Below are 130041 nucleotides of genomic sequence, written 5' to 3'. Positions count from 1 at the left end.
TGACACAGGTGAAAGGTGTTGCCACAATATGGGCATAGAATGCCATTTCAGTGGTGGTGGCAGCTAGGCCTTGCGTCCCATTTCTCCTCATCGTAACAGGCCCAGCACCGTGCTCATCGAGAGCAACTGTGCAATAGGAGAAGGTCATGAAACAGTCAATATTATGTACATTACCCCCCCAAGCTATAAACATGTTGCTACGTTAATGGTCCTGGGTCATAAACAAGTATCGGCATCTTTTATTGTCAATGCGGGAATGAATTGACCTTTGTGGCCCATGATAAACTGAAACAAAGCAACCCCCTCCCCCCGGTGAATCAGCAGCAGAGAGCGTAAAGCAACCGGAGCCTTTAATGGTGATTTAAAATAGGCTTTTTGTTTGTTGGTTAGCAAGCCCTGCTTGTTATGAGAACATAAGTAGTACTACCTCACTGACTCAGACCAAAAAGACGGAGCTATCCAGACTAGCATTTAGTCTACAAAACTGGCCAGCCAGAGGCCATCTGGAAGCAAGGCACAAGGCTTGGTCCTCATCTGCAGCAACTACCTACAGATAGACTCCCTCTGAACATGGAAGTTCTTTTATGGAAGGGTGAGAAGAGTCAGGGCTGCTAAAGTTCTCTCTAAGCTACCAAAGCCCTGAGGTCCTTTCCAAAGATTAATACCGTGCCACAGGAGATGTTTAATAAACAGAGGAAGCTGCCTTATACAGAGACTATTGGTCCGTCCAGCTAGCCCAGAACTGTTTAGTCTGACTGGCCATGAGACTCTTTCCTAACCCTGCTAAACCGGGACCATCTGTACACGGAGCAAAAACACCTTGTCTAGCACCCAATGTTGCCTCAAACTGACTAAACTAGCCTTCACCAACTTGTCATGGTCCAGATGTTTTGGAATACAACTCCTATCAGCCCCAGGATCATATGTATCCGATGACTCAGTAACTTCAACTGGTCCAAAGTGCAGCAGTCAGACGACTGGCTGGGTTCCTTTTAGAGCTCATATAACTCCTGTTTTAAAACAGCTGCATTAGTGCCCAGTTGGTTTCTGGGTGCAATTCAAGGTGCTCATTTTAGTCTTTAAAGCGCTAAATGACTCAGGCCCCAAATATCTGGAAGGCCGCCTCCTTCCCTACAGACCCTCTTGGGTGTAGGGAACAGCAGAGGGGGGTCTCTTGATAGTTCCACTGCCCCCAGAAGTTCAGGGCATCCTCTGTGGCAGCCCCTAAGCTGTGGAATTCTCTCCCTATAGAGGTGTGCCTGGCACCTTCGTTGTACAGCTTTCGGCAAATGCTGAAGACACATCTCTTTATCCTGGCCTTTGGCACCTGAGATGTCCTTTCCTCGGAGGAGCAGGTCCGCAGCCTGGGGGTGACTCCTTGATCCAAGACTGTCACTGAAGGTTCAGGTGGCCTCAGAGTGCCTTTTTCCAGCTCTGGCCCCTTTTGGACAGAGAAGACTTGGCCACAGTGCTTAATGCTTGTTGCAATGCGCTCTATGTGGGGCTGCCCTTGAAGATGACTCAGAAACTTCAACTGGTCCAAAATGCAGCAGCCAGATTACTGGCGGGGGTTCCTTTTGGAACTCAGATAATCCCTGTTTTACAACAGCTGCATTGGTTGCCAGTTTGTTTCCGGGCCCAGTTCAAGGTGCTCACATTAGTGTTTAAAGCCCTAAAAGACTCAGGCCCCAAATATCTGAGAGACCACCTCCTTCCCTGCAGACCCTCTTGGGAGTTGAGATCAGCAGAGGGTCCCTCTTGGTAGTTCCATCACCCTTGGAAGTTGGGGTGTGTGGCCCAGGAGAGGGCCTTCCCTGTGGCAGCCCCTAAAGTGTGGAACGCCTTTCCCCTCCGAGGTGTGTCCAGCAACTTCACTGCACAACTTTTGGCAAATGCTGAAGGTGCACCTCTTTACCCTGGCTTTTGACACCTGAGATTGTATATTTTTAGGACCCACCCTAATTTCTGTCATGCTGTTTTTAACTGTTTTAATTATGGGTTTTAAAATTGTTGTATTCCACTCTGGAACCGTTGGGTGAAGAATGGATAACAACAACAACAATGCATGTTTTCAGGACCACCCTATTCTTGTGAATGGAATGCACTGTAACTGTTTTTAATATATTTTAAATTTCTGCAAACCATCCTGGGACCTACTGTGGAAGGGAGGCCAATAATAATAATAATAATAATAATAATAATAATAATAACAATAATAATAATAATAATAATAATAATAATAATAATAATAATAATAATAATAATAATAGCTGTAGCTGGGTAAATACTCTCTTCCTGCAATGGGTAACAGCTCTCCTGGGTATCAGGCAGGCAGAAAAATAAATAAATCTGCTTATAACATTTGTTTGCCATCCCATAATAAAGTACTTTAGGAGACTTACCATAAATCTCTCTCTCTCTCACACACACACACACATGGCAGTGTGGTGTAGAGGTCAGAGCGTTGGACTACGACCTGGGAGACCCGGGTTCAAATCCCCACTCAGCCATGACGCTCACTGAGTGACCTTGGGCCAGTCACTGAGCCTAACCTAACCTTACAGGCTTGTTGTGAGGATAAATGAGAGAACCATAGGTGCTGCCTTGAGCTCCTGGGAAGAAAGATGGGATACACATGTAATAAATAATAAGATTGGACTGTGCAGGAACTTTGCCCTGTCCCTGGGATGTGCCTGCGATGATGCTGTTGCTGAGAAGCTACTGCTATGGCTCTGTTTCTGCAGAAAACCTTTTTTTAAAAAGATCTACATAAATACAACAGACCCTGTCACAAAGTTTAAAAAAAGATTTAACAGAGTAGAGACCTGGATTACCCAAGTTATTGAAAAGGCCTGTGTGAACTAAAGGCCTTCGCTTGGCACTGAAAGGTCCACAAAGATGGTGCCAGGTGAGTCTCCTTGGGAAGGCTGCTCCATAACTGGTCATTCACTTCATTCATCATTCATTGGCGATCACTCGTGGCCGAGTAAGATTGTCTTCCAAGATAAGGTCTTTAACGGTGGGTCCATAAGTGACTGTGGAGGCCAATTCTGGATCCACATAGCCTCCCACAGTGAGGACATACATTTCCAGATGGAAGATGGTCGCAGTGAGGATTTGCTTGACGTGCCTTCCGCTTAGCTTGTTTGTCCCGTTCGCCCTGTACTCGTGCTTCTTCAAAGTCCACAGCACCTTTAATAATAGCCGGCCTCCATTTGGGACGTTCATGGGGCAAGATTTCCCAGTTGTCGATGTTCATGTTACATTTTCTTTAAATTTGCTTTAAGAACATCTTTAAACCTCTTTTGCTGTCCACCGATGTTCCATTTTCCATCCTTAAGTTGGGAGTAAAGTAGCTGCTTTGGAAGACGGTGATCAGGCATTCAAACATGACCGGTCCAGTGGAGTTGATGCATCATTGTTTCAACACTGGTGGTCTTTGCTTCTCCAAAACGCTAACATTAGTCCGTCTGTCTTCCCAAGTAACTGGTGCCGCTACTCAAAAAGGCCCTCTTCTTAGAGATTACCTGCCTCACTTCATGCAGCAGGGCTTCCAAAGAAGATCTTAAAGTTCAGGTGGATACATATGGGGGAAGGTGGTCTTTCAGGTAACCTGGCAGGTGTTGTTCCCATCTCCTGCTACCGGATCCTTGTTAACAGGAGGGTTAGGATCTGGGACCTTCTGTGTGCACAGCAGATGGCACTGAGTTGCACCATTGCTCTTGCAGTCCTTTTTTGCACCCTGATACAGAGCCTGGAGTGTGCGGTTACACTCCTTTTCTGCTCCTCCACAGCCAAAAGAACAATCCTTTGGTCAGTCGTCCATCTCACATATGAAACCTCCAAGTCCTTCTCTTCCGGCCCCCCTGCCCATAAAATCCCATCGTCCAAAGACCTGCAACCACCAGCCAACGGTGGCAGACCAGCTCACCCTGAAACAGAGGCAGCGTGCAGCTGAGTGAAAGCCAAGCACAGCGGCAAATTTATTTTTAGATAAATCTGAAGGTTAATTTTGGAAGCAAACATTCAATCAAAGGAAGAGATGAGCGGAGGATTCCCTGCCCCCTTTACATTCTTTTCTGAGACGTGTCAGTTTAGCAGAAGCTGCTGCCTCCTGACTCCCCGCTTCTTTAATGACTTCATCAGATGCTTCCCCCCTTGAAATTATTTGTATTGTTACTGTATTTTAATCAGGCCAGTTTTGCAGGGCAGCAATGTGATTATTCCCCCCCCCCCCTGACACATGATTAAGCTGCCCGGCTCTCGACTTGGCAAGAGAGAAGTTGGAAGCTTGAGAGAGAAAGGAGAAATGGACTGCCTTCAAGTCGATCCTGACTTATGGCCACCCTATGACTAGGGTTTTCATGATAAGTGGTATTTAGAGGGGGTTTACCATTGCCTTCCTCTGAGGCTGAGAGGCAGTGACTGGCCCAAGGCCGCCCAGTGAGCTGCATGGCTGTGTGGGGATTCGAACCCGGGTCTCCCAGGTCCTAGTCCAGCACTCTAACCACTAGGCCACACTGGTTCTCAGAGAAAGGAGAAAGACCCTGCATAAAACCAAAATTTTCTAAGCGATGTGCTGCCAACTGTGCTTCAGAACAGGGCACAGAGTCTAGGTGCTGCTTTTGGTCAGGTTTACCCAATCTATTGTATTTATTAATTTTATTATTACATTTATATCCCACCTTTCCTCCAAGGAGCTCAAGCTCATCGGCTCTCGAGCAACTGTCTCCTTCCACTTATTGATTGATTGATATCCCGCCCTTCCTCCCGGCAGGAGCCCACTTTCCACTTCCAGCAGCCAGGCTAGAATCCCCTGTTGTAGAGTGCTAGGAAATATCTGTTGAATTTCTGCCTGCCACCACAGAGATAAGGCCAACAAGCCTGACATTCAATAGTCGTGTTTAGCTGTTATGATGGCGCTTAGTTCCTGCTGATTTTCAGCCAAGGACCTTGAAGTGTCATACCAGGTGCGCCTGGCCCCAACCCTGTTATCTTTTCGGCGCCAGGCCAAGACTTTCCTCTTCTCCCAGGCATTTTAGCATGTGTTTTTAAATTGTTTTTATATTGTTTTGAATTTTAAAATTGCGTTTTAAATTGTTTTTAAAATATGTTTTTAAATTGTGTATTTGTTTTAATGTTTTTGATTGCTGTAAACCGCCCAGAGAGCTTTGGCTATGGGGCGGTATACAAGTGCAATAAATGAATAAATAAATAAGTAAATACTAGAAAATAAAAAATACATAATAAAGTTACAGCCATGCAAATCAAGAGACAGCAACACTGTTTCCGAGTGAGAGCAGCAGCAATGGCCCAACGTGTGGACAACATCCCCTCTCCGGGGCGCGCCCATCCTCAGATCTGTTCGGAAAAGTAGGACAGCAGCTCTGCAAAGTTCAGAGGAGTCTTCAAAGCCGGCTTGTTTATAGCTTCCCTGCCAGTAACTCTCCTAATGCAGGTAATGAGGTTTCTGAGGATGCAACGGAGCCCAAAGGCCTTGGCTCCAGCACAGAAGCTGACTCCCATCTGCCAGTGCACAGTGAGGCCAAGGGCATGGATGTAAGGTGAGCAGGGCCAAGAACCCCCTCCCGTTGGGTGTGCAAGAAGGCAACACCAGACATCTGGATTTTGGGGAAAGCAACAGAAGCAAGCTCACACACGACTCTCAGTTGCACAGAACAAGAGTTCATCTCGGGAAATCTGAACACTGAAAGGAAGAGGCAGGCTAAATTGTAGGGCTTGTGCCAAACTGCCCTGTGAACGCCAGACTCCTCAACCGGTGACGTTCATTTAATGGGGTTTGCAACATGTCCTTGCAGGGCTTCTGGGAATAAATAATAAATAACTTTGACGGCCGCCGAATGTCATGAGAAAGGAGGCTCTGGGCAAGAAAGACATGAAGCAGAGGCCATAGCATCTCTCTTGAAAGGCCAGTGCTGTCAGACTTGTCCAGGCTCTGAACTGTTTCCATAACAGCTGGTCACTATAAGAGCTACGATTTCACTTTTAAGAATTGGTGCCTGAGTTTGCTCATTTCCTCTTCCCTTCGGATCCCTTTTTCCTTTTGCATCTGTAGATTAATTAATGTAAGCCCAAGGGTAAGACCTTGTGCATGCAGCACTAACCTGCATCAGAGCTTCCGCCTAATTCAGTCATGAAGCTCACGCTTGCGTCTTTCCCTCGCTCTGTCATACCCTCCAGAAGGATAGCACACAGTGCCTGCAGGATTTGTAGGGTCAGAGGACAGCTTCATCACACCTGGACTGCCTCTCCCGAGGAGATTCATTACAGCCCCCGTCCTCCTGTTCCCAGGAGTGCGACCCACGGCAGCCAAGGAGCTGACCCAGCTCAGATTCTGATCCCACAGTAAATCAGATGTCATTTTGCAAGCCTAATGGCTTCTTTTCTGTGGAATCAGGAAGGCCAGTCTTTCCTCAATGAGGGAGGCCTGCTTTACGGCTTGAGAAAGAAAAACACTTCACTGCGGAGGAAGGCTGGCTTAATAATTAAGACCCAAGAGACTGGCTGCTTCTTCCTCCCATCTCAGTCAGATAAATATCCCCCGTCCCTCGTTACCACTCAGGACCCCAGTATCTTTTGGAATGCTTCTCCCAGTATGAACCCACCTGACCCTTAGATCTTCTTCTGAGGCCCTTCCCCAAGCCCCCCCTCTGAGGGAAGCTCGGAGGGTGGTGACAAGAGAGAGGGCCTTTTCCGTGGTGGCTCCCCATCTGCAGACCCAGTGAGGTCTGCCTGGCACCGTCATTGACAACGTTTCAGTGCCAGGTAAAGACTTATTTTTCCCCTAGGCATTTAATAGACTGAGATGATGTTGTTTGTATTAGTCTGCTACCAAGGCGTTCTGTGGTTGTCGTTTTATTATCTTGTTTTTATTGTGTAGTATATTTATGTTTGTTTTTAACAATGCTCACTTGGAGACCTTTGGGTCACAAGCGACTAATAAATCCAATCATCATCAGCAGGAACAGAGGGCAGGCCCTTTGCTATAGCACTGCCTCTCAGCCTCAGAGGAAGGCAATGGTAAATCATCTCTGAATGCCGCTTACCCCTATTCATAGGGTCGCCATAAGTCGGGATCGACTTGAAGGCAGGCCATTTCATTTTCAAGCATGACTGCACAATGTAAATCCCATTGAACTCAATAAGCATGCAAATGATCAAATCTGCACTCTCCGCCCTCCTATCCCTTACCTTCTGCCCCTTCCCTCCCTCTCCTTCCCCCTCCCCCCCCATAGTCAGTTTTACCTATCCTAGGACTATGACCTAGGAGACCAGGGTTCGAATCCCCACACAGCCATGAGGCTCAGAGTGACCTTGGGACAGCCACTGCCTCTCAGCCTCAGAGGGAGGCAATGGGAAACCCCCTCTGAATACCGCTTACCATGAAAACCCAATTCATAGGGTTGCCATAGGTCAGAATTGACTTGAAGGCAGTTCATTTCATTTTTTTCATGTTTATATTCCATATTTTCCCCAAAGAGCTCAAAGTGGCATAATAATAATTTATTGTACTAGCCGAAGGCCAAGTCATATTTGTGGCGTACATGTTTCTCTCCCTCCCCTTTTTATCCTCACAACAACCCGGTGAGGTAGGTTAGGCTGAGAGCCTGTGATTGGCCCAAGTTGACCCAGTGAGCTTCATGGCCGAGTGGGGATTTGAACCCTGGTCTTGCAGGTCCTAGTTAAATGCTGTAACCATTACATTTCTAGTTAAGTGCTCTAACCATTAAATTTCCTCTTAGTATAGGAGATTAATTATATTTATACCACGCTCTTCTTTTCATGCTAGAAACCCAAGGCGGTTTACATGTGGTCCCCAGGTGGTCTCCCATCCAGGCACTGACCAGACCTAGTCCTTCAGCCGGGAGCTGGCCTTATGTACATTATCCATTCAGCCTGTTCCTTGTTTGGTTTGCATCATGTGAATTTACTGACACAGCATTTATTTGCACCCTATGGAGTCAATAGGGGGATAGTGCTTTGTTTGCACCCTGCCAATTGGTGGAACAGTGCAATTCTGCTGCCTGCATAAACCGTCATAGCATGGCCCCAAACTTTGCCATCTGTTGGAAACCTGTGTGAAGACTCATTCAGCCAAACTTTAAAAAGCACATTGCTAGCATCAGATAGGGTGCAGAAAGCTTACCCATTAATGACGGTTGCAGAGCAATTTATTTTTAAACACTTTTTTAAAAGCACGTGTACCTGTTTTGTTGATATAACATGAAGTATGTTCTGTTTTCACTTGCTGAGTCTGCCTTATAACGAGTGACACCTTAACATTATCTACAGCAGCCGGCAGTGGCTCTCCAGGATGGCAGACACAGAGTCTTTTCCAGCCCAGCATGCAGATGGCCAGGGATTGAACTGGGGTCCTTTTGCATGTAAAGGCATGGCCCTTTCCCCTCTGGGAGAAGACTGTCAAGTGATAACTGCATTTCCAACATGGGGCACGCTAATTCTGCTTTTGGCTTATTGGTGCACGAGGGGAAGCATGGCTGTTACTTGCAGGGCTTTTTGTTCCCGTGAGAAACTCTTTAGCCTCCATTTTTCATTTCCGCAGCAGATTGTAGCACCTTCAGATGCTTTTTTATTCCTCCACCCATGCACTTTTTGATTAACAAAGATCTAAGCAAATATTTTTCCTGCAGACAATTTAATTTGAACGTGCCATGAGGCAGTCAGGCTTCGTGTGTGGATTTTTCTTCCCACAACCCACTCCTCCTCCTCCCTCTCTCTCTCAAAGTAGTATTAACCTCCCCAAAATTCGCCTTTTGTGCCAATCCCTCTTTGTTCCCTTGATTGGCTGTCATTGTGGCTACAGCAACGGTGAGTGAGCGCTCCCCTCCTGGCTTGCCATAAACAGAGAAAGAAACATAGGGCTGGTGTTACAGGAGGGACAGAGATAATCCCAAATCCATCTCTCTTACTGGTCACAATGGGGTTGGCTCCTCTTGCCCTGCCGGAACAGCCTGCTGGCCCCCGCACCTTGCTGGCATCTGATGCTCTACTTGACCACCCGAAAAATGAACAGTGTTGCACATTTTTGAAGGAGCTGACATCACAGACATCTGAAGGGAAGTTTGAAAAGGAATGGAAGAATGGCAGGCAGAGATGGCAAAGGATATTTCCATATATTAACTTGTGGGAAGGCCATGTGTAATTCTCCAGTTCCGTATCAGTACAGAAAAGTCACAGAACACTGTATCTTGAGAATTTAAATGTTCATTAAAAAACAAAACAAAACAAAGTGTGTTTATGGAGGTTAAGACAGGATTTCAAGTTTGTGGAGTCATAGAATAAGTAGAGTTGGAAGGGGTCGATAAGGCCATCGAGTCCAACCCTCCGCTCAATGCAGGAATCCAACTTAAAGTATAAAAGAAGGGGTAAGAGAATTAGATTTTCCTGTGGAGGGATTGTCCTTGGAGGGGAGCCTCTCAAAGCAACCTTTTAAGGAGGATGACTGGCCAGATTGCGACCCATGGGATTAAGGAACGGTTCCCATAGTGGAGGGAAAGGAGGCAGGGGTTAATTTCTGCAAGCATGAGTTTCATTCAGATCGAGCTTCTGGCATGCATAGGGGTGTATACACTCTACAATCCCTAATCACAATGTGCATCGTAAAACTACTCAGGTCCTGCTTGCAAGGATCTGGTTGGCCCCTGTGAAAACAGGATGCCAGACTAGATGGGCCTTTGGCTTGATCCAACAGGCTGTTTTTGTGTTCTTATGCATTTTGCTACCACAAGTGATGGTGTGCAACAATGCTGAAGTCTTGGATGCCAGATAGGTGACTGAACAAGACTTTATGTGCTTGAGGGCTGGGCAGTCGGTTAGCACTTTGCATTGCTATTTGTCCTGCTCTGTGACTAGCAAAAGTAAAATAATGCAAACGTAAGAAAATACAAATAAAAAACCAGCTACCTAATTTGCAGAATGTTTATGGGTGACAGAATCACTGTTTGCTTGTTTGTTTTGAGGTGCAAAAATTTTGGTTTCTTTATTTTCAAGTACAGACGATGCAAAGCCTGCTCCTTTGGCAAAGCTTCACGGATTTCTGGTAACACACCGTTCAGAGCAAGATTTCAATTGCTGTAGTATTCTTCCCCAACCTCGTGTCCTTCAGATACTTTTAGACTACAACTATCATCCTGAACAATTGGGCCACGTCAGTTGGGGCTGATGGGAGTTATAGTCCAACACCACCTGGAGGGTATTGGGTTGGCCACATTGACTCTCTCTTATCGGGGGCCCAAAACGATCACAATGAAAAATATTTGGTGTGCAACACACACAAAACAGGGACACTTGCAAAATACTTGCCAGTGAGTGAAACCAGATAAAACATCTCCATTCTATGAGATGTGATAGAAGGGAAGGGTCAATGGGGCCTCTCCGAAAAGGGAGGAAGTCAGGAAGAAGTTGGTGTATTTTGAGTGGCCCTTCTCCTCTTCCCCCACCACACCTGGAGCAAACCTTTCCCAGTCACACCAATCGGTTCAGCATCAAAGTGCAACAGTTTTAAAAAGCTGGTTCCCTAACCCCCCCCCCCATGTTTAGGCTGCAAGCATGAGAACAGAAGGGGCCCTGTGTCTTCCTGGCAGAGAGGAGGTTGTGTGGGAGGCAGCCTTTGGTCACTCTGAATTGGCACCATGAAAAGCAACACCAAAGCAAAAGCAATTCCCTACACCGCCCCCGCTAGTGAGAACCGAAAGCCTTCCTACAAGGATTAGCCATTTCGCCTAAACTGCCCTTGAAATGTTATTACTCGATCAGGAGGAGGAGGAGGCTGGTTGATGGATCCATGATGAACAAGAGTGAAGGGGGCGGGGGAGATAGGCCAAGTTAATTAGATTTTCCTGCGGAGGGATTGTCCTTGGAGGGCAGCCTCTCAAAGCAACCTTTTAAGGAGGATGACTGGCCAGATTGCAACCCCTGGGATACAGGAACAGTTCCCATAGTGGAGGAAAGGGAGGAGGCAAGGCTTAATTTCTGCAATGGAAACTCTTTCCTTGATCTTGAGATAATGCATATGGGTTATAATGAAGCAGGAGAAGGTACTCTGCATGCACGTAAAGGCAAGCATCAGAGTCATTCAAATTGGGAGCTTCTGGCATGCATAGGGGTGTGTGCGCTCTATTATTTGATTTATATCCGGCCATTCCTCCCAGCAGGAGCCCAGGGCGGCAAACAAAAGCACTAAAAACACTTTAAAACATCATAAAAACAGACTTTAAAATACATTAAAATAAAACTTTAGAAGTATTTTTAAAAATCTGAACACCTGTTGCTGGGCACAGAATCGTAGAGTTGGAAGGGGCCTCCAAGGCCATCGAGTCTAAACCCCTGCTCAATGCAGGAATCCAAATTTAAGCATACCCGACAGGTGGCATCACGGGCGGGAGAGGGCTATTGCACTCAAGTCCTGCTTCTGGTGTTTCCCATCGGCATTTTATTTATTTTATTCGAATTTGATTTATATATCGCTTAACTGACAGAAACCTCCAAGTGGTTTTACATAAAACAATATAAAATATTGATTAAAAATACAGATAAAATGGCTCAGTGGTAGAGCATCTGAACATGCATGATGAAGTCCCAGGCTCAATCCCCAATGGCATGTCCAGGTAGGGCTGGGGAAGACTCCTGCCTGAAGCAGAGCTGGAGCGAGCAAGGTCTGGCTCCGTTGTGCAAGGCAAGTTCTCGTGCTCCTCTCCCATCCGTCGGTAAGAGGACAGACCGTCAAACCAGCTTATCCTGGCAGGATGGACATGTCCCTCTTATGTTACTGTTAAAACAGACATTTCTCTGCCAGCCACTTCTCTGTTTATTTATTCTCACTTTTCTGTCCCATCTTTCTTCCACCCTGGAAACCTAGCCAGCATATGCACGTGGTTCCCATCCAGGCATTGACCAGATCCAGACGTAAGAAGAGCCCTGCTGGATCAAACCAAAGGTCCATCTGATCTGGCCTCCTGTTCCCCCAGCGGCCAGCCAAATGCCTACGGGAAGCAAGGGAGTGCCCTCACATGCATCCAAGCCATATCCTCTCACTCTCTTTCAAAGAATCCTGAAGCGGTGGGTTTCTTAAAGCCAGAACAACCTTCTGCCAGCAGAGGGACACCCAGCCTTTGTCTTCTGCAGGATTCCTTGCTTTCTGCCTCCCTTCTCCCCACAGAGCATGAAATTTGAAGACAGGTTGTTATGTGTGCAAGGAAAGACAAATGGAGGCAATTTTGCAACAGAATCCTACAGGCACAGTCGGTGCCCCGATATGGAATAACCTTTGTGTGAGCAGCCAAACTGACAGCAGCGCTTGAGAACTGGGAGGCTCTGGTGGGAAAAGGCAAGAACACATCTCAGAAATTCCACATCTCCTGACAGAACATGTTTTTATCCATGCTAGATCTCTCCTCCAAGGCCAGGATATAAACACAAAAATAAGTAAACAGAAATGAATAAAATGTAGTAGACTTCTCCTCACAGGGCCAGACTGTCATTTGACAAAACCGAAAGGCACAGAGCCCTGTTCCGACAAAATTACCACAGTGGTTTGGGCATAATTTTAGCCCAGGCGGTTTTCAAGTCCACTCTCATTTCTTTTTTGCTGAGATGTTGCCACACTTCCATTTGGCCGTATTTATTTGGAAGAGGTGCGTCTTTCTTTCTTCTGCTTTTGAAACTACTGGATGAAAATGTTACAAGTGAATTCTTGTTATCAGGATGGCAGGACGGAGGGGTGGGGAATGGTCACCCTCAAATTGAGCACGCTCCCAGCTTCTAAATGCACGGCTGTTTAAGTGCAAAATGCCTTTTTCTGCTAGGCCGGCGGCCCACATAATGGAGCACCATATGTTGCCGCGTCTCAGCGGCAAAGGAAGACAAGGGCATGAGTGATAGCAGCCCTGCATTGAAATCTATTTGGAATTTAATACTATTATCCTAATGCAAGGAGCTCATTGTTCAGGGCAGGAATCTGCCACCTCGCCCACAGCTGATGGGGTCACGGCGGGGAGAATGCACTCTGGTTCCACTGCCTGGGAACTTAAGAGGCACCGGAGGCAGCCAAGTGAGAGAGCATGCGTGGCAGACAGCAGAGAGAAGCCTGCTGCTTGATCATAAAAAAGGAGACAGAAATAAAATCCCTCCACCACAGCTTTTACTGACAAAGAGATAAATTCTCCTCAGAAAGAAAGTGTATGGCGGCAGCAGCAAGGTGGGGGTGGGAGGGAGCTTCTGGTCTTTGTCTTGAGAAGAGGAGGGTAAAAGATTTGCCAAGATGCTTAGAGGACAGCAACGGGACAAATTCAGATCACTGACCAGATCCAATCCTCGCTGAAAAGCCAGCATTTTGAGTCCTGCTGTTTGTCCAGTTCTTATGTATTGTATGAATTATCTATTGACCTTTGCAATTGCCAAGGAAATGTCCAGGACTCTAATCCTTTCCAAAGGTAAATAAAAAGCTCCTCCGTGTTCTCAAATGTCACTGTAAAGGGGAGTTTAGGTGGTAATTTTCTACAGGGAAATGACACCACAAGGTGGCGGCGGCGGCAGGGGAACTGTTCTCTAATAATTTGCTCTTATAAAAATTTCCTCTGTGGGGTAAACTTGTGGCATAGACAGACACCCATCATTGAAAAACTAACCATTTTCTGTGTTTTCATAAAAACAGGGAATAGGGGCGGGGAGAAAACTCGCAGGGACAGCTCGGCATAAGGTGCTAACAATTTACCTTAATTTACACACGCTGGCCTGGTGCAAAACATGAGTGGGAACTGCAGTTTTAATTACGAGGCCAATTCTGGAGCAAGCAAGGCACAACTAAGAAAAGCAAAAAAATTCTCACAAAGGAAGAGAAGAGGTTATAGGGCTTGTGCCATTGTGGGAAATGATGAAGCAAAAGATGGCTTCCAAATTATGTGGTATAATTTTGCTGGACTAGGAAACTGGGAACTGTGGATCTGTGGCAAATACAGGAAAAAGAAAGCAGAACTCAAAAACTGAGGAGTTACATCGCATCATATACAAATCTTTAGAATGCCAATAAACCAGGTAATTCCCTCCCCAAATGTTCAACACTTCCTTTCAAGAAGACTTATTTGCAAACAAAATTCTACACGGGGGAAAATCTGGCACACCAGAAGGTGTCAGTACTGTAGAGGTTCAGCACAAAGCATCCAGAGAACAGTTCCTCATTTGGTACCAACGTTGAAAGAGGCAGGGTGCTGATTCTGCAGAATGTCAGCCACGTCAGCGGGCAGAGAACCCAGTTTCTGAGCCTAATTCAAAGTGCTGTTTTAACCTATAAAGCAACATACAACTCAGGAACCCAATGAAAATACCTAGACCTTGTGTTCATATCAGAGGCCCTTCTCATCTGGAGTACTGCGTCCAGTTCTGGACACCGCACTTCAAGAAGGATGCAGACAAACTGGAATGTGTTCAGAGGAGGGCAATGAGGATGATCGGGGGACTGGAAACAAAGCCCTATGAGGAAAGACTGAAAGAACTGGGCATGTTTAACCTTGAAATAGTAGACTGAGGGGAGATATGATAGCACTTGAAAGGTTGTCATACAGAGGAGGGCCAGGATCTCTTCTCGATCATCCCAGAGTGCAGGATAAGGATTAATGCGCTCAAGTTGCAGGAAGCCAGATTTTGACCGAACATCAGGAAAAACGTCCTGTTAGAGCGGTACGGCAATGGAACCAATGCCCTAGGGAGGTGGTGGACTTTCCAACCCTGGAGGCGTTCAAGAGGCAGCTGGACAGCCACCTGTCAGTGATGTTTTGATTTGGATTCCTGCATTGAGCAGGGGGTTGGACTCGATGGCCTTATAGGCCCCTTCCAACTCTACTATTCTGTGATTCTCCATATGCCTCCCCTTTGAGCGAGGTTTGGAGGGGAGAAACAAGGGAGAGGACATTTTCAGTTGTCTTCTCCCCCCCCCCCGAATGCTCTCCCCAGGAAGGCCTACCTGAAACTAACGCTAACCCAACTTTTGGCGCCAGGTTAAGCAGCCTTAACTCGGGGGCATTAAGATGCTGTTTTCTCAGGCTTCTGAGGAAGCAGGAGTGTCATGTTTATTGCTGTTTATGTATTATACCCTGGGGGAGTATTGGTTTGTTAAATGTGATGGCTGTTCTTCAGCTGCGTATGTAAGTTGCCCAGAAAGGTTTTGCATTAGGCAACAAATAAATGGAATAAATAGTAGCAGCCGTAGTTATAGCAATGAAGATGGCAGTGGTGGAATGCAACAATCAGCTAATCCCAGCTATGACACAGAATACCTTGGCTCCAAAAAGTATAGAGATTTCAATGTGTGCCATCAGGAGTGTAAATTGAATGTTAAAAACAGGAGCTGTCCAAGAAGGCACAATCAGAAAACTGCTTCAACCCGAAACCACGCGGCAGTGTGGCAGGAGGAGGGGTGGCCCCTACCCCTTCACTTAGCCTGTAGCCCACCAACCACAGGGCAGGCATTCGGACATCCAGGCTATCCCTGCCTTGAGCTTTGTTTCCTTCCCTATTTTGTTGTCGGCATACAGTAGCCACTAGCCCTGCCTTGACCGTTTACATTTACCGATTCTGAGGGAATTCTCTGGCTGAGTGTCCATGACAGATGGTCATCGAGGTGGCATCAATCTCGCTTGGAACCTGGCAGGGCACGGTGCAGTTTGGCCTCCCAATAATGCCCTCCCTACCACCAAGTGACACACGTGAAGTGAAAACCAGCAAAGGCTGCCAATTCTGTTGCTTCCCCAGGATTTGCTTAAAACTGCCAGGATCTTCCAAATGAGTATTAATTTCTCTCCCCCCCCCGCCCCCCAAAAGTGCAATGGCTATTGACATTGCTCTGCATCTGCTTGGCTGTGTGTGGCAGAGAGTGCATGTGGGAGAGAGAGTGAAGAGTGCACGACTGTGGCAGAAGCCAGCTTTGCTTTGCTGTCTTCCTTTCCTCTCCCACCTCTGAAAATACTGTTTGGACACTGCACAGGGCTAACGTATGTGTCCAGCCTTTCTCATCAGTAATTTTGGAACGCTTGGATTTAAGACGGAAACACAGGCAGCCATTTCTTTCCAAACTGGAGGTACCCATATACATCTTAGGATTTCTGACTCCAGCGTCTATGTTGCAATACTTCCAGCCTGCAACAAGGCCTACTGGAGATCAGGGTGCCGTGCTATCGTCGTTACTACGGAGCAATGAGACAGATGTGTGAGATCAGCTACCCCAAGTCTCCAAGGAAGCGCTGTGCAGTGGGGACAGAGGATTCATTCGCAATCATTTCCTTGCAGTTTTTAGGCTCCCCTCGGTTCAATCAATAACAGCAGAACCCCTTGGACCCGTATATGTTTGAGTGAGGATGGGGGCTCCCCAGGACGTTCAAGTGCAGAAAGTGTGCTTCAGGGAACACGCACAAGTCTTGTTTCCTCTTCAAATGAACAGGAAAGCTTCTGAGCATAGGGGAGCTCCACATGGCTCACGGAGCTCGCACCACTACAGGTGACGGGAGACATTCCCCTCAGCGTGGTTGACCCTAGCACCCAAAGGCCATGAAGGCAGAGGAGAAGGCATGCAAGCAAATTCCAGAACCAGACATCCAGTGACAGCCCAGGTTTAATCTCTTTTTTGGTGGGGGTGGGGGTGGGGGGGAGGGAAGAGAGGGTAGAGGAAAAAGAAAGAAAACATCCAGAGACATCGTTTGCTGTTTTTTTTTTTTGCTATCTTTTTGTTTTCTCTCATTTTTAAAACAATATAGTGCAGAGTGCACTTCTCACAGTAGAATATAATGGTCGCTTTTTCATATAAAAACACATTCTCAGAGATTTGTAAATGCACTTAGTGCTGGAACAGGTGGTTAAGGACACAGTACCTCTATATTCTGAGCACAATCACTTTGAGGCTCTGTTCTTTTTCTTCTTTTAAGTGGGGAGGGGGCACCTCTAATCCCTGCAAAGCAGGCCCCTTGAATAAAATCTACGAAACACATAAATTGCATGGGTTGAATGACAAGAGAAGAAGGAATACTTTTGGGGAGCTGTTTTTTTTTTTTTTTTTAAGACAGGGAATTAAAGTATGCACATTCTTATATCCTGGAAATAAAAAAAAAAACACCCCAAAACATGAAAAACAAACAAAATAGCTGGATGCATTTCTACAGTCTCCAACTGCAAGCTGCCTATGCAACAGAAGATATAAGCCAACAGCAAAATACATTGCTTGAGAATCCATAACGTTCTGTAACTAGATCTGGGCAGGTGGAATTAAGATGTGGGAGGTGTAACGGAGACAGCATATCAACTCCCAACGCTGGGCAGAAGAGCAATCTGGCATTTCTCCTGCCTACCTCTTGCTCTTTTTAAAATGAAAATGATTCCACGGACCTCACTCCCCTTCCCTGCACGTGTTTGACCTGGTTTATACCTGGCCCCAGCCGAATGGAAAAAAATTACCAGCCACAAAAAAGGGGGGGGGGGAGTTTGCATTAGATCAAATGGGCCCTCGTGGGTCTGATTCGGTTTTTAACTTCTGGGGACAGACCACAACAACAAAGAACAGTCTCCGGCTCCCGACATGTCAGTGGTAAAATTGCATGCCCATCTCTTGCTTTCCCCCTCTGCCCTCTCAAACTGTGCATCCATAGGTGGGTGCTACGAAGATGGCCTTGAAAGAGACAGCAAGCATTAAAACGAAGGGCGAAGAAGTGGGGGGAGGGGGACTTATCCTTCCAATTATGGCCTATCCTTCTTTCAAGCACAACATCCTAGCAGAGTATGCTGGTATCCCAGACAAACACAGGCAATGAAATATCACCATTAAAATAATATTATTATTAATAATAATAAAATGTAAGGTTTTAATTAAAAAAAACCACACAATCACCTAGGGCTATGCTGACGTAGGGGAGAGGGACTCCATCATGTAGCAGCCAAACACAGAAATGTACAGTAGGTTCAACTAAAACAACAACAAAAAGTCGCTTCAAGTTTTTCAAGTGTTTTCTTCCTTAAATAGCCTCCAGACCTTCCCCTCCATTATTAGCTTTAAATCGAAACAGTGCAAGTTACAGACTTCAACTAGAAAGTAGGCAAAGCCACACAACTAAGCCGCCTGGGTTCGTGGGAGGAGGCCTGGGGAAGGGGTTCCATCTGCTCCCACCCACCCTTGCCCCAATCGTGGTGCATTTAAAACTCCCATGTGAACTCAACACAGGACAGAAACATCTTTCTGGAAGAGGAAAAGGGGCCCCTCCACATGCAAATCCAACTGGTAAACAGACACACACTCAAGCACGCCCGCTTTCACGCCCGCACGCACACACACGCGGAGCGAAGCCTCCTCTCCCTGGATTAGCAGCAAAACTGGATAGCATCTCCCTGTTCACATTCTTAGAAATAAAAGCAAAAATTTCCGAGCTATACAGACAAGCATTTCCTCTGTCCTGGGGCAGCAGCCAGTGGCGCAGCCTAAGCTCTAAGATTCCAGCGCGTCTCTGTTTCCGTTCCTCTTTCCTTGGTGTGGCTGCGCACACCCTGGCGGTGCTGGAGAGGGGGACAGGGCAAGGGGGTCAGTAGTAGAAGTGGTTTGCCCACAGGTCCAGAACAGGGGGTCAGCAGCTCCTATCTGTAGACAGGCAGGCGGATGTGGGCGTGCTGGTGGTCCAAGAGCCGTGGCACGGAGACTGTTTCGTAGCCTTTGCCCAACATCTGCTCTTTGATGCAAGGGGGGTGGATGTCATTGATGAGATACTCCAGAGACTGCAGGCTGCTGCTGAGGACGGAGGTATTGCAAAGGGTCTTACTGGGCAAACTGGGGAGCCCATCCGAGGGGTGCACACCCAGCTCACGATGCCCGTTCGCCAGCTCCTGGGGGTTGTAGCAGTCACTGTTGGGAGTGACCAAGATGCTGTTCCAAGGGGGTGCAAAGTACTGCCCCACGGAGAAATTCCCATGCATGCCCACGCAGTTCAAAGGCGATGAGGTCACCTTGTCAGCAGCACCTGTCATGGGGTAGGTGCGCAGGATCCCAGCGCACATTTCCGGCGACTTGCTAATGGCACCCCCACCCCCACTGCCCGCGCTGTACATCCGCAGCTGCTGCTGCTGCTGCTGCCAAAGCAGGTAGTCCATGCTGTCGGGGTAGATGCCAGCTTTGCAGCTCACGAGCCCGCCGGTTGGGTTGCCTGCCACCAGCTCAGCCCCTTTGTGGCACTCAGGCAGCATGGCACCTGCGTACGCCACTGCCGCCGCACCCACCGATGCCATGGTGGCAAAACCGTTGGCGCAGCCATGCTTGGCCGGGCTGGGGTTGCTCACTACTACTCCTTGGCATACCGGCTGGCTATTCTGGGTCTGGCATTGCTGATTGATCTGGAAGATTATGTTCTGGATGGACGGCAGGTTGGACTGAGGCAGTGCCAGGTTCCTGCCGGTGTGTGGGATCACTGAAGCGACACTGGGAGGCACCGGGGCCTCCATTTGCTTCTGGCTGCTGTGGTAGCTCATCTGTGTTGCGCAGGAAGGACCTGGGGCTAAAGTGCTTGTCACAGGGTAAGGGGCAATGGCCACATGGGCAGGGGACATCTTAGTCCGCTTGCCCTCTGCACTCTTCACGACACCCTTACTGGAGGAGGAGGCCTTCACAATGGCCAGGAGTCCCTGGTAGCCGCTTGCGTGCACAGGGTAGGGGCTGTAGCGCTGCCCTGTTGTGTCGTACCCGTTCACCGTCCGGTTAAGGTGCTTGTGCTGTGGGACCCTGATGTTGGTGGGGAAGATCTTGATGGTGAGAGGGTTGTTAGCCACTTTCTGCGCATACGCATCCAGTTCTGCTGGGCTGGGGTACCGTGGGGAATGCAAGGGAGCCATGGCTTCACCTAGGAGACACAAAAAGGCAGGAGTGTTAAGGGCGTATTCCCATGGAGGGACACACACAAAACGGTGCAAAGTGAACATGATGGCATTGTACGCAGTTAGCAACCGTGTGAATGTTTGCTAAAAAGGTAAACAGCAAGTTTGGGAAGAATCTGAACTGAGGTCCTGGAGGCGGACTTTAGCTCTTTGTCCAAATCAGATCCAGATCAGGCCCTCTGCACCTACTATTTCCTTTAAAGAACATGCAACTGATGGAACGCCTCTCCCGATACGAGCCCACCGGTACACTGCATTCAAGATCAAAGGCCCTCCTCCGGGTGCCTACTCCAAGGGAAGCTCGGAGGGTGGCAACAAGGGAGAGGGCCTTCTCAGTGGTGGCCCCCAAATTATGGAATGATCTTTATGACGAGGTCCACCTGGCGCCAACACTGTTATCTTTTCGGTGCCAGGTCAAGACTTTCCTCTTCTCCCAGGCATTTTAGCATGTGTTTTTAAATTGTTTTTATATTGTTTTGAATTTTAAAATTGTGTTTTAAATTGTTTTTAAAATATGTTTTTTAATTGTGTATTTGTTTTAATGTTTTTGATTGCTGTAAACCGCCCAGAGAGCTTCGGCTATACAAGTGCAATAAATGAATAAATAAATAAATAAATAAAATTGCTGGTTGTGTGAACAGTGTAATATCAAGTTTGGCCCTCAGTCAGTCAAACAACTACACTTTTGGATTCTGTGTGTCTAATGCAACAAATAAAATGTGTCTGCACAATCAACAGGCAGTTGACTCACTTTTCAAAGCTATAAATTGTCTCACAGTATTTTGGGATTTTTTTCACTTTCGTTGTGGTTCTTTGGATGCTGACCACTTTTTGTTTCTAGTTAACTTGCTGTGGCTATCTGTTGGGTTGGGAAGCCTAATGTCTCCAGACCAAATGGCACCCATGTTCCAGTCTATATTCAAAAAGAAGTCTGTGTGAACACTGCCCAAAGAGCTTCGGCTATGGGGCGGTATACAAGTACAATAAATAAATAAACACAGAATGGAAACACATCATTTGGTCTGGATGCTTTAACCATGTTGTGATGTAACAATCTCTAGAGGACACTAGAGAGTTCTCTGCACTGCTAAGAGTGTTACAGCAACAGCTATGATGAGGAGAAACAAAACAAAACTATGGGACAGACGCAATTACACAAAACATCTTCTACGGAGAAGACCTCCAGTGAAGGCAACAATCCGAAAGCAGTTCCATGACCACAAGGAAAATAAAGCCAGTTGGATCTTCAATCATTTCAAACACACTCTAATAAAGCCAGTGCATTCTATGAGGGGCAGATGAGGAGAAAGCGAAGGACAGGGAAACAGGGAGACCCTCTTTGCTCCTCAGTGGTTGGGAAACACAATCTGTGCTTGGCTGGTTCCTTACATCCTCATAAAAAGATGGTTGGGCAGTTTTACTCCAAAAGAGAGCAATGACCCAGCTAGTTCTATACTGCCTTATCTCTAGGGACAAGCTCTCTTTGCAACCCCCTAACCCAGAGATCCTTTTAACTGGAGATGCCAGGAACAGAACCTGCAATCTTCATGCAAGCAAAGCATTTCCGCCACTGAGCTATGACGACTCCTCTTCTGACTGGGGAGCCAGCAGTTCATAGTCGAAACTCAGCCCACTGGGTCTCAGGTGAACCTACATTAGTGAACTGTAAAACAGTCCTGCCTGAAATACCCTCCTCCTCCCAGTTTCTAGCATGAATCTGAAGCCACTGGGTCTTATAGCCGACACATTTGTTAACCTAAAAACATTGCTTGTTTGCAGATGTATAAATGGCTTCACAACAAAAAGTAACCAAAGTGAGGTACAAGAAAATAAAATATAAAATGCAACAAACTCAGTAAAGACAATAAAGCCATTTCTACAATTATTCAATGATTATTCCACAAAATGAGTGAGTCACATTTCAAAGAAAGCCTTACTAAACAAAAATGTCTCCAATAGCAGCATAAATGTGAACACACTGGATGCTTATCGGATTTCAGCAGGTAACGGATTCCAAAGGGCTGGAGCTTGCAACACTAAAAGCCCAGTTTCTACTGCATGCTAAGTATCTCTGGGGCATGTGATACTCTTTGTGGCACAGGGATATATGGGCAAGCAAGGCAGTCCCTTAGGCAACCTTGTCCCAAGTTCTTTAGGGCTTTAAATGCTAAAAGCAAAACCTTGAACTATGCCCAGTAGCATATTGGCAGCCAAGTGGTTTTATATAATGCCAATTGGATCTCTCAGTCAACAATCTAGCTCAGCCTTTCCTAACCAGTGTGCCTCCAGATGTTGTTGGACCACAATTCCCATCTTTCCTGACCATTGGCAATGTTGGCTGAGGCTGATGGGAGTTGCGGTCCAACAACCTCTGGAGGCACACTGGTTGGGAAAGGCTGCTCTAGCTTCTGCATTCTGGGCTGGGTCAGACTAAAGTCTGTTTACTCCAAATGCCCTGGTATTAAGGCAGGGATACTGTGGCTCCTCAGGTGTTGCTGGTCCCTTTAGCTATGCAGGCTGGGGCTGATGGGGTCCAACAGAATCTGGAGGGCCACAGGTTCTCCATCTCTGTTCTAAGATGTGACATAAACAATCTTTTATCCCTTTCCCCCCAAACATCTGACATTCAGAGATACACTGGCTGTGAACATGGAAGTTCTGTTTTGCGATCCTGGGTCATAGCAGTCAGACCTATCTTGTCCTATCAATTTGCCTCCTTCTCTGATGTGCCCTCCAGAGGTTTTGTGGTGATGGGAGTTCTAATCCAAAACATCTGGAAGTCATTAGGGAAAGCTCATCTAACCCGTTAAACAAAACGAACGTCTTAATTCTTTGGAATGGGATCACAGCAGAAATAAGTTGCCTTTTCACAACTCCCTTTTCCGTCTCTGTAAGTGGCCTAAATAAACTTGGTGTGGAGAGCAGAAACCTCTCCTCACCCAAAGGGAGGAATCTCTCTCGGAGATTGGATTTAAACTACATTATACAAGCAATTTCATGGGTGCTTTACGCTACTATGAGAGCTTCAAAAAAAAAAGTAAGGGAAAAATGCCATTTACCAGCTATAAATCAGCACTTCTTATAATGAGCACAAAAAATGCAATTTTACAGATGAACAAAACTGGTGAAATTAACTGTGGTAACCTACTGTAGTCAGCAAAAGGCATCACCAAGGAGAGAAAGGTGGGGGGGCGGAGAAAGAAATTATATGTATTTTGCTCCACTCAAACTCCTTTCCTGAGCAAGTTTCTGCTATTTCTGGTGCGAAAACTCATTTGTCGTTCCCATTATACTTTCATTTGGAGTTTATCTTGAGTATCCAATGAGCCACCAACTGTGAAAATGATTAAATCTACAAAATCTATCTAATAGATGGAATAAATTAGGTGTCTGAAAAGGCTGCCTCTGAAAGAGAGGCGGAAAAAGAGGAGAGAGTTGCTACCAAGTCAATTCAAAGCAAACCTTCCTGGGGGTTTAGAGAACTGCTTCTTCTCCCAATGAAAGTGAAATGGCAGCTGGGAGAGGAAAGAACACAGACCTCAGAGACAAGACACACCATCATCTTCTCGGCTTACAAGTTTAAGATCCCGGTAGACTCCGTGATCTCTCACATACGCACGAACGGCATGGAAGATTGTGTCATATTTTTTTCTAACTTCTTTTAAAATTCCACAAGGGGATTAGACTCTGCCTCCAACAAACATTCTGCCTTCTTCAGCTACAAGAGGGGAAAAACTATTGTAAAAAATCTGACTGGAAAGCCTTGACCCTCTTCAGGAGTGGAAATGGATGTTGAATTCCGAAAGCCCAAGTGTGTTCCTAGACCACGGCGGAAGACCGAAAGCACCTTCAGCCGCCCTCCGCCTCTCCCAATGGCTACATTAAATCCAGCTCGGAGGACTAGATTTTAATTGACTTAATAGACTCGTTAATATCAATGTCTATTTAAGACACCTGTAAAAAGCCCATAACATTAATGTAATGGAGAAATGGCCAGTGAACCCATCCGCCTTGCTTTTTAAACGACTGCTGCGGTGGCCTTTAATGGAAGCCTGCGATTAATGGACAGGAGAGGCAGTTGCTCAAGTGAAACGCACTTGTACAAACACACATTTTGCATGCACGCTGGTGCCATGCCTGTTGTTGTGAGGTTAAGAATGATGCCATTTCTGTTCTGTCATCGCAAGAAGCAAAACAAGTAAGGCCAAATGGGGGAAACGCTCACCAGTTCTCACCTGGGGAGCTAAAAATAAAAAAGAGAACTCGTGTATGTTTATACGGAGGTGGAACAACCAATTGCACAGGCTGACAAGCTCTCAAAATCTGAAACCAGCAGGGATAAAGAAAGTGTCATAGGCCTTTGGAGGAAGTAGCAACCAGACTTTTGTCAGACTCCTGACGTCATTTCCACAGTCCACTGTCCCAGGACCTTTTGTGAAGGATCAATCTTGAAATCTCAGCTAGTTGCAGTAACTGAGATGGAACTGCCCTGGGCTCCTACTGGGAGAAAGGGAGGGATATAAATCTAACAAAACAAACAAATGGCCTGCTTCAGAGGCCGTTCACCTACTACTACTAGGGATGTAGAAAGAGGGAAAGGCTACTGCCTTCATGCTATGGTTGGCAACTTCAGTATTGGAAATAAATGGGCCGAAAGCAGCCTTCACCAACATGGTGGCCCTCCAGGTGGTTTGCATTCCCTCAGCCGAGCCAGTATAGCCATGTTGGCAAGGGCTGGCAAGAGACTGTAGTACACAACATCTGGTGGAGAGCACCACATTGGGGAAGGCTAGTTTAAAGCATTAGATAAATTCCTGGTGTTCATGGGGAAAGGTTGTAGCTCAGTGGTAGAACATCTGCTTTGCATGCAGAAGGTCCCAGGTTCAGCCCCTGGCATCTCCAAGGAAGGCTGGGATAGACCCCGATCTGAAGGCCTGGAGAGCTGCCGCCAGTCAGTGTCAACAATACTAATCTAGATGGACCAAGAGTGACTCTGAATAAGCAGCTTCCTATGTCTCTCTCAGGAGCGATTAGAATGGAACCTACAATCAGAAGCAGCATATCGTTGAGACCCCAGGTTCTTGGAGCAAAGATCGGGGGACAGCTGTTGCACGTGTGCCCTGGTCAAGGCCGGCACCAACCTACCCTGGCACTGTAGCCCAACACCTCTCCTCCCGATACAGGCGGCGCAGGGCTAAGAAGCCTGCCTGCATGCCCCACTTACCCGTCATGTCGTGTGAATGATGTGCACGCATAGCGCACATGCCTGCCCTCAACCAAGATGGCCTCAGCCCCTTAGGGACACCCCTGCCCCAATATTGGGTGATGGCAGGCACCCATGCACAGCGCGTATGGCATTCACGCTGACAGGAGAGGTAGGTGGGGCGTGCAGGGGGCTTACTGAAGCTCATGCTGTCTGTATTGAAGGGGTGCCTGGGAGCTCCCTCTCTGCAATCCGCAGCAGGGTTGGTTTGCAGGACCCAATGCTGCTGTGGATCATGGGACAGGAGTGCCATCCTCCCACCCTGAGGGGTCCTCAGCCAGGGCCCAACCTGGCCGCCCTCTGGAGCCAGCCCTGGCCGTGCCTGTGAGCATCCCATCGCTACTCTTAGAAGAGGACAGGCAAACCTACTGAGGAGGCGTCTATCACCAGCTATAGTGAACCATGACAGCTACACAAACTGCCCATGCTCAGAGGCAGTGTTCGTTCTGAGTGCCAAACATTGAACACAGACAGGGGGGTGCTGCTTGTAAACTTCCCAAGCACCTGGCCAGCTGCTGTGACAGAAAAGAGATGTTGCATCAGATGGAGCCACCTTGTAGGGCTGGTGTCAAGAGTCTGCCTGCCAGGCCTCTGCTGAGGGCCCTCCAAAACCAGAAGCAATCAGTGCACCCTGGTCTGACCCAGCACCTTCCTTTGGGAATGGAGCCAATTGTCCTCAAAGTCTTTGGAGGCATCCAAGTGGGAGAAGGCGGCTCAGTGGCTTCACCCTGACCCAACAGCCATGTCAGATGCCAGCAAAACAAATACAGCTCAGGACATCCAGCTGCCACTTTATTCTTGGCTGTCAATACCTCATCAATAGTCTGCTCCCAAAGCCCAGCTAAGCCAATGGCAGAAGAAGAAGTCGTCGTCCGTGGGCTGGGCGGGTGAACTGGTATGGCTCTATGGCTGCAGAGGCAAGGGGGAAGAGTCACCGGCCAGAGGAACTCCACAGTCAGATGATCAGTGTAGTCCCACCGCTGCAGGGCACTTTCTCCCCCAGAAGGAATTATCCAGAAGGGCAGCTGTCTTAAGGCAAGGGCAGCCCCACCAATCACACCAAAGCTCCAGCCACGCTGGCATCCTGCTTCCTAGTGGCCAACCAGATGCCTCCAGGAAACCCACCAGCAAAGCACGGGGCATGAGCAGGTCTCCTGCGATTTGGTCCCAGCATTCAGAGGTGAGCTGCCTTGGACCCTGAAGGCAGTGAGGCCCAATGGTTGCAGTGGCGGCGGCCAGGGACAATCTGAACTGAGCCACTAGCTGAAGAACCAAGGACAACACCTTCATCCCAGGAAGAACACCACCAAACCAGGAAATATTAACTCGGCCTTGACTGAACTCAGGAGCCTCCTAGATACTCCTCTTTTCAATCTGGCAGTGTGGTGTAGTGGTTAAGGTGTTGGACTACGACCTGGGAGGGTTCGAATCCCCACACAGCCACGAAGCTCACTGAGTGACCTTGGGCCAGTCACTGCCTCTCAGCCTCAGAGGGAGGCAATGGTAAACCACCTCTGAATACCGCTCACCAAGAAAACCCCATTCACAGGGTTGCCATAAGTTGGAATCGACTTGAAGGCAGTCCGTTTCCATTTCAATGTTGAAACCAATTCTGCCCCAGTGCTTGCTCTTCTCTTTGTCTTTCTGACTGTAAGTCTGAAAATAGGACCCAACTTTCTCTTCTGACTTCTATGCTGCGTCTAGTTCATGGATCACACCAAAGGCCTCTCTAGTTCAGCATCCTGTTCTCCAAGTGGCCAACCAAGTATCTACGGAAAGCCCACAAGCCAGACCTGGATCCCCACTTGCGATCATTCCCAGCAGGTGGTGCTGAAAAGCAGGCTGCCTCTGACACGGAATTCATCTCCATGAACTTGTCTAAAGCCCTTTTAAAGCCAGCACTGTATCTTGCGACAAACCAATTCCAGTTTAACTATGAGCCTTTAGCCTGTCCAGAATATTCCAACATTTAGCTTCACTGGAGGACCCTGCTGAGTTCTAGTATTCTAGGAAAATTCTGCTACTTGGAACAATATTATACACCTCTGTTGGTTCCCCCCTTTGCTCACCTTGCTCTAAAGATCATCCAGGAAGAAAAAAATTGTTCTAGGAGGGCAGGACAGTGAGACAGGAACATGGACAAGGGGCCACTGCATGCCCTGAGCCTCAATCTCTGAGAGACTCACCCTGAGGTCCCTTTCTGGTTCATGTGTAGGACTGCACGTTGAAAGTTGAAAGTGAAATCAGAATTCGGTGCCCATGTTGGATGCTGAGAGCTGTAAAATGGGCAGCTTGCGTATTTTTTGTTAAAAAAACAACCTGCATAATTATGGGCTTGCTGGCCATGACCTCCAGCTGTCCAAAAGTCACCTGTTCCCAAGTCCACACTTGCCGCCTCTTACAGCTGTACGATTCTACCTCCCTCTCATCCTTCAAATCCCTCTTTGGAAGTCATCTTTTCTTTGAAGTCTTTGGCACAGATCGAAACCTTTATGTCCTGCTGCAGCCTCTGCCAACCTGGTGCCCTCCAGATGTTTGGATCACAACTGCCATCAGCCCCAGCCAGCACAGCTGATGGGAGTTGTAGTCCAAAACATGGAAGGCACCAGACTGGGGAAGGCTGCTGTACAGCATGCACTAATTGCAAATGATCTTAAACACATGCTGCTGAGCTGAACACAAATTCTCCTGCTGACCATCATCTCCCTCCCTTCTCTCAATTGCCTTTTCTATCTTCAATATTAGACACTGTAACCTCCTTGGGGCAGGGTCTTCTTGTCACAATGCACATTAATGGTGCAAAGTAACAAATAATAATCAGCTGCAGCAGCAGCTACTGATGGTCAAGCATATTTTCTTAACAACTAAAAGGATGAGAAACATATTCTCTTTAGATCATGCAAACTGACCTTCTCAGGCAATTTCAGTCTGCATCTCCTGGTACATATCCAGTGCCTCTTCTGGGCTTGTTTGGAACCCTGGCAGCCTTGGCTCTGTAGCCCTCAGCATCACTGCTCTGTTCCAAAGAGCAACCAACGCTAAAGAAATGTTCTGTACGGCAGGAGCCCGAGACAGCTGTCTGCTGTCCATGTTCTCCAGAGAAGCCAAGCAGAGTCCCAGCGGCTACAACATTGCTTTCGCTACGATCTCCCACCTCACCCTCAGGGATGACCCATCACATTACAGATTTGCTCAGGGTGAAGAGGATGATGCCCTTTTCGGGTGGCTGCCAGGACCCAATCGATGGAGGAGTTCAGCGACTCATCAAATCATCCTCCGGTTGACAGATTGTGACAAAGAATAGCACATCTGCATTCTCCTCCATGCTAGCACTGCTGTCCTTGGAGGAGGCAGCATTGCAAATACTCAATTAACATGACACTAATTAGCCGGTGACACTCGCAGAATCCCTAATGAAAATGGCTCCCAGCAAGAGAGCTGGTAGAAAAGGTTCCATTCTAGAGGAAGGTGGCAGTGGCGGGGGTCAGAAGGGGCAAGACAGGAGACCGTGCCCCGTCCCTAGTGCCCGTAAAGAGTGGGCTTTGGCCATACTGACTTATACTGGGACAGGAAGTGCAAGCTATCCACACTTCTTGTCACAACCCACATGGGCACAACGGCAGAGCCAGCCCAGTTGCTCGACAGAGGGGTGTCTTGAGCAATGGAGGTGTCTGGCATTCCCCGACGGAGTTCCATTTGCTCTGCAGGCATCCTTCTACAGCATAACTGCTCCCTGTTGGTGGCCCAGATTGCAAAGATTATTCCGTGGAAAGGGCTGATGGACTAGATGGTCTCTCTCTTTCCTTCCAGCTCTTAGGAAATTGTGAACGATGTAAACTGTTATGCATAGTTATGCACTCTTTTAAATCTCCATTGATTTTCAATGGGGGTTCAGCTTGGATTGTGTGTCAGCCAGGCTGAAAACTATTGAAATTCTACTCCCAGGCTATCCAAATCCTGGGCCAAGAAAAGCTGAACTCTGTGACCTGTATAAATTATGTGTTTAATTCCTCTTATTTTGCATAATTTATTCCACAGTTCTTACTATTTTGCATAAATTTCCTTTTCCTAGCCACCAGGAGGGAGCGATATGGCGCTATATAGGGCACTGAAGCTCTGCCCCTTTGACCACTGGCAATTTTAGCCACCTGAATGGCTTCCGAGATGCCACTGAGTTCTGCCCACAACTGTAAAGCATATTCTTACCCACAAGGGCTAGTAACCTGCTTATTATTTTTAAACCTGATCGGATTCTCAGAAAGCTCAGTTCTGCACCCAGTGCCGCATTCACTTCTTTCTCTCACGCTCTGAGTGTATTCCTGTGGAATTGCACAGTGCACACTGCCCTGGCATAAGCTATGCTGGATGGTGGCCTGCAAAGGCCACTATAAGCCAAGCACAGAAAAAATTACAGAAGTATCACTCAGGGATCAAGGAGAAAGAGAGAGCCTTTGTCGCTGCCTGAACGCCAACAGGGCTAGATATGACAAGTCGCAAATTCCATGTGTTGTCACATCTCAGGGTGACGCAGCAAACCCCCACCAGGAAAACAGAGCTACCAATTTCAAAGAGGGTTCCTGGAGCGCTTCTGCACTCTACTGGCAAGCGCCTCTCCCTCCCTGCAGTAATTACTGCTTTCTAACGGGCCGTAATTACTCTCCCCAATCACGCCGTCACCCATCACGCAAAGGCAGTCTTGCCTTGACATAACAGCCGTTGCCAGCACTGGCCTGGCCTTTCCTTTAACCCCTTTCTACTTGCAACTTGAGCTGTCAGCAGCTCAACAGCAAAGTCCTTCTCTGGCCCAAGTGCCAGGTGCTCCTTGCGAAGCCCGGTGCCATCTGCTCTGGTTGAGAGCTGAAAGAAACCAAGGCTGCTTCCACACAAAGAGGGTTCACAGGCAGGTAAGCTAAACAAGGTGTTTCTGGCCAGAGGGATTTCAGAAATGGCATTTCCTCACCTAGAAAACTTTCTACTCCACTGGGTACAAGGCAGGGTTGTGGTGGGGTGGCAGACTTCAGGCTTGTCGGATCTACTTTGTTTTTCACTAGAACCTCAAGATCTACCAACTGCAGACTGTGAGAATGAAAGAACAGGCTGCCTCTGAGCACACTCTTGAACCAAGGAACTGAACCGACCTCGCATGCCTTTCACACAAAAATCCACTCCTTGTTTCCCTTCGTTATTTCAGCAGCAAAATTTTCTTGTTGTAATTGTTAAAACAATTGAGTGTCAGAAATCCTTGCTAATCTACTGCAAATCAGCCAGAGATCTATCAGCGGATCCAAATGGACCTTCTGTTCACCCTTTCGGTAGAGTCAGTAGCTCAGTGGTCCCAAATTTAAACCCCAGAATCTCCATGAAGGTTCCCTACTCTGAGCTCCTGAGGTCCTTTCAGCCTTCCCCACCCCTGGTGACCTCCAGCTGTTTCGGACCACAACTCCTATCGGCCTCAGCTGGAGGGCGCCAAGGTTGGGGATGGCAGTCTTATTGTTTCTCCAAAAACAAACAAAAGCCTCAAAATAGTTTAACCTTTTCTTATTTAAAAAAAACCATATGGCATGCCATCCCCGTCGCCCCCCCCCCCGCTCTTCACTGGTGATTGCCACTCATTCACCAGATCACACAATGGCTGGCACCTGTCTCCCCTTCTGTACTCCGTACCCAGCTTTTTGCTGTGCATAAGGAGAAAAAAGAAACTCACAGCGACAAATCCCACACGGAACAAGAATTTCTTCCCTCCCCGCAATTGCACAACCTCTTCCATTTCCCCAGCTTTGCATTCAATAACAGCTAAATAATTGAATCATCTTAGCTGCTGAAGATTTGCCTTGAATTTTATTAGAATTTTAAATTGTTTTGTTTCTTCAGTATTTTATTACTGTAAATGGAAAAAAGCATCGCCCGCAGTAATAATCCGATTGCTTTTTATATTACTTTGAGCATACACTGGAGGGGGAGGGGAGAGAGGCAGGCAGGCAGGCAGAAGAAGCCATTAGGACGGCTGCACAGGCTTATGAGATTATGCCCGCAGCCAAGCAAAGGGTTTTTTTTTACTCTTGCAAATTGGCCGACAGACTGACTCGGAGGCAGATTCAGGCCTAGATCTGGGAATACTGCAATAGGAAATAAATCTTAGGTCTTGATTGGGGGTAACGGAGGTATTGGGGGTGGGGTGAGTCGACTGATATCAAGCGAGACCGTGCCTGTCAAAGTTTAATCTGGTACATCTACCTTGAACTATATAAACATGCAATGGAGCATTAACTTGTTTAAAATCAACAAAGCGTTCACATTGAACTATAGGGAAGTCGCCATAAAATGGAAATGGACTGCCTTCAAGTCGATCCCGACTTATGGCGACGTTATGACTAGGGTTTTCATGGTAAATTGTATTCAGAGGGGGCTTACCATTGCCTCCCTCCGAGGCTGAGAGGCAGTGACTGGCCCAAGTCACCCAGTGAGCTTCATGACTGTGTGGGGATTCCAACCCTGGTCTCCCAAGTCGTAGTCCAGCACCTTAACCACTACACCACACTGGCTCTCTGGGGAAGTTGCCAAAGTGAGGGTTAAATGCAAGACAAGCTGTCTGCTTCCTGACGTTGAGCTGAGCAGAGGGGACAGAGCCCCATGCACACCCAACCTTGACAAAGACCAAATGTTACATGGGCAGCTATGATACTGCCAGTCCCCTGTGGCTCCATCTCACATCATACTGGTAACTCCAGAACCTCTGATTCTCTGCCTCTGCACATCAGGCACTGAGACCTAGGAATGGAGAAGAAATCTGATTCAGTTCACATTTAAAAGGGGAACTTACCAAATTTGCACTTTCCAAAAAAATATCCAAAGTGAAACATGAGCATCCTTTGAAATGGACACTTCTCAGAATTTTGCAATGCAGTTCTACATCCAAGTAATGCATGAACTAGGACAAAGTGTTCATATAAATGCCTACATAAGTGAAAATAACATACAAAAATGCATTATATTAGGAATTAAGGGAAATTTGATTTTAAAAACGAGTATACTAGGAAACATTGCATACAAAAGATATGTTAAGAGAAGTTTGCACTAAAGTATTTATGACCCAAACAATGGGAGAGGCCTGCTGTCTCATGGCTCACTTGTAAACTTCTTGAGACTCCTGGCTGGGTCTTCTTAGAGGCCAAATATGCTGGATCCTTCATTTAGAATCATAGAGTTGGAAGGGGCCTATAAGGCCATCAAGTCCAACCCCCTGCTCAGTGCAGGAATCCAAGATAAAGCACACCTGGCAGATGGCTGTCCAGCTGCCTCTTGAATGCCTCCAGTCTCGGAGAGCCCACTACCTCTCTAGGTAATTGGTTCCATTGTCGTATGGCTCTAACAGTTAGGAAGTTTTTCCTGATGTCCAGTCGAAATCTGGCTTCCTGCAACTTGAGCCTATTATTCTGTGTCCTGCACTCTGGGATGATTGAGAAGAGATCCTGGCCCTCCTCTATGTGACAACCCCTCAGTCTTCTCTTCTCCAGGCTAAACATGCCCAGTTCTTTCAGTCTCTCCTCATACGGCTTTGTTTCCAGTCCCCTGATCATCTTTGTTGCCCTCCTCTGAAACCATTCCAGTTTCTCTGCATCCTTTGATCTAGCTAAGCAATTCTTTGGAATGCAGAAACCACACAGGAAGAGCAAGGTATGAAAAAGCAATGTCCCCCCCCCAAATCTGGAATACTCACACTTTCCCATGCAGTTTTCACAGCGCTGTAGCAACAACGCTACTCCTGTACTAAAGATTGTGCCAAACCATCACAACTGCTGTTGGCCCTGGATTGCCCAAGCAACTTACACTGTACACTGGACAAAACCAGTATAGATATTGGCTAGTGTACGCGCACTCGCAGAAAGCAGAATTACATGGCAGAATTACATGACACCTTGGGCATAATTCTTCCTCTGAGAGGCACACAGTCCCACAGGATAGATGTTTGGAAGCTTCCGTTGACAGGCCTAGCCCAAGATGTCTGCAGCAAATAAATAAAGGCTGAACTAAAAAGGACTCATTACTTTACAGGAATGTTTCCACCAACATCAAAAAGTATCCTCATCGCCCCCCCCCCCATGCTTCAGTAATTGCTTTGGAAGTGATTTACAAAGCACTACCCTCACTCTGAATTGACCTGTCCTCAGTAATGTCCTGATGTAGCCAAACATGGCTAGCCAGCTATGTATCATTATGACGTTATGTCTATGGGCAACCTGATTGGCTGGCATCACCCACGTGGAAATTACAGGAAGGAGCGAAGGAGCCCCAACCAGGAAAATAGCGTGGCACCAAAACAGCAGCAGCTACGGGAAATAATGGCATTGAATGGAACTGGGGAGAAACAATATCCTTGCAATGAAAGCACACACCAAGAACAATCATTTACACAGAACAAAAGCCTGGCCAAAATCGAAACAGGAGTACATTTGAGCTAAGTATAAAATGTTACACTATTAGATGAGCAGCCAGGCCACTTGGAATCAAGGTGCAAAGTTCAGGGCCTCACCCCCCCCACACATCTCCCCGTCAGTTGGCCACAGACTTCCTCGCCTCCTCAAAGTCCATTCTTTTGATTAACATTCTGTGACTTCCCCTTCCATGAGGGTCAGCCACGGAATATTAGCAAACAGCAGTGAACATTCCATGACATCACAGGAGTCAGCGGCTAACAAGGAGAGCTCCCTGGGAACAAAGAGATTTTAGCCTATTGTACGGATCTGATTAAAAGGCACGGGGGGGGGGCAGAGTATCCCACAGAAGGCTCAAGGGAAACATTCTTATGGATGGGAGAGAAGAGGAGGGAAAAGCCTACTAATTGGGAAGCCGCCTAGGCCTGCATGAGGCGGCCATTGGCCTGCTCAGACTCACAACAGTTACCAATTAAAGCACACTGCACCATGGAGCCAGTTCCGGTTAAATTCAGACACACAATAGCCTTCACCGAGAGCCTAGCTGCTGCGGCTTCTAATTAACCCCCGTTTTTAACTGTACACTTTTTTAAATGTGCCAAGAAGAAAATAGTTACAAAGTGGAGAACAAGGCAAGGGTTAATCATGGAGACCCTTCTATTGTGGAGGCTGGGGGGGGAGAGGAAAAGGGGGGGTCAGGCCTCCATTGAAATAGCAGACTTATCCACCCTGCTCAGCTGTCAGTCTGTCTCTGTCGGTGACAGGGAAGGAACAGTGGCTCCTCTGGATTCTGACAATCAAGGCCTTACTCGTTTAAGAAGTGTTGCAGAATGAAGGCGGCGTCTGTAAATTAAGGGGGGCAGCAGCCCCACCCCACCCCTGGAGTGGGCACCAAAGCAACAGGCTGGGATGGAAGGACATCAGAAGGGCTGCTGCTGCTACACACACACACACACCTTCCCAAACCTCCTGAGAATACACAGAGTTGCAAGGAAGTCATTCCCATGCTACATGCCCAGCACAGCCTCACATACACAACCTTACTTTGACAGCAATTAAAACTCCAGGAGTGTCTACTTGCCCGATTGCCACAGTAATTATTACTGTCTGAGCAAACAGAAGGGAAGACATCATCACTCACGGCTCAGGGAAAAAGAAAACAGACATTGTTCGAAGCATATAGTATGTTCTAATGAGCTACCTGTGACTGGACAATCCTAAACAGGAACTTCCTTGTTTTATGTGCACCTGTTTCAATTTTGATTGCTCCACACTTACTTTGCTGTTTGGTTTGCATGCACAGAGGAAGAAGGAGCGCGAAGGTGGCTGGAGAACACCAGCACCATAATCATCATCATTTCAATTTATATCCCAACCTTCCTTCAAAAAGGAACCGAGACATAGAACATAATACTTTGCTTGCTGTCTTCTGGAATACTGGAGAACGTGGTGCTTAATTTGCACCCTGCTATGTGGCAGAGAGAGTGCTCTCTTTGGACCCCATATTATCTATTTGTTCAATTTGTTAATTCATTGATTAGGGACCCAGGGCAGCATACAAAAATATAGTTATAGACAACACATTCTATAAAGACATTTAAAACTTTAATCAATACTTTTAAAACAATAGCCCAACCATCATTCTAACGCAGGCCAAAACAACATCACTATAAGAGTATCAGACTCTCCAGAAGGCCTGAATGTGGAGATGCATCTTATTCACCCATGCTAAATGACAGCGTGCATCCCCACCTAATCAGTGAGGGGGTGGGCGGGCAAAGCATTCATTGGCAGCCTGGTTCATGGATGGCATTATCACACAGCACTCTGACCAGGGAGTTAGGCTTTGTTTCAGTGTGACAGTGGGGCACTTACTGCATCCTGGCAAAATGTTTATGCAGCTGGGCTGCACTCTTGCCGGGCGGCACCATTCAAAAATGTAAAGAACCAGCATTATTTCCATGACCCACAATGAGTGGTGATTTTACAGTGGCACAGATTCCTGCCCCCAAAATCCCCAGCAAAAAGGGGGAGGCTGTGGGGCACTGCTTAAAAGCCAGACAGGAACAGACTCTCATCTCATCATGCCTCTCCTGATCAGACAAGACAGGTCTTGTTGTGCCTATGAAGAAGTGGCTGATGGCACAATGAAAATATAATCTTTGCTCTTAATCTGCTCTACAGGAAGGAAAGCATGAGAAGTTAGGCGCTACCTTGTTTGATCCTCATTCCTTTCAGTTTCCTTTGTTTGCCGGAAGGAATGGCTTATAGTTATAGTTACATAGCCATAGAAAAATGTGGCCAAAAAACCACCCGTGTAATCTATGGTCACTTCCAGATAGCCTGTTTATTCACCCGATTTCTTTGCACAAAGCTTGAGGGGAAGTTATACAACGGCAACTGTTTGTTTCTAATTTGTTTATGGGGAGGTTATATGACATTGCATCCCACTTGCTAGTTCATTTTCCCTGTTGCTCTCCTTATTGCAAAAAGTCTAGGGTATTTTTTTTGGGGGGGGGGAGTAGGTTTGTTGTCCAAGAGGGCCAAATCCTTCCTTACTGTGCAACCTGAATTTTCTGGTGTGTCACTGAATCAGTCCTGCAGAATAGCAACAGTTTGGAAGCACCCTCGGCCAATAGCCAGAAATAAGTTCTCACTTTCGAGTTGTAAGTTGCCCCCTCACTCCCCAAAGTGACTTGTGCCACACATACCAATTTCATCCCAACTCTTTTGCCTCGTGATTGACAGCAGTGTGGTGCAGTAGTTAGAGTGTTTGACTAGGACCTGGGAGACCACTGGACCAGCCACTGACTCTCAGCCTCACCTGCCCTCACAGGGTTTTTGTGAGAAAAAAATGGAGAGGGGAACAAGGATGCCGCCATGACAAAAGGTGGGATAAAAAGAAAAGATAAAAGATAAATCTGGAAGGTTATTTGTATGAGGGATTAGGCCAAACCCTATTAGGACAGACACGGGGAATGTTTTCAGCCAGAAGGCTGGAGTGCCACATGAGCAACCTTCCAGCAGTGGGCAGGCCACAGGCAGAAAGTGGGTGGAGCAAAATATGTGTCTCAGTTTTGTACAGAACGCTACACTGCAGCCATGCAAAACCCAGAGGTTTCTCTATTTGTTTATTGTACTTATATACAGCCCCATAGCCAAAGCTCTCTGGGCAGATTACAGTAACTAAAAACATTAAAACAAATATACAAATTTAAAAACATATCTTTTAAAAACAATTTAAAACACAATTTAAAATTTTTAAACACATGCTAAAATGCCTGGGAGAAGAGGAAAGTCTTGACCTGGCGCCGGAAAGATAACAGTGTTGGCGCCAGGCACATCTCGCCAGGCAAATCATTCCATAATTTGGGGGGCACCACTGAGAAGGCCCTCTCCCTTGTTGCCATCCTCCGAGCTTCCCTTGGAGTAGGCACCCGGAGAAAGGCCTTTGATCTTGAACGTAGTGTACGGGGGGGTTCGTATCAGGAGAGGCCAATGTTTTTAAACTTTTTTTTATAAAATGTTTTTAATGCTGTTTTGTTTTAATGTATTTTAAGATCTGTTTTTATGATGTTTTAAAGTTCTTTTAGTGCTTTGTTTGCCGCCCTGGGCTCCTGCTGGGAGGAAGGGCGGGATACAAATTAAATAAATAAATAAATAATAAATAAATATACCCACGTCCATCTCTCCATCTAAGCAAGCAAGAGGCATTAGCACAGCTTGAGGTCACATCCCAGCCCAGGCAAAAGCACTTGAGGAGGGTGTGAAGCAGGACTGTTAAGGGTCATGGTCTGGGGAGAGTCCAGAAGGCCAGAGAGAGAGATCTGGAGGACTGCACTCAGCCCCCAGGCTCCCCATCACTTCAGATGTCAGGCGTAACCCCCAGGTGGGCCAGCTATTGACCCCTAACCTATGCAAGCTCCATAGCCCCCATAATCACAAAGGCTGCACTTGCAGAGAAAACATTGGGCAAGAGTGCAGGAGATCACTGTTGAAGGAAAACACATCCTGCGTGCTCTCAGAATCATTCACCTTTCTCATGACTTTGCACATTCCATGCCTGAAGCTGAATAAAGGTCCTGGGGCCAAATGCCAGTAGTGAGCAGAGATTCTAATTAAGTCATCCGGAGCTGGTCAGGGCCGTTGCGCCTTTGGGCGAAGCTGCCTGCTGAGAGACAATCAATGCTCTCCATTCTCTCCCAGCCTGGAAATATTACAAATTAAGCCAAATGGAGCTTCAAGGTCCAGGCCTGGCATCCACTAAATCTCCCAGCATGGGACGCTGCCTCAGCAGAGAAGGGATTTTAATTTGGAGAGAGGAAGTGTGTGCGTGTGAGAGCGGTTGCCGCAAGATGACACAGGATGATGCCGGATGGACACTGAAGCAGCAGGAAAGGTCATCTGCATTCCTGCTGATCAATGCCACAGTACCAATGGTGAGGAGAAAGCAGCTTGTTCTTCCCCCTTCAGAAGCAGCAATCTAATGTGCCGGACAGCACTGCATGTCTGGTGACTATCTTGCTGATCGGCAAGTAGAGATGCAAATCACTGCTACTAAGCACACCCAACTGATCACATTGTTCGGGCCCTTCAGCACTGCGGGAGAAGGAAGGACGAACTGGAACCAGACTTTCCAGCTGAAGCCAGGTCTGTTGTGTCGCAGAATGGCGAAATTGGGAATGGAGAGACTGAGTGAGCCTTTATGTGATGCTAAAGATTACATCTTCCCTGCAAATTAGTCAGACAGATACTTTAAGCTTTAAAATAAGAAATAACTACTTTATTCTGGAAGTACATACTTGGTAGGAAAGAGTCCTATATCTAACTAACTAGCTAAGTTGGAGATGCAAACGCTAACCCTAGTGTTTGCCCTCATGCTTGGAGGAGAGGGAGAGACAAAGGAATATGTCTGCTCCCCTCTCAAGAGAAAGAAGAAGACTGGAAGGAGGGAAGGAACTGGGATCAACATCCTGTGCATATCAGTCTAGCAGGAAGGAAGAGTCAGCAGGTGATCAAAGGACAGGCATTAGCCTAGCAATCAGAAGGTCTCCTCTCTAGCTACCCTTTTTAACCCCATGCAGCCTCAAGCCACAAGTTGGAGTTGAACCACATATTCCAACATGTTGCTCGTTGCTCCTGGCTCTGCGCACCATAAGCCAATCCAAGCTTAACAGGCACACTAAGTTTAAAGACGAAGCTCTTCAAAGCCCACTAAACAAGGAACTATTCTCAAATTAATCTTGAGAGTTATGGAAGGAGAGACATGCAGAGCACATGTCTTGCAAGCAGAAGGTCCCAGGTTCAGTCCCAGTGGGCTAGATCTGCTGCAATACAGGGATGGACCCACAGGTCTGGCTTATATTGCATCTCAGGCGTTGGAAGGGCACAGGAAGCAATCTGTCCCAAGGAAGATGCCCTCACACTTGGATGTGACGCTTTTGACTCAGGAGAGCAGGAGCAGGACAGAAAAGGGAAATGCAAAGCAGATGACTTCAGTGAACAAGCCAAGCATCCTGCACCTGCTCTTGGTAACGGCTTTCCCAATCTGCAGCACCTTGACTCTCAACACTGCAAAGCTGCGGCTACTGCAGAAAAACAAAGCAAAGGGGTCAGGATGCAGGTCACGGAGCAGCTAATTGACCAGCGAACACTTTGCAGCTGCAACAGAACAGCCAAATACAGGATGCTGGCAAATGCTTGTGAAGTTCCCGAAAAAACTTACTATCTATCCTGACTACTGAGCTCTGAGAGGTGGCCCAGCTCAGCAGCTGAGCAAATATTTGCACATAGAAGGTCCAAAGGAAAAAAAGATCTTTTGTCTCTGTCTGAAATTCTGGAGAGCTGCTGCCAGTCAGAGTATACAATACTGGATGAAGACCGAGCAAGGGTCTGACTCAGTGCGCGCCCACTTCGTACGTTCGGAGTGGCTGAGCAGCTGCTTGGCTTGTAGAAGGTCCAGGTTAAATCCCCAGCATCTCCAAGTACGGCTGGGACAGATTCCCTGTGTGAAAGGTTGGATAGCGGCTGCCAGTTACTGCAGAGAACACTGGGACAGGCCACAGGTATGACTCAGTATAAGGCCGCTTCCTACGTTCTGATGACTGGAAGGAAGCAGCTTCTCTCTGAGGCCTCAGGGTTTCGAAATGACAGGGCTAACCACTGTCCCGAACCGACTGGAGCCAACAGATCCAGAACACTGTCGCAAGGTTGCCCTCCCAATTTTATTATTTCTTTAAATTATTTATTTATTTACTTAATTTGTATCGTGCCCTTCCTCCCAGCAGGAGCCCAGGGCAGCAAACAAAGCACTACAAACACTTTAAAACATCATAAAAACAGATCTTAAGATACATTTAAACAAAGCAGCATTAAAAACATTAAAAAAACAAGGGTTAAAAACATTATTAAAAACGTATTAAACATATTAAATCCCCCTCCCCATACACACACCCCAACTTTCCCAGTGTGACAACGGGATGAATGGAGACTCCACTGACACCCCAGCAGACTCATCCATTCACATGCTTGCATTATATGCCGACATGTCAGGAGCTCCCCCTTCCTCCTCCTCCCTCTCTGGCCCTCGAAGGAGCAAGAGGCTTTCAGAGCAAGTTGCTAGGTCCGCTAACCTCAGGGCAACTTCTTTATTATCTGCAGCCAAAGTCTCTCTCTCTCTCTCTCTCTCTCTCTCTCTCTCTCTCTCTCTCTCTCACACACACACACACACACACACACACACGTAAACGTCACCTCGCATGCATTTGTCTCCTCATGAGGAATCCACACTGCCGCACACAGTGCCACTTAGAGTCAGCGAAAAAAACAAACAGTGCAGGGAGGAGAGTGGAAGAGAGATGGGAGGATTGCGAAGGAGCATCTTCTCCCATGCAGCTGAGGGCCAAGAGCCCTTGTCACCTGAAAACAAACTCCAGATAAGGCTGCAGCCTTATCCTTTTCCCACCAATACGGGTGGAGCAACCTCTCCCGGAAATGTAGCTGGGCAGGAGACAGTAAGAGGGGGCAGCAGAGGACAGCAGGCCCTGTTAAAACAAAGCGTGGCTGCCTTGAGAGCAAAATGGCAGACATCAAGGGTGTTTGCATCAGCTTATTTTGCATAATCTGTGGAAACCTACATCTCTGAGGAAGAGCAAACCCAGAGCCATGGCAGTGCTGCTATTCCCTTTGCAGAGCCAGGAAACAGAGGCTGTGGCCATGAGCGGTCGCCACCCAGGGCACCAGCTGACACGGTCAAAGCTTGTGACATTGCTCCTTGGAGGAAAAAGGTGCCCCCAGTGCCACAACAGGGAAAGAATCCCTCTGCATCGCACCTAGGGCCAGGGGAGGAGAGGGAGAAATTAACTCTTCCGTGCCACTGGATATATTAATTCATCACATTTTCTGTATTACTCTCACGAGGCTATGCAAGAATATGGCCAGTAGTGGCACCTGGACTTGGGCAAAGGGGTTCAAGGGTGCTTTCAGATGAGGGCTCAATACTCCAAACAGGTTGTGCTAAATATTGCAAGTGGGTTCTCAGATTTCCCCCACAAAGCTATATCTACAAGTGGACCATATTTTCAATTAGCTTAACATGGAGTTATCAAGAACAAATCCTGCCAAACTAATCTTATCTCATTTTTTGGTCAGGTAACCTCCCTGGTAGACTGTGGCAATGCTGTGGACACAATATATCTCGATTCAGTAAAGCTTTTGACAAAGTGCTCCATGATATTCTGATGAGCAAGCTAGCTCAATGTGGGCTGGACGGAACAACTATTAAGTGGATCCACAATTGGCTACAGAATTGTAGTCAAGGAGTGCTTATCAGCAGTTCCTTCTCTAATGGGGGGGGAGGTAACGAATGGGGTAGCACAGGGCTCGGTCCTGGGCCCAGTGCTCTTCAACATTTTTATTAATGACTTGGATGAGGGGGTGCAGGGAATGCTTATCAAATTTGCAGATGATACAAAATTGGGAGGGATAGTTAATACTCTGGAGGACAGAAACAAAATTCACAGGGATCTTGATAGGCTGGAGCATTGGGCTGAAAACAACAGAATGAATTTTAAGTGGGATAAGTGCAAAGTTCTACACCTAGGAAAAATAAACCAAATGCACAGTTCTAAGATGGGGATATTTGGCACAGCGATACTGCATGTGAGAAGGATCTTGGGGTTGTTGTTGATCACAAGCTGAATAGGAGGCAACTGCAACGTGGCTGCAAAAAAGGCAAATGCTGTTTTAGGCTGCATTAACAGCATGAAGTATTAATTTTCTATTCTGAATTGGTTAAGTATCATCTAGACACCACACTTTAAGAAGGATGCAGACAAACTGGAACGGGTTCAGAGGTGGACAATGAGGATGATGAGGGCTGGAATCAAAGCCCTGTGAGGAGAGACTGAAAGAACTGGACTGAGGGGAGATATGGTAGCACTCTTCAAGCACTTGACAGGTTGCCACTCAAAGGGGGGGCAGGATGTTTTCTCAAGCATCCCAGAGTGCAGGACACGGAATAATGGACTCAAGTTGCAGGAAGACAGATTTCGACTGGACATCAGGAAGAACTTCCTAACTGTTAAGAGTGGTAAGACAATGGAACCAATGACCTAGAGAGGTGGTGGGCTCTCCAACATTGGAGGCCTTCAAGAGGCAGCTGGACAGCCATCTGTCGGGAATGCTTTGATTTGGATTCATGCACTGAGCAGGGGGTTGGACTCGATGGCCTTATAGGCCCCTTCCAACTCTACTACTGTATGATTCTATGATTCTTGGACACGCATTTGACAACAAAAAAGGGGGGTAGCTGGTGAGCAGGAGAGAAAAGGCTATGTGGGGGGAGGGGGGAGGCCCTGGCATGTAGGCTACAGCACCCACAGGGAATGTGAGTAAGGAGGACAGCAGAGAACAAAACACTTCCATAGCATTCCCAGTCAATCGAAAGGCCAGCCAGGGACTTTGGGCATTCTGCAATAAGAGATACTGCTCAAACACAGCCATGCTGACTGGGGCTGATGGGAGTTGAAGTTGAAAACATCTGGAGGGCACCAGGCAGACAAAAATTGGTCTAACATTACCCAGGCCTTCAGTGCAGGCTGTTATTACTGGTCTACAGATCCAAGAGGACTTGTGGGATCCACCAAATGAGACTCAAAGAGTTCAGAGAAGTGGTAAAGCAGACAAAGAGCTGACTGCTGTTGCTCTTCAGAGACTTTCCAAGGAACAAAAGGCTGCTTCAGAACCAGCCCTTTGTTTGAAAGGCTAACTAATATGTGTGAAATCCCTCCAAATAAATAAAAAAGCAGAGAATGTGTAAGTACAAGAGATGCAAATAATTGAGTATTTAGTCCATTATTTCTAACAGATCTGCAAAGCAGGCCACATTACTCTTGTTTAGCTAAGATACTGCAACCAAGAGAGTGAGAAACACCTACCCAAGTAGAGAGATAATATCTGAACCTTGAACGCTCTAGAAATGTCCACCCAGTCTAGACCATGTCCTGAAGTGAGGCAGAAGTCCAAATCCCAACAGGTGTTTGCATGAAGATGCAGCCCTCTGCAGAAGAGTTTAGAAATCCAAGGAGGGTGGCGCATGGAGCTGTTCCAGAAGCACCCACACCCTCCTAAAACTCCTGGCCTTCTCAGCCACCAGTGCCAGGTGAAGGGAGCACAGGCTGGGGGGAGGCAAAAGCAGCACAGAGATGAGGAGCTGTCAGCATGCCAAGCGAGGCTGCACAGAGGATGGCAGGGAAACGAAACAGAAGGGCCTTGCAGGCTGCCTGAGGCACTCCCCAACCTCTCTGTTCTGTCATTTAAGCAACATCCTCCTTGAATGATTGCAGATTAATATTTGATTCCCTGGAAGGAAGGTGCTTTCTTTGAGCTGACAGCTCCCACTGGTCAGGCGCGGCTGTGGGGCCTCTTGGAAGAGGCTTAGTGTTCCGGCATGCACGCAATAAAGGAGGAGGGGAGGGATGGGTGAGAAAGATGTCAGTCGGGTTGCATCAAACCTTTTTTTTTATTTGGGGCTACTTTCACTTGTGAGGAAGGAGAAGGAAGGAGAGGAAGACTGCGCTCACAGAGCTACAGCAGGCCAAGAGCGAAGCCTCTTGCAAGAGCCTCTAACATGGAGATCTAGTGCTGGAAGGATTCCTGGAGCTGAGTGCTTGGAAACTCTGGCTCATATTAAGGAAGGGAACAAGAGGAGACAGCCTCCTAGTCTCCCACACTTGGGAAGGCAAGGAACTGGTTTCTTGTTCGCTTCATCAACCTGATCCAATTTTAGAGAAGCAAGTGGGGATAGACGGAGCCCCTTGGCGGGTTTTTTCTTTTTCGCACCTCTGCACATAACAGCCTTGCTATGTTATGCTAGAAGGCTGGTTCTCTTCCTCCCCATGCCTATATAATTCTAGGTGACAGAAGAGATGCTCCTTGAGGAGCAGGCTTATCTGAAATCTGAGCAGGTTGGGTCCTACCTTGAAGCAACTGCCAGGGGCAAGGGAGAGGAAGAGAAAGGCAAAGAGAGGGCAGAGGTAATAAAATGTTTTACAGCCAAGAATATAGGCATATAAAACAGGAAGGCACATGAAGGCAGCCACCTTGTTAAAGAGTCTGTTTTTTACAAGCTCAGTTTCCTCCCCTTTGCCTGTGGCTTTGGCCACACGCACACGCACACACAGAGGCCAGCAGTCCCTCCACAAGCTTGGCAAAACGGGGAACAAGGGAACAAAAATGGCATTTCTGTAACTAACTACACTGTTGATTTTGTCATGCAGAGAGGAGAAAGTTGATGTATTCACCAGTTTCCACAACATTACAGTGGCAACCCAGATCCTACTATGCGCAAGCAGAGAGAAGATTGGAGAGCCAAAGCAAGCCAAGCTGCAGGGAAGGAAGGAAGGAAGGAAGGAAGGAAGGACGGACGGACGGACGGACGGAAGGAAGGAAGGAAGGAAGGAAGGAAGGAAGGAAGGAAGGAAGGAAGGAAGAAAGAAAGAAAGAAAGAAAGAAAGAAAGAAAGAAAGAAAGAAAGAAAGAAAGAAAGAAAGAAAGAAAGAAAGAAAGAAAGAAAGAAAGAAAGAAAGAAAGAAAATTTACCTGGAGATGAAATTTATTTAAATGTATGTATTTATTTATTCAATTTCTAGACTGCCCTTCATCAATTAGAGATTTTTTGAAGTATTAAGCAGTATGTAAATGCTTTTAAATACCTGTAAATAAATACATAAAGATGGTAGGTCAATTAACAGCAATAAAACAATAAGATACAGATCAATAACAATTATTAAAATACCAAAATAAATAAAAAGACAGAAAATTTGTAACTGTTCATATCAATATGAAGCACCAGTCAAACCAACGCATGTGGCCCAGCCAGCGCCAACATGAGCATATCCAAAAAGCCTGTGTGGATAAGCTGATGATGGAAACTCAACTGTGATGACGACTGATGCACGTCCAAGGGCAGAGGGAGGTCCACAAGCAGGGTGCTACCACAGAGAAGGCCCTATCCTGCTTACCACAAAATGACAAGGCCCACAGGAGGGGCCACAGGAAAGGCCTCCCCAGCCGATCTCAAGGCCCAGGCTGGCAGATATTTGGATTGAAAAGTAATATATATATATATATATACACAAACCAACACCGCAGTAAAATTAAAAGGAATATATCCAGTTATCAGTACTAGGAAACTGTTTTACGCTATGTCAGAGCCTTGGCCTATCTATCTAGCCCAGTACTGAATGCACTGACTGGCAGGGGCTCTCCAGGGTTTCAGACAGGGGACACTCCCAGCCCTACCTGGAGATGCTGGGGACTGAACTTGGAGCCTTTTGCATTCAAGGCAGGTGCCCAGCCACTGAGCTGCGGACCTTCCATTATTTTCAACCAGCTAAAAATATCACCATCTAAAATGCCTGGGAAAATAAAAAGGGTTTAACCTGATGCAGAAAGAATAGTGTCCGCACCAGGTATACCTCCCTTGGGGGTGTGTGTGTGTTGTGTTCCAAAGTTCAAGAACCAGAAGGCCCTCTTGTCTGTACGTGTCAGATGTACTTCTTATGGGAAAGGAACACAGAGAGTCCTAACATTTTCTGCTGACTCCAAACCTAGGGTCAGTCAGTCCTAGAGATACGAGCAAAGTCACCGCAAGAAGGAAGAGTAATGAGTACCAATTCCACGCCACTCAACTCCGTCTTCAATCATGGCACAGTATTAATTTCCAAAGGGCTAATGCAGGATCAGCTGTTCCCAGTGGAATGGGCCCACACACAAGACACCTGGGGAATGCAACTGAACTGAGCAAGGAGTCAGCTGAGCCGCTTACAATCCCTTTCTGGGAGTCCAAACAGAAAGAATCCATCTTGTCTCGCTCCTGTGTAAACCCAAGTGGAAATTAAGGTGATATTTTATGGTTCATACAAAGGAGGAAAGCTTTGCTATTGCAACTTTGACAAAACACTGTGGGAATTAGAAAATGCGTAAAGCAAAGCTATTAAGAGGTTTTTTTTAAAAAAAAATCCAGATGCAATTAAAACAGTTTTTAATCACTCACTAGAGAGAATTTCCACAAGCGCTACAGCCCCTGTGGTGCGCGCATAGACAGAGTTTAAAAAGCAAGGTTCCACTGCTATGCAACAAACTTAAACTGTTTCCTAGAAAGACCTTGGGAACTGTTCCCCCTAATGAATCACCCACAGCCTTGGCCAGACCAAACGCAAGAGATTAAGTATCTACAGCTGCTTGCAATTTTATGCATAAAGAAACATTAGGAGAGTTTATGAAAAGGTCAGGATGAGAGGTGATGGAAGTGCCGAGCACCTAACTGCTCAGGTACAGGGGGATAATTTGGGTGGGTCAAAATCAGTTGATAAACGCGTGGGATGAACTTTATTTAAGGATTGCAATAAATGAGCTTGTAACTATATAGATATAAAATTACACAAAAAGCATGAAAAATATGCCGCAAAGTCCAGCATGGGACAATCAGGGGTGCCTGACTCATAAACACACACAGTTTGCCCTACCACAAGATGGTGTTACAGGACAATTAACTGCCCATTAGGGAACTGGAGAGAAGCTCATTTCAAGCAATCTTTTGAGAGGCTCAGTGTATACAAATGTTATTTTTAAGCCAAGACAATTACTGGGGAAGGAATATCCCCACAAACTTATTTTTCACACAAAGAATCACACACCATGGACCGTTGAGACACACATCTGCATTTCACTTTGCAAAAGCACAATCTGACAGGTGAAAATGAGGGAGAGGGCACACTCATCGTGGAAACTGTTGTGTGTAAATGGAGTTCTGCAGAGCCTGTGTCTTGAAGCCATGGTTCTATGGTCTGTTATGGGCCAGGCACATTCCCAGATTCGCCAGGCATTCTTCATCATGTATGGAAACAGAGCTGAAAACTGTTTATCTTATTTTCCAAAATTACAGACCACCTCTGAGGTAGTGGAGTTTTAAATAAAATCCAACAGAAAGAATGCAAAGAATAAAAATATCTTGCAATCTAACCAAATGGTTAGAAACCAAAGATTTATTTCAGCAAATTAAAATCTAGAAAGCAGCAGGTGTGTGGGCCATGACTGCTCTCACCAGTCCCTTCAACTGGACTAGGAATGGGAAACCTGTCAGGCCTCTATCCAGACTCTCCTCAGGCCTTGCCGGCCCTTCTCCAGCCCTTCCTAAAGTGCTTTTGTGTGCCTGGAATATGCCACTGAACTGTGATAATGCCCCTTGCTAGCTCACCAGATGGGCAGGTGGGTGGGTGGGTGAGTCAGTATAGAAACCTGACTTTTGCCTTGCCATAATGTAAATTGCCATACAATGTAAGAGCAAAAATGGCTATGCCCCCTACATTTTCCTTTGGCCCCTGTAAGGCTGCTCATGGGAGAATGAGATGCCCAGGCTGAAAAGGGCTCCCCGCCCCTAGACTAGACAAAGAATAGGTCACTGTGCCACTGAGATACAGGTCACATGGCCACCCACTGTATCCACAACAGCAGCGGAGGGGCGCACACAAGATGGCTTATGGGGATTACTGTAAAAGTACTGTTTACATGTGATAGCCTGCATTTTTGTACATACACCTGATTTTGTTGCCTTCTTTTTTTTTTTAAGCAACTGGCTATGATGAATAAATGACAAAATATTTTTTTTTAAAGTATTGGAGGGGATACTTGGCAGGAGGAGAAGGATCAAACATACATACACAGCATGTGCTGGAAAACCGGGTGGTTTTTTTTGCCACATTTCAGCAAACCTTCCTCTTTCCCATTGGGCATGAAAGGCAATTACGCCAAGAAGCAGCACTTACTGCGAGGGGTGGTATTTGAAGCAGCAACATCAAAGTCCTTTTTGTTCCTTGGCAGGCTCTGGTAAACAAACAGCTCTTGTTATCTCCTCTTTCAGAGACACACCTGCAAATGGGGGGAAAACACCAGCGCAGCAATGCGCTTGACATGCAGGAAGAAAGCAAGTGGTGTGCGGCCAATGGCGGCACCAGGCGGCGGTTTGCGAAGATCCAAGGACACACCATATCTCAGGGACCAAGACCAGCTCATCTTCCTGCCCTTCTCGCCCACTGGCATTTTTAATTTATTTATTATTTGATTTATGTCCCGCCCTCTCTCCCAGCAGGAGCCCAGGGTGGCAAACAAAAGCACTAAAAACACTTTAAAACATCATAAAAACAGACATTAAAATACATTAAAACAAAACAACTTTAAAAACATTTTTTAAAAAAGCTTTGAAGACTTAAAAAAAAAAAAGCTTTAAAAGCATATTAAAAAGCGATTCCAACACAGAAGCAGACTGGGATAAGGTTTCAACTTAAAAGGCTTGTTGAAAGAAGGTTTTGTTGCTCTTGATTACCTTAGAGCAGCCTTTCCCAACCAGTGTGCCTCCAGATGTTGTTGGACCACAACTCCCATCAGCCTCAGCCAGCATTGCCAATGGTCAGGAAAGATGGGAGTTGTGGTCCAACAACATCTGGAGGCACACTGTTGCGAAAGGCTGCCTTAGAGTGCAGGACATGGAATAATGGGCTCAAGTTGCAGGAAGCCTGATTTCAGCTTAACATCAGGAAAAACCTCCTAACTATGAGAGCCATACGACAATGGAACCAATTACCTAGAGAGGTAGTGGGCTCTCCGACACTGGAGGCATTCAAGAGGCAGCTGGACAGCCAACTGTCAGGAATGCTTTGATTTGGATTCCTGCATTGCGCAGGGGGTTGGACTTCATGGCCTTATAGGCCCCTCCCAACTCTACTATTCTATGATTCTACAGCACAACCCCAGCAGTGCTTGTCTTCAAAAAGGCTCTCTCTTACTGGGCTACATGTTTAAGCATGTGGCACAGCTTTCTTAAGGGGCAAACAGATAGCCTTCAGCTCTCTAACCTTCCCGGCTTCTTAGGTTCTAAAACAGAGCATTACATTTTCTTCAAATCCTTAGGGTGTCCTGACAAAGAACGCCATTCAGCTAAGTAACAAGTCTCCACAAGGTTATTCTTTTATTTTATTTTTAATGGAGAGTATATTAAAATATGGCAAGGAGCCAAAAGTCCAGAACAGAACTGATTTGTAGTCCAATGCTCTTTCTGAAGAAGCTCCCTGATCAAGCCCAGCATAACTTCCACTCCGCTGCAGTGAAGGCAACTGAGAATTCCACGGATGAGATTCACGGCTGTTCTAACCAGTATAAAACCCAGTAAGAGGGCAAGCACTGAGAGCATAAAAACGTGCCCCCTCCCCCAAAACCTCACGGTTCATTAAATTCCTTCTCTCAGCTGCGTAAATGCAGAAACAAAAGCACCCGCCAGGGCAAGCCCACTGCTTGCGGCACAAGGCTCAGGTAAAAGCCCATGCCTGGTAGTAGTCTGCAAGCTCAAACAGGCTAATTGCTGCTAAAACAGCACTTTTTACTCAAACTCACACATGTAATTGTTTCCGGTTTGTGTTGTTTTGTTTGTATCATGGGACGGGGGCTACAGGTTGGCCCTCTCTGAGTCAGCTGAGGGGAAAGTGCATAGTTTGCACACTGCTGGGTGGAGCAGATAGTGTAGTGTTTATGTCGCTTTGTCTGCAGTGGGTAGAAGGCATACCAAGGAACATGAATAGCCTCAATCACATTACCTGATTCAAGTGAGGTAATGTTTCCATTACTGTATTGCCATCCTGGATTACTTCTGGAAGGGTGAGATATAAAATTAAATTAAATGATTAGGTAGATCAGGGCCGGCGGCAGGCATTCCAGATCCCTTGGGCACCAGCTTGCCCTGGGCCCCAGCGCACACGTGCGCCTCACCTACCTGTCGCTCCTGTCTTTTGCGGCTGTGCGCGCTACGTGCGCAGAGCTGCCATTAACCAAGATGGTGCCTGGGGTTTCCCTAAGGGGCTGAAGCCTCTGCTGCCATCTTGGTTGAAGGCACACATGCATGCTACATGCACTCATCCCTGCCATCAACCAAGATGGCGGTGAGGCATCAGCACCTTAGGGAAACCTCGGCCGCATTCTTGGCCGCAAAAGACAGGAGAGACACGTGGGTGGAGCCAGCACCTCCCCCACCCCAGCCAGGGCTCAAACTGGCTGCCCTTTAGCTCCAGCCCTGAGATAGACAGATGATAGATGGAAGGATGAGAAAGTAGTCTCATGGCACCCCTCTGTGGATGCATTGGGGAAGAATGCAGAGGGCACACCTACAAAACAAAAAATGGTGCCATTCACTCACATGTAACATGAATGTCCCTCAGTGTGCACACCAGAGCTGTTGCAGACGCAGGCATCAGCTCTCACTGTGTAAGTTCTAGTCCTTTGGGAGCAGGGTCTCAAAATACCTGAGGGTCTCCCACTTGGACATAGCGGCAACGACAAAAGACACTTCAAAAGAAGCACTGAGCCTCCAGCTTGAGTATTGTAGAAAACAGGCTTGAAAACCTTTGGCAGATAAGCTGCCGAAATCCTTTCAGGAAACACAAAAGGCCACTGTGTAATGGGGCCTTGGAAGATGATTTCTGAAAAGTCTTATCAACACCAACACTATTATTCTTCTTTCTCCTCCACCTCCTTCCACCCCTTCTCCACGTCCACTGGGGCCCTGAGCTTCATCTCTCACCCCTCAATCTGCTGGGAGCAGAGAACGGATGCTAGCATCAGCCACCATCAAAGTGGGGTAGGGTGGGGAGGAGAGAACGAAAAAGAGGAGGCACCAGATGACATCACCTGTTGATGGGGGTGGGGAGGGAGCTGATGGGGGGAAATCCAACATCCACATAGAAAAATACAGAATTGGGGGAGGGGGTAGGAGAGACATGGGGTTAGAATTGAACCAATATAATTTGGGGATAGCACCGACAACGCAAGAGATATGCACCTGGGGAGCAGGGTGATCACTGAGCTTTAAATATAGCTGATTTTTTTTAAAAGAGAGAAGTTTCTACCCTTAGGCTCAAGGACAGGTGGAGATTATTGGGATTGGAGGAGAAAACCCTCCAAGTGTATTTGTTCATACTGGAATATACACATTCTTTTGCAAAAGTAATCAGACCCCCGACCAATGCTCTCATATTACTTTTTTGTTATGTATGGTATTTTATTTTGAAACACTGAAACTCAAAATCAATTGTAAGGTGACATTGTCTCATGTTGGGAGATGTTTGTAAGAAACATAAACTGAAACATGTTGCTTGCATAAGTATTCATCTCCTGTGCTGTGGAAACTCCCAGTTTACACAGATGAAAGAAATTGTCCTATCACTCTTAATGTGGTGAGGGGGTTTGAGAGCGTCGAAGAAGCTGAGAGCAATGCCGTCAGGAGTCTAGACCAAGAGACTAGACTCCTAGCAGGGGCACCCAAGGCGCAATGGTCAAAGCTGAGACACCAGACTAAGATGCATCCAAACTCAGAAGAAGGTAATGGTAAACCACCTCTGAATACCTCTTACCATGTATGGGGAGGGCAACTATGAAAGAACTAGAAAAGGTCCTCAAATGGAAAGATGTACTACTGAACACTAAAGTGAGGATCATTCAGACCATAGTATTCTTGATCTCCATGTATGGATGTAAAAGTTGGACAGTGAAAAAAGCAGGTAAGAGAAAAATCAACTCATCTGATATGTGGTGTTGGAGGAGAGCTTTGCGCATACCATGGACTGCGAAAAAGACAAATAATTGGGTGTTAGAACAAGTTAAAGCAGAACTATCACTAGAAGCTAAAATGATGAAACTGAGGTTATCATACTTTGGACACAGAATGAGAAGACGTAATTCACTAGAAAAGACAATAATGCTGGGAAAAACAGCAGGGAGTAGAAAAAGAGGAAGGCCAAACAAGAGATGGGTTGATTCCATCAAGGAAGCCACAGACCTGAACTTACAAGATCTGAACAGGGTGGTCCATGACAGATGCTCTTGGAGGTCACTGATTCATAAGGTCGCCACAAGTCAAAATCAACTTGAAGGCACATAACAACACAACAATTCTGACATTGAGTAAGTAATAAATAAATAGCCCCAAAATGGACTCCCTGAAGCCCTACTGGATAATCAATTACTTGTTGACTTAAACGGAAATAAATGGAAACTTAACAGAGGAGAAAGATTATACTCTACCTACACTCACACATAGTTGCCACCAGTCTTTACATACACACTCTAAAGGCTGCTGTGCCTTTAACAGTGCATGGCATGCAGAAATTCAACAAGTGAAACTTTCCTGACTCACTGACTCCATCATGGTGAAGTTCCCAAGTTGCACTGATGGCCACTACAACGGGTTCAATTTACTGTGGCAACTACTATTGGGCAACAATGGGTATCAGAGGCAACAGACCTCAACACTGGATCTGCAAGCAAGCAACAGTGCAGAGCGTGCAAGCTTCCCAGAGGAATCTGAAACCAAATAATGGTCTAAATCAGAGCGAGCAGAGGTAGAAACTGGCTCACTGGTGGTCTACTGGCCAATTTCTGATGCATCACTGAGCACGAGATGCTTGATCCGTAATCTAGTAATGTCTTCTGATGTTCTTAAGCAAAACTGCAGACTCACAATCAGTTAACTGTTCAGAGACGCTGGGGACGTGCTATCCCTTTGCAAATGCAAGGCGTATTGGCAGGCCACGGGAGTGTTATTAAGAAAAAGGCCATGCAAGACTCTTGCCTGTTGTTTACTGTTCACGTATGCAAGTTTTCCAGTGTCGCCTTCATCATCATCAGAATGCAAGCTTGTACTTCTTTCCTGTCTTACATTTAATCTAGATTTCCCCTTACTTATTCATCTGCAGTCACTGCAGGTGTTGGAAGCTCATTAGCACATTTTTTTAAAAATTGGGTGGTTTGCCATGTATGTGTGGCAACATTTCAGCGGGTGGCTTCCAATGCCACACCCCTAATTTGATTTGATCCTCACCTAAGCACAAGCTAGCCATTTGGCTGCCAGTGGCCCACACTAAGCCAGCATGCCCGTTGCCACCAATCCCTGCATGCAGACAGCATGCTGGAATTTCAGCGACCCAGTTTGGAGGAGCTATTCCCTCAAAACCTCGGCTTGTGTTTTGGGGTTACTGTGAAGACTGTAACTTCAGTATATGCACTGGGATTATTTTTTTTTTAAAAAAAACACCTCTGGATACATTACAAGCTCCACCCATGACTGTAAAAAAACAGGAATGTGGGGAAGCTAACGTGCCAAACACACAGTTAGAAAAAATGAATCTGAATTATCTGTTTGTGCTATAAGGCCCCCATCCGGAAGCACCCTATACAACAGGGGTGGGGAACCCAAGGCCCTCCAGATGCCATTGGACTAAGACTCCCATCAGCCCCAGCCAGCATGACCAATGGTCAGGAATGATGGGAGTGTAGTCATAACCATATAAGAAGAGCCTGCAGGATCATTCATTCATCATTCATCCTTTTATTTGTATGCCACCTTTCCACAAAACAATTGTGCGCATGGTGGCTTACAACGAGGTGAACGGAAGTACATCTCAAAAACAACAATTGCAAAAACAATTTCCTAATAACAAAAAATAATAAAACAATGTAACATTAAAATATAACAGCAAACAAAAATAACTTTTCAATATCATGAACACAGCAACATTGTATCTCTTGGCAGGCAACCTTACCCTTTCTGGCAATAGCAAAAATAAGAGGAGAATTCTGACAGTTTCACTTGGCGCCTAGTAACCCACTAGAAATCCCACGATGTTGCTCAGAGTCCTAGTCTGGTAGCATCTTCTTATAAGGCTTTCAAAGGCAGGGGCAGTGGAGAAGCTGGAAACATCCCTTCCATGGTCTGCTTTGAACCCCTGAAAGCACTCTGGAGATGGTAGGGCAGCGCTACTGCTGCATCTTAAGAAGCTAGAAACATCCTGTTCTCACAATGGCCAACCAGATGCCTCTTGTGGGAAGCCTGCAAGCAGGACCTGAGTGCAAGAGCGCTCTCCCCTCCTGTGGTTTCCAGCAGCTAGTATTCAGAAGCATGCTGTCTCTAATAGTGGAGGCAGAGCGTAGCCCTCATGGCCAGTAGCCACTGATAGCCTTATTATTTATTTATTACTAGTATTTATTAGTCACTTTTTTTCAACAACAGAACTCAAAGCGACTTACAAAAAGGAAGCAAGAACACAATAATTGAAATAGCTTACAACAAAAACAATTACAAAACAATTTCAAGCAAAATAATACAACCATAATAGAAAAAATAACAAATAGCAAATATTACAGCAACACAAAAACTATTTCCACACTATAAATATAACATAACATATTACAGGAGGCCGCATTACACGTCTAATCAATAGTGCAAGAGTAGAAGAAAATTAAAGCAGTTTCAACTTAGCTACTAGAGCACTCCAGCCATGACGTTATACGCAGTCTCCTCCTTTCTTATCCATGAATTAATGCCATGAATTTGTCTAATCCTCTTTTAAAGTCATCAAAGTTGATGGCCATCACTGCTTCCTGTGGGAGCAAATTCCGTCTTTTAAGTATGCTCTGCGTGAAGAAGTATTTTCTTTTGTCTGCCCTGAATCTTGCAACATTCAGCTTCACTGGATGTCCACAAATTCTAGTGTTAGGAGAGAGGGTGAAAAGCTTTTCTCTGTCCATGGCATGCATAATTTTATACACTTCTTACTCATCTCTTCTCTAAACTAAAAAGCCCCAAATGCTGCAACCTTTCCTCATAGGTGAGTTGCTCCATCCCCTTGATCATTCAGTGCAGTGTCCGCATGGAAGAAAGAAAAGAAAAAAGAACTTCCAAGAAAAAAGTTGATCATCGCTAAGGGACCAAGGAACTCTTGGCGGAGAATTATCAGCACCCGAGGCATCAATTACGATCCCAGGGTGTCTGCTGCTTTCTGATAAGTAGTGGGCAGAGAGACCACAAGCTCAACTACCACAGGAGGCCCAGAACTGGAACACATCCCAGTCTCATTTTCCATTGATCAGCTTCTTCAAGGCAAGAAGTGACCAAGCTTACATGGGCACAAGACCTCTCACAAAGAGGCATTTTTTAATTGCTCGTGAAAGCAGCTAGCTAACTAAGGGAGTAGAATATTGATCTTCAGCAATTACAGCAGTGCAGACTTTCTACATGCGTTGAAACAGCAGCTGGAGTTTTAGCGGAAGCAGATACATACACACACAAGTCCAACGAGAGAGGCACATGGAAAGTGACATTTAATTAAAATATAAGCCATGGCTATGCAGCTGCAGAGAGATGGCAGAGGAGCGAGCACTGCTGAGTGGGGGGGGCGGTGTTTGATTTATAATTTAAAATAAAGCTTCACGCTCCTATAAATGCAAAGAAGAGGAAGGGCAGGGGTGGTGGGAGAGAAAGTAGATAAAAAGAACACAACCTGACACAATTAATGAGAGGGAATGGCTTCAGTCTGGAGGCTACTTCCTTTTATGGTCCACCTTGCTTTGCTAACAGGGAAGGATGGACAAAGTTGTTCTGTTCTGAGCAAACATCCTCATGTTGCAAATCCAGTGAATGTCCACTGATAATGGGCAGCAAGCAACCAAAGCCTGGCCCTTTATATATAATAAAAAGAAGAGCATGCATCCATCCACAGTAGGGTCCCACTCATATGGCGGGTTATGTTCCAGACCCCTGCCGAAAAGCAAAACCCACCCAAAAGCGGAGCACCATCAATAAAATGGCACCCGATGCCCCAAAAACACCATAAAAGCGGAACAAGAGCCGTATGAGTAGGGCCTTACTCCAATTGAAAAGCGGCGTATTAGCGGAACGCTGAAAAGCGGGGCCCTAATCTATCTATCTGTCTATCTGTCTGTCTATCTATCTATCTGTCTACCTACCTACCTACCTAGGAGGATGGATATAAGCCCCCTTTTCCAGGGCCAGCTAGCCCCAAAAAATTGAGCCAGAGAGAAAATGCCATATACTCCATAGCTCAGGGCTATTGATTGCTTCTAAAAACCTCATTGCTCTGCACACTAATGCTTCCTTGTATGAAAAATATATAAAACCATCTTTTAAAAGAGAGGGAGAAATCCATTACTAAATTAATCAGCAGAGGGAGAGAACAGCCTCCCTGCAGAGAGGGAGAGTGAAGGTTGCTTTCTGCCCTCTCTTTACAGCATAGCACTCAGCAGGGGCACACAACTTACAAAAAAAGCCTCCAATGCTTGTCTTCACGCAGGGAGGGTGCAGAGAGAGGATCAAGCTCCGTAGAGAATGCAAGCATGGCAGGGAGATGGAGATGGTGCGAGGTCATTTATAAATAAACTAGAAGGCTGCTGCAGCCAGGGATCTGGCTCTGAGTAAAACATGGATCCAGGCCCACAGCTACCCATGGCGTCTTGGTTCTCACTGCCCTGCCTTGAGGCTGCCATGGCACCACATTGCAGGGGCTACTGAAGTCACAACAAGGGGCAGAATTTCCCTGCCAAGTGTCTGGACCAGGGCTGGGGAACCTTTGACACTCCAACACCAACCATTTGGACACCAACACCTACCACTGCTGGCCATTGGCCACTCTGGCTGAGGGTAATGGGGCTCTGAGTCTAACATGATCAGGAGGGTTAAAGGCTTCTTAGCTCTGGTCTAGACTCTAGGCTAGCACCCTTGTGCCCCCCCTTGGCTCCCGCTAAGCCACAGGTCTTCAGCCAGTCGGTCAGGACTCCCTATTAGGTCAAGGCCTGATCAAAAGTGAGTTGTAACAAATATATGGTAAAAATTAAGGAATGGGTCCCCAAATGTATGCTTGGGTTAAAGTTGCGTCAAAGGTCTGAAGAAGTTGAAGATTATGCCCTAGGACTAGTTTTGTTTCCAAGATCTCCTTTCTTTTTCTAACAATCTCCCAGCCTCCTGTCATTTCCTGCTTTTGAGGCTGCTATCTATTTTTATTTATTTCAAATATTTTAATGCTGCCCTTCAGTAAAATTCCTAGGGTAGTAATAAAACAATACCAACTTGTTTTAAAAGCAGCAATAGACAGAGAAAACAGCAGAGAGAAGCAGCTTAAAAAACAACCCAGCCAACCAGTTCAGCAGAATAGACAAAAACAAAACTACAGATAGCTTACACCAGAAGATTTAAAAAATCCTCACCCAGAGATGAAATGAAATCAGAGTGGGCACCAGGCAAGTTTCCCTGAGGAGGGCATTCCACAGAGAGGGTGCCACAACCAAGAAGGTCCTCTCCTCAGCCACATCTCTGTCAAACTCCAGATGGTGAAAGGCCTCTGAAGATGTTCAGGCAGACGGTGGTATTTCAGGCAACCAAGTCCCAAGCCACTTACAACTTTCTGGGGAGTAATCAGCACTTTTAGTTGTGCCTGGACATGGACCAACAGCCAGTTCTCTTTTTAAAAGAACTAGTGAGATATGAGAGCTGATATAGCATAGTGCCGAAGGGACTGAGCCAAGAATCAGCCACTCAGCAGTTCATCTCTTGCCTCTGCTATGAACTCAGTAGGTGGCCTTTGGCAAGCAAACCACTTTCTCTTTACACCTCAGCCACCGACTCCCGAGAGTATGGGAGATAATACTGACTTAGAGTCCTTAAAACCTTAAAAAATTACCTTAACCTTTTTTTAAAAAGCCTTTAAAAAGGTAATTAATATAATGCACTGATATTATGTATAGCCAGTCCCAAATAGTATCCTGCCAGTGGCATTTTGCACCAGATGAAGTCCCACTAAGTTTAGCCACCCTGCCTCTCTTGATTGTCACTTTTCTCTCCCTCACTCCACAGCACCGTCCAACTCTTAAGTGCTGCAAAAATTCCTTTAAGGGCCTTTCTCAAATACTGTTACCCATACCTACCCCGCACCCCCACACTACTAGTCATATAAGACCACACAGCAGTTCACGCAGTTAAAAGCAACATCCAGAAAACCAAACAATGATATAAATATTTTAATTGTTGTAAACCGCCCAGAGAGCTTTGGCTATGGGGCGGTATACAAATGCAATAAATAAATAAATACATAACTAAATAAATATCCAACAACAAAATGGAAACAGCCCAAGACAACTGCACCAATCCGAACAAAGCACAGGAGACAGCTGTTAGTTCTCAACTATTCTCAAAGCTCCCTGCACCCCCCCAAAAAGAAAAAAGTTTCAACCTGTTTCCAGAAAGGCAGCTGGCACGAGGGTGGGGCCCATCTTGGAAGGGAGTCCCACAGCCAGCAAGAAGCCCTGCTCCTGACAGAGACTAACCATTTCTCGGCCTGACCTACCTCACAGGGCTTTTGTGAGGATAAAATGAAGGGGAATGTACATTGCCTGGAGCTCTGTGGAGCTAAAAAGGGAATATAAACGTTGTAAATAAAATGTTTTTTCCTTTTGTCTATAAGTAAAAGACTAGAAACTCTCAGCAATCCACCATCACCTTGGGGGAGGCCAAGTGGTGCACCTGCTTTGCATGCAAAGGCCCCTGGTTCAACCCCCAACACCCCCAGGCAGAGTGGGAAAGGCTCCTTTCCTGAAGCCTAGCAGAGCTGCTGCCAGTCAGAGTCAATAATAATGGACTAGAGATGGACTATCAGTCTGACCTGACGTCAGGCATCTTCCTATGTTCCATGTCACCGCAGGGTAATGTCCCCCTTCACACCCCTAACCCCAATGTCATTCCAGTCCTTTGGAAAAACCCAATTTTTCAAAAAACCCAAACAACTTTGCATTAACTCAGCTCTGGGCTGCCTTGGAACACAGTGGGGTGTGAACCTAAGCAGAGTTGTGCTGGATCAAGCCAAAGGCCCGTCTACTCCCACATCTTGTTCCCACAGTGGCCAACTAAATGCCTCTTCTGGGAAGCCTGCAAGCTGCACTCGTCCTACTTGCAAATCCCAGAAACTGGTATTCAGACACAGACTGACTTGGACACAGGAGGAACAACACAGCCGCCACTGTCAAAGACAGTATTCCTTTGAACGCCGCTTCCAGGAATTCACAAGAGAGTGTGTAAGGGGAAGGGGTGGGCATAGAGTCTTACAACCCTGTTTGTAAGATAGGAATGGGGTATCCCGTGACCCTCCAGCTGTTCTCAGACTCCAACTCCCATCAGCCCCAGCAACCAGCACAGCTAATGGTCAGCGATGATGGGCAGTGTAGTTCAGCAACTTCTGGAGGACCCACAGATTTGCCATCCTTGTTGTAGGGTGCACACACAAACATCACTATGCCAAAGTAAAGAAAGCCAAAGAGAAAAGACTCCCAAGAAAAGAAAAATCGGCAAGAGGGGTGTGTGCAGAAAACCTCAAGGGCAGAAAACAAGTGCGTCCACAGCAGGAGGCAGAAAGTAAAATAAGAGCCTTAGAAATGTCAGCATCTCATGCGGCTACCAGCAAAGGCGGCAGCGGCAGGCGAGTATTAGCAGGCTCACCTTTGATGTGAAATTAATACAAAAATTAATCAGCAGCACAGGCAGGATAATAGGATTTTGCAGTGGTGGCGGGCCAGGCCGCTGCCATGCTGTGAGCCGGGCTCATTTGATAGCAACAGAAACGACACCAGAGGACAAGAAATAAGGCCCATAAAGATAATTACCGAGATACTCGAGAGCAAATTAAGTAATCAGAGTCACTTCTAAATCGTGTCTAGTTTTAAGAAGTGCTATCTTTTTAGATTACCCAAGCAACTATTCATCAGAGAAAGGGGGGGAAGGGGGAGGAGAAGGACTGCAGGTCCAGTTCCCTAAATGCCACATAGGGCAAGAGACTCGTCCCCCTTTCCTCCAAACAGTGGGGTTTTCAACTGCATGAAACACATCTCAGCTTCCCCCAACCCACCATATCGCTCCCCCAGGTGTAATAAATAACAAAAGCAGGAAATTACATTCAAAGATGAATAGACAGCATGGATGTCACCTAAAATTTAATTTGAAATAGCAGGAGGCAAAGTAGGCCACTGGGAGGGCAGAGCAAGGGGAGAGGAGACACTGGTGGCCTCTCCCTCACAAGTGGGATCTGATGGTCAGCTAAATGCCCACTTAACAGGACTGAATGAGCATCAAGGCAGACTGGCTTTTTGCTCACAGGATCAGTATGTGGTTGATGAATAGGAAACACAACAAGTGCAACAGGGTGGCAAGAACATATTCTGCGGTAATTTTTTTTTTAAAAAATTGCACCCAGTTAGCCTAAATCCGATGTTGAGAAAAACAAAATTCTGCAAGCTGTGTCAGTAATGAAAACGAAGTATAGTGATATCTTAATTAATGAATCCTCCAGGAAGGTTTCTTTTAAGGTGAAACTGACCAGCTTTGCTTTGCAAGGGATAAACTTTCAAGACTGTGCCTTTGCTTTATGGTGAAATTGACTAGCCTATGTCTTTGCTTTGCTATGGTTAAACTTTCAAGCCTAGGTCTTTGCTCTGCTAGGGTGAAACTGACAAATCTTTGTGTTTGCTCTGCATTAAAGAGATCTCTTGCTTGCTCCCATGGCTGGGGAGGGAAGGATCCACTATGAGACAGAAGTGGAGAGGGAGGGGTGGGTGCCAGGTAGGCACCCTTTAAAGCCCCTGTTGAAGCTGCCCCCACCATCTATGAATGGGCATAGGAACCTATCCCTATTTTTTCCATGTTATTCCTACCTCTGGGTTTCTGTTAAAGAAGTAATATCCAGGAACACATCCACTTTGTTCACTGAGGTATTACTCTATATATCTGTATGATTTCTTTTATTTGGCATAATGCACCCTGCAACTGATGAAGCATACAGAAACACAGCCTCACCTGAAAAATCCTGCCTTGTCCCCCCTTCAGGGATCAGGGCCTTGTCACCAGCAGCCCTGAAGCTCTGGAATAAACCTCCTAAGGGAGGCACATCCCTATAGCTCACCACTGATGTCTAGAAAAAATGGCAGGTCAGTCACAGCAGGTGAGACTATCTGAAAGAACGCTGGCCTGCTGCTGCCAACCTGTCCCTATGATGTACAGCTTCAGGGGAGCACTGGGTTCATGTCCTTGGGTGCACATTCAGTCCACACGGGGCAACAGGTGTACCAAGAACCTGAATGGAATGTAGCAGGCATCAGGACCCTTTGCAGCAGGCACGGCTCCATGGTATGATTTGGGCAGGGAGCTCAGTAGCAGAGCACTTGCCTTGTGTGCAGAAGGTCCCAGCTTCACTTCCCAGTATCGCCAATCAGGGCTGGGAGACACTCCCTGTCTGAAACCCTGGAGAGCCGCTGCCAGAATAGGTGATGCTGAGACGGATGGACTGAAGATTATTTAGCAACATGTTTGTATAGAAAGGGGCTCCCCTATACATAGGAGGCCTACAAACCGCTCCTTAAGACAGTGCAGGTTTCACACAGCCCCACACAAAATGCAAAGGCAAAACACTAACTGCCTCTAACGTATTCTGCCATCCTGCCCCACAGCTCTTTACCCCCTTCCTCAATGACAAAGTTGCTACACCAGGAAGGAAATTGGGTTGGTGGGGGCGGGGGGCAGGGCAAAGAAAGGGCATCTCTCCAAAAACCTAGTTCATTAGCGAAACCCTTTGCCTCTGTTACACTAAGAAGCTGAAATGTTCCATCCTCAGCTTTGAACCCTTCAAAAGCCTGAAAGGGAAGTGGAGAAGGTGCAATTCATGACAAGGAGGGAAAGGGGGGATTCAAAAAAATCCTAGCCCTCCCCCCCCCGGTTTAAAAACACACATTCATCACTTGAGAATCTTAATGTGCCTTTGCCAGCCAGAGAGGTCAAAGCCGCCCGCCTAAACCGGGCTCATTAAATATACATTTAATCATAGCTTTGGATTGAGAGACAAAGACTGCAAGAAACAGGTGCTTTGCTGAGTGACCTTTCGAAACCTATTTTAATATAACTAGTTTACAGCTTATCTGAAAGGCCAACTCATCAGGAACTGTAAAGCTGAACCAAAGCCCAAAGAAGTAATCATAGGGGCTTGAGGAGGAATTAAAAAGGAAAAGGGGGGAGGAAGGAAGACAGGAAATGGGGGCAGCGATTCCTTGGAAACCGGTGACTGGGGTATTGTCTATATGGGGCACTGTCTGACAAGCAGCAAAGGCCAAGCAGGGGAAAGCGTCCCCAATCGGGCACTGCTCAGCCAGAGCTACCCAGTTTTAAAATTTCACTTTTCTTGGCTCCTTCCATCCATCAAGTCCATTCCCGCTCTCCCCCCATCTGCTTTTCCTGTTCTTTTATTTAGCTAATGATTTTAAATATTTTTCAATACAGCAAGAGAGCATCAAAGGGAAGCAGGAAGGGAGGATCATTCCCTCTGCTCGGAGAAGGGTGGACTGGACACAGACCCTCACGCCTTTCACCTTCCATCCTCGTGTTTCCTCTCACACCAAGACCCTTCCTCAATGAGAAGGCATCACACCGAAGCCACAGTCAGCTCCTTCAGATGGCAGCATTTCTCAGCTCCTTGTGGAAAAACTCACAAGGAAGAGCAGGCCCCCTCCCCACAGGACTCAAACGGCTTCCTACTCCCAGTGCCCATCAGCCAGCAATGGCTTCTTGGCCACAGGCCAGAGAATATCAGGTGATGCCAAAGAGCCACTCCTGTACCACCAATTGCTGCTTAGTTCCGAAGGGTGGTATTTATTGCTAGTACTACTTAGAGCAGAACCATTGAACAAACAACATGACTTAACTTAGTTTCATTAATTTTAATGGGTCTACTCTGAGTAGAACTTAGTTACATATAACCAAAGTCAGTTTGCTGGAGGAGGCCATTAGGCCAACTTTCTTGGCCCCCAGACTACTGCAGACCACCCCTACACACCCACACCCTGCCCCCTCTCCCCTCTGCTCCATGTGTTTGCCATCTCTATGAACCCACCCACCTATTAAGACAAGGCTGGGGAAACCTTGTGGTCCTGCAGGTATCGCTGGACTGTAACTCCCATTGTCTCTGGCCATTCACTGGTACTCTGGCTGAGGCTGGCTGGAGTTGGGAGTCCAACAACTTCCCTACTCCTGTATTAAAACCAGCCTCAGAGGCCCTGCTCTCAGCAAGATCTAATGGATGACAGCAAGAAAGAGAGAGGAGGGTGGGTGGGTGGCTTCTCAGAGGGAGCACAGACAACCACAGAGCATCCTCCCAGGGGAGTATTGCCAAGCTCCTTCTCTGTCCTCTTTTAGACAACTAGCAAAGACTTGCCTTTTTGTTTTTTTTAAGTTCCAGTTGGCTTTTCATCTGTGATCCCCAAGTTTCTACTTTCAAAGTGTTAAGTGCTGTATGTTTTAATACAGTTGCCTTTCTGAACTTTTACAATTATTGCTTGTTGTATTGTTTTAAAGGATGCATTGTTTTAAAATTTGCTTTTTTAAAAAAATTGGGTTTGTTTAAAGGTTACTGATAATTACTTTAATAAAAAAGAAAGGCAGAGGGTTGTATCCAATTTTAGTCCTACTCAGGGTAGACTCAATGAAATTAGTGGGCATTACTAGCTGGTCAAGGAACAGGAAGCAGAGAGCAGGAATAAATGGACAATTCTCCTAAACGGAAGGATGGAGAAAGTGGAATGCCCCAAGGATCAGTATTAGGACCTGTGCCTTTTAACTTCATTAACAATCTAGAGTTAGAGGTGAGCAGTGACGTTGCCAAGTTTGCTGATTATACTAAATTGTTTGGGATTGTTAAAACAAAAAGCAATTGCAAAGAGCTCCAAAAGGACCTCTCCATACTGAATGAATGGGCATGAAAATGGCAAATGCACTTCAATGTAAACAAGTGTAAAGTTATGCATATTGGAGCAAAAAAAATCACTTTTACACTCATGGGGTCTGGACTGGCAGAGACTGACCAGGAATGAGCCTTTGGGGTTGTAATGAATAGCTCACTGTCGACCCAATGTGCAGTGGTTGTGAAACAGGCAAATTCCATGCTAGGAATCATTAGGAAAGGAAAATCAAACTGCCGATATACATACCGCAGTCATACAAATCTATGGTGCAACCACATTTGCAATACTATGTGCAGTTCTGGTCACATCACACCAAAAAGGATATTGTAGAGGTGGAGAATGTTCAGAAGAGGGCAACCAAAATGATCAAGGGGGTGGAGTGACTCCTCTGTGAGGAAAGGTTGCAGCATTTGGGGCTTTTCAGTTTAGAGAAAAGGCAAGTAAGAGAGGGCAAGCTAGAAGTATACAAAATTATGCACAGCATGGAGAGAAAGAAAGGCTTTTTTCTCTCTCCTGACACCTGAACTCATAGACATCCAATGAAGCGGAATGTTTGAAGATTCAGGGCAGACTAAAAAAAGTACTTCTTCACACAGTGCATAAACTATAGAATTCACTCCTACAAGAGGCAGTGATGGCCACCAACTTTAAAAGGGAAATTAATGGATTATTATAAGGCTATCAATCCTCCGTGGCGCAGAGTGGTCAGCAGTGGTAATGCAGCTGAAGCTCTGTTCACGGCCGAAGTTCGATTCCAACGGAAGGAGGAAGTCGAATCTCCGGTAAAAGGGGTCAAGGTCCACTCAGCCTTCCATCCATCCGTGGTCGGTAAAATGAGTCCCCGGCATATGCTGGGGGTAAAGAAAGGCCGGGGAAGGAACTGGCAATCCCACCCCATATATACGGTCTCCCTAGTAAACGTTGCAAGACGTCACCCTAAGAGTCGGAAACGACTCGCACTACAAGTGCGGGGACACCTTTACGTTTTTTATCAATGACTACTAGCCACAATGGCTTTGTTTTACATCCACTGTCGGAGGCAGTATGCTTCTGAATACCAGTTGCTGGCCACTGCAGGAGAGGCGAGCCCTCTTACACTCAAGTCCTCCTTGCGGGCTTCGCATGGGCATCTGGTTGGCCACTGTGACAGTAGGAGGCGGGACTAGACAGGCCATTGGCTTGATCCAGCAAGCTCTTCTTATGTTCACTTAGGTCCATTAATTTCAGTGGATCTACTCTGAGTATAACTTTGTTGGACACAGCCCATATAATAAGAAAAAAAAACTAAACTAAAACTTTTCAGGTACTGGAGACTGGGTCTCAGACCTGGGCACATGACCGCCAGTTCCTGAACTGAGGAGGATTCATGTGTACACATGTCACCAGAGCAGGGGTGCACCTTTCTCCAACAAGCCTTTGTCTTACCACAGCAGGGGAGGAAAGGCTACTTCCTCTCTAGAAATCCGAAAACCTTTGTAGTAACCTTTACCTGTTGTTTTAGTGTTATTGCTGTTTTGATGTTGTGATACTTATATATTATGACTTTGTACATCGCTCAGAGTGGCTCGGTTTCCAGCCAGATGGGCGATAAATAAATCGCAGAAATAAATAAAACAAGGGAAACCTGGATGTTGTGCCATGATTTTATGGATTATACCCCTGTTGCAATGAGAGGCAGGGGTGGGTAAGGACTGTGTGCGCAGCACTTACAAACAGAAACAGCAGCACAACCTGAAGAATATTCCCCAACAGGAATCATTACGACCCCTAACAGCTTTTGTTTGTGTGAATGCAGTGACAAGCTGACTCAGCACAGGAACATGCCAGAAGGGATACTCACACTTGCGTGGCTCCAGGGCCTTGTTTGGGCATGCCAGGTGCTGGCTCGGTGGGTTCTGTGTTCTCTGCAGGCAGGCCAACATGGCTGGTGATGCAGACAAGGCTCAGATGGCGTCACTCCAGAATGCACTGCAGGGGACCCAAAACAAGGAAGAGAGTCAGTAAGCAAAACCGGGAGGAATTGGGAACAGCAGAGCCATGGTCCAGCATCACAGGCAGCCTGGGAAAAACTAACTCATGGTTTTCTGATTTCACAAGGCCTGTAAACCGAGCCAAGTACAGGGTTGTGTGCAAGCACAATTGTGCAGGACTTGTAGACAAAATAAAACACAGAGTGCAGCTAAATTGAATAAAAACAAAAGACCAGTTTCTAGAACTTATGGTGAAGATGTGCTTGAAAGGATGAGGGCAATGCCACTTGAAATCTCAAAGCCACAGAGTGCGCTGAATAATGTTTCTAGTAAATTTCTGGGGCCAGAATAAAATTATGCAAAATGGCAGACAGGAAAATTATACAAACGAAGTGGTATTGTGCAAAGTTGACTAATTTGCAAAATTCACACAGGCTTCAGAATCCTGATTTTATTTATTTTTTCTTGGAGCATAATCTGGACAGCTCAGGCAACAGAATTTTAATGATTTATGCTTCATTCCCCCGATGCATTCTGTCCCAGCTTTGAGTGACTTCCAACTCTTTTTGAGATCACCCAAAGCCAGAAACACAAATAAAAGGTGAAGTGGCATAGAGTATTTTTCAGCAGATTCCTTCTACACATTTGACATAAAAGTTCTCCCAACAAGGTAAATTTTATTTGCCAAAGCTAGTTGAAACTAAAGTTGTTCAAGTTTTTATTATTTATTTCCCACCTTTCCTCCAAGGAGCTCAAGGTGGCGTACAAACATGGTCCTCCCACTCCCAATTTTATCCTCAGAACATCCCTGTGAGGTAGGTTAGGCTGACAGCCACTGACTGGCACAAGATCACCCAGAGAGTTTCACAGCCAAGCGGAGATTTGAACCCTGGTCTCTCCCAGGTCCCAGTCTGACATTCTAACCACACTGGCTCTGCTTTAGAAACACCATATGGAAGGAACAGCTCTCTGAATGAAGCAGGCTCACCCCAACACACACTCGACTCCCTCCACCCGCGAGGTAGCCAATGATATATCCCACCATGCAACATTCACTCCACCCTCCCTTTGCCAAAAGTGCAGTGTAAAAAACCCATTGCCAGTGCTTGGGAACTTTCAGCTGCCACATCTCAGACTGTCTTTGAAATCTAGATGACAAAAGTCACCAATTTGCTCCTTCAGAGCTCACCATACAGCATGATCCTTTGGGAACCGCAGCACACAGCATACATGATGCTCAATTCTCCCTGATGCACTTTCTCCCTGCCTTGAGTGACTTCCGGAATGGTCTCGCCATTGCAACCAGGCCGAGAAAAAAGGTAGACTAGAAACGTACCAGGAGCAGACAGTGTCCTTCCGAGTGAAGGTTTCTGTTCCATTACACTCCCATGCTGAAATTCACTGACAGCTGCTTGTCAAGACAAATATATCACATCACACAGATCTTCAACTGCTGGGGAGAAAGACTGGCCTACCCAGGGAGCAGCAAGCAAACACAGAAAAGAGAAACAAGGAAGACCAACACAAACCACTGCTTATCTTCCAAACTCAGTGGTATACCTGGAAGGACAGGCTCTGATCAGGAACGCTGCCTCCAGATCGCAAGAGCGCAGAGTCTGGCTACCACAAGGGAAGGCAATCTTCCTCCCGTTTTTCCCCACTCGTTTCAGAGTGGACTGATTTAAAATTAGGCTCCCAACTGTCTAATTCATATAATTTTCTGAACAAGCATGCATACTAATTGGTTGCTAAAACAATTAAGACATCTGGGTTTGCCGATACAGAGAGTCTCCAAACTGCCTAGGAGCAGTGAGCCTCTGGCCAAACAGCTCACGTGACTTTTGCAGAGCAGTGTTTCTCCGTGACCCAGAAAGTAAATGTCCACACTGTCTTTGTTGTCAGAGACTAAATCAGGGATGGGCAGTCTGTGGCTCTCCAGATGTTGCTGGACTCATTATCTGATGACCGGTATGCTTGGGCCAGTGGCATGTGATGATACCTGGAGGACCACAGACTCCACGGTCAGTATCACACACCCAAAGAAAATGCTGATGTACAGTTGACCTCAAAAAGTCCCTCTTTTTTTTTTGTCCATGGTTCATTCTTTTAAATGGAAAAACAGACTTTGACTTAGTATCTACAATACAGACTCACAGATTCTGTTTGAAGATATTATTATTTGATATGTTTGTATTTTATCACATTCAGATATCATTTTAAAAGCAGGTTATTTTTAAGGAGATTTAGTAGGATGGAAATTTGAAGATACGAGGTTTAATTTTTTTAAAAAAATGATCTCGGGGTTTAAAAAAACTTTAATTTTTATCTTCCCTAATACATTCCTGGTGTGAGCCTGGGCATCACAAATAGTTCAACAGCTTGGAGCCGATTTATCTCTTTAGAACAACTGTGCTGTTTCTTGGGACTGCACTACCAAGAGTGTAGGTGGGGAATTGCATGCTTAAATTCTCCCTCATGCTTAAAAACAAAACCAAAAAATCCTCGCACTTCCAAAATTAGCAGATAATGGATGTAGTTATGGCAAGAGCCCTCCTTCCTAAGGTGCTTGTTTTCTAAATGCAGGGATGTGTTTATTATTTAAGCATCAAGAATGCAGACAGCTCAAAACAGTGCCCAAGTTAAAAAACAAAGAAATGGCAACCCTCCCAGATTACAGTAAAAAAATACAAAACTAAATAGTTGGAGCTTCTTTGCCCTTTAATGGTATTGCAAGAACATGCCACCTCGGGTGAGCTGCCTCCCCCTCCCGCAAGGGGGGGCATTTAAAAATAACGCAGCGACACACCTGCAAGCAGCCAAGTCCCAAATATGAGCATCGCACATTATTACTGTGAACAGGAAGATCAACTCTTTGTCCCGGCTTCAAATTAAACCCTGCAACACATCTACACCCATTTCTTCCCTGACATCTTCAGCCAAGATTTCAACACTTGCCACTTCCCTGCCCACTCGCGTGGCAGGTGCAGGAGCGGCCTGTGCACAAAGCCGTTTCCCTCAATATCAATTATTACCGCAAAGCGAATTGCTGGAGAATGGAAAACAAAATGTTTTTCCCACTGGCCCACTCTACTTTCAAGCAATTCACGGTAACCTTTTTGAGCTGGTAATTAGAAGCAACCTCCAGAGAAGTACTGGAGGGATGGACGAAGAGGGTTAGAGACTGTGCCAGAAGGACAGGTGCAAGGCCTGCAGCTATTTCTTTGCCTACCTCCACCACCCACCACCAGCCTCCTCATAACAAACCACGTCAAATCTGCCAATGGCAGCAGATGCTGTGTCCCCAACGCTGCAAGCCAAATGTCCCCAGGAGTAATTAAGGCAGGCAAATCTAAAGCAAATCCTTACAATCTGAGAACTCCAGTAAGGAAAGCAAAGAGAAAACCAAAATGTAAAAGGGCATCACGAAAGGGAGGTGGGAACTTAACACTGAGTGTGGCTTTGGTTTGAGACTTCAAGGGCGCAATCCAAGTAGCATTTACGCCAGGCTAAGGGGATATGGCAGACCCCTGGATGAGCTGGCAGGGTCCTGGCTCCACCAGCAGAAGCCCCTCACCCCGAGGATCCAGCTGGCTCAGCCGGAGGTCTGCCAGGGAAGCCCAGCCTGGTGGAAGGGGTGCTGGTGGAAGCTGGTGGAAGGCTTGAAAAAGGGAAGTTCCGAGGGCGTGTTGGAGGAGAGGCCGGGGGGACTTACGCAACATCTGACTCCCGTTCGGAGTGCTCCTGTGGGTCCCGATCCAGGCCAAAGTTATGCCGAGAAAAAGGCCAGTCTGAGAAAATAACTCTAATGGAAGTCAATAGGGAGTGCTTACTCGCCAGTAGAGGTATCTGTAAGAGTTGGCATTTTCTGTTCTGTTCCTGCACACAGTTCCCGGCTGAGCTGACGTTCAGCTGGCCTGGTGGCAATGGCAAATGGATGCCGCGGAGCTTCCTGCCAGCTTCTCCTCCACCGGCTTCCCGTGAGTTGGATTGCTCTGCCCAGCAGATTTGACACGATTCCTGAACTGATCCACTGTTTCATAACACAATGAGAGGCCACAAAAAAGAACTTTGCTCCTTGGCTCATATGGGTCTCAATGCTTGCTCAATACTTTGAATTGTCCTAAGCAACTTGTAGTCCAAAGACTTGGCCAGTTAATTCAACTTCCACCCTCCTGCAACCCCACCCTTGAGTGTCCCCAACCCACATTCTCCCTGTAGCAAAACATCAGTTCTGGCCCAAAGGCGTTAGTAGCCAGTTATGTTCTCGGCAGGGCAAGGGGAAGTGAGGTAGGAGATGATCAGCTCCTGCTGTCAACATATGAAGAGGATGAGGAAGGAAATTAAACCCATTTGACTGAGGATTCTCACAGCATTTGGTTCCTTCCTGGAATTATTAACCTTCCACTTGCAATGAAATCAAACACACACACACCAGATGCCTTGCTCAGAAGTCTGTAGACATGCATGCACCTTTTTCTGTCACTATTACCATTTATTATGACTATTATTTGATTTTTATCCCATCCTTCCTCCTACAGGAGCCCTGGGTGACCATACAACTTTGTCCATAAAAAGCATAATTAAAACATTATCAAATTAAAACAGCTAAGATACATTTCAGAACATACAACACTTTCCAAGCTGCTGAACCATTCTGCTCAAGTAACAAATGCCTGGGCCAACAAATTTTCCCAATTTTGCGTCTAAAAGATGAGACTATGAGGGACTAGCAGGGAGTGCCATAAATGAAGAGCTGCACGGAGAAGGCCTGGCTGTGGGCCACTAACTCCTAATAGGGGAGGCCTTGCTGGTAGCCCCACTTATATCAAGGCCTGGGCTAGTCAATATTGGGGGAGGCAGTCTATCAAGTATGTGACTCAGAGATCCTGTCTCCAGCAGTGTCCAGATTCACCAAGTAAGTGACCCACAGAACCTAAATGTAAATGGCAGAAGAATTAGACAAATTCAGTGAGGGAAGTTTCCTCAATGGCTATAAACCACAACAGTTAGATAAACTCTCCATGCACAGATAGTTTACCTTTAAATACCAGATCCAAAAAATGAACAACTAGGGAAGGCCACCGTTATTCTCTGCTTGCAAATTTCCCAGAGGGGTCTGGCCAGTCACAGCCAAAGACAGAGCACTGGTCCCCATGGATTCTTGACCCGACTTGATTCAGGATTATTATTTGCAAGCAGGCGTACCACAAAATGCTCTAGTGTGGGATGCTCGTTTTCTGTCTTCCAGCCAGTCGCCCATGCCTTGTTTCAGGATACTCCATCACCCACCTTGGGGCTTTTTCCCCTAAAGATTTTCCTACTTCTGCAGACCTTGGAGTTCCCCCAAGCCTACTGATGCCTCTCTCTTGTGCAGGGCTGGGGACATTTTTGGCTACATGAGGATCCACGCTTGGAGAAAGAGTTTGCTATTAGGATGTAAGATTTCTAGGATGCCTACAATAACTACAGTGTATACCAGGGCTGTGGAGTCGGTATGTCAAACCTTCGACTCCAACTCCTCTATTTTTCTACTGTCCGACTCCGACTTCTTCACAAATGGCAAATGTATATTAATTTATTAATTATAATATATATTAAAATATTAATTTTATTTTGAAGTCGGAGTCGGTACATTTCTACCGACTCCGACTCCACCCAAAATTGCTTCCAACTCCGACTCCACAGCCCAGGTGTATACATCAAAACAGAGAGAGACAGACACAGGCCGCGTACTCAGACTTTCAATCTAAGGAACCACTAGATACTCAAGGGACGCGAGGGATGTGTGTGTTGGGAGTATAGGAAGATGATCCATTTGAGAATGACAAAGTGAAGAAATGAACGTAAAATCAGATGTTTTACAGCAAAGGAAGAAGAAAGTTACTGTAAACACAGTGGTATTGGCCCTCAAATTATTCCTTGGGCGCATGGGCTCAAATTCTATCTACACACACAGACACACCCCTCTTGAACAAGAAGCTGCCTGTAACTTGTGGGCATTGTTCGCTTGCAGATGGTCCCAAACTTAAAGCTCAGCATCTCCAGTTAAAAAGGCTCTACGGTAAGTACAGCTGGACAGGTTCCCCACCAACAGAGACATGGAAAAATTTAGATATTTGAAAGTCCACAGCAAGATCCACCTGGAGCAGCCCCAGATGACCCATGGAGTCTAAGCCACACAGCATGCAACAAGTACAGAGCAAGAAGAGCAGAAATATTCCTCAGCCAACTCAGGTCATGCCCTGCAAAAGAAAGAGAAATCAGAACTCCACCCAGGCTGATCCGGAAGCAGCAGCTTCTTTGGGTGCAAACCCACATCATCACAGCAATAACTGGCTGTCAAAAGCTCACCATCAACCCCCCACACAGAGAACATGGGCCTAAAAGAAAAGTGAAAGACAGCTCCCCTTTTGAGGAGTCTGGTTATCTGTTCTGGTTACACTAGCAGCCTTTGCCAAGCTGGTGCCCTCCAAATGTTTTGGACTCCCATCAGCCCCAGCCAGCATGGCCACAGGATGCTGGGGTTGATGGGAGTTGTAGTCCAAAACATCTGGAGGGGAACAGCTTGGCAAAGGCAGTGAAGTTCGCCTTTGTGGAATACACTCTGTCCCAATGCAAACGCCAAGAGCCTCTTGGAGCCACCCATCAAGCCACCTTCATCCAATATTACTTCTATAATTTAAGAAAAAACAGTGCTGTCCAGCAAAACAGTAGCGGTTAAAACCAAAGAGCAAGTAGATGGTCATTTACCTATATTGTATTTTTGTAAACGTCACGGTACGGTGGACACTTCTGTGTGAGTGCTCACCTTCACAGATAGCATGATGCTTGCAGGTGAGGCAGGCAAGGTGGGTAAACCGCTATAGCAAGAGGGATGGCAGCAAGAAGGCAAGTGGTGGAGGTAGGCAGTTTAGGGAGCTGCCTGGGAGTGCGGGGAGTGATGACCAGGCCTGGAGCTCAGCCTCACCAGGTGGGTGGGAGGTCGGCCAGGGGAGGGGAGTTCTGGCACCCCCTGGGGTATTGGTGGTGGGAAATGGGAGCTCTGGCAATCCCTTGGGGGGAAGAAGGGGAGGGGAGTTCTGGGGGGCCCTGGACAGGTGGGAGGAGAAGGGGAAGGGGAGCTCTGGCAACCCCTGAGGGGAATGTGGGTAGCTATGGAAAACCATGGGAGGAGTGGGTTTTTGGTGACCCAGGGGGGTTTGCTATGCTAGGCGGGGCTGGTGAGTGAAGCCAGCAGGGGTGGAGCCCCTAGTTAGTAATAATTTGTTAAAATTTCCTGTAGTGACATCAAAGCACATAGCATTTTAAAACAGTAAAGTGAGCCAAACAAAGAGGCAGACCTCCTGCCCTGAGCAATTTAAATTTCAGCAATAACGAAAGGGAAAGGAAACAGTACCAGAGGAAGGAACATGTGCAAATGAAGTTTGAAATGAAGTCAGGGCAAAGCACGGCATAAATTCCAATTTGCATGGAAAGCACACCAAACCGTCAGCAAGCAGCCTTCCTCGAGCAAAGCGCTTGGCCAGAACGAGAAGATGCAGGATGCTCAGACAGCAACTCAGCAGATGGGCCTTCCTCTGGGAGATTTGGCCGGAGGGCGCACCAAACAGAGATGGCAGCCACAGGCAGGGGGAAAAGCTTCCTCTCACTTTGGCAGCCGCCACCACAGGATTTTTTCCACCTGCCCCCTAGGGATGTTTCCCATCACTAGTGATAAAGTCGGAGCAGGCACTCCATCGCCTCTGGAGTGAACTGGTTAATGGTTTTGTCAGTGCGATTTAGCCAAACGTCCTTCCCCCTGAACACAACGGACAGGCGTTAGCAGGAACGTCTCGCCCCTCGTCTCCCGGCTGATAAATGAGGTTGGACGGGAGCAAATTGCTCTCTCTCTGCCTCCCTGCTTGCTTGCCCTCCTTCCGCCGGGACAAACTTGTGTTAGCTTCACCCTCATGACTTGGCTCCCTCAGCACATGGGGCAGCAGCAGGGGATGGGGGGAGACAGAGGGGGACAGAAAGCAACCTCAGGAGGAAGCAACGGCCTCTAAAACAGAGGGCAGGCATGGCAGAAGCTGGCCACGAAGGGCTGCCTGTTGGAGAGGCTTCCTACTCGAGCCGAGGCTTCGGCCTTTATCAGGCTGCCCGCTTCCCAGAGGCAATCCCGCCTGATAACAGGCACGGATCCAATAATGGTCTGAAACCACAGCAGAAGGGGTCCACACAGAAAAAAATCCAGGGTGACCTGCCCATACCGAGAGGCAGCATTTTGAGACCATAAACACACATTTCTTCACCCAATGCATAAAACCACCTACAGCAGCCGTTGCTGAAGTTTCTGTGACTGTCATCTTAGCATGGACTTGGGCCTCAAACGGGTTTGAATCTTGGCCTCTTTTTTCTTTTTGTTCTGCTTCAACCCTAAATTTACTTTTTTAAATGACTGTATAACATGTGGGTTTTAAAACAGTTCTTTTTAAACTCAGTTACTCCCCAGCGCCTGCACTTGGGCACTTTATATTTCATGACACCAACTAGGAGGTGGCTCCTCTTTCTGGACTGTCCCCGTTTGCTGGTTCTTGCCCTGTGTCGCAATCATAAATTTAACTGAAAAGGTAAAAAAGAATTATTATATAAAATTAGATAGTGGAAAAGCAATCAGATGGAAAACCAAATAAAAGTGTCTTTAAAAAAAAGTAAAACAGCCATTTAAAAAGAAAATTAAACCAGTTCCAAAACTTAACTTCCTTAAGTTTTAATTTGATTCCAAAAATTTTGAAAAGTATACATTTTCCATGGCTTTTTTGGGGGGAGGGGGGAAGGTGACAGTACAGAGTACGAGCAACTCTTTTTGTGGTGGCACCCACAACACTTTTATCCAGATACAAGTACGGTACCTCATTTTATTTATTTTTTTACCCAAAAAGAAAAGAAAAAAGCACTGCATTTCCCCCTGCCTTACCATTTCCCCTCCTTGCATTCTTGTAAGACGCTGTGTACAGTAACCATGGCACGTCAAACCTTACACAACCATTCCTCATAAGACGGGAGGCCTGATATTGTTTCCGATTATTTTGCAAAACTACAAAAGTGTTTGCACCTTTCTGAAGCCACAGGGCCCATTTGAGTTAAGAAAGTCCCTCGGTAGCCCCTTTCAGAGCAATCTGAAAGGATCCATTTCTTCTTCAGCCAAAAAGTTTAGCAAAACATGATACACTTTCAAGGGTAAGGTGCATCAAGAGAAAAGTTATTTACCCCTGAACAGGTGTCTGGAGTTGCCAAATTGGTCCACTTTCCTCATAGTAATGAACTATTCATGAATAAAAGCCTTTTTCACTATTTTTCTTAAGATGCTAATTTCACAACAAGAGTTCGTTACCATGTAATTATTCCAATCTCGTCTTTCTCCATCTGTAGCAGCTTCTCTCCCTCTAAAAAATGAAAGACAATCACACAACCACCTTTCATCACTGCCTATTTTACTTTCTGCAAAGGTACCTTGAAAGAAGTGATTTTCTTCTGAAAGGGACTTTTATTCTGTTTCAAAACCAATTTTCTCCCATTACTGTCTTTAAGAAAAGGAGAGAGAGAAAGGAGCATTCGTTATGTATCCCTCGTTAATGCAGCTCGTGGTAAAAAGCAGCGATATCCATTTCCCGGCTTTGATTTCTGGTAATTTTAAAATATGCTATCACAATCAGTCAGAAATTATGTAGTTGGAGAGTAAGAATACACACACACACACACCCCAGAACAGAGCAGGGCTTATTTGGGAACTGAATATGCTTGACTGATAAGCCAGCCAGCTGCTCACCTCCACAATGCCAAAATTACAACCTTGGCCTGGTCACACTGAGAGCTGGCAAACCACTAGAGCACAATGAGGCAGCTAAACTACACAACAAAAGCCACAAGGCATACAAAAAGAGGCATGAGGTGGCAATGGTAAGTTGCAATCCGATCCAATTCATGCAAGGTGCAAATACCCTAGACAGAGCGATGCGTGCATTGCAGATTTTACAGTATGGACACTGGGATTCTCTTGCTTTGTGAATACCACACTCTTAGTGCGCACTTCATGAAGCCAAACTGTGGTTGAGCACAAACTAGTTGGTTTCCAGAGCAAGAATGGTTGCCACATTGCCCCTTCCCTGGTCCTGCAGCTCTTGCGCTACCCAGGGCTATGCCATGATGTGGTTTAGCATTGCATCTGAACCCAGGCTTGTGGTTCGTCTCCCATTGACAAACCATGAGTGGTAAACCAAGAATCTTGGTTACAGCTTGTGGTTTGTCTGCAGCAAGACAAACCATGAGTCTGGGTTTGGATGCAATGCTAAGACACACCATGGCTTAATTTTGGGTAGCACGGTGGCAGCCGGACCAGGGTAGGGGCTGTTGTGGCTGCAAACTTCCCTCCGAGAACCCACACATTTGCTTGTTCATGCTAAACCATGGTTTGGCTTAGCATTCCCTGTGAACTGAGTCAGTGCCTCAAGGCAGGGCAGAGGCTAGATCAACCTTCTCCAATTTCAGGATGGTTCATAAGTGCTGCCCCTCCCCCAAAGAATTAGGAGCCACAGCTCAGTTGCAGAGTGCTTGCTTTGCATTTAGAAGGTCCTATGTTCAATCTGACGCATCTTTCAGGTATCAAGATTGGGTAAGGCCATAACTGCCAGTCAGAGTAGTCAGTACTAGACTGGATGGACGTGACTTTTTTTGCTGACGTGCTCCCTGAAACCAAGGAGTATGTATGTCCTCTTTCCGCAGAAAGCTCTGTCACTTTCCACTCTCCTAGCCTTCAAGGTCCCTGCTCTGCAGAAATCTCTCTTAAGCGCCTCGCTTGCGTGGCAATGGCACAGCTCCAGTCTCTAGCCTGCCCTTCTTCTCCTAAGCCTGGTCCCACCTGCTGTCTTCCCTAGGTCTTGGTGACCAGCCAACAGGTAGTCGCTGTCTGGGCTTTCAGCATAAGGATGCTTCTGTTCTTGCTGCTGCTTCTTCTGGCTGGTGCTTTATGTTGGAAATGAAACGGACTGCCTTCAAATCGATTCCGACCTATGGCGACCCTACGAACAGGGTTTTCGTGGTAAGCGGTATTCAGAGGGGGTTCACCATTGCCTCCCTCCGAGGCTGAGAGGCAGTGAGTGGCCCAAGGTCACCCAGTGAGCTTCATGGCTGTGTGGGGATTTGAACCCTGGTCTCCCAGGTCATAGTCCAGCACTCTAACCACTATGCCACACTGGCTCTCTGTGCTTTATGTTAACCCCCTGGCAAATCCACAGGCACCTCTCCTCTCCCTGCCAAGAACCAATTCTGGCTTTTTGCTGGCCTACCACCTGGAGAAGCTGAAAGAAGAGCCACCTGCCCAGCTCCAAGGGCTCGTGTTTGTGAGTGTGATTATGGGGGGGGGGAGAGAGTAACTCACTATGCAAAAGACACACTTGGGAGCCTTTAAAAAGAGAAAAGTCTTGGAATTGGAGCTTCCTGTTTTTCTTATCACGAAAGGAACAAAGTATATTATTACAAACCTCAAGCCTTGGAGGTCACCCACTCTTGGTCCCAGAAACACGATAGTATACACATTAACACAAAACCGGCAGTATCTTCTAGCTATACAGTAATGCTGGTTGTCACCGGACTAAAAAGCTTCCCCAGGTGATTGGCTAATCTGCTGTGATGTCATGGAACATTCACATGAAACTGGTCAGGGTCACAATGCAGGTTCTGTATGGGAAGTGACAGGTCTAAGGGACAGAGTCTAGAGCAGGGCTGAGGAATCTTTTTTCCGCCAGGGGGCCACATTCCCATCTGGGCAGCCTTCCGGGGGTCACATGCCAGTGGCCAGCAGGACCAGAGGCAAAAGCAGACAAAGCAATTAATGTAAATTTAATCTTTGCACAGTTTCTACACACATTCACACACCCGTCCCTACCCTCCATCCAGGCACCAGAGTTCACAGACATATTCCAAACACGCAAAATGGCTCGATGGGCATATGACGCGGGGCTGCATTTAATGCAGAAATCCCACCTCCTCCCTGCAGGTTGCAAGCCAGTATCTTTGGCGTTCTGAAGTGACTCTGTTTCCACGCACAGACATCAATCCCGCGAAATGCAACCTCCCTGATTCCTGGTAGTTTCTCCATGAGAGCAGAGACGGGCTACCAGCGCACAAATGCCACCTGTCCTGCTCAACAGCATTTGGTTAGGGCTTCTCAGAAAGGGGGGTGGGAGGAGTAAGGCCCTAAATCACCTGATGGAAATTGGATGCTGAGCTGGTCAAATGCTTATTAGCTTAGTTAGCTCCATCTGCATTGGAACTAATTCCCAATCGCCCTGGATTTGGTGTCAACCTGGCTGGGGATAGGGACAGAGAAGGGGGGGGGGGAACCGGCTCAGCAAATTTCCCTTCCTGCCGGCTTTGTCTTGAGTTTGTCACCAAAAGCATAAAGTGGGGCTGAGGAACACCTGCGGCCCTCCAGATGTTGCTGGACTCCAATGCAATCGGCCCCGGCCAACCAGGCCAATGGCCAGAGGTGACAGGAGATGAAGGAGGCCAAGAGTATCCAGAGGGCACACAGATCCCCTTGACTCTGCAGGGAACTAAGCCTTGGAGAGCAAGTGGGAAGCCCACATAAGGACATTTGCGCCCTCTTACTGGACCGAACCAAAGGCCAATCTAACCCAATATGCTGTTTCCAGCCCTTACGATGAGGAAAGACAGGATGGAAGAGTCTGCCGTTAAGGGACACTCCATCCAAATTACTCCTCCCAAGACGGTAATACCTCCCTAACAAAAACATCTAGAATGCTCAAAGTACTTTACATATATAATTCAGTCATCCTTCCAGCAACAGCCCTGTAAGTTAGGCTAGCATCAGGGGAGTGGGGATGGGGGTGTTGAAGCTGCTTGCTGAATTTACAGGCCTGGATTTTGCAACCTCTCTCTGATCCAGCCTGGCTACAGCTCTCCAGAGCCTCAACTGAGGGCCCAGCTACCAAAGAACTTGCAAACCAGAGAGGCAGGGAGTAAGGACCTTCCACATGCAAAGCTCACTGCGCATAGCAGAGCCAAAGCCTCAGCCCTCCCGGTGACCTACAGACCCTCCGTCGGGAGGCTGGTCCTCCTCACTATCCCACAAGTGTTCTAGGCAGGGAGGACATTTCCTGCCAAGGGGCTACCAACTGTGACTGAGGGGCTAACTTTTGTGCTTTCTCTCTCTGAATTAGACACAACACCCCAAACTACTTGAACCCAGAGTGATGCTTTGATGCCACTGGTCTCCCAGAGGATTTTTCGCCCACCTTAAGAGGAGACAGTTTTACAGGTACAGGACTTGCTTCCACTCTGTTCCCCCCTCCCCCCGGGATGCAGTGGCTGAGCTTCAGGTGGCGATGAGCCACAACCGGGCCACACAGCAAGCTACGGCAAGCTGCACAAGCAGCACCAACACCATCACGTTCTTTCTTCTGTGCGTTTCAAGCAGTGAAAGAGAGAAAGAGATGGGGGGGGAGAAGACAGACATATTGTAAAAAAGGAGGTGGTGGTTTGTGTCACAGGTTGCGGCACAGAAAAGACTGAGCCCCCCTTTTACAACGCATTTTCGCTGAATACAGATGCTCACCTGCAGAGATGGGCAAGGCAACAGGGGAGGGTGAGAAAGACCCCACCCCAGGACCCAAGAGCAAAGAAAGGTTTGCTTTTTAATATGCTCTTAAACCTTCTTTTTAAAAAAATGTTTTTAATCTTGGATGATGTTTTGAAAGCTTTTTTTAGGAAACATTTTTAAAGATGTTTTGTTTTAATGTGTTTTAACGTTTTATGATTAGTACACAGCTGGTAAAGCACAGTGGGGAGGATGGCTGGGAGGCCAGAGTCTGCGAGTTCAAATCCCTGCTCGCATCCCCTGGGTGTCAAGGGCCAGCTAAAGATCACCCCACAGTGAGTGGCTCAGGGGTGACGTGCCCTGCCACCTGTGCAGCCGTGGGCAAGCCGCATAGTCCAAAGTTGTCCCCCAGCTGGCAGCTGCGGACAAGGAAGAGGCTGGCTTGTGCAGCTGTGGCAAGCTGAGCAGGCCCTGGCCAGCTGGGGAGGACTAGCCTCAGAGAGAGGCAATGGTCAAGCCCCTCTGAATACCCCTTACCATGAAAGCCCTATTCACAGGGTCGCCCTAAGTCAGGATCGACTTGAAGACAGTCCATTTCCATTTCAATTTTTTTTAGTGCTTTTGTTTGCTGCCCTGGGCTCCTGCCAGGAGGAAGGGTGGGATATAAATCAAATAGTAAAAATATAAATAAAGGTGTGTACTGCACAACAGCTGGAATGACCAAAGAGCTCTGTTGGTCCAGGGCAAAATAGCTCTCAATCCAGCATCCTACTGCATACACTGGCCAGCCAGATTCCTCTGGGAAGCCAAACTAGGAGGCTATGAAGGCAGTACCCCTTCTTCCCTGCTCATTCCCAGGATCTGATACTCACAGGTATACCAATTCTGAACATGGAGGATCCGTACAAGAACGTCGGAAGAGCCCTGCACCTGGATCAGACCATAGGCCTGTCTAATCCAGCATCCTGTTCTCCCAGTGGCCAAGCAGATGCTTGAGGAAAGCCCGCAAGCAGGATCACACAGTAGCCAAAGACATGGCAAGTAAATGTCGACAGACCCCTCCTCCTCCAGAAATCTACCTACTCCCCTTTTAAGGCTAGCTAAGCTAGAGGTTGTCAACCAAGAAACTTGTGGAAGTGGGTTCCATAAACTAATTATGGATTGTGGGCATGGGGCCAAGTGTCCAAGGAGTCAGAAAGGATAGGTGGGCAACACCCGCTCCAGGGCCTTGGACAAGAAGAGAGTTTCCTGTTGGTGGGTCATGGCCGGTGATGCTAACACCCAGAGGCAGCTAAATTCCACACACCAGCACAAACGGATCTGCTAAACCTTTTGCCTTTAGGTTTCCTGTAATAAAACAGCAACAATATTCAATATCTATCACTCCGCAGTTGTTTTTTTAAAATAGCAGCCTTTCTAAAAGTCCCCCTATAGCAACCACCTCTTTTTTAAGCTCCCATTTCACAGCCTTTTCTCTAACGCCTGCTAATTTTGAAAGCCTATCGTTAAAATCAACGCTATTTATAAGTCCAAGGTCTTTGTGACTTTAATTTTTTTTTAAAAAAAAAATCCACCCGGCATCTCATGCACCAATGATAGAACTCTTTGGCACTTCCTCTGACATCGGCAGGCGATAAGACCGGTCTTATCTCTGGCACAAGCCGCCATGAAGGTCCCTGAGGCAAGATAAAGTGCCGCACAGCTGTCAATACTCCTCTCCCCCCCCCAATAGGCAAGGCTAAGAGATAAAAGGAAAATAGGATCGAGGTGGTGGAGGAGACTGGGAGAGAAAGCAACTGGCAAAGCCAGAGAGGCCTGCAAATGAAAACAAAATTTCTGAAGCCAAAGTAGATTCGTAACAGAAGCGACTAACAAATTTCAACTGCCTAAATCAGTGGTGGCCAACCCACCATGGGTGGTTTTGACAAGTGGGTGGGGCTACCCACCTGTCTGTCACATGATATCAGGTGATTTAAACTTCCTATTTTTCCTTTGGCGCTCACTAAGCTCCAAATTCTTCTTTTGCAAGCCCAGTTCAAATTCAATACACAGCTGCAAAGGAAGAATCAGGAGCACACACAGAGGAGTGCCGCAGATTCTTCCTTTTGAATTCAGCACCATGCCTCCTTGAGCTGGTTTTGGAAGCAGTCAGATACACTCAGGAGCTCCTGATCCCTGCTCAAAGCAGTTCAACCCAAAGCTGTAAAGGAACTTGGCAGGGGAAAAAAAGCAAAATGGCAGGGCCAAGACAGTAACTGACGAGGGAGCAAGACTCCCTCTTGGAATGTTCTCCTGCACAAGCCTTGCACTTCTGTGCTCTTGCACGTTTCCTGTGCACTTTGGCAGGGTTGTGCAGGAGAAGGTCTCAGAGGTTTCTGCCCTTGCCCCAGTCAAACGCTGTGCACTTCTCTCTGGTACCATCCATAGGTGTCCCAAAATCACCCCCCCCCTTTTGGCTGCCTCTGTTGGACTCATGGAAAGCCCCCCATCTTTTCTCCACGCCCTCTCCCTTCTTGGAATAGCACCTTCTCCCTCCTCAGGACCTTCTGCATTGCCAAAATCATTTTTCAGACCATTCAAGCGATCTTACCTGCTTCTCCACTGCTGCACAACATCCACTTGCTGCACACTCCTGTTAGCAGAGATTATCTTAAATCAAGGCTGCAAAAAGGGCCACATAAATTTCCACGTTGTAAAAGAATGGCCAGGAATCTCAAAAGACTTTCCACAAAGGTTGTTTACAAGTTCATTTGGGTCCCAACAATCCCGCATGGCAAGCTGCAGTGCTGAGGGGTGGAGCCAGTTGGGCTGGGGAAACCATGAAGCTCGCTGGGAGACTTTGGCTCTCTCTCAGCTTGTCCTACCTCACAGGGTTATTGCAAGAATGAAATGGAGGAAGTCATGAATGTCACTCTGAGCACCCTGAAGGAAGTACAGGATGAAACCTTCACACATAAATCTTCCCACCTTCTAATCGTTTTAAGCCTTGCCAGATCTAGCTTTTACTACCAGCCGAGTGCTAGAAGCTTCACCTTTGGTGGAATCCTATCTGGCAAGTTCTGCAGCTCACCAAATTTGCTGTGATCCAAATTCTAGGCGTCATTTTCAACCATCACCCTTCTCAAACTGTTCTGCTTGATCAAAACAACTGCTCCAGAACCATTTGCAATGAAACAGATGTCAACACGAGACAAATAGCTTGGAGGCTCCTAGCCTGGTCCTCAAACTAGGCCTGTAAACACGACAGACAGACACACACACAACGTTCCTCAGGAACGCTGTTCTGGCCCCCATAAGTGCCTCAACTGTTAAATTCCTCATGTCCTCTTTCAACAACATTTCAATGTCCGCCCAACAACAACCGAAAAGGTTTGCGGATTCAAGACTACATGAGACCACTCCCTGCTTCCCAACAGAGCACCCAGGCAAGTACACTAATGCACTCTGCACATACTCAGAAGCACCCTCTGTTCTTTCCTCACCTATTCCAAGGCTACCCATTGAAGGAGGGTGTATGTGTGTGGGGGGTCTCTTTCCTCCCCCTTCCCTTGTTGCTATGCTGGAAACAACTGAGTAATTTATGCCTAGGCCTTGAAGAGTAAAATGAGCAGTGACTCAATTAGCAAAGCTGACAGTTTTGGTGGCGGAATGAGTTAATCTGGGGAAAGGTCATTCCTCTGTAAATTATGGGAAATATAAAATAAAACCTAAGAAAAGGGAAAGTTCAGCAGCACCTTGCCAACGGCTTGCAATAAAGCACATACGCTTCTTGTCGGAGGCACGGGTGACCTTCCTCCCTCGACACCCCCCAGACCTGCCTAATACATTCGTGGGGAGGGGGAGGCAGCCTGCTCACTCCCGGAGAGAGAGGCCTGTTAATAATTAAATGTTAATCTAAAAAGCAATTTTAGCCGCAGTCCTGAAGATGTGGTTCAAGATTATATTAGCATGTTAAGAGTCAAGGGTAATTTTCCTCTAACTCCTTGTGTGATCTTTAAAAGCCTGGCAATCTTAAAGTGGCACGGACGTCGCTGAGGAAAAATGGGGTGGTGGTGGACCCACAGATAATGCTCGATAGTGGGGCTGCGTTACCCCTCCCCCCAGGCTAAAAAGTGTGTATGTTCACCTAAAGTCTTGCAAGCAAAAAACAAAAAAATCCCAAAGCCATTTTGTTTTGATGTTATGTATATTGTTTAGAGATGTATTGTTCAGCTATGTTTACTTAAAATGTGAATTATTTTTTTTCTTATTATTGCAATTGTATCAAATGTAGAATTTATGTTGATTTTTATGTTATAAACTGCCCAGAGAGCTTTGGCTATGGGGCGGTATACAAGTGTAATAAGTAATAATAATAAGCGCCAGGCTGTTTCCTTCACATTAATTGGTGGGGTGGGGAGAGATGACTCAACCCTTCCGTCCAGCCTTGGATACCACTGGCCTCTTCCAAAGCTGGCCCCAAAGCTTCCTTGAACCCCACTCCTGCCCTCTCTGTGCTCAGGGGTAGCCCTCCAGACGTCGGTGGACTCCAGCCCCGGTCAGCCCTGACCACCAACTGGGCTGGTGGGGGTCCCAGAACATCTGGAGGGCCCCAGACTCTCTGTGGGGCAGCCCCCACTCACTCCTCCTCAGCCCATTCCCACTAGGCTTGCTTAGAGGGCTGGACCAAGACATTTGATTGCCTCAGACAAGGGGCAACACTCCCCCCCCAGTTGACCCCCCAAGATCCCATGCACAAAAGCCTCCTGGGCTGGCCATGGAATTGGCCTCTGACCCTGGCTGAGGGGGTGCAGGGTAGGCCAGGGCCAAAGGTAGACTCCATGGCCAGGCCAGTATCTGACCCTCAGCACCCACCACGTGAGACCTCGTGCTGGCTCAGCCGCCCCCCCTCCAGCCTCTCTGCCTCCCCTGTTCTTCTTTTATTCATATCCCATCCTTCCTCCAAGGAGCTCAAGACAGGGGGTGTGGTCCTCTCCCACATTTTTATCCTCACAACAACCCTGCGAGGCGCACGTTAAGCCAAGAGTCAGTCACTGGCCCGCTGGTCACCCCCAGTGAGCATCATAATGGCAGTCAGTGGCTTCGTGCTTATGCCTTTTAAAAAATTCAAAAAAATATAACTGGTGAATAGTTTTCTGCTGAAAGGCAGGCCTATAAATATTGCAACGCTCTTGAAGCATTAAAGCTGCAATCTTATATGCTTACCTGGAAGTAAGTCCTACTGAACTCAATGGGACTTACTCCTGTGCAAGATTGTGCTGTAAACAAGGGATACCATCTATATTATTAATTATTATTATAAGTATAATTATTAATTAGAGAGCCAGTGTGGTGTAGTGGTTAAGGTGTAGGACTACCACCTGGGAGACCAAGGTTCGAATCCCCACACAGCCATGAAGCTCACTGAGTGACCTTGGGCCAGTCACTGCCTCTCAGCCTCAGAGGAAGGCAATGGTAAACCCCCTCTGAATACCACTTACCATGAAAACCCTAATCATAAGGTCACCATAAGTCGGAATCGACTTGAAGGCAGTCCATTTCATTTTCAATTATTAATTACCCACTCTTCACCCAATAAGAGACAATAATGCTGGAAAAAACAGAAGAGAGTAGAAAAAGAGGAAGGCCAAACAAGAGATGGATCGATTCCGTAAAGGAAGCCACAGACCTGAACTTACAAGATCTGAACAGGGTGGTTCATGACAGATGCTCTTGGAGGTCGCAGATTCATAGGGTCGCCATAAGTCTTAATTGACCCAAAGGCACATAACAACAAACTTTACCCAAAGGTCCCAGGGTGGGTTACAACAATTTTAAAATATGACATTAAAAACAATTTGAAAACAACCTAAAATCCCAAAATGGGGAGGGAGGGAAGAGTCCTAAATATACACGGCTTGGTTGTCAAGGGCCAGGGTGAAGAGTTACATCTTCAGCATTTGCCTAAGACTGTACAACTAAGTTGCCTGATGCACCTCAGCGGAGAGGGAGTTCTGTAGCTTAGGGCCACCACAGAGAAGGCCCTCTCCCGGGCCGCCCCCTCCCGAGCTTCGGAGGGTGGTGGAACTACCAAAAGGGCTGCTCTCAACTTCCTTCCCTTTATTTGGGGAAGGGAGGAGAAGGGTAGATTTCACAACGCCCTTACAATACTGCCATTTTTACATTCAGGGATTAAAAGAAAAAGAACAAAACCGCACAAGAAGATCTGAAGGCAAGGCGGAGGCACACAATTTGTTGGGAAAGCAAAGGGCTGGGTTTTGGGGTGGATAAGCCACAGAAAGACCGAAATGAGAAGTGGGCAGTGCATAACTCCAGGATCTGTAGAGTCCTTACTTTTGCATTTCTCCCAAGCAAGCATGGCGTGTAATGAAAAGGACAGAATTTGGCCTTGTAAGAAACTTCACAGGGTTGTTGTGAGGATAAAAAAAATCACGTTGGTATGCCACCTTGTGCTCTTGGGAGGGAGGGAGGGAGGGAGGGAGAGAGGGGGAGAGGGAGGGAGGGAGGGAGGGAGAGAGAGAGGGGGGAGAGAGAGGGAGAGAGAGGGAGAGAGACGGAGACCCCCACTCACTGCCCCCCACTTTGGCTTCTAAGATTTAATCAAGGTCCTGGCCAGCCAGTTTCAAGCTTCTTTGCAATCATGAGAGCCAGAAACATGCATATTTACCACGTGTGCATTTGCACACATACACACAGAACAAAGGCAGCAAAAGCAATCCTTCCATCTACTTTGGGCTCCCAGCCTCTGTACCTTCACCAACAGAATGTACTCTTTTCCTGTCCTCCAGCAAAACAAAATAAAATACACACCTAAAAATAGGAAGTCTTTTCAGAGCAAAACTAAGCAGAATAAATCATTACCTGCAAATTGATTTAGCTTGCATACATTTACCCCGGGCGTCCCATTCAGACCTGATCTTTATCAGCACAGAAGCAAGGCTAATAAAAAGAACCAAGGGAATAAAGTAGCATAAGATCCAGCTGGCCTACGCAACTGTGACCCAAGCAAGGCAAAAACAGCTCACTAGCCTCATACTGTGGCCTGTCAGAGAGAGCGGATAAAAATCCTTCTTGAAGCATGTTTATTATTCTTCGTATTTCAAATATCCTAAATGCTTCTTTAAACCTAGTTTAAAGTGAAATCTGAATTTAATACAAAACCCAACAAGTTAAAACTCTACACCTGTTTCCTAAGACTGACTCATAACCTACTCAGCAGATTGATGTGGTTCAGACAAAATGCAAACCAGAATTTGGTGCAACAGGAAGAAACAAGCCTTAAGGAGCAACTGGAAATCAGAGGGTGGCATGCCTCAAACCAGGCAAAGTGTGTGCATGGAGGGTACCACTACATGCTCAGGACCCACGCAGCTGAAGGTTTCAACCTGCCCATATCTTCTGGAGAGGCTCCTCTTTGTGTACATCTGCCCAATGAGGCATGTCATATGTCAAGCAGGGGTTGTGCCCTGCCCTTTGAATCCCCTCCCTATAGCAACCTGACTAGCACTGACTTTACAACATTTTCAGCCCTGGTCAAAACATATCTACTTGCCCAGACATTTTAAAGTCGGCTGCTTCGTTATTTTCATTACTGCTTTATTTTTATATCCCCCCCCACTCCGGTAAGAGCCCAGAGAGGCTATCATCATCTGTCAAAGTCCATCAGCATAGAAACTATAATTAAAAAAACACCTCAGTCAGTAACAGGGGTGGGCACAAGATCAACTGGGATCTATCGAAAGACCTCAGGGTGATTTGCAGGAGAACATCAAAGAGTTTCGACTTCCCATCATTTAATAACAGCAGCAACAAAAATGACCTGCCCAGCCCCATTGTGCTGCTGAAACACGAAACGCTTTAGGTAACCAAGGCCTGTCAGCTCAGTTCAGAATTCTTTTATCCTTCACGTGTGCCTTTTGCACCAGGTTCCTGTAGTTGGATCTTGTGGTTGCAATAAAAAGGTAGATCCTGCAAGCCTGAAGTCTGCCCATCCCTAATCTCTAATAGAATATGATACAGCAATGATAATTTGACTATTGAGATCTACTCCTGAGCAAACAAAGTGTTTTCAGTAGCTGCCTAAATGATATGGAGGACAACGGAATCTGCAAAGACAGGGAATTCCGTAAGTGCAACACCATATGAAGAACAGTGTTACGCAAGGTCACACACCTTGCCGGCCTTTACCAGGCTAAATTCAAGGTGCTGGTTTTGGTGTACAAAGCCCTACGCAGCTTGGGACCAGGATACCTGAAAGACCGTCTCACCCCTTATATATCCAGTCGATCACTGCGCTCTGCAGGTGAGTGGCTCCTGCAGATACCATCTTATCAGGAGGTTCATTCTGCACAACATAGGAAGTGGGCCTTTAGCGTTGTGGCACCTACACTTTGGAATTCCCTCCCCTTAAATATCAGACAGTCGCCATTTCTGTTATCTTTTTGGCGCCTACTGAAGACCTTCCTTTCAACAAGCCTTTTAAGTAGAGACCTTATCCCAGTCTGCGTCTGTGTTGGAATGGCTTTTAAATATGTTTTTTATGTTTTTAAAATGTTTTATTTTTAAGGTGTTTTGCACGTGACTCCCTGGTTACAACAGCTCCGCTTGCTACCAGTCTGGTTCCAAGCACAATTCAAAGTGCTGGTTATGATCTATAACGCCCTATACAGCTCGGGTCAGGCTATCTGAAGGACCGTATCTTCCCATATGAGTCTGTCCGAGCCCTGAGATCATCAAGGGAGGCCTGTCTCTCAGTCCCATCACCCTCACAGGCAAGTCTGACGGGAACACCGGAAAGAGCCTTCTCAGTGGCTGCCCCCAGGCTCTGGAACTCCCTGCCTAAGGAGGTTAGACTGGCTCCCTCCCTGCTGCCCTTCCGATGGCAGGTGAAGACTTTTCTGTTCTGATAGGCTTTGGGGAACTGACTCCAAGGGCTATTAAATACAGATTTGTATTTTGCGTGTGTGTGTTTTTAATCACTAAGTTTTAAGTAGTTTTAATTTTATAGTTAATTTAATTACATTTTAATGATAACTTCTGTATATTTTATTTATTTTTTTAAACTGTATTGGTTTTAATTTTTGTAAGCTGCCTTGAATCCCAGTTCTGAGGAAAAGGCGGCATATAAATGACTAAAATAGATAATAACAATTTATATATTTTAAGATCTTTTTAGTGTTTTGTCCCTTGCTAGCCTGGGCTCCTTCTTGGAGGAAGAAGCAGGAGAGAAATTTAATAATAATAAAATTATTATTGTTGTTGCTGTTATTTTGTCCAGATCACAGAATTCAGTTTTTCCGGGTGATTGAGAATTTGGTCCTCTGTTGCTGGGTCCTGGTGTGTGTGTGCGTTTAGGCACAGAGTACAAACAGTTCTCATTATAAATTAGCATTCGGGATGAGGGGAAAGCGCATTTACCCTGATGGCGACAGATGCCAGAGATCCATCTAAGCTACAGAAAAACGCCACCCCACACTCCTGGAACGGAGCCAGTTGGGTAAAGTTGCACAGATCTATGTTGACTCACAAGGAACTGAGACAGATGTCTGATGGAAAATTACAAATGGAATTATAAATTATGCCGCTGTCAGCAGCCTATTGATTGGACAAAGTCACTTCCAGAAGCACTTCTTGATTTTTTTTTAATTAAGAAAAGCAGAATTAGCACTATATATAATCTAATCAGAGCATTTTCCAAGCAGCAGGATCCAAGATCTACTTTAGACAAATAAAAAGGTCATTTGTATCCAGCCACTTCTGAAGAAAAACACGCAAATCCCCTACAGAGTTTTGGTAGGCATGGAAAAGTCCTCCAAACAGCAAGGACGAGCTATGCCAACCTTGGCAAACCTGGTGCCCTCCAGGTGTTTTGTACAGCAACTCCCATCAGGCCCAGACCACACAAACTGATAGGACTTTATCTCAAAATGTTTGGAGGGCACGTGGCTGGCGAAGGTTGAACGATGCACTTGGCAGGTAATTATGCAAGAACTGCGGTAACTTGCCGCCACAGATAACAAGGCACCTTGTGGCCCCCTGAAAGACCCATCTGTTGTGGCATAAGCCTGATGGGGCACCGCAGAGCACAATTTTCTGAACCTCAGTCCCTCATCGCCTTGAGCAAGGCATTCAGCTGTTCGAAAGCAGGCACATCTTGCCTGGTACTTCCTCTGGCCAGCAGTGATGTTCAAAGGTCTCAGGCAAAGAAGGGTTGCTCCCAAGTCTTGCTGCCCCAAATCCTTTTAACTGGAGGTGCCAGGGATTGGACCTGGGGCTTTTTATATCTACAGCAGGTGGCTCTGCCATTTAGCCATGCCCCCTTTCAAACAACTCTTTGTCCATGGGAACGAAGAGTGACCTCCCCACCACAGCAGCCTTGCAGGTTGGTCTACAGAAGTTGGCAGTCCTCAAGAATTTACAGCAGCCCACCCACCCGCCCAAGGCAATCCCTGGGTAGCTATCAACAAGCTGCTGTCTTGCTGGGCCATATAAAGTACCTGCTTTGCATTCAAAAAGTCCCAGAGTCAATCCTCAGTACCCCCAGGTAAGGCTAGGGAAGACCCCCAATTTAAAACCCTAGAGCGCCGCTGCTGGTCAGGGTGGACAAGAGGAAGCAATGGTACGATTTGGTATAAGGGCAGCTTCCTATGTGCCTAAAATGAAAAGCTGCAGACAACTCTCTTCCAGTTTACCAGAACTTCCATGCCTGGTTGTCTGGAGACTAGGACTGAGCCAACCTCTCCCCCACACCCTGTTCTCATGAATTTGGAGAGACATCCAGCCCCCTACGAAAGAGGAGAGTTCCATTTTGGGGGAGGGCACCCGCCATGTTAATTCCCCTTTCATTAAAAAACAAATAATTTTTTAAAAAAGTTATATGCTGCCATTTCCCAAGGCACTCTGGGGCAGAAGTTGGGTTGAGAGCAGGACCAGCTGCTTCTGAACAGGCCTCAAAGCACTTTCCAGTTCATAGGAATTTCCCCTGCTCCCCATTTGGGAGAACCACTGGTTTCAGGGGGGTTGATTTATCCCAAATCTCCACACAAGATATATATGTGTATGTGTGCGGACATGTGTGTGGACACGTATGTCTGTCCAACATCATGGAGCCTTCCAATTACTGAAATCTCAGTTGAGGAGACTGCTTTGGTTCATCCCTACTTGAGACTATTCCTACTTGCCACTGATTACCTGGCAAGTAAGTCTGAAATGCAAAACACTGTCTCCAGCTGCTTCACCTAGAGTGACTTCCCTGCCTTAGTTTTCAAATCCAGGAGTTGGCAGGAGGCACTCCTCACGCATCTTCACACACTGGAGATAACCGCACAGCCAAGGTTGATACTAGTAGATGGGAGGGCAGTTTAGAAAGCCCCACACCTGCACCCAGGGGCAGACAGAAGGCCCCCATTGGCTCCTAAGCCACTGGCTAGTTGGATTTGCATTTGTGGGGAGCAGACAGACATCCCCTGCTTGCAATACGTTGGAAAACGAAAAAGGTAACTCCAACAATGAAAGGTCAAAATTCAATAAGCAGAGAATTGAAGCCAGTGGGAAGGTCACTGATCCAGCTTTGGTGACTTCAAACACACACAAAGTCAGAAGCAGGTTTTTAAATAGATGCTCTGCTGTGCTTCAGTTGTCCTGTCTTTATCTTCAGGTAGCCAGGCAAGGAAAGCTTTTGTAAAGTGGTAAATAAAAGGTTCTCTTTTCCATGCCACAAAATGACTGGGCCGTGTTGGCAGATAGCAGTAGAAGTTATCTATTATATATTGGATGGTCTTCTATTAAATGCTTGAGCTGGCCACAAGGCTGTTTGGAAGAACCGCCCCGACAACTGAGGAGGAAAAGCAGAACCAAGTCCTATCCTATGAGATCTGGAAAGGCCCAAAATGTGTTTCCCCTTCAATCTTTGAAAGAACACATGGTCCCCAAGTGACAAATAGTTAACAGGACAGAAGACAATCAGCCTGTCCAAAAGTGCGCTCATCTGATGGTTGTGCGGATCAGCCGCTGACTGCATTCACCCTATAAGAGCCGTTGACAAGACGTTATCTACACTGGATCAACTGACAGTGATGGTGCAAGCTTTTGAGTTACTCAAAGTGTTTCCATGAGGCAAAATGAGCGTTCAGAGTCCCAAAGTGTAAGATAAGCTCTTTGGTAGTGCTGGGTGGCCTCCTTCTCCTGCATCATGATTGCTAGTAAGCTTCCTTCATGCAAATCTACAGATGTTGCCACATACTGAGAGAGGCTCTTTGTCTACACTGACTGAGGAGGACTCTCTGTGGTCTCAAGGAAAGGTCTTTCCCAGGCAGGGGGTCTTCTGCATGCAAAGCACACGCTCTACCACTGAGTTAACGGGGGTCCCAAAAGGACGACACCCTCCAAGCCTTCTACACCCGGGGGGGACGGGACCTCCAGCCTCTGGGTCACATTTCACCCACCAGTCCTCCTCTTCTGGCCACGGGGCTGCTTCAGCCCAGCCATGCATGGCTGCCCTACACCCAAAGCCATATATGGACAGGGCAGGGAGGGCAGGCAGGCTCTGCCAACTGGCAGTGCTGAGGGCAGGTCCTGCAAAGTGTTTTGGGCTGTTCCCAAGCCCCTGACAACTAGGTAACTGTCGGGCATTTCAAAAGCACTGCAGAAAGCAGTGCGCTTTGACAGCTGTCAATCACCTGGCATGCTTACGACGACCGACCAGCGAGTGATCCTGGCCACCAGTCAAAGTTGGCCCACGAGGATGGGGAGAGACAAAAGAACTGGCCCGTCAGGTCAATAAGATTCCCCACCCATTGTACAGAACTGGGTTCTACACATTAGGGATAGCCAACCCATTTTGGTCTGAGGGCAACACAGCACTCTGTTGCAACACCTGTGGGAGGCTGCACTCCAGCAGCTGGAGTTGCCACCCCACACTCAGGCACACACTACGCACACAGACACAGAAACAAACGCCTGTTCCCAAAGACCCACAGCGGAGAGGGAAACGGCGCTCTCCTTGCTCTGCAGATGATCAGTCTGAGGAGGGCAGAAGACACAATGTTACCCATCACTGCCTCCTGTGCTTGGGGGGAAAGGAGGAGAGATCTGCTGGCAGGGGTGGTGTTGGTGGATATCCCTGTTCAAACCCTACAATGACTTTGTGCACCAAGGATGCAGCTTCTCGATTCTGGCGACCAAGATGAGATGGTGTCACCACCGTGCCGTTATCATTATGCAACCCAGCAGTGAGCTGGACGGATGACTGCCGTAACCTTCTGAGTTTTCCAACTTCACCCTGGGGGCGCCCACGCTTCTTCCGGTGAGGGTCCTGGGAAGACAGCTGGACCACCCCCCCACTGAGCTTCCCTTCTCTTTGCTACCAAGATGTGATGCTGCCCTCTAAGCTGGTCGGCTTCAAAAGGGAGACTAGCAACGTCATGGAGAGTGGGCCTATCGATGCGCAAGAGTCATGGTGGCTAGAGAGAGCTTCCAGCTGCAGCCGTAGCATACTTCCAAATAAGAGTTGGCAGGGAACAGCAACAGAGGAGAGCTCGTGCCTTCATGGCTTGCTCTCCAGAGGCATCTGAGGAACCGGGCGCAAGACTAAAAGAAACTTTGTGACCCAAGTCAGGGAACATGAGCCCTGACCTGCATCAAGCAACAGGCCCAACTAGTCCAGCATCCTGTTCTCATAGAGGCCAACCGGGTGCCTACAGAAAGCCTATAAGCAGGTCACATGAGCGCCACTGCACTCTCCCCCGCCTGTGACTCCCAGCAACGTGGCTCGTGCTGACCACGAGACATGATGCAAGGGTATATTTATTATTTATTATTATTGGATTTATATCAAATATATTTATATTGCAGGACGCACTTCGTTCAGACAAGACCGAAACCCTGCCTAGCATCCCGTGTGAACCAAAAACCCGCCTTACACATCACGTCTCCACGCACTTCTGCTCGGGAAGCAGTGCAGTCTTTTCGCTCAACCTCCGCCCCGCTGTGCCTCTTTGCAGAGCTTCATGGCTGGCTTCCTCGCCTTTGCGCTTGCAGCCCAACTTCCTGACCTTTGCAGCCCCCCCCCCCGCCCCAGAGCCGCATGCAAAAAGGAGCTGTCTTGGCTGAATGGAAGGGCCCATTTTTCACTCGCGCTGTCTGGATGTTTGGGATTCACCCTGTCTCCTCTGTGTGGGATGAACATGGACAACAGATCTCCACAATGCACCCAGAGCTCTCCCCTCCTGGGACGGGTCTGCCAGCGTGGCTTCAGGAAGCATCAAACTCTTGCATGCGAGGAGGAGGAGGGCTCTTTTGAAGGCAGAGCTATTATCCAAGGATTTACCAGTCGACAGATGGGGTTCCCATTCAGGGGCTCCAGGACTCCTGGGGAGGAATGTCTTAAAGCACCAATGGCTTCCACAACCTCTGCAGTAGCCCTCGCTTGCCTAATCGGGTTAAGGCCTGATGGGACGTCCATCACCCAAACGCTGTTTTGCAACACAAAGCTCTAGCACGGCCATACCCTAACCCTCCTACAATGAACACAATTCTTCAAACAAGACAGTTCAGCCCAGGGAGGGAGAGCAACAGGAGACAGCTTTGGGAAATCACGGCAGGTTCTTCAGAGCAAATAAAATAACTTTTACCAGAAACAATGAAATAGTCAAAACTGCCAGGACTGAGAGCCACACAGAACTCTTTGTCCAGACTCGAAAATGGAGGCCTGCTTCCAAGTTTGATACAGTCTATTCTGTAGGAAAGTATTCAAATGTTAAACTGTTACTTACTGCATACAAGACAAAAAAAAAATGCCAAGAATTGAACTTACAGGAAGCCCCACTGGACACCAAAACAACCGAATCAGCAAATGTAATGGTTTTAGCCACTTAAGCTCAGTGTCTTTGTATCTGAACACAAGAATACCGAAAGCACTTGGGACTTGTGTTGCAAGGTGGGGGCAAAGAAACTTGGGAGGGGAGGTCTGGGTGCTGGTGGTGGTATAAAATCATGACTTCTGTGCAGAAAGACTACAACTGGGATCCCCCCCCCTTTACTTCTCTCACATCACCCAATGAAAACCAGCAGGCAGTAGATTCAGAATAGACAGAATAACCTGATTATTCACACAAGGGACTCCCTGCCACAAGATGGCATGACGGCCAATGGCTTTCAAAGGGGATCAAATCAAGGGGTGGATGGGCACACTTTCAGAAACCTGGGGATGGGGGTCAATTTCTTCTTTCTTCCTCTTGAACCACCATGTCCACCAGTTACTACTGTAAAACAAGGGCAAGTCAAAAATCCTTGGTAATCTACCACAAGCCCTGATCTACCTTCTACTCATCCCTGCATTAGAGGATCTACTTTTAGCATCCCTTTAACGTATTTTCTCACTTAAAAAAAAAAAAAGTCATTAAAAATTGTTGGAACACAGCCGGATTCCATTTTATTAGGGTTGCATCTGTCCAAGTGCCAAGGTGCTGGGTGCAAAGAGGAACTCATTACTGTTTGAAGACAGGGTATATTTTTGCTCCAATGCAGCTGTGCGCCTCTTCTTGTGGGCAGACCCTGGAACAGCTGCATGAAATCCTAAAGCTTACAGAAGTCCTGTTCAAGAGATCAATACTTATAAGTACTAAGCAGGTGAAGGGACCCTCCTGGCACCAAGATGGGCACAAGCCACGCCCTTGGTCAGCATGCAATTGGCATCAGTCTGAAGCCGGCCCCAAACAGTTACATGCGATGAGGTCTTTTCCGTGTGATAGTGAGAGTGCGGTGTCCGGGGGGCATGGCCGTTGTGCAAAGCAGCATCTAGGCCAGCTTTTGCCAACCTGGTGCCCTGCAGATGTTTTGGACGGCAACTCCCATCAGCCCCAGCCAGAGGGCTCCAGGTTGATGAAGGTTGATCTAGGGCATGGGGATTGCTAGGGGCCTCCTTGGAAGCCCCTTCGCGTATTTGGCACTCACAGGTACCTAACGTGTAAACAGGCAACAGGCAATCTAATCAACCTAAGGAGATCCAATAAAAACGTCTCCTTTTACTTACTCCATGCATTTTTTAGAAAAGGTTAGTACAATGCCACAACTAGGGTTGGAAAGATCTCTCCATTTCCATTCTCTCACTTTCTCGTTTTCCAATCTTAAATTCAGTTCTCCACATTTCTGTAACTATTTGCAATTTTTTTAAAAAAAAACTTATGAAAATTCTCCAGCATTTTAGGGCAAATTTCTCCTAACACACACATTGTTGCAAGCACTTTTGACTAATGTACACATTTTTGCCAACCATTTCTCATCATATAATGCATTTTTGCATATTGTTTTCACTCATATGTCCCTTTTTATGCACTTTCCCCTAACCTATGCATTTTTGTGAACATCGTTTAGTTGGCGAACTGCATCGTGACTTTCGAAGGATGGCTGCCCTTCGGTTCTCATGCTGTTTCGCAAAGTGTAAATTTGATATATTCAGCTTTAAATGCAAACTGAATCAAATTTCTCTCCTAACCCTAGCCACAATCCCAACAAACAAACCTGGATTTTGCATTTCTCTTCTCACACGGTTAAACCACTTCCTTTAAAAGATGCAGCCTGAGCCAAAAAAGAGTCTGAGTAAAACATCTGTCTACATTCACAGCAAAGAAAACGGCACATTGAGGAAAAAGGAAATTCAAACAGGCCTTTCCTATTTAGCTGTAGATAATCTCGCGCAGCCACCGGATCAGAAAATGAGGCATCTATCAAGATCTGTGTATTTGTTTTACAAAGGCCCACCTCCTCCTTCTCCCACTCTTCGCCGAGGACCAGATGACAGGCAAAGAAATACAAAATGATTAAAATGAACATACGGAACAACGCTGAACGCTCACTTGAAGAGCGGCCGGGCCGGGGGGGGGGGGGAGAGAGAAGAGAGAGAATACAGCATTACCCCCCCACCCACCCGTTCCCTTCTCCCCTTCTATGTTTATAGCAATTGTATGAAAATGTACAACACGCAACGGCAACAGCTGACAAATGAGATCAAACAGACGCGGTTTCGACTTGGCTCCTTCCTGGTTCCTGATTGGCATTAATTGTGAGCGTTTGCAAAGCAGAACAGAGAGAAGCTGACATTAGCTTCAAGCGAACATTTCCCTTCTAATAGTTTTAATGATTACAACGGGAGTCCATGATCAGCACCGCGCATTAATAACCCAGGAACAGCTGGGCAGGCAGGCGCGGAGGGAGGGAGGGTGGGAGGGAGGGAAGGGAGGCTGTGTTGGGATGGCCCTCCCTCCCCCGTGTGTGTGTGTATGTACATGTATGTGCACAACACACACACATGTGGACACACACACACGACAAACCAACTCCACTAAGCCCATTGCCTCCTGGAAAGATGTTTTCTGGGTTGCTATTTTTTGCAAATTCAGAGAAGTGGTGGATAGGCAAGAGAGGTCCAGTGCCAGGGGGCAGAGTGGGTCCACCAAGACCAGAGCCTGAAAAGCCCCAAATTACCCAGAGAAGCATGTGATGTTGGTCTCCGCTTCCATCAGGGCAAGAAAAGAACAGGGAATTGTAGGCGGCTGGTCACCCGGGTACCAAACGCTTGAATTTCCTTCGGAGCATTTTTTCTTCCTCTGCAAACACACACCATCTGGCCATGGCCTTTCTTCCACTTCGGCCCTTCACTCACTGGGGACCTTGTGGCAAGTAAGCACTGATGCCCAGGCAAATCCACTCCCACGCCATGCCCTGGCACAAGGTTGCCCTCTCACATTCTCTCTTCCAGCCAGAAACAGCTCCTGAAAACCCAGCAGGCAGTCTCCGAGGGTGCAGCCCTGACGAATGGAACCCTAACAGGTCAGAGTCTGCAGCCTGCACCGGGCATCACCCAGGTCTATGTTTCAAGAGCATCACACAGAGTGGAGATTTCCACGCTGCCAGTTTACAAACAGTGGAGATACTCCCCCCCCCAGATTACCCAGGTATATTGGGATTGTACACTGTTCCTTCACATACCCTGCTGCCCACTCATTTTCTGCCACTTCCACGGCGGGGCACTTGGCCAGGAGGAAATCAACCGATGAATGGGTCCAGCTGCCCTATGACTTGCAATTTCCCTGTTGCTTTGGAACAGGGCAGGGGACGTTTCCACCCCGAGGGCTGCATTTCCTTGTGGGCAAGCGTCCAGGGGCCACATGCCACCGGTGGGCCCAGCGGCAAAAGCAGGTGCAGCCTCATTGTGTAGAAGGGTTCGCTGCAGCCCCGCAAAGAGTCAGAGGCTTCTGCACTCCTCCACCCCCTGTTCGCCTCTCTCCGTCCTCCACCCAGGCAAGCAAGTAGCATGGCTACAGTTAAAAACGCACCCAGCAAGGCAAAAAGCACTTGAGGCGGCGGCAGAACAGCTGGGGAGAGTCGGGGGCCTGATAAAGTGGCCCCCCAGGGCACATTTGGCCCCTGGCCTGAAGGGTTCCACCCCTGCTCTAAGGCCTACACTGCCACACTCACTTATGGCATCTGGCCCACTTCAACCAGGTCCCAAACTTCAGAGAACATCCATTTCCTCTGCTGGGTCCTTTCGAGGGGAACTTCCAGCCCAGTTGTTGTTCTACAAAGGCAGCCCGGCAGGGCTGGGGGGTGGGGGGAGGAGAGGGGAGAGGAGAAGGGGGGGAAGGGAGAGAGAAGGAGGGAGAGAGAGAGAGGTGGCATATGCTCTGGTGATGCTGCCAGCAAAAGAAAAAGGGGAAAGCCAAGAAAATGTGCCAGCCAACCCAGTGAGTTTCCTGCCATGAAACCAAGCAGAGAGACTCCCGCTGCTTGTGGCCACAAAATGGGCCCAGCAGAGCCCCTTCCTCCGAAAAGCAGATCTTGCCGCACAGAAGAGGCTCTGCCGATGTACAGGATTGCAAGGTATATCCCCCTTTCCCCACCCGGGCAATAAGGCATCCCTTCGGGGTCATGCAATCCTAGAAAGCATATTGCCCACACGCTTTCAAGCTTACTTTCACAGCCATGAGGACTAGGAACTTCGTTTTTGATGAAAATGGAAATGGACTGCCTTCAAGTCAATTCCGACTCATGGCGACCCTATGAATGGGGTTTTCATGGTAAGAGGTATTCAGAGGGGGTTTACCGTTGCCTCCCTCTGAGGCTGAGAGGCAGTGACTGGCCCAAGATCACCCAGTGAGCTTCATGGCAGTGTGGGGATTCGAACCCTGGTCTCCCAGGTCGTAGTCCAACACCTTAACCACTACACCACAGTGGCTCTTTTTGATAAATAAGAATTCTGCAGCCAACAGCCTAGCTTGTGGCTTTTCTAGACTCCCTTGAAATCCCAGAACATATTGATTTGAGATGGTGGGTCGTTTAAAAACTAAAATAAGAATATTACTCTTCTTCTCTGGGGACAGTTGATGTTTTTTATTGCAAAGCCCCTATTCCCACCACACCTGAAGAATAAGGGCAACACAGTGGAAGGTGGAAATTCGAACGCATACAAACGAAGTGAGTGAATAACCTGCATAAATCCAGCAAAGACGCAATTAAACTGAGGTTCATACAATCTAAAGCTTCAACAGAGAACTTTTAGTAGGCACTTTATATCTCTGGCATCCTTTAACAACCTCTTGGGTTTATTGCAGCAACAAATTTCAGAGCCAGAACAAGACGAGGGTCAGTGCCTCTCTAAGCAGCGACAATGGACACTATGGGGTGAGGCTGATTCAGGAGGTGAAAATATATACATTGAGTTTAGCTAGGAGGACGAGGAAGGTTTGCTGAAAGGAGAAACTAAAACAAAGCCAAAGGCAGACTGGCACACAGACCCCTAAAGTGCCTTTAGCACCTTGGATTTACACAGAAGGAATCAACGGGCCAGGGCCATCGACCAGAGATTTAAAGTGGAGCTGAATCACTCCCAGATAGCAGCAGCAGAGTTGGCAGGCTCACCTCCCTGGTGGATAAGCAAACAGGACGCCTCTCAAGATCTTGCAGGCTTGCTCTCCATGAGAAGGGGGCTTAAATTAGCAATCATTATCATCATCATCACTGTTTATTTGTATGCCGCCTTTCCATAACAATTTATGCACAAGGCAGCTCACAACATGAACAGAAAAAAATTACACAATCAACTGTAAGAAATACATTCTTAAGGTCAATAAGTTAACAAAAACATCTTTAAAAACATACAATAAATTGATATATCCTTACAATTCCTAATAAAATCCAACAATAACATACAGAAGCATAATCCCAATAACAGCAAAACAAAAAACTGACCAGCAGAAATTAAATTTTTCCCCAAACAGAAGCCCCTAAACAACACCCCACAGCCAAGGTGGTCTCTGGCATCTTCAGGCAATGATACTTTTTATAGCTGTGGTCAGTCAAGGCCCTTCCAGGCCAGGTAGAAAGTGGCCAGCAAGCAGGGAGAGGGTCTTGCAGCCAAGATGGTCTCTTTAACCACCCTGAGCCAAGCAAACATAAATAAATAAATAAAAATAAGACTTTAAAAAATCCATCCATCCATCCATCCATCCATCCTTGAGATGGCTTTAGGATCTCCCCCAAACAGAACTCAGGTCACCCACCAAAAACCAATGTGCAGTAAGTTCAGGGCAGACAAAACACAACACCTAATCAATGTTATATGCCTGTTTAGCTCACTTTGGATGTCAAAAAGGCAAAATACGTATTGTAAATAGAACAAAATAATTAAGCCTATGGGATTCCTTGCCACAAGATACGGCGTTGGAAACTGGGTTAGACAGCTTTAAAAGGGCATTAGGCAATTAACTGTGTCTCCTGCGATTTTTCAATAGGAACTCTATCAATGAGGAAGTCTACCTCTGAATACCTGTTGCTGGAGAACAGGAGGAGGAGGAGGCAGCAACGTTCATGTCCTGCTCAAGGGAAGCCAGATGCTGGACTAGATAGGCCTTTGGTCAGATCCAGCAAGGAGATTCTAGCTCACCCTAAAATGGCTTTTAAAAAGGGGCAAGCAAATTTACGGAGCACTAGTTTTATCTGTTATGTTGGTTAAGAATGGAGCATACATCTTCCGAAGCAGTCTATCTTCAAATACCAGTTTGTTGGGGACAATCAACAGCGGGGAGTTTTGCATTCCTATCCTCCTTGTTGCCTTCCTGGAGGCATCTGCATTGGATTCAGGAGGCTGGACTAAATGGCCCTTCGGCCACATCTAGCAACGCAGTTTTTATATTCTCTCAAGACAACTAGAGTTAGCGATCCACCGCCTCCATCTAACTCAGCAGTTTGACCTTTTGCCAGCTTCATTTATTTGTTCAGCGCCAATTTTACCAGGTGCACACTAAAAAAGGTTGAGTGAACTTCTCATCCCAGCCCCCCAAAAATGGAACACAGGAAACTGCATTATACAGAGTCAGGAACCCATGACCTTGGGAGGTGGTGGGCTCTCCAACCCTGGAGGCATTCAAGGGACAGCTGGACAGCCACCTGTTGGGGATGCTTTAACTTGGATTCCTGCATTGAGCAGCGGGTTGGACTCAATGGCCTTATAGGCCCCTTCCAACTCTACGATTCTATGTTTAGCACAACTGATCCAGTATTATTATCTAAGATCCTTTCAACTGGAGCTATCAGAGATTGAATGTAGGGCCTTGTGTTGTGGTCTACCACCAAGTTCCTTCACTACTGAACTTGCAGAAGCCCACAAATCCAGGCGACTCGAGCAAGCGAGTCAAGCCACGGAACTGCCACAGAACCCCTGCCCAAATGGCCTAGAGCTGTCTAAAACAAAACAAAACAATTAGAAGCAAGGAACCAGAACTCAAACTCAGATATTGCGGGCGGCCCCTTCAAGCATCTAAGCCTCCTCCTCCCCCTGCTCCCAAACTGGAGGTGCGTTCAGAGTACAGTAGGGCCCCGCTTTACAGCGCTTCGCTTTACAGCGTTCCGCTAATACAGCGGTTGTCAACTGCAGAAAGGCCCCGCTCCTAGGGCGCTTGTTCCAATTTTACAGCGTTTTTTGGCCATCGGGCGCCATTTTGGTCAATGTTAGTCAATGCATTCCGCTGTACAGCGGTTTTCGCTTTACAGCGGGGGTCCAGAACGTAACCTGCTGTATGAGTGGGGCCCTACTGTAACATTTTCTAAACCAACCACACCTGCATCACAGCAGTGAAAAAGGCAGTGCCCCTTTTCCTGGTGCCCTGCTGGCCTCGTACCAGGCAACAGTCCCTAGCACTGAGGCTGCCGCGACTTACCAGCCGCTGCCTCACAAAAGGGCATAATTTACATCAATACATGTTGCATATTTTTAAATGCCGCATTAATGAAATGGAAATGGACTGCCTTCAAGTCGATCCTGACTTATGGCGACCCTATGAATAAGACATCCCATTAGCTGGACAGATTTTCTTTCTCCAACTGCCACAGGGAAAGTCTGACAATGGAGAAGAGTACAGCAAACATCTTTGACCGAAGGCCTGTTCAGACAGGCACATACCCCTGTGACTCGCACCCACATGCACGCAGCACCTTGTCTGTGACTGTGCGAGAGCTCTGCCTGCCTAGGACATCACTCACACCCATGGCAGTTGCCACCCTTGATGCTGTGGCCATCAAACAACACACAACATGTTTGAACGGTTATCTGTAACCTCCCTCCTGAGGGACACAGCCCCTGGGCTATGTCTGGCCACATTGGAAAGGTCACTGCTGGGGTCTTCCCTCTCCTATGAACTCACCAGATGACTATCAGGCAATCTCCTCCTAACCTCATCCTCCCCACCTGCAACACAGGGAAGATACTGACCTACCCTACAGGGCTGTTGTGAGGATTACAAGATCATGCAAAGCATTTTTGCATTTGAAGTCACTACATAAATTCCAAGTATTACTAAAAGTAAAAATACCACATGCTAATGTGGTACTTAGACATTAGATTGCTTTGATGGAAAAGCAAGGTATCAATTATTTCAACTAAATTTAGTAAAGCATTGCATAGCCTAGAAGAGTTTTATGAATATGTAACACTCTACAGAGCTAAGGCCAGATAAGATCAGATGGATAAAAAGCCCTTCTCCTCCACACACTCCATTATCATTACCATTATCACTAGCAGCAGTAGTAGTAGTAGTAAATTTCTCACCAGTAGGCCCCAGGGTGGATCACAACAATTATACAGCCACAAGAGTGGCTGTATACTATAGTCAGCATGGATTTTTCACATTCCACAATGTTAAACTGAAGATACCCCCCATGACATTCTGATGCTTCCCATAAGCTCAATTCAAAGCAAAACATTACAAAACTTATAGTCCCGAACTCAGAAAAGCTTGCTTAACAACCTTCTAGGTTTTCATGGCAATACACAAAACAATCAAAGAAAATCAAGAGTTCAAAGTGTAAAAAGAGAGAAGAAAAAACCAGACCCCTTTTGGACTTTTTTCTGTCAAAAGTTCTCATAATTTGTTGAAATTAACTAAACATCAGCTATGTTCGCAAAGTGCCTGTAATCCTATTACTGACCTTGCCCCTTACTCTGACCCTCATATTCTAAAGTTTAAAAGTTTAAAAAATGGCTGGCTGATTTTTAATTAATTTAAGAAATTTAGCATTGGAGTCAATGATATTTCTGGGCATGCTCACTAAGAACCAACTGTCAGTGTTCTAAAAGCCAGACTCACAGCTGCTGGGCTTGCCTAATCAGGGGACCACACCCATGCCAGACCTTGATTTCACTTTAGTCATGGCTTCCCCCAAAGAATTCTGGGAAGGGTGCTGAGAGGAGACTCCTCTTCCCCGGACAGAGCTCCAGCGGCCAGAGTGGTTTAACAGTCAGCCGCTCTGATTGAAGCTCTGCGAGGGGAACACGGCATCTCCTAGCAACTCTCAGTACCCTTCACTAACTACACTTCCCAGGATTCTTTGGGGAAGACATGACTGTCTAAAGTAGAATAAAAGTCTGGTGTGGATGTGGCCAGGAACAGTTTTGGTTTAAATTCGGGTGGGAGGCTACATGTGCCTGCTGTAGAATAAAAAGGTAGGGGAAACCCTGAAAAGAATGATAACGTTCCCAATGTTTTCCTTTTGGAAAGGAAAGGGGCTTCCCCTCTGCTCAGTGCCCACCCACCCAATCTCCTCCCCTCCCCCTTCCTCCCTCCCCCTCCCCTTCCTGCCCTCTTCCTCCCCTCTCTGCCCCTCCTCCTGGTCAGTTTCACCTATCCTAAGCATGATTGCACAGGAGTAAATCCCACTGAACTCAATAAACATGCAAATGATCAGATCTCCCTTCCTCCTCCCTTCTCCCTTGCCCACTCCAGGCCTCCCTCCCCCATGGTCAGTTTTACCTATCCTATGCATGATTGCACGGGAGTAAATCCCACTGAACTCAATAAACGTGCAAATGATCAAACCTACTTGTCTCCCCCTGCTCCCCTCCTCATCCCCTGTGCTCAGTTTCACCTATCCCAAGCATGATTGCAAGGGAGTAAATCCCACTGAACTCAATGAGCATGCAAATGATCAATCCATTCTCAGCAAATTTGCACAGGATTCATTGTAGCTGCCCAATTTCCTTGCTTTTTAAGGTTTGATAGAGATATCTGTTGGCTACAGGCAAGGGTTTTTTTGCCTATTAGTGAATATAAACTACATTATTAAAGAGAATTTAGAACAAATTACACTCACAGCTAGCCAGGGTCCTGAAAACGTACATCTCAAGTGCCAAAGGCCAGGGTGAAGATGAGCAACTTCAGCATACAACAAAAGCTGTAAAAGATAGTGTCAAACGTAACCTTGCAGGGAACGGAATTCCACAGCTTAGGGGCTGCCACAGAGGATGCCCTGAACTTCTGAGGGCAGTGGAATTATCAAGAGAGCCCCCTCTGCTGATCCCAACACCCAAGAGGGTCTATAGGGAAGGAGGCGGCCTTCCAGATTTTTGGGGCCTGAGTCATTTAGGGCTTTAAAGACTAACATGAGCACTTTGAATTGCACCCAGAAACAAACTGGCCACTAACACAGCTGTTTTAAAACAGAGGTGATATGAGCTCTAAAAGAAACCACAGCCAGTAGTCTGGCTGCTGCATTTTGGACCAGTGGAAGTTTCTGAGTTATCTTCAAGGGCAGCCCCACATGGAGCGTATTGCAATAATCCAGTCTGGAAGTCACCACAGCATGGAGCACTGTGGCCAAGTCTTCTCTGTCCAAAAGCAGCCAAAGATGGTGAACCAGCCAGAGCTGGAAAAAGGCACTCCTGGTCACTGAGGCCACCTGAACCTCCAGTGACAGTGTTGGATCAAGGAATCCCTCCAGGCTGCGGACCTGCTTCAAGGGCAGTGCAACCCCATCCAGAACAGGCTGTCTTCCCACCTCCTGGACATGAGAACTCTGGACACATAACACCACTGTCTTTTCATGATTCAGCTTCACTTTACTGGCCCACATCCAGCCCACCACTGCCTCCAAGCACAGGTTCAACACCTCCAGCGCCTCTCCACATTCAAATGGAATAGAGAGGTAGAGCTGGGTGTCGTCTGCGTATTGGTGACACCTTGCTCCAAATCTCGTGATGACAGTTTCTCAGCAGCTTCATGTGGATGTTAAATAGCATGGGGGACAAGATGGAACCCCGAGGGACAGCACAGGACAGTTCCCATGGTGCCTAACAGTAGCCTCCCATAACTACTTTTTGAAAGCGGTCCCGCAGATACGACTGGAACCACTGAAGTACAGCGCCCCCCAAAAGTCCACTTCCCTGAACCACTCCAGGATACCATGGCCAACAGTATCAAAAGCCATCGAGAGATCAATCGGAACGAGCAGAGTTGCATTCCCCATGCCGCTTTCCTGACAATGGCATCAAGCAGGCATGTTACCATCCTTCCGTGGGAAGACGATAAAGAGGAACGCCACAAGTTTGACAGACATTCCCACCCACCAGAAGTGATTGTGTGGATGCTATAAAAGAAAAATGATTCACAGCTGAACAGACAAAGGAGTCAACTGCAACTGTCTGAGGATCCAGGGTCATGTTCACACCATACATCTGTGCCACCATTTTTCCACTTTAAACAGTCATGGCTTCCCCACCACCAGCCAAGAACCCTGGGAAATGGACTTTGTGAAGGGGGCTGAGACTTGTTAGGAGACTGTTATTCCCCTCACAGAATTGCAGTTCCCTGGGAAGAGGGACTGACTGTTAAACCAGTTGGGGAATTATAGCTCTGCAGGAAAATACGAGTCCCCTAATAACTCTGGGATTTCAGGGTGCCTGGAACTGTTGCACAGGACGCTTGTGTTGGAAGAAGGCAAACAGGTAAGGGGGCTAAAAGCATTGACTGGCAGGCAAAACCAAGGATTGCTTGATGCAGCAAAGACTTCGCTGATGGCACTGAATGCGATGGGCCACTAGAGTGAATGGCTTTTAATTAAAGAAACTGGATGTATTTATGAACGAGGAGGGGAAGAAGCCATTAGCCTTGACAGCTAGATGGAACACACACACACACACACACACACCAGCCCTGAGGCAGGGCACCTCCGAGGACCAGGCGCTGCTCACCTTCACCTAGATTTGTGGGTTTCCCAAAGACAACTGGCTGGCCAGTGGGGGAAGGAGATTTCTGAAACTAGCAGGACTCTTACTGGCCTTAGGTGAGTCCGCTGGACCCAGAAGCAATTTCATTTACTTTCAGTTAACTAATTTAGTTTTTTTGTAGGAGACCATGCCAATCTCTCTAACGCTAAGGAATTCAGACCCCCCCAAAACAATTCCCACTTGTCCTCCCACCTCCACCAATATATCCCAGTTTTCCTCCTTCCTGGACCACAGAAATGACCTCTTATCTTGCCCATCAAGGCACTGCTAGGATGTTTTTGCTAATTGGGTATAACAGTCTTGTCTTGTCCAGCTCTAGAAAGCTAAATCAAGGAAGCGCGGCAGCGGCTGCAAACTAATTTTATCTCCAGACTGCAGACTCCGTCTCGTCTTGTCAGTTATTGAGTTAGAAAAATGGCCACTCGCCTTAATTCTTCATATCCTCTCTCCGCAAAGCCGGGACATGAGACAGAGCTGCATGGCCAACCAGCGTATCGAGGGCATGGTCATGAAGGGATGCACTCAGGAGTTCAGCAATCTAATCAACTCGCCATGCCCACCAGCTCATAACTGCACCCATAGTAACATGTCAAAGAATCTCAGCCCAAAGCCAAAATGCACAACCAGCTACCCTGAGCCTGAGCTTTTCTCTCCCTAAATTCCACTGCAGATCCTTGCTTGGGATGAACAGGCCAACCAATCAATCATTTGTTTGTTGCATGAGGAGAGCTGCTGCTTTGCAATATATCCAAGATAATTCAACCAAATTCAATCAGATACGCCAAACACACATCAAAACTACCAGTCAAGATCACCACCTCTACTACAGTCCGTTAACTCATTATTCACAACATGGGATTGGATTTTAGTGGCAACCGCTGCAAATAATTCTCCTTTATAAGCCATTGACTTGTTAAGTGTCATTTTTCAGCAAAAGTTTACATTTTGCTGGCCATCCAGCCATTTTAGTCATGCTAGATATTGCTTCCAGGGCCGAGGGCCATATTCCTGGGGCAAGATGCAAGACTGTCTGCTTCTCCCAATATCTTGAAAGGGCATAGATGTGATGGAACACACACCTTAATTTTTAAAAAAGTCAGGGTTTTTAAATCATGATTCCATGCCCCGTAGAATTCAAGCAAATTAACCACCAATGCACATTTCTGCTTTATTCACATATTTTATTCTGGTAGTGGTGGAAAAGGGCAAAGAGCTGTATAGTATCCCGGAGCCCCCCTCCTCACCCTAAACCTCCAATCCCAGATATTTCACCAGCAATTGCCTACATTTTGTTCTATAATATCCTCAGTCCCATGTGGTCTAGAAGCCATGCTCTTGATATTTTTTAAAAAATAAAATAGGTATGGGGTGAGTAATAGCCCACCCAATAATCTGTTTGGGCTCATAAATTAAACAGGAGATTGACCCCATTCACAAGCTGACAGCTGGTTGCCCGAAAGACACCGCACCACATTTTACCCATTCTGCCAATGCCTGGATATCATGCAAGATAGAAACAGCAACATAGCTTCAGGCAAGGGAAACCCTCCCTGCAGAGTAAAATATGAAAGCTTTATTGATGTTGGGTTACCAACAATGAAGCCAGCTTTTCTTCCATCTCACCACCCCGCAAAAATCTCTCCTTTTAAAAATGGGCTACAGAAGCCACACGGTTAAAACAAAAGGCTTCTTTTAAAAAACAGACAAGCTGGAAGACCAAAGCAAGACCCGGGGGGGAAAGGCTTTTCCCATATACCCCCCACCCCAAAGGGTAAAAATACCTTAAGGAAAGTTCCATCTTCACAAACTTAGCTGAGACGGACCCAACAGGACAGATCTTGGCTAGCAGCGTGACCCTGGCCCGTCTTCATATATCAATGACAAGAGCCATTTGACACATTTCACGGTAAGCCAGGTCCAGCTGCTTTAACTTTTATACCCACATCCTCACCCTGGCGCTCCCCACACACTGTTGGACCATAATTCCCATCGTTCCTGATCACTGGCCTTTCTGGGGCTGATGGGAGTTGTAGTCCGAAACATCTTGATGTCTTCAAGGTTGGAGAAAGCTGCCTTATGCTCTTGCACACCCTGCCCCCAAACTTGGTTCCCCAGATGTCCTTAGACGGCAATTCCCATTGCCCCTGACCATTGGCCACACTGCCCGGTGATGGAGGGGGTGCCAGTCTAACATCATCTGAGGACCCAAGGCTGAGGAAGACTGCTCCTGCCAACAGATCATGCTGCCTCTCAGTCAAAACGGCTGCAATCGCACTGTGGGAATACAGACCAGAGGATCCCCTTTGGGTTCTGTGTTTATTTTATTTATTTATTTATTCATTTATTGCACTTGTATAGCCAAAGCTCTCTGGGCGGTTCACAGCAATCAAAAACATTAAAACAAATATACAATTTAAAACACATATTTTAAAAACAATTTAAAACACAATTTGAAAATTTAAAACAATATAAAAACAATTTAAAATACATGCTAAAATGCCTGGGAATTATGAGGGCGAAAACCTTCTCTCGACACCATGCCTGATTATGACAACTCTACCATGCCCCTGCCCTCTTGCTCACCTTTTTTCTCAACTAAAAAGCCCCCCAACGCTGCAACCTATCCTCTCAGGGGTGTTGCTTCAGACCCTTGATCATTTTGGTTGCCTTCTACTGCACCTTTGCATAGAATAAAATGAAATGCCAAAGGCAAGCAAAATCAATCATCGTCACTCAGGGTAGCCAAAATACTTGAGACAGCCCTGCAGAAATCTCCAGGTATTATCCATCTCAACTGTGCTTTCTCTTGGGGGGGGGGGAGAAAGGAATCAGAGGCTGGCCCCCCAGACCCAGATTGCATTGGGGAAGAGGGTTAAAACATGGATATTGCCTCCTAGCTGGCACGAGGAGTCTCTAGGGCAATAAAAAATCCCCAGCAGGCTCTTGTCGGTTTCAGGTCATTAACTTGTTTTTATTGGAAGCTTGTTTACAGCCCGCCATAAAGAGATGTGTTCCTGCGCCTCTCCAGCAGAAAGCCACAGCCAGACCCAGAAAGGGAGGAGGAAGGCAGGTAGCAGCCGGGAGACAGGGGAGGGAGACAGGATGAGACTGAGCTGCATTAATGATTTCCGGCAACGAGGTTTTGTCTCCGAAACAGCCAATTTGCAGAGAAAGGCCCAGTGCGGAGATGCCTCCCTCCCTCACCACCTCCAGCCCCTTTGGGGGACTGGTTTTGCACTTACATTACATGCAAGGGGGAAAGGAAGGGAGAGCCACAAAGGCAGCTTGTTTAGTCTATGACTTGCTGCCTTTTGAGGTACGATGCAGTGAAAGAGGAAAGCAAACCAAAGCAGACAAGCCACGGTCATGGCGACTCTACTCTAGAGATACCAAGTTGAAACACAGGCATGCAAAAGGGACAGCTGCTCACCCGGGGCGAGTTGGAATCGCCTCCAGCTGACCAAACCAGAAGCATTTAGAAGAGCCGGGACTTTGGTTCCTTACAGGCTGCAAATGGTGGCTTAGCAATTTGAGGCGCCTTTTTTTGGCAAGACAGCCAGTATGGTGCGGTGGTTAGAGTGTTGGACTATGACCTGGGAGGTCAGGGTTTGAATCCCCACATAGCCATGAAGCTCTCTGGGTGACCTTGGGCCAGTCACTGCCTCTCAGCCTCAGAGGAAGGCAATGGTAAACCCCCTCTAAATACCGCTTACCATGAAAACCCTATTCGTAGGGTCGCCATAAGTCGGAATCGCCTTGAAGGCAAAGGCTGGTTTAACCAGTACAGGCTTAACGACCCCATCAGCTGACAGAACTGGAAATGTTGCACTAGAATCCTTGGACATCATTTGCTGCAAGGGTGCAAAGAAGCCACTGGAGGTTTAATTTCTAACCTCTGGAAGAAAGGGGGGCGGTCAGGCATTCTGCTGCTAACACCACTCCCTTCTCTTTTTTTTGTGTGGTATATTTCCATTACAGTGACAAAATCAATGCAATGTACAAAACAACGATAAACCCATACAGATCAAGTCCTAGAATCAGTTTGGCAAGAAAAAGACACTCTGCACAGACTCAGAGGCACTCTGCACTTGTTCCATTCAGCCCTCTCCCCATTAGCAATAGATGAGCAGAAGGTCAGAACAAACGTAACAGCAGCAGAGAATGAAAGCAACCAAAAACAAACACAAGTTACATACATTTCAGCTTCATTCTGGCTGGCGAAGTAAACCTAGGAATTAAAAGCTGGGCATTTTGGTACCAATTAGTTGCTCATCACCAAGGTGCAAAACAACTTTCAAGAAATGGCCTGGCAGCTCAGTGGCCGCTTGTGCTTAGCACTCTCCCCCACAAAAGCCAGGCATTGACCGTCCTGATTTTCAGACTTCCCTTTTCAAACAGCAACAAGAATCGACCGCTCAGGACAAGCCACTCTTGAAAGAGAACTCACATCTGTCCTCCTTCAGTTGCTTACAGTCCTGGAGCAGAATTTGGGGACAAGTCTGGCTGAGCTCACCTTCAAGAGGGTCATCCTCAGCTCCTCCCCACCCCCCACAATCCTGCTTTCCATGACCTTGTTTACCAGCTTATTTGCTAAATGAGGCAACATTTCAGCCCACCTTGTAGGTGCATTGTTAGTCTCCAGCTCACAGCAGAAAAGAGTCCACAGAGGCCCCCTCAAAATGAACAACAAGCTTAAAGATATATCTGTATCTTCAGGTTTTTAACACCACACCAAAAGAAAAGGGAATCCAACTCAGTCTCCCAAAAGGAGAGTTTCCCAAACTTCTCACAGCTGAAATTGGAAATGGACTGCCTTCAAGTCAATTCTGACTTATGGCGACCCTATGAATAGGGTTTTCATAGTAAGTGGTATTAAGCATGATTTTATTCCAGGTCCAAATTGGGAGCATGCCTCACTCTTCACTGGGGCAGACCGAAAATAGTAAACCTTCTGGGTGCGAAGACTACCTGCACACGAAGGAGTCTACCCTCTCTGTTTCTAGACAAGTCACAGTCTTTCTCCTTGAGGGACAGTAACGTGCCTGCATACGTAGGGAGTGACTGAATGGTGCAACAGCATCTAATGTGGACACATGGCAGGATTTTCCACGCAAGCCAAGGATGATTGGGGAAAAGGCAAAACCAGTCACTCACACAGATACACAACAGGCAGACCCCCCCTTTGTGGATCCTTCAAAATTCTTGCTACACACTTCAGGTTCCCACACAACTCTGAACAGAACAGACATGCAAACAGTATCACAGTCTCTATCTATCTAGTGGCACTACTGGAATGCACGCCCAACAAGTTTAATGTGGCTGGGTGATGCCTTTTAACCGCCTCACCAAGTTCACAGTCAGGTTCCAGCATTTCAATGTATGACGACAGATCCCAACTCATTTTAGACCTGGTAAGATGAGTGCTATGGAAAAACTGGCCATTCTGGGTTCTGGGATCTGGCCCCTCCTCAAAACTTGGAAAAAGTACTTTACTAACGTGACAACGGCAGACCCCAATTTAGCCCCAGTAATTTTGTTTTTAAAGAGGTACATTTGATAAAGAGCACCAATTAAATGTAAAAAAAATACTGAAAGGATTATTGTCAACAGTAGCAAAATTATCATCGTTATCTATTACCTGCCCTTCACCCAAAGGTCCCAGGGCAGATTACTATGATTGCAGATACAACATTAAAAACAACCTAAAATCCCAAAATAGGGTGGCTCCTAAAACACGTCTCAGGTGTCAAAGCCCAGAGTAAAGAGGTGCATCTTTAGCATTCACCTAAAACTGTACAGCAAAGTTACCAGACACACTTTGGTGGGGTGGGAGCTCCACAACTTGTGGGCTGCCACAGAAAGTCCCTCTCCCGCCCGCCCCCCCTTGAGCTTCTGAGGGTGGCAGAACTATCAAAAGGGCCCCCTCTGCTGATCTCAACACCCAAGAGGGTCTGTAGGGAAGGAGGTGGCCTCTCAGATATTTGGAACCAAACTCATTTAGGGCTTTAAACAAAAGTGTGATGACCTTAAATTAGGACCGGAAGCAAACTGACAACCAACACGGCTGTTTTAAAACAGGGGTTATATGAGATCTAAAAGGAACCCCAGCCAATACCCTGGCTGCTGCATTTTGGACCTAAATGGCGCCTAGGCTTTGTAAGCAGTCCCCCCACCCCCTATGACACCCTGTTCTCCTTTTATCTAAAGACCTCCCGGAGGTGGGAATTAAAGACCACAGTGGTTAACACCTTCTTATCCAACTGCTGTCTCAGCTAAACAACTAGTATGTTAAAAGAGAGCTTTTGCCACAGTGGAGTCATTTTGACTCCACACCTTGGCTGTGCAATGCTTCATTTTATCCTAATTGGAGGTCTAATTAAGCACAATATCCTTTTACTTAAATATTCAAACATCCACAAAAGGTGGGGTGAGGCTGAACCACTATAGAGCAATTGACCCCCTTATTGGGAGGGACTAAAGGAAGGAGCATAAAGTGGCATGGGTTGGGGGCAAAGCGGGGGGACGGGACAATTTTTACATTTTTTGAAGATCATTTATATAAAACATAGCGCAGCAGAGGGATAAAGTGTTAGCCACAAAGCAACCATGTACAAATCCTCGCAGCTCACTGGGAGATCTTGAAACACGTACTATCTCACACACACAGGCTAACCTACCTCAGAGGGTTGTGGTGAAGATTAATCAGGGAAGCATCATGCCCACTACTCTGAGCTCCTTGAACAAATGAAGTATAAGGGGGAAAGTGTGTGCTTGCACATTTAATCAAAGGCCTTTAGCTCAGAGGTCTCAGAGTTGGCATCTACAGTTAAAAATATTGTGGGTTACCAAGGCTAAGTGGGGGGGGGGACCCTCCCCTCTGTCCAAGACCTTAGACTCTCTGTCAGTCAGATTAAACTTGACTAAAGGGACCAAAGATCTGACTCAAGATGGAGCTGCTTTGTATGCTTGCAGACTACAAAGCTGTATATATTTTTCACGCAGAGATAGAGAGTAGCCCAGATGTTCTGGATTTCAACCCCCCAATGTCGCCTGTACTGGCTAGGAGTTGCAAACATCTGGACAGCACCAGGCTGGCAAGGCTGCAGTAACTGAAGCAACATCCCCCACCTGTGCCATGCAGGATTCCCCCACCCCTTAACAAAAGGAGACATTGTTAGGCAGCTTTCAAAAGATGTCAGCAGGCTGATAATTATGGCAGACATCTCTTTGGGAGATGAGCGATTAACCAGGGACGCAAGTCACTTAGCAACGGAGCAGGGGGCCTGGAGTGCCAGGCGTTGTGGCCCCGGAGTGCCAGGCCAGGCGCTGACCGGCCGGCCATTTTTCTCTCCCCATCTCCTGTTTCTTTGCAGCGCACCAAGCAAACACAAGCAGAGATACTGAGCGGTGGCACAATAGCTCTTGACACACAAATAGGTTAACATAATAAAGCCAGCTTTAGCCGGCTCACTCGAGGGAGAAAAGCAATTCTCTGGCAAGCAGGAGGTAATAAAGCAGGGCTTTTGTGCGCCTGCCTCTCTGCCGCATTTGCCGACAGGAATCGCTGTTTGATTGAATTACCTTGCACGAATATTAGCTTTTTCCAAAGAATGCACCGGGCAGGAGAAAAAAAGGAGAAAGGTCCTTTCTCTCTCCCTCTCCAGCTTGCATGAAAAGTCCTCAGTATAATTTGTCATTTATATTTGACGTAACAGGTTGTCCAGAGAGCCACATATTTTCTCAAGCCACCACAAACAGATCAGCTCTTTCCTCCTTCAGCAGATTTGCAGGGGATGAAAGCAGGCACTTTGGCCCACCTGGGATATGCCCTTTTATGATCAATTTAATGATCAATTATCAGGAAAAGGGTCAACTGTGTTTACTCAGTAGCCAATGGCACTTTGCACACGCACAAAAGCACATTTTAAAAAAATGTTTTTAATGTTTTGTTTTAATGTATTTTAAAGTCTGTTTTTATGATGTTTTAAAGTGTTTTTAGCACCTCTGTTTGCCGCCCTGGGCTCCTGCTGGGAGGAAGGGCGGGATATAAAGCAAATAATAAATAAATAAATAATTCAGATGTGCTTCTGTGCATGCGCAAAGCCCCCAAACAGCCCCGGCCGAAATCAGCAAAAGAAAGAGTTGCAATCCAGCTTTTTGTTTTCTTTTGTTTGCTTTTCAATCCTCATCTCTTCAACCTCTTGGGCTAGGAATGTAGCTTTCTTTACAAAGCAACAACAACAACAAAAGGGCTTTCACAACATTCTAACCAAAACCCAGAGACATACTAAAAGCACTCTAGGGCCCACACGTTATTGCTTTAGAGATATCATGGGGAACCTCTGGCCCTCGAGATGATCTATCACCCCAGCAAGCATGGCCAATGGCCAGGGATGAGGGAAGTTGTCGTTCAGAAACATCTGGAGGGCCAAAGCTTCCCCACAGCTGCTTTGGAGACTAGAATAAATAAAGACAATAAATTAAATAAATAAATAAAATGAAGACTTTTGCTGCATATGCACAACATTCTGAAGACAGCCAGCGTGGTATAGTGGTTAGAGCAGGGGTAGCCCACGTAGTTCCCTCCATGTGCTGCCGGACTACAACTCCCACACAACTTAACTATTGGCCGTGCTTGCTTAGGCTGATGGGACTAGCTGCTTGGTAAGTTCTGGAGAACATTCCTTTGGCTGTCTCTGGGTTACAGTGTCAGACTCCTGGGAGACCAGGGTTCAGATTCCCACTCAGCCACGAAGCTCGCTGGGTGACCCTTCTCTCAGCCTAACCAACCTCACAGGGTTGTTGTGAGGATAAAATAGAGAGAGGGAGAATCATGCACATCACCTTGAGCTCCCTGAAAGAAAGATGGGACAAATGTAATAACCTAAACGTCAGACCTGGAGATTCAACCTGAGCGAGGAAATAAATAAATGAATAAATCTTGGGCATTATTGCGTTCCCAAGACTACCGAGTAAGACTAAGCACACATCCCCAATATAAACAGATGCCCAGTAAAGTAGATTTCATGCTGAAATTGTGTTACTCCTCTTCTACTTGTGCCATATTGACTAGTTGTATAATAGGATTGTTACAATGTGTTATGTTATACTTATAGTGTTGGGATGGTTTTTCTGTTGCTGTTATATCTGCCATTTGTTTTTTCTCTATTATGTTGTATTATTTCGCTTGAAATTGTTTTTGCCATTGTTTGACTTGCTGCAAGCTATTTCATATGCAATGTGTTGTTTTTCTCTTTGTTCGTCACTTTGAGTCCTATTTTTGGAAAAAAGCAACTAACAAATGTTATTAATAAATAATACTAATAATAAATGTACACAAGATCCAGGAAACTGACAGAAGTAGAAACTGTTCAGAGTTCCAGCACCTCCAACAGGAAGGGCAACAGTCATTCAAAATGAGCTTAATCCATCCCTTTCCCTATCTCAATTAAATCTACTGGGTGTAAGTTTTTCAGGATTCTACCTAGCTGCGGGACAGCAGAGGCAGCTTGCTGGCACAACTCCTTCAGTCCCGACTGTAACCAGACTGCGAGTGTCAAGTGCTGCAATAAACGCCAAAAATTATTTTTAAATAAAAACCACATATACAACGGGGGGAGTTGCAAAATCCGTAGCAATTCTGTAACACATTGTAAGTTATTAAAATAACTTTAGCTGTGCTATCTTTTCAGTATATAAAAAATATAAGCATGTTTTCAAGGTGCAGATGAAAAACCAGGTATCCGCTTATTGGGAGGCTTAGTAAGGACAGCTGGCCAGGCAGACAGACCACTGCAGCTCCTCGCTGGCCCTGCGACTGCAGCCTTGAGTGGGACTTTGGTTCCCAAACGGTGTTCTGAGGGCCACCAGCGCTGCGCAACCTTCATTCAGGCGGCCCGTAGCATGTCCACATTAAACATTCATACATTATTCTTAACTGTACTTTTATTGCTCATCTTCTTTCTCACACTTCATTTCATTGCACTAACCATCTGGATTCTATGGAACACAAATTGTAATACAATAAAACACAATATAAGGGAGAAAAGCAGCAATAAAAGCACAATTAAAAATAATACAGCATCTAGCACAACACACGACAATTGCGACAGCAGGCAGAAACAAAAATCAAGTGGTCCACCAAGACCCTTAGCAACTGTCAAGTGGTCCGTGGGGACAAAAGTTTGGGAACCCCCAACTGGGTTCCAGGAAAGGCTCCATAGGGTTCCAGATTTAATTGCCTCCAAATTCCCCACAAGTTCCAAATGCCAGTGTGCCCTGGAAGCTGCTTTATGCACAATACTTTCTCATGCCCACACATGGATCTGAAGAGGAGCAGGCCCCAATGCAAGGCCACCCTGGGCCCTTCAAATGCCATTCCCCTGCTTCCCTTTCTTGAGGTTTTGCCTTCCGGCAGCCCTGATAACTCTTCAGTGGCTCACAGGCTTACGTTTTTAATGGCCCTCCCTCTTTAGACTTGAAATATCTTGCAATGTGAAACTTGGAACAGAGATTTATCGACCTGTTAAAGGCACCAATGGATCTTTGTGTAGGAAAAAAGAAAGGCACGTGTGAAAACCCCCACTAAATTCTTGGAGTTTTTAAAAGGCATAAAGATGAAGGAAGCACACACTGTCATTATCATTCAAGAGGTTCCACCACAACGAAGAAACAAAGAAGACAAATTTTTCCAGACTTCAGATCTTTGCATTTTCCATCCTCAACTGCTTTAAAGGTGTTTAATGCATGCAACTCCACCGCTGCCCAGTGAGTTTGAAATCTTAGAAGGCACGATCTCACCTAATTCCTTTGTGATTTTACTGTCCCTCAAAACAATGCATGATTTTGTTTTGGCCCGCAGAGGTAAGTTAGGGCAAGCTCACTCCGTTTCAAACCCAAGACCAGCTACTGAGTGAGGCCTGCCCCCTTGCCCAACACTCACAAGGCAGCACACACGGCATCCAGGATGGGGAACCACCGCAAATGTGCCCCTGCAGACATGCATACTGTCTGGCCTTTGGGATTCTCGAAGGCCAGACCCCCTCCCCAGGCACTGCATTAATCTGGCACGGAAGAACCATGGACTCCATAAAAAAGCGGGTTTCTCAATCTACCCCATTTAACTATTCCTGGACTACAAAGCAACGATAATGAGCATGCTCTAAGGCCAGAAGAATTACAAACAGTTCATTATGCTACAGTTAGTTACAAACCACCATTTCAACACTCCACTTCCACGCCCTTTACGCAGACCTAGACTCACATGGCCAGCTGTGCACACATAGCTCCCAGCAGCATGGGGGCACATCACAGGAATTACCTATGGCACAAATACATTTAATCCAGCCTTTGCCAACAGGGTGCCCTCCTGTCGGTTTGGACTACAACTCCCAAGGGCCCTAGAGCCACCAGAGAAAAGCACAGCAGCCTTGCAGCAGGCGAAGGTCTACTTCCCAACACCTGACACAACTGGACAGGCGACCCCTCCCTGTAAGATCCAAAACCAGAGCAGTTCTCCTGATCTCAGCCCTACCACCTAAATACCAGCTCCTGAGGAACCTGAGAGTAACCATTCACCTGGCTGGCCATTGTGGGAAGCTGAACTAGAGGAGTCCTTGTCTATCCAGCAGGACTCAGTCCGTCCGTTATCTCCATTCATAGACATCCCCTCTCCCCCCCCCCAAAAAAAGTCCCACAGGCCCCTCTAGTCGGACCCTTTATGACCGGCTGCCTACGTTTTTGCCCTTAATTTGCCAGAGACCTCCAGCCTCAGATAACGAGATGCTCTTGGCTGAACAGCTTCTTTGTAAGAGACACTAAGGCCACGTTCACGTCATACATTTATTCCACAATTATTCCACTTTAAAGTCATGGCTTCCCCCAAGGAATTCTGGGAAGTGTAGCTCATGAAGGGTGCTGAGTTTTTAGGAGACCTCTATTCTCCTCACATGAGTTACAATACTCTGATTGATTTAACTATCAATCCCTTTTCCTAGAGAATTCTGGGTATTGCAGGTAAGTGGCGGAACAGGGGTCTCCTCACAACTCTCAGCATCCTTCACAAACTACACTTCCCAGGATTCTTTGGGGGAAACCCCGTTTAAAGTGGAATAATAGTGGAATAAATGTACAGCGTGAATGTGGCCTAAAGCAAGCTCTTCTGCGCCAGATGGGTTAGTGCGCTCATCCCCGATCATGTGAAAGGAACACCTTAAAAGTGTGTGTGTGGGGGGGGGACAGACTCATTGCAATTTAACTCTAACGCAGCCTTTGTCTCCAGAACCCTTGTGTGATCCTAGCCGGCATGCACGTTGCAGAGATTGCACTTTTAAAACATTTTTTAATAAACACATTTTTGCTACACTTATTTCAGGCAAACAGAGCAAGGTGGTAATAGCAGGAATGTACAATGCAAAGACTGGGGGGGGAGAGAGGGGAATAATCTCGGAGACCCAATTTTGCTGCATTTCTGCCTCTCACTCCACACTTTCCTGATGCAATCAATCAACTCCTGCTTTTTCCCAGCCCACCTAAAACTTCTTCTCTTTAAAAGAAAAGCAACTGAAGATTCCAGATTAAGGGTTCAAGGGCAGACACAATCTTAGGAGGAAATTAGCTGCTGTTGTTAAGAACAGCAGCAGCTGCCCCACTGTTGTGTAGGCACAACAAACAAAAATGCAAGTTTATTTATTTATTTATTGCATTTATATACCGCCCCATAGCCGAAGTTCTGCAAAGCCTTCCCTCCCCCGCCTCCTCGAAATGGAACTTTTTCTACAAGCTAAGTATGTAAACAGAAGGACGTCAAGACGACAATCCCTGCTAGATCAGACCCATTTAGGCCAGGACGCCGTTCCCAAGAATCACCAGATGCCTTCAGGTCTGCCAGTGGGCTGCCACAATGCTATTTGGCTACCTGCTATTCATGGAAGACTGCCGCTGCACATGGAGGCTTCATCCTCAGCAGCTGAGGGAACCCTGCACCGTGAATTTTATCTAGTGCTTTAATGCATGTATCACTTTGCTGGGACAGAAAGTTCGATGCCTGTGGGCAGCCCACAAGCAAGGACCCAGCCAGCAGCCCTTCCCAGATTAACTGCCCCCCACTTATGGGATGCTGAGGCAGAACTTCTTAGCTAGCAGCCCCCCAGATGTCGCTGGACTCCAACTCCAGCAGCCCCAGCCAGCATGGCCAATGGTCAGGGATGATGCAAAGTGGAGCCCAGCAAAGCCTGGAGTGCTCCATCTGAGGCTCACAGTATGTCTTGCAAAGCACTGTTCAAAATTCAGCTTGTTTTACTGAACATATCAGATTCTCCTCTCCCCCGGATACAAAAAGGATAAATAAGTCTGCATTTACAAGTACTGCAGAGAATTCCAAACACTAGCCTGGAAAAAAAATGCACTGACTAGACACATGGGTTGGTTGAGATTGCTATCCACCCCACTGATGTCACAAGGGCATGCGTCAGCAACAGCCATCCTTTTCATGAAAAGCAACCAAGCTCTTTCAGAAATTAGGAACAATGGATATGAGCATTTCCATCCTCCGGTCTAGTGAGGTTACAGAGGGGTGACCTCCCTCTGTTCAGACACAGACCTATCCTCCAACCAGCCACATAACGAAAGCATGTCCCCAGGAGGAAAAGAGTGGGGTGTCGAGCACCCAAATTCCCACTCCTTGTAAGGCGATCAAAAGAAAAGTCAACACTCTTGTGCTGACAAAGCGTCACCGCACCTCAAATGAGCCTGAGCAGAAGCATTCTGATTGGAAGGGGGGGGGAATAATCACACAAGTGAAACGTTTCCATCTCTTCACCTCAAAGTGACAGACTGCGCAGCATCAGAGGAAAAGCCACCAAAAACAGAAAACAGGAGGAAGAGGAAGAATGGGATGTTGCCAAGGGACCAAGCCCCAGGACGCGTCCAGGGAGTGAGCTGCCTATCAAGCTTTTCCAGCCAGACGAGGATGCCAGGATACTCCAACTGAAGCAAAGCACCCTCTTCAGAAGGAGTGGGCACAATGCGAGGAACCCAGGCACTTCTGTGCAGCTTTTGGCCAGGGACTCCTCCTCCGAAAGGCCTCTGACCAAGTCTACCTTCAACGCTGGCCCCAATTTCTCCTGCCCCCCCCCCAGGACTCCTCCTCCCAGCAGATGTATCCCCGGCCTAGAGGCGCAGAGACGGGCACCTCCACCAGCAAGCGCACAAACCTGTCCACGGACATAGGAACCCACCCGCAGAGGCTCACCCAACCCACCCGCTGCTGCCCCCACTCCGTGCAATGCACCTGAGGGTGCCCAACGGTCCCTTATTAGGAAGAGGAGCCCAGAACAGCCCAAGAGCACCCGGGCGCTTCAACCGCCCCACATCTGCGGGGAAGAGCAAGGCAGGTAAACCCTTCATACATTTCAAAAGTTAGTTGAGAAATTGTTGGATATTTCACCTGCCCTAAGAGATGCAAAGCCAAGCCAAATGCAGTGTGATGTAGCAGTTAGAGCAGGGCTGGGAAACCTTTGTCCCTCCAGATTCTCCCATCAGCTCCATCCAGCATGGTCAGTGGGCACTGTAGCCCAGCAAACATCTGCAGAGCCAGAGGCTCCCCATTCCTGGGTTAAGAGCGTCGGGCTGGGTCGTTCAAATCCCCACTCGGCTGCAAAGCTTACTGGGATGACCGTGGGCCAGCCGCTTAGTATTTCTTGGCCTAACCCACCTCACGAGGCTGTTGTGAGGATAAAGTGGGGAGAGGGGACACCATGTACACCACCGTGAGCTCCTTGGATTAAAGGCAAGAGATTAGCGTAACAACGCATAAAGAAAGAAAATGGAAGGACAACATGTCAGAAAGCCAAAAATCTGGGGGCACCGAGGTGGTGAAAGTCCTCCAAAGCCCATCAGATGCCCCAGAGCTCTCGTCCAAGGTGGGCCTGCCCCCCCACAGGAGGATGTCTGGGAAGAGAATCCTCCTGTACACACACACTGACAGCTCTGCCACAATGCAAAACAACACAACTCCGAGAGATAAGGAAGGATCAGCATCAAGATTTAAAAGTGGCCCTGCAAAGGGAGAAAAACATTCTCCAGAGGCTGATGCCTCAGCACCCGGGAAGAGCTGCAAGCCTGTGTCACGTCAGAGGCCTCCCCCCCCCCCCGCAACCTTGCCTCCCCTCCCCCACATTTACCATCCAGGTGCTCCTTAAGTCCTCTCGAAATCCTTTTCAGGACGCCGCAGCCGGAAGCAGCCTCGTCCGCCTCGTCCTTGGAGCCATGAAGCAAAGAGGGAGGATGGGAGGGAGCGGAGGAGAGGGAGGCAAGACGGCAAAAAGCAAAGAGAAAAAAAAGCGGGCGGGGAAGGGAGGAAATCCTCGCTAGGTTTGAAAAACAAAGCCACCAAGAAAAGAGAATCACATGAATGTATTTTGCTCTCCGACGGGAAATCCAAGGCGCTTGCAAGGCAAAGCGAAGCTTTGCAGCCCCGTCGAGTCCGGCTGGGCGCTCTCAGCGAGGCTTCCGCGGCGCGCTACAGCCGATCCGCAGCATCCGCCCGCCGGTTGCTCTCTCGATCTCGGGCGCGGAGCTGCTGCCCAGGCGGCGGCGGCGGCGACGAGGTCCGGCCGGCATGGGCCGCTTCACGGGCAGCGGGCTCTTCGGGGCCCGGGCAGCACAGCCCTCCCGGGGCTCTGCAGGAGTCGCCTCGGCCGCAACCCGCGAGCGATGTTCACATCCCGCCGGGGCCGCGCGCGGCAGAGCCGAGATAGCCAAGACGACATGGATGGAGCAGGCAAGAGGCCGCGGAGGAGGAGAGCCGCGAGCGGGGCTGGTCCCTTTGTGTGCGGAGCAGCCGGGCCGCCGAGGGGAGGATGAACGCTCGCTCCCTCTCGCGGAAAAGAGGAGAGGCAGGCAGGCGCAACAGAGAAGACAACAGGCTGCACTTTCGAGGGAAAGGCCGGCCGGGAAGGTGTAAACTCCACTCCCAGGCTCCGACGACCCTCTCTTCGGCCGGGCAGACAGCGCTGCTGCTGCTGCTCTGAGGCCAAGGCGGCTCGCTCAGCCTCTGCCGAGAGCACCCATCTCCAAAAGGTACCTCAAGCAGCGCCCAACCTTCCGAGCGCGAGGTGGCGACGGCTTGGTGCAAAGCAGAAAAAGGAGCGGGGGGGGCGAAGGCAGCGCGGCGGCTCCAGCTGTGCCTTCGCCGCGACCGCCGCGCCGAAGAGATTCCGCGCACCAGCTGGCTCGCCGAAAGAGAAGCGCGCAAAGCTGCGGGTGGTTTTCGACGGCCGGGCGGCCCTAGAAAGCGGCCGGGCCCTCCCTGCTGTCCATCCCTGCAGGCGGCGGCGGCGGCGGCTGCTGCGATGCCCGGGCCTGGCTTGCTCCGCGGGCGGCTCCTTACCCCGCGGCCTCCCTCCTCCGCGGCGGCTCCGGCGACACTGAGCCGAGCAGAGCCGAGCGCGGCGGAGACAGCCAGCCAGCCAGCGGCTCCCTCCCCGGCGCAAGGCGCACGCGGCTCGGCCACGCCCCCATTATCCCCGGGCAGCGGTTGCCCAGGCGACGCCACGAAGCGTCTTTCTCGCGCGCGCCCGCCCGCCCCATCCCTCTCTCGCGGCAGTAGGCGGAGCCTGGAGAGCCACGCGGCCCCCTTCGCGGCAAAATTCGAGCGGGGCTCTAGTGCAGGAGGGAGACTACAAGGGCCGGCATGCTCCGCGCGTAGTCAGGTCGACCCCCCACCCACTCACCGCTGGGGACAGCCTGACGAGGGGAGATGTGCTTGGAAGGAGATGTGCAGGAGACGGAATAATGGGCTCAAGTTGCAGGAAGCCAGATTTCGACTGGACATCAGGAAAAACTTCCTAACTGTTAGAGCCATACGACAATGGAACCAATTACCTAGAGAGGTAGTGGGCTCTCCCACAGTGGAGGCATTCCAGAGGCAGCTGGACAACCATCTGCCAGGTGTGCTTTATCTTGGATTCCTGCACTGAGCAGGGGGTTGGACTTGATGGCCTTATAGGCCCCTTCCAACTCTACTGTTCTATGATTCTATGATAAGGGTCGCTGGATCAATCAACATATCTTCGTGCACAAGCTATTCTTTTTCCCCTTTTTAACACCTGGTGATATTTTAATACCGAACGGCATTTTTTTTAAAAAAAAGTTGTTGTATTTGTCTCTTTTTAATAACCCATGCAGAGGAGAAATTATATAAATGTACAGAATATGAAAGAAAAGTTCAGTTATAGTAAAAGCCCGGGTGTAGTCGTCCGCATCCTCTGAGCAATTCAGCATGAAAAGGGAGTGTGTTGGCCGCTGAGAAGAGTTTTCTAGCATGCTTCCTTGTTTTTTCCCTCCTGACTGGAGATTCTTCTCAGTAGCTAGTTCATACTAACTAGGGCTCCTAGGGACGTCTGTTGTTGTGGAAGAAGGAATTAACAAGGACCTCATTCTCAGCTCAGCAGCAAAAAAGGGGAGGGGTGTGGCTGTGAGTAACACAAAGTGATGTGGCCCTTCTGAACTTGCCACTACACTACTCAGTGGAAGTCTTAAGGAGCATGAAAGAACCTATATAGGAGAGAAACCATATGAATGCTTAGCTTCAGTTGGTGTGGAACCCTTAACAGACATCAAAGAGCCACACAGGGAGAAACCGTATACATGCATCAAGTGTGAAAACAGTTTTAGCAGTAATGGAGATCTCACTAAACACCAAAGAACCCACACAGGGGGAAAACCATATAAGACCATGGAGTGTGGAAAAAGCTTGAGCTGAAGTGGGCATCTTAAGAGACATTAAAGAATCCATACAGGGGAGACTATATAAGTGCATGAGAAAAAACTTAACTGTTAGAGTGGTATGACAATGGAGTCAATGACCTCAGGAGGTGGTGGGCTCTCCAACCCTGGAGGCATTCAAGGGACAGCTGGACAGCCACCTGTCAGAGATGCTTTAATTTGGATTCCTGCATTGACCAGGAGGTTGGACTCAATGGCCTTATAGGCCCCTTCCAACTCTACAATTCTGTGGCTCTTTTTAAATTGAGTGCATATGATTTTAGCTGCAGTGGGATTTTCTGAGTACGGATCAATGGATCTGCCTGTTTTTGTCCAATTCCATCCTGGTTTTGGAGATTTTTTTAAAAAAATTGTATGCATTCTTTATTTTGTATGCATTCTTCCCTGAAATATGCATTTTGTATGCTTTTTAATGTATTTCTCCCTACAATTCCAATTTCCCTAACAAAATACACATTTCATGGGGGGGAAATGAAGTGAAACTGCTTCACAAACTACAATTCCCAGGATTCTTTGGGGGAAGCCAAGACTTTTAAAGTGGTATGCTTTAAACGTATGGTGTGCGTGTGAAAGAGTTGTGTCCCCCTGCATAACCTTATAGCGGATGACACTATACGTCATCTGTATAACAGGTATGATAACACAGGCAGTTTATGGACTGCTAAACATAGCTCCATAGGTCAGAATAGGATTGGTGGAGCCTTTTAAGATCCCTGGCTTGCTCTTACCCACTTTCTTTCTTTCAATTAGAGACAGCAGACAGCAACTGCCTGTTCCAGAGATTTATGCTGAGCAGAATTTTGTGTGTGTGTGGGGGGGGGAATTCTTTTGGGGTTCTGGACATTTTTAGTTAAAATTTAAGTGTCAGGTATCCCTAAACTATAAAAATATGTTTCATGACATTTCTTTATTTAAATAAATATGTGCCTACTTTTATAAAACAAAGATGAAAAATCCCTGCTCATATGATTTAAAGTAGCCTTTCAAGTTCAGCACCGCGCCCCCACAGTGAAATTTCATTTTAAAAAGTTGTGCAGTATGCTAGTCAGACCATGATTCCATTCACTGATCGGCAACAGCTCTCCATATTTTCAGACAGGGTTGTGGGACCTACTTAGAGTAAACCTACTGAAATTAATGGACTCAAGTTAGTCATGTCTATTCACTTCAATGGGTCTTCTCTGAGTGGAGCTAGCATTGAATACCACCCAGGGGGTCCTTCCCAGTCTACCTGGAGAAAATCTTGGGGACCAAACTTGGAAACTCCTGCATGCGAAGCATTTTGTGCTCCGCCTCTTCCCACCATCCGTGCACAAACTTTGCCTTATACAGAGCCAGACCATTGATCCATCTAGCCCAGTGGTGCCTGCCCTGATAGGCAGCAGCTCTCCAGAGTCCCCAGCCGAAGTCTTTCCCATCAGCTGCTGGACAGAACCAGAGGCATTCTGGATGCAAAGTATGTGCTTTGCCACCGAGCTGCTACGGGGGACAGTTATTTAGTTATAGGCCATTTCTATGCCACTTAATATATGACTTCTCTAAGTAGTGCACAGCAAGTTAAACACAGCTATTATAAAAAAGATACATTAAAACCATCAATACAATGCTAATAAATATATATATACTGGCATCTGTACCAGTATCTGTATCTAAGAGCCAGTGTGGTGTAGTGGTTAAGGTGCTGGACTACAACCTGGGAGACCAGAGTTCGAATCCCCACACAGCCATGAAGCTCACTGGGTGACCTTGGGCCAGTCACTGCCTCTCAGCCTCAGAGGGAGGCAAAGGTAAACCACCTCTGAATACCACTTACCATGAAAACCGTATTCCTAGGGTCGCCATAAGTCAGGATCGACTTGAAGGCAGTCCAAAGTCCAAAGTACCATCACTGAGTACTGACTGTACCCCCTGCTTTTAACATACCTTCTCACTCAACACCTCTCAGCCCCCTGGCTCTTACCCAGGCCCCAAATAAACTCATAGGTCATCCCAAAATCTCTCATAACCAAGAGGGTCCCTGAACCTTCTGACCCCACCTTAGGCTGCAATCCCCTACACACTTACCTGGGAGTAAGTCGCATTAAGCCCAATGGAGCTTAATTCTGAGTAGACATGTACTGGATTGCAGCCCAAGCCTCTCACGGTTGGCTTAACGGGCTGAGGGAACTTCCTCGCAGCTGCATCCCATTCAGCAGTGGATCAGACCCTCAGTGTCCAGGCCAAGTTAACTCATTGTGGGACAATGGCAGGCAACCCTTTTCCTTGCTGCTGCGGCTTGTTGCAAGGGATTGCCAGCAAGGCCTCTTCTTGCCACTGGGCTTGAGCTGGTGCAGCTTCAGCTTGCCCTCCTTTTCCCACAAGGCCTGTCCTCTCAGAACTTGAGCTTCCTTTTAAGGGAAGCCAGGAGGCAGCCGGTTGCTCATGCTCAGAGGACTGCACAGACAGCTCCCGAAAAACTGAGCGGAGCCCTCAGTAAACCATCCCACAGATCTGTGCATGCCACTTGACAGCTTGAAGGTGTGTGTTTTACCAAGCACAAAAAAAAAGAAAAAAAAATAGGAAGAGCCTGCTGGATTGGGCCAGTGGCCCATCTAGTCCAGCATCCTGTTCTCACTCTGGCCAACTAGTTGCCCATGGGAAGCCCGAAAGCGCAAGAGCATTCTCCCCTCCTGTGGTTTCTAGCAACTGGTATTCAGAAGCATTACGTTATGGACTGCCTTCAAGTCAATCCCGACTTATGGCGACCCCATGAAAAGGGTTTTCATGGTAAGCGGCATTCATATCGCCTCCAAAAAGAAAAACCTGCATCCTTTCTTGATACAATTGTGGGCAGTGTCTCGGTGTTCAAAATGTCAGCCTGTTTTCATTTCAAGTGTCTAGGTTTGGAGGACTCAAGTTATTTCCTGGGAATTAAGGATGGGAGGGGGAGTTCTCCAGTTTCAGAGAAACCCTCTCAGCTCTAGCTGCCTATTGTACAAAGTTATTGACTTATCAAGGTTGAAATACACTCAGTGCCGTCCAAGGAAACAAGGATAACTCGGCATTACGCGGTCATCCAGAGATCTGTTTTCATGGCAACGGGCTTCCTTCTCTGCACATTAAACGGCTGAGTTGTGCAAAGTTCAGACATTACATAAACAGGGAGGTAATAACAACAAAAATCAATGGGTGCATAGGCATGGCAAAAGGAGATAGCATTGATTTGCTTGGCCATCAATATGTAAGTATCATTGCTTCTTGCCCTCTTCAAAACCCTCCCCACATTGGCAGGAAAGACAATAGGCTGAAGGACATGTGCCAGGAGTCACCAGGACTCCACATCACAACCTGTCCTTGCAACACTCGGATTTTAATTCATAGCAGATCCTTGGCCACCATTGCAGTTGGACAGAAGTCATGAATCCACATGACATTTTAACCATTTCATGCACACTGTGTCCATGCTTGTGAGCAAAGAAGCATGCACACACACACACGCACATGAATGACTTACCATTTATAAAGCCTTAAATGCTACAAAACCCATTGTGCAAAGCAATGACTTATGAAACATGCACATTCAAAAGAACACCTCAGGCCTTTCACCAAAACGAGCGGCTGACAATATTGACAAAGTTACTGCAAAACAAAGGAAAATAGTTAGCTGTCGATTTGGAAAGACAAGACAGACACATCTTCTGCAGAAATCTACAGAATTAAAAATGCCAGTTACAGTGCGTGCAGCTGTGCACACTTGTCAACATTTCTATTGTAAGGTCCTCAAGGCAGAGAACCTTTGCTTGCATTACTCTCCAGAATGTTGTGTACGATGACCATCCTGCAGTGATGCTATGAGTTCATCTGAATATCTGGGTGCAGGCTAGCTTTCCTTATTGTGGAATAGAAGAGCCTCGCTTGCTTGCTCCTGTCCATAGAAGAGTGTCCAGGTAGATGTTTTTAAAATAATAAATAACAGGATAAATACAGAGGCTGCATGCGGCTGCAGCATTTTTATGTCAGGGCTTAATTTAGGGTCAGTTCCCGTAGGCAGAAATGCCAAGGTCAAGAGGTCAGCTGCTTATTTGCTGCGTTGATCCTCCCTGCCATTTATTTCTAGTCTCCAGAGAGTTATTCAGCCACAACAAATCTCTGTTACTGTCAAATCCTGGGGCAAGAGACAGTCTGTGCTTTCTATACATCCTCCTGCAGTTCAGAGGCAGACATTTATGGGGATGGACAGCTGAGGTTGCAGGAGACAGATCTCCCAGTACGGCTTCAGACAAGTGACATTTTGTGTGTGTGCATAAGGTGTGTCATGAAAGCCACAACTCTGCCCCAATGTAGCCAAGCTAGAAGAAAAGTGTTAATGGTCAGTAGATGGATCTCCTCTCAGCAGCAACTTCATCATTTGTGAGCTGAAGTTCCTTCTAGGCAGTTTTCTGGAGTGGATCTCTTTAGGGTTTGTTTGGGATCCTCACAGCTTCTTGATTGAGAACCCATCCACACTCCACCCATTGGGTCCTCCTGGCCGGCTAGCCATGACAATTTGACCTGGCCCTCTGCCAGAGCAAGGATAATCCAGCCTTATTTGTGTGCCCCTATAGAAGAGATAGCCAACGTGGTGCCCTCTGTACATCGTTGGACTCTGTCTCCCACGAGACCCAGGCAGCATGGCTACTGATCTTTTGACTTTCAGGAGTCCCTTGAAGAGTTTTTAATGCCAACAGGCCTATGCAGCTTTAAATAACTTTTTATTAGCCAGTCATTTTAATAATCTTTTGTACTGTTTTTAATGGCGTTTTATGTTCTGTGGCATATCTGTATTGCTGTACATCACCCTGATATTGTATGAGACGGTGATAAATAATTTCTAAAATAATGGGAGTTGTAGTCCAGCAACATATGGAGGGCACCATGTTGGCTACCCTGTCCTAAAGCTTTGCTCCAGGTATCTTCACTTATCATTCTCCCTGACAGCTTCCATATACTCCTGACAGTTCATCTCTCTGCATTAGGGCTGTGAGCAGCTCCCCCCATCCACCCCATAGCTCCAGTCCAGATGGGGGGAGCATCAAGCCAACCTAGCCTGGGTCGACCCAGGGATCAACCACCCCAGAGCCAGTCCTAAATAAGTTTGGTGGTGGAGCTCAGGTTTAATTAGGGTAAAAAAAACTAATTAAGCATTTGGCAGGGAAGGGAGCAGGGAAGGAGGCAGGACAGCCCCTTACACAAGAGCACCCACATCCCTGGAGGATCGTTGCCTCTGCTCATCGGGCAGAAGAGAGACACAGCTACCTCTTCTTCCTGCCTGATGCTCCGTCCCCACTGAAAGCCACGGGTCACTCTGGTCATCAAAGCCAACCTGTAGCGATTTGTGGCTGTCAGAATGCAACTCGGCTGAGGCCCAAAAATGTCTGCATGGGCCAGATTTTGCTTGGGAGCCAGCAGAACCCAGTGCACTGTGTCCTATAGTAGGTGCGAGTGTGAGCCCACAGGGCAAAGGGAAATGACCTAACCATTGGCGACCTATCCATCTGGGTAGTAAGTAGGGCGATGCTGAAGTTGCAGGACCATGGATAGCTCCAAGCAATCACCTTTGCTCCAGCAAGGATGGAAGTTCCCGAAGCCTTCAAGTTCTCCTTCTGGGTCAGGCTCTCTCTCTCAGGCTTCACCCCCTTCCTAAGGAGAGATCTCCCTTAAAGAGGTAGAACTCTGGGCTGCAGCCTAGCTTGGTGTCATGGATCCAGAGCCAGGATGTGACCAGGACACCGAGCCAGAGGCTACAAAGTCACTGTGAATGAGCCAGACTGAGCTCCTGACTCTGAGCCTGATGTTGGTGAGCAGGGTACCACTGAACCCAAAGCTAGCAGGTAGGAGCCCCCTGAATGAGGTCCCACAGCACCAGGGCCCATAGAGTCAGAGCCAGCATCGTCAGGGGCCCAAGGAACTGAGTGACTACTATATAAACAACCTGCCAGTCAAAGGCCTAGGTTAGTCAAACTACTTTGCCAGTCCAGTCGTACAGAAAAGATGCCACGAGTGCCCAGTTGAGGCCAGAGGGCTGCAGCTTGAAGAGACTCCAGTTCTTCAACAGAGGGCAGAGCCTAGGAAAGGTGGATTAGAGACAGAGGCTCAAAAGGCCTGAGTTCACGTTTAACCCTGCTGGAGCAAGTTGCTGATTTGGAATTATTATTTATTAGATTTATATCCTGCCCTTCCTCCCAGTAGGAGCTCAGGGAGGCAAACAAAAGCACTAAAAACACTGTAAATCATCATAAAAGAAGACTGTAAAATATATTAAAGCAAAACATCTTTTTTTTAAAAAAGCTTTAAAAACATTTTTTAAAGTTTTAAAAACATATTAAAAA

The 130041-nt window shown here is 47.1% G+C and overlaps 1 protein-coding gene across 9 annotated transcripts; it reads right to left on the bottom strand.

Moving 5' to 3' along the window:
• Positions 1-16656: 16656 nt before the first annotated feature.
• FAM222A (family with sequence similarity 222 member A) lies at positions 16657-122405 on the bottom strand. Of its 9 annotated transcripts, none has more exons than XM_061602411.1 (3): positions 49776-49817; positions 47955-48012; positions 16657-19898 (listed from the first exon to the last, which is right to left on the bottom strand). In XM_061602411.1, the coding sequence occupies exons 1-3, from the start codon at positions 49800-49802 to the stop codon at positions 18646-18648; spliced, it is 1338 nt and encodes a 445-aa protein (XP_061458395.1). In that variant the 5' UTR covers positions 49803-49817; the 3' UTR covers positions 16657-18645. The 9 variants fall into 9 exon arrangements, with proteins under 9 accessions (XP_061458395.1, XP_061458397.1, XP_061458398.1 ...); XM_061602413.1 differs by lacking the exons at positions 47955-48012; positions 49776-49817 and adding exons at positions 65630-65757; positions 121090-122405 and having other exon boundaries at positions 16658-19898; XM_061602414.1 differs by lacking the exons at positions 47955-48012; positions 49776-49817 and adding exons at positions 65630-65757; positions 86218-86266 and having other exon boundaries at positions 16658-19898.
• Positions 122406-130041: the final 7636 nt, after the last annotated feature.

Source organism: Rhineura floridana, chromosome 19 (assembly GCF_030035675.1).
Source record: "Rhineura floridana isolate rRhiFlo1 chromosome 19, rRhiFlo1.hap2, whole genome shotgun sequence".
NCBI classification, from domain to species: Eukaryota; Metazoa; Chordata; class Lepidosauria; order Squamata; family Rhineuridae; genus Rhineura; species Rhineura floridana.
Note: the sequence above shows the minus strand (reverse complement) of the source record. Positions and strands in the feature narration are given on the sequence as shown.

Excerpts from the sequence above, each read along its gene's own strand:
- FAM222A (XM_061602410.1), bottom strand. The coding sequence starts at position 40,517 with ATGGGAGAAGATGCTCCTTCGCAATCCTCCCATCTCTCTTCCACTCTC. Across the intron at positions 32,150-40,380 it reads AGGAGACAAATGCATGCGAG|GCATTTATATGAACACTTTG; the intron begins GTGACGTTTACG and ends TCACTTATGTAG. Across the intron at positions 19,899-32,015 it reads TTTTGGAAAGTGCAAATTTG|GTGAAGCCATGGCTCCCTTG; the intron begins GTAAGTTCCCCT and ends TGTGTCTCCTAG.